Genomic DNA, 144,179 nt, shown 5'->3' with positions numbered 1-144,179 from the left:
AAGACCCTTATAAGCCTCAGGGCCCGACTGTACTCTCCTTGGTATGCATCCTGGACTTTATGGTAGGAACATACAAAAGGAGATGGTCTTTGGCCAAATCGCTCCAGGGACCTGCTCAGTTACTGGGAGTCCCTGGTTGTTCCCTAAAGCTAGGAAAAGCAACCCTGGAGGGCAAATTGGTGCCTTTGAGGGAGAAGCCGGGCAGCCAACCAACCAGCTGATGCTGATAAGGTGTGACTAAGCCGAGAAGCCAACCAACCAGCTGATGCCGATAAGGCGTGACGAAGCAAATTCCCTGCTTTAGGGGTATATATATGGCTGTGCTTTGTTATTAAACTTGCCTTGCGACCGTCAGTTGCTTGTGCCCTTCTGATCCCATACCTTGGTGCGTTCAGTTCCCTACCCCCTCTCGTCGGTTGTTGCTACACTTTGAGGACCCGCCGCGGCTGGCGGCAAAGTCCCACTTAACCTAGAGGGTATGCACTTCTCCACAACCCCTTCAGCATGAATTGTTGGTAGTTTTGTTGCTGATGGTTCTTCTGACTGGTGTGAGCCGATACCTCTGTGGTTGGATTTGCATGCGTCTCATCAAGCCTTGAAATTGAGCTTTCAGGGATGTCCTTTTTTCTTCAAACTGTGTGTGTAGCTTACCTCATCACATTCTTTTCTTGAAGTATGTGCCACCTTTTGAAATATTTTGGCCACTACCTTCCTCAAGACATTTTGAGGGCAGGTTTCATTGACAGCCCTCCAGGACTTGTGCACATGAAGTGACCATTAGCACGGGTTTTCAAGCTGCCGGTGCAGGTAACGGCCAGGGGGCTGCAGCATTTCTGCGTTTCCCACTCTGGTAACTAGTGAAGCAGACCTTCCTGCCAGTGGTGTTCCTCGGTTATCAATGACGGTGGAATGTGTCTGGAGAAACCCCCCCAAGGCTGATGTCTCCTTACTTATATCTGTTTTTAAAATGGAATTTCTCCTTTTCACTGGAGCACTCTTCCACTGTGTCCATGGACCACTTCTCCTTTCTGCATTCCTCTGTGGCTGGACATTTTCATTGCTTCCAAGTGTTGGCTACGGTAAACATTGCTGGATTGCAGGATTGCCAGCCCGTGTCTTTTTTGATTCTCATCCTCTCAGGCGATAGACCCAGCAGTGGGTGTGCTTGATTGAACGGTCGCTCAATGTTGACCCTTTCCAGGCAACTCCACTGTGTTTTCCTTAGGGGCTCTTACCACGACCCACTTAGAACCGAGGGTACGCATTTCTTCACCACCCCTTCAGCATTTCTTGTTTGCAGAAGTTTCGCTGATGGCCATGCTGAGTGGTGTGACATGATAGGTTTCTGTAACGTGTATTTTCGTGTCTAATAATTCCTAAGGTTCAGCATTTTTCCACGCCTTTTTTTATTCTGTTAAACAAAAACAGAAAAAAAAAAACCGTGAGTACAATAAACCTCTTGAAATTGTCTTCTTGGAAGGTTGCCCTCTTTTGACTTTTTTGGTCGATTTTCGACCCCAGGATTTTTTTTGGAGGGCAGGTGTCATTTACAAGCCTGCAATGTGTGTGAATATTGAGTGACCATTAGCACTGACTTTAAAGCTGCTGCTGTGGGAAACGGCCCAAGGCGTCAGCATTGCTACATTCCCACATCAGGTTACTAGGACAGCAGAGCCCTTCTGGAAGTCCTGTTCCCAGGTTGTCCATTAGAATGGAATGTGCCAGGAAAAAACCCCAGAAGTTTATGTCACATTACTTCTTGTTCGCTCTTTTAATTTTTTTAAATCGGGGTAATGATTAGAATATTGTTGGTCCTAGATGTACAGAATCTGGTTCATTTGTACGTTATATATATATATATATATATATATATATATATATTCTTGTACAGATCCTCTTCCCATGTAAATTTTTGCAGAGTGTTCTGGTGACCTCCGTTGCTATATGGTCGGTCTGTTTGATATATATATTTAATATGTATTTGTACACATATGGTGACACTAATCTTAATTTATCCATTCCCCCCACCTTTCATTTTACATAAGCTTAGTTTGTTTTCTAAGTGTGTGAGTGTCTTTCTTTGTGGAAATATGTTCATTTGTGTCAGCTGTTAGATAACGCCGATACGTGATGTCATACGGTATGTCTTTTGCTTTCCGACTTAACTCATGTTCTGTGATGATCTCTAGGCTCATCTCGGGTGCCTCAAAGAGCAGTGTTTCCTTGTTTTCCATGGCGAATAGTCCACTGTGTCCACGGACCAGCTCTTCTTATCCATTCATCTGTTGATGGACATTTGGGTTGCTTCGGTGTCTTGGCTACTGTGAAAACTCGTGGAGTGCAGCTCTTGCAGCCTGTCTTCTCAGGTGAGAGGCTCAGCTGTGGGTGTTCTGGATGGAAGGGTGGCTCAATTTTTAATTGAAAACGCAGCTCCTTTCTGTTCTCATTATTGGCTGTTACAACTAGACATGTCCTCCGCAGACAGAGGGAACAGAGTTCTCTAAAACCCCTTCAGCATTTATTGTTTGTAGTCTTTTGGCTGACGGTAGTTAACTTGGGTGAGCTGAAAGCTTTTTGTAGGTTAGAGGAGTCTGATGATTCCTGATGTTGAGCTTTTCTCCATTTTCCTTTTTTTGATAAAGAGTGAGGAAAACTTACCTCTACCACACTATCTCTTTGACACATTTGCCTGCTTTGAATTTTTTTGGCCACTGCCGAGCTCAGGACATTTTTTTTTTGAGGGCAGGTGTCTTTTAGAGGCCTGAGTCCTTGTGAATGTTAAGTGACCCATAGCTATGCGTTTGAAGCCGCTCTTGCGGGAAACGGCCACAAGGCGGCAGCATTTCTCCATTTCCAACTCTGGGTTTTCCTGCAACAGAGGCTTCCTGGAAATTGTGTTCGTAGGCTGCAAATGAGAGTGCAGTGTGCCAGGGCAAAGCCCCAAGAGCTTATATCTCCTTACTTCTTGTGTGTTTTTAAAAATTTAATTGTTACCTAGTATCACAGCCAATTGGATAAAAATGTGGTGTGTGTTCTAGGTGTACAGCATCTGGTTCATCACATGTATGTATCGATCTATTCATCTTTGGATCCTTTCCCGTGTAGGTTATTACAGAGTGTTGAGTCGACCTCTCTTGGTATTCCTTAGGTATTTTGTGATTATATATTTCATATGTATCAGTACATGTCTGTAAACCGCCATATCCAAATTCATACATTCCTTACACCTTTCCACTTGGTTAAGCATAGTTGGTTTTCTGGATCTATGCACGGCCTTCTCTTGGAAATGACTTCATGGGTATCAATGTTGAAGTAACAACGATAAGTGATGTCATAGGATATTTATATTTGGGTTTCTTTCGTACTTCCTTTTGGGTGGGTATCTCTAGATCCTTCTACGGTGGTGCCAGCTGCACTGTTGCATGCTTTTCCGTGGCTCATATTCCATTGTGCACATGGGCCCCTTCTTCTTGGTGCATTGTTCTGTTGATGGACATTTGGGTTTCTTCCAAGTCTTGGCGATGGTACATGCTGCTGCAGTGCAGGATGGCCAGCCTGTGTCTTTTTGATTTTGGTCTACTCGGGAGACAGGCCCTTCAGTGGGCCTACCCGATTACATGTTAGCTCAATTTTTACCTTTCAACGCACCTCCACGGTGTTCTCACTACTAGCTGTTCCCAGGTTACGTCCCAGCGGCAGCTAGAGGGCACAGAGTTCTCTAAAACACCTTGAGCGTTTATTCTTTGTAGACTCTGTGGCTGATGATCATTCTGACGACTGTGGGTGAACGTTTTAGTCGACTGGATTTGCATGGCTTTAATTAATTCCTGATGTTGAGCACTTTTCCATGCCCTTTTATTTATCACAAGAGAAAGAAAGCAAGAGAAGACAAAATGTGCGCAACATATGCCTCTTGAAATTGTCGTTTTGAAATGTGCACGTCTTTTGAGGTTTTTTTCCTCGATGGACGACCCAAGAATTGCTTTTGAGGGCAGGTGTCATTTATAGGCCTGCAATGATTTTGGATATCAAGTGACCATTAGCACTGGGTTTAAAGCTGCTGTTTTGAGAAACGGCCACAAGGCGGCAGCAGGTCTCCTTTACCAAACCTGGTTACTCGGGCAACAGAGCCTCCGTGGAAGTCGTATTCTCCGTTGTCAATTAGAATGGACTGTGCCAGGAAAAAGCCCCTTAAGTTTGTGTCTCACGACTGACTTGTTCGTTTTTTAATTCAATGTTTATTTTTTCTCACAGCAAGTTTGATTACAATGTTTTGCTTGTTGTAGGTGTGAAAGAGGTGGCTCTTTTACACATAAACATGTATCTAGTCTTCTTTGGATCCTTTTCCCATGTAGCTTATGACACAATGTTGAGTACTCTTCTCTTGGTATTCCGTAGGCCTTTGGTGATTTTGTATTTCCCCTGTGTTGGTATCTCTCTCTTAAACCCAATTTCCTAATGTACACAATTCTCACACCTGTCCATGGGTGAACCATAAATCTGTTTATTGCATCTGTGATTGCCTTTCTCTGTGGAAATATCTTCAGTGATATCAATTTTTAGGGAACACCTATAAGTGATATCGTAGGATATGTCTCTTTCGCTCTGTGACTTACTGCAAGGTGCGTGATGAACTCTAGCCTCACCGATGGTGCTGTTGATGGCATTGTTTCCTTTTGTTCCTTGGCTAACATTCCATCTGTACAGGTCCCTGTTCTTCTTTGTCCACTCATCTGTTGATGGACTTTCTGCTTGCTTCCATGTCCTGGCTATTGTAATACTCCTGCAATGCAGATTTGCCTGCCTGTGTCTTTCCACTTCTGTCTTCTTTCTTCGGTTATAGGCCCACGAGTGGGCCTGCTGGATCATATCGTAACTCAGTGTTTACCTTGTAAAGGCACCTCCATTCTGTTCCCATTAGTGCCTCTTACCAGGTGAAGTCCTGTGGCGAGCATTGCCCTCTGAGGAAGGCGCCACTAAGACCCTCATAAGCCTCAGGGCCCGACTGTACTCTCCTTGGTATGCATCCTGGACTTTATGGTAGGAACATACAAAAGGAGATGGTCTTTGGCCAAATCGCTCCAGGGACCTGCTCAGTTACTGGGAGTCCCTGGTTGTTCCCTAAAGCTAGGAAAAGCAACCCTGGAGGGCAAATTGGTGCCTTTGAGGGAGAAGCCGGGCAGCCAACCAACCAGCTGATGCTGATAAGGTGTGACTAAGCCGAGAAGCCAACCAACCAGCTGATGCCGATAAGGCGTGACGAAGCAAATTCCCTGCTTTAGGGGTATATATATGGCTGTGCTTTGTTATTAAACTTGCCTTGCGACCGTCAGTTGCTTGTGCCCTTCTGATCCCATACCTTGGTGCGTTCAGTTCCCTACCCCCTCTCGTCGGTTGTTGCTACACTTTGAGGACCCGCCGCGGCTGGCGGCAAAGTCCCACTTAACCTAGAGGGTATGCACTTCTCCACAACCCCTTCAGCATGAATTGTTGGTAGTTTTGTTGCTGATGGTTCTTCTGACTGGTGTGAGCCGATACCTCTGTGGTTGGATTTGCATGCGTCTCATCAAGCCTTGAAATTGAGCTTTCAGGGATGTCCTTTTTTCTTCAAACTGTGTGTGTAGCTTACCTCATCACATTCTTTTCTTGGAGTATGTGCCACCTTTTGAAATATTTTGGCCACTACCTCCCTCAAGACATTTTGAGGGCAGGTTTCATTGACAGCCCTCCAGGACTTGTGCACATGAAGTGACCATTAGCACGGGTTTTCAAGCTGCCGGTGCAGGTAACGGCCAGGGGGCTGCAGCATTTCTGCGTTTCCCACTCTGGTAACTAGTGAAGCAGACCTTCCTGCCAGTGGTGTTCCTCGGTTATCAATGACGGTGGAATGTGTCTGGAGAAACCCCCCAAGGCTGATGTCTCCTTACTTATATCTGTTTTTAAAATGGAATTTCTCCTTTTCACTGGAGCACTCTTCCACTGTGTCCATGGACCACTTCTCCTTTCTGCATTCCTCTGTGGCTGGACATTTTCATTGCTTCCAAGTGTTGGCTACGGTAAACATTGCTGGATTGCAGGATTGCCAGCCCGTGTCTTTTTTGATTCTCATCCTCTCAGGCGATAGACCCAGCAGTGGGTGTGCTTGATTGAACGGTCGCTCAATGTTGACCCTTTCCAGGCAACTCCACTGTGTTTTCCTTAGGGGCTCTTACCACGACCCACTTAGAACCGAGGGTACGCATTTCTTCACCACCCCTTCAGCATTTCTTGTTTGCAGAAGTTTCGCTGATGGCCATGCTGAGTGGTGTGACATGATAGGTTTCTGTAACGTGTATTTTCGTGTCTAATAATTCCTAAGGTTCAGCATTTTTCCACGCCTTTTTTTATTCTGTTAAACAAAAACAGAAAAAAAAAACCGTGAGTACAATAAACCTCTTGAAATTGTCTTCTTGGAAGGTTGCCCTCTTTTGACTTTTTTGGTCGATTTTCGACCCCAGGATTTTTTTTGGAGGGCAGGTGTCATTTACAAGCCTGCAATGTGTGTGAATATTGAGTGACCATTAGCACTGACTTTAAAGCTGCTGCTGTGGGAAACGGCCACAAGGCGTCAGCATTGCTACATTCCCACATGTGGTTACTAGGGCAGCAGAGCCTTTCTGGAAGTCCTGTTCCCAGGTTGTCCATTAGAATGGAATGTGCCAGGAAAAAACCCCAGAATGATTAGAATATTGTTGGTCCTAGATGTACAGAATCTGGTTCATTTGTACGTTATATATATATATATATATATATATATATATATATATATATATATATATTTTTGTACAGATCCTCTTCCCATGTAAATTTTTGCAGAGTGTTCTGGTGACCTCCGTTGCTATATGGTCGGTCTGTTTGATATATATATTTAATATGTATTTGTACACATATGGTGACACTAATCTTAATTTATCCATTCCCCCCACCTTTCATTTTACATAAGCTTAGTTTGTTTTCTAAGTGTGTGAGTGTCTTTCTTTGCGGAAATATGTTCATTTGTGTCAGCTGTTAGATAACGCCTATACGTGATGTCATACGGTATGTCTTTTGCTTTCCGACTTAACTCATGTTCTGTGATGATCTCTAGGCTCATCTCGGGTGCCTCAAAGAGCAGTGTTTCCTTGTTTTCCATGGCGCATAGTCCACTGTGTCCACGGACCAGCTCTTCTTATCCATTCATCTGTTGATGGACATTTGGGTTGCTTCGGTGTCTTGGCTACTGTGAAAACTCGTGGAGTGCAGCTCTTGCAGCCTGTCTTCTCAGGTGAGAGGCTCAGCTGTGGGTGTTCTGGATGGAAGGGTGGCTCAATTTTTAATTGAAAACGCAGCTCCTTTCTGTTCTCATTATTGGCTGTTACAACTAGACATGTCCTCCGCAGACAGAGGGAACAGAGTTCTCTAAAACCCCTTCAGCATTTATTGTTTGTAGTCTTTTGGCTGACGGTAGTTAACTTGGGTGAGCTGAAAGCTTTTTGTAGGTTAGAGGAGTCTGATGATTCCTGATGTTGAGCTTTTCTCCATTTTCCTTTTTTTGATAAAGAGTGAGGAAAACTTACCTCTACCACACTATCTCTTTGACACATTTGCCTGCTTTGAATTTTTTTGGCCACTGCCGAGCTCAGGACATTTTTTTTTTGAGGGCAGGTGTCTTTTAGAGGCCTGAGTCCTTGTGAATGTTAAGTGACCCATAGCTATGCGTTTGAAGCCGCTCTTGCGGGAAACGGCCACAAGGCGGCAGCATTTCTCCATTTCAAACTCTGGGTTTTCCTGCAACAGAGGCTTCCTGGAAATTGTGTTCGTAGGCTGCAAATGAGAGTGCAGTGTGCCAGGGCAAAGCCCCAAGAGCTTATATCTCCTTACTTCTTGTGTGTTTTTAAAAATTTAATTGTTATCTAGTATCACAGCCAATTGGATAAAAATGTGGTGTGTGTTCTAGGTGTACAGCATCTGGTTCATCACATGTATGTATCGATCTATTCATCTTTGGATCCTTTCCCGTGTAGGTTATTACAGAGTGTTGAGTCGACCTCTCTTGGTATTCCTTAGGTATTTTGTGATTATATATTTCATATGTATCAGTACATGTCTGTAAACCGCCATATCCAAATTCATACATTCCTTACACCTTTCCACTTGGTTAAGCATAGTTGGTTTTCTGGATCTATGCACGGCCTTCTCTTGGAAATGACTTCATGGGTATCAATGTTGAAGTAACAACTATAAGTGATGTCATAGGATATTTATATTTGGGTTTCTTTCGTACTTCCTTTTGGGTGGGTATCTCTAGATCCTTCTACGGTGGTGCCAGCGGCACTGTTGCATGCTTTTCCGTGGCTCATATTCCATTGTGCACATGGGCCCCTTCTTCTTGGTGCATTGTTCTGTTGATGGACATTTGGGTTTCTTCCAAGTCTTGGCGATGGTACATGCTGCTGCAGTGCAGGATGGCCAGCCTGTGTCTTTTTGATTTTGGTCTACTCGGGAGACAGGCCCTTCAGTGGGCCTACCCGATTACATGTTAGCTCAATTTTTACCTTTCAACGCACCTCCACGGTGTTCTCACTACTAGCTGTTCCCAGGTTACGTCCCAGCGGCAGCTAGAGGGCACAGAGTTCTCTAAAACACCTTGAGCGTTTATTCTTTGTAGACTCTGTGGCTGATGATCATTCTGACGACTGTGGGTGCACGTTTTAGTCGACTGGATTTGCATGGCTTTAATTAATTCCTGATGTTGAGCATTTTTCCATGCCCTTTTATTTATCACAAGAGAAAGAAAGCAAGAGAAGACAAAATGTGCGCAACATATGCCTCTTGAAATTGTCGTTTTGAAATGTGCACGTCTTTTGAGGTTTTTTTCCTCGATGGACGACCCAAGAATTGCTTTTGAGGGCAGGTGTCATTTATAGGCCTGCAATGATTTTGGATATCAAGTGACCATTAGCACTGGGTTTAAAGCTGCTGTTTTGAGAAACGGCCACAAGGCGGCAGCAGGTCTCCTTTACCAAACCTGGTTACTCGGGCAACAGAGCCTCCGTGAAAGTCGTATTCTCCGTTGTCAATTAGAATGGACTGTGCCAGGGAAAAGCCCCTTAAGTTTGTGTCTCACGACTGACTTGTTCGTTTTTTAATTCAATGTTTATTTTTTCTCACAGCAAGTTTGATTACAATGTTTTGCTTGTTGTAGGTGTGAAAGAGGTGGCTCTTTTACACATAAACATGTATCTAGTCTTCTTTGGATCCTTTTCCCATGTAGCTTATGACACAATGTTGAGTACTCTTCTCTTGGTATTCCGTAGGCCTTTGGTGATTTTGTATTTCCCCTGTGTTGGTATCTCTCTCTTAAACCCAATTTCCTAATGTACACAATTCTCACACCTGTCCATGGGTGAACCATAAATCTGTTTATTGCATCTGTGATTGCCTTTCTCTGTGGAAATATCTTCAGTGATATCAATTTTTAGGGAACACCTATAAGTGATATCGTAGGATATGTCTCTTTCGCTCTGTGACTTACTGCAAGGTGCGTGATGAACTCTAGCCTCACCGATGGTGCTGTTGATGGCATTGTTTCCTTTTGTTCCTTGGCTAACATTCCATCTGTACAGGTCCCTGTTCTTCTTTGTCCACTCATCTGTTGATGGACTTTCTGCTTGCTTCCATGTCCTGGCTATTGTAATACTCCTGCAATGCAGATTTGCCTGCCTGTGTCTTTCCACTTCTGTCTTCTTTCTTCGGTTATAGGCCCACGAGTGGGCCTGCTGGATCATATCGTAACTCAGTGTTTACCTTGTAAAGGCACCTCCATTCTGTTCCCATTAGTGCCTCTTACCAGGTGAAGTCCTGTGGCGAGCATTGCCCTCTGAGGAAGGCGCCACTAAGACCCTCATAAGCCTCAGGGCCCGACTGTACTCTCCTTGGTATGCATCCTGGACTTTATGGTAGGAACATACAAAAGGAGATGGTCTTTGGCCAAATCGCTCCAGGGACCTGCTCAGTTACTGGGAGTCCCTGGTTGTTCCCTAAAGCTAGGAAAAGCAACCCTGGAGGGGAAATTGGTGCCTTTGAGGGAGAAGCCGAGCAGCCAACCAGCCAGCTGATGCTGATAAGGTGTGACTAAGCCGAGAAGCCAACCAACCAGCTGATGCCGATAAGGCGTGACGAAGCAAATTCCCTGCTTTAGGGGTATATATATGGCTGTGCTTTGTTATTAAACTTGCCTTGCGACCGTCAGTTGCTTGTGCCCTTCTGATCCCATACCTTGGTGCGTTCAGTTCCCTACCCCCTCTCGTCGGTTGTTGCTACACTTTGAGGACCCGCCGCGGCTGGCGGCAAAGTCCCACTTAACCTAGAGGGTATGCACTTCTCCACAACCCCTTCAGCATGAATTGTTGGTAGTTTTGTTGCTGATGGTTCTTCTGACTGGTGTGAGCCGATACCTCTGTGGTTGGATTTGCATGCGTCTCATAAAGCCTTGAAATTGAGCTTTCAGGGATGTCCTTTTTTCTTCAAACTGTGTGTGTAGCTTACCTCATCACATTCTTTTCTTGAAGTGTGTGCCACCTTTTGAAATATTTTGGCCACTACCTCCCTCAAGACATTTTGAGGGCAGGTTTCATTGACAGCCCTCCAGGACTTGTGCACATGAAGTGACCATTAGCACGGGTTTTCAAGCTGCCGGTGCAGGTAACGGCCAGGGGGCTGCAGCATTTCTGCGTTTCCCACTCTGGTAACTAGTGAAGCAGACCTTCCTGCCAGTGGTGTTCCTCGGTTATCAATGACGGTGGAATGTGTCTGGAGAAACCCCCCAAGGCTGATGTCTCCTTACTTATATCTGTTTTTAAAATGGAATTTCTCCTTTTCACTGGAGCACTCTTCCACTGTGTCCATGGACCACTTCTCCTTTCTGCATTCCTCTGTGGCTGGACATTTTCATTGCTTCCAAGTGTTGGCTACGGTAAACATTGCTGGATTGCAGGATTGCCAGCCCGTGTCTTTTTTGATTCTCATCCTCTCAGGCGATAGACCCAGCAGTGGGTGTGCTTGATTGAACGGTCGCTCAATGTTGACCCTTTCCAGGCAACTCCACTGTGTTTTCCTTAGGGGCTCTTACCACGACCCACTTAGAACCGAGGGTACACATTTCTTCACCACCCCTTCAGCATTTCTTGTTTGCAGAAGTTTCGCTGATGGCCATGCTGAGTGGTGTGACATGATAGGTTTCTGTAACGTGTATTTTCGTGTCTAATAATTCCTAAGGTTCAGCATTTTTCCACGCCTTTTTTTATTCTGTTAAACAAAAACAGAAAAAAAAAACCCGTGAGTACAATAAACCTCTTGAAATTGTCTCCTTGGAAGGTTGCCCTCTTTTGACTTTTTTGGTCGATTTTCGACCCCAGGATTTTTTTTGGAGGGCAGGTGTCATTTACAAGCCTGCAATGTGTGTGAATATTGAGTGACCATTAGCACTGACTTTAAAGCTGCTGCTGTGGGAAACGGCCACAAGGCGTCAGCATTGCTACATTCCCACATGTGGTTACTAGGGCAGCAGAGCCCTTCTGGAAGTCCTGTTCCCAGGTTGTCCATTAGAATGGAATGTGCCAGGAAAAAAACCCAGAAGTTTATGTCACATTACTTCTTGTTTGCTCTTTTAATTTTTTTAAATCGGGGTAATGATTAGAATATTGTTGGTCCTAGATGTACCGAATCTGGTTCATTTGTACGTTATATATATATATATATATATATATATATATATATATATATATATATATTCTTCTACAGATCCTCTTCCCATGTAAATTTTTGCAGAGTGTTCTGGTGACCTCCGTTGCTATATGGTCGGTCTGTTTGATATATATATTTAATATGTATTTGTACACATATGGTGACACTAATCTTAATTTATCCATTCCCCCCACCTTTCATTTTACATAAGCTTAGTTTGTTTTCTAAGTGTGTGAGTGTCTTTCTTTGTGGAAATATGTTCATTTGTGTCAGCTGTTAGATAACGCCGATACGTGATGTCATACGGTATGTCTTTTGCTTTCCGACTTAACTCATGTTCTGTGATGATCTCTAGGCTCATCTCGGGTGCCTCAAAGAGCAGTGTTTCCTTGTTTTCCATGGCGCATAGTCCACTGTGTCCACGGACCAGCTCTTCTTATCCATTCATCTGTTGATGGACATTTGGGTTGCTTCGGTGTCTTGGCTACTGTGAAAACTCGTGGAGTGCAGCTCTTGCAGCCTGTCTTCTCAGGTGAGAGGCTCAGCTGTGGGTGTTCTGGATGGAAGGGTGGCTCAATTTTTAATTGAAAACGCAGCTCCTTTCTGTTCTCATTATTGGCTGTTACAACTAGACATGTCCTCCGCAGACAGAGGGAACAGAGTTCTCTAAAACCCCTTCAGCATTTATTGTTTGTAGTCTTTTGGCTGACGGTAGTTAACTTGGGTGAGCTGAAAGCTTTTTGTAGGTTAGAGGAGTCTGATGATTCCTGATGTTGAGCTTTTCTCCATTTTCCTTTTTTTGATAAAGAGTGAGGAAAACTTACCTCTACCACACTATCTCTTTGACACATTTGCCTGCTTTGAATTTTTTTGGCCACTGCCGAGCTCAGGACATTTTTTTTTTGAGGGCAGGTGTCTTTTAGAGGCCTGAGTCCTTGTGAATGTTAAGTGACCCATAGCTATGCGTTTGAAGCCGCTCTTGCGGGAAACGGCCACAAGGCGGCAGCATTTCTCCATTTCAAACTCTGGGTTTTCCTGCAACAGAGGCTTCCTGGAAATTGTGTTCGTAGGCTGCAAATGAGAGTGCAGTGTGCCAGGGCAAAGCCCCAAGAGCTTATATCTCCTTACTTCTTGTGTGTTTTTAAAAATTTAATTGTTATCTAGTATCACAGCCAATTGGATAAAAATGTGGTGTGTGTTCTAGGTGTACAGCATCTGGTTCATCACATGTATGTATCGATCTATTCATCTTTGGATCCTTTCCCGTGTAGGTTATTACAGAGTGTTGAGTCGACCTCTCTTGGTATTCCTTAGGTATTTTGTGATTATATATTTCATATGTATCAGTACATGTCTGTAAACCGCCATATCCAAATTCATACATTCCTTACACCTTTCCACTTGGTTAAGCATAGTTGGTTTTCTGGATCTATGCACGGCCTTCTCTTGGAAATGACTTCATGGGTATCAATGTTGAAGTAACAACTATAAGTGATGTCATAGGATATTTATATTTGGGTTTCTTTCGTACTTCCTTTTGGGTGGGTATCTCTAGATCCTTCTACGGTGGTGCCAGCGGCACTGTTGCATGCTTTTCCGTGGCTCATATTCCATTGTGCACATGGGCCCCTTCTTCTTGGTGCATTGTTCTGTTGATGGACATTTGGGTTTCTTCCAAGTCTTGGCGATGGTACATGCTGCTGCAGTGCAGGATGGCCAGCCTGTGTCTTTTTGATTTTGGTCTACTCGGGAGACAGGCCCTTCAGTGGGCCTACCCGATTACATGTTAGCTCAATTTTTACCTTTCAACGCACCTCCACGGTGTTCTCACTACTAGCTGTTCCCAGGTTACGTCCCAGCGGCAGCTAGAGGGCACAGAGTTCTCTAAAACACCTTGAGCGTTTATTCTTTGTAGACTCTGTGGCTGATGATCATTCTGACGACTGTGGGTGCACGTTTTAGTCGACTGGATTTGCATGGCTTTAATTAATTCCTGATGTTGAGCATTTTTCCATGCCCTTTTATTTATCACAAGAGAAAGAAAGCAAGAGAAGACAAAATGTGCGCAACATATGCCTCTTGAAATTGTCGTTTTGAAATGTGCACGTCTTTTGAGGTTTTTTTCCTCGATGGACGACCCAAGAATTGCTTTTGAGGGCAGGTGTCATTTATAGGCCTGCAATGATTTTGGATATCAAGTGACCATTAGCACTGGGTTTAAAGCTGCTGTTTTGAGAAACGGCCACAAGGCGGCAGCAGGTCTCCTTTACCAAACCTGGTTACTCGGGCAACAGAGCCTCCGTGGAAGTCGTATTCTCCGTTGTCAATTAGAATGGACTGTGCCAGGGAAAAGCCCCTTAAGTTTGTGTCTCACGACTGACTTGTTCGTTTTTTAATTCAATGTTTATTTTTTCTCACAGCAAGTTTGATTACAATGTTTTGCTTGTTGTAGGTGTGAAAGAGGTGGCTCTTTTACACATAAACATGTATCTAGTCTTCTTTGGATCCTTTTCCCATGTAGCTTATGACACAATGTTGAGTACTCTTCTCTTGGTATTCCGTAGGCCTTTGGTGATTTTGTATTTCCCCTGTGTTGGTATCTCTCTCTTAAACCCAATTTCCTAATGTACACAATTCTCACACCTGTCCATGGGTGAACCATAAATCTGTTTATTGCATCTGTGATTGCCTTTCTCTGTGGAAATATCTTCAGTGATATCAATTTTTAGGGAACACCTATAAGTGATATCGTAGGATATGTCTCTTTCGCTCTGTGACTTACTGCAAGGTGCGTGATGAACTCTAGCCTCACCGATGGTGCTGTTGATGGCATTGTTTCCTTTTGTTCCTTGGCTAACATTCCATCTGTACAGGTCCCTGTTCTTCTTTGTCCACTCATCTGTTGATGGACTTTCTGCTTGCTTCCATGTCCTGGCTATTGTAATACTCCTGCAATGCAGATTTGCCTGCCTGTGTCTTTCCACTTCTGTCTTCTTTCTTCGGTTATAGGCCCACGAGTGGGCCTGCTGGATCATATCGTAACTCAGTGTTTACCTTGTAAAGGCACCTCCATTCTGTTCCCATTAGTGCCTCTTACCAGGTGAAGTCCTGTGGCGAGCATTGCCCTCTGAGGAAGGCGCCACTAAGACCCTCATAAGCCTCAGGGCCCGACTGTACTCTCCTTGGTATGCATCCTGGACTTTATGGTAGGAACATACAAAAGGAGATGGTCTTTGGCCAAATCGCTCCAGGGACCTGCTCAGTTACTGGGAGTCCCTGGTTGTTCCCTAAAGCTAGGAAAAGCAACCCTGGAGGGGAAATTGGTGCCTTTGAGGGAGAAGCCGAGCAGCCAACCAGCCAGCTGATGCTGATAAGGTGTGACTAAGCAAATTCCCTGCTTTAGGGGTATATATATGGCTGTGCTTTGTTATTAAACTTGCCTTGCGACCGTCAGTTGCTTGTGCCCTTCTGATCCCATACCTTGGTGCGTTCAGTTCCCTACCCCCTCTCGTCGGTTGTTGCTACACTTTGAGGACCCGCCGCGGCTGGCGGCAAAGTCCCACTTAACCTAGAGGGTATGCACTTCTCCACAACCCCTTCAGCATGAATTGTTGGTAGTTTTGTTGCTGATGGTTCTTCTGACTGGTGTGAGCCGATACCTCTGTGGTTGGATTTGCATGCGTCTCATAAAGCCTTGAAATTGAGCTTTCAGGGATGTCCTTTTTTCTTCAAACTGTGTGTGTAGCTTACCTCATCACATTCTTTTCTTGAAGTGTGTGCCACCTTTTGAAATATTTTGGCCACTACCTCCCTCAAGACATTTTGAGGGCAGGTTTCATTGACAGCCCTCCAGGACTTGTGCACATGAAGTGACCATTAGCACGGGTTTTCAAGCTGCCGGTGCAGGTAACGGCCAGGGGGCTGCAGCATTTCTGCGTTTCCCACTCTGGTAACTAGTGAAGCAGACCTTCCTGCCAGTGGTGTTCCTCGGTTATCAATGACGGTGGAATGTGTCTGGAGAAACCCCCCAAGGCTGATGTCTCCTTACTTATATCTGTTTTTAAAAAGGAATTTCTCCTTTTCACTGGAGCACTCTTCCACTGTGTCCATGGACCACTTCTCCTTTCTGCATTCCTCTGTGGCTGGACATTTTCATTGCTTCCAAGTGTTGGCTACGGTAAACATTGCTGGATTGCAGGATTGCCAGCCCGTGTCTTTTTTGATTCTCATCCTCTCAGGCGATAGACCCAGCAGTGGGTGTGCTTGATTGAACGGTCGCTCAATGTTGACCCTTTCCAGGCAACTCCACTGTGTTTTCCTTAGGGGCTCTTACCACGACCCACTTAGAACCGAGGGTACACATTTCTTCACCACCCCTTCAGCATTTCTTGTTTGCAGAAGTTTCGCTGATGGCCATGCTGAGTGGTGTGACATGATAGGTTTCTGTAACGTGTATTTTCGTGTCTAATAATTCCTAAGGTTCAGCATTTTTCCACGCCTTTTTTTATTCTGTTAAACAAAAACAGAAAAAAAAAACCCGTGAGTACAATAAACCTCTTGAAATTGTCTCCTTGGAAGGTTGCCCTCTTTTGACTTTTTTGGTCGATTTTCGACCCCAGGATTTTTTTTGGAGGGCAGGTGTCATTTACAAGCCTGCAATGTGTGTGAATATTGAGTGACCATTAGCACTGACTTTAAAGCTGCTGCTGTGGGAAACGGCCACAAGGCGTCAGCATTGCTACATTCCCACATGTGGTTACTAGGGCAGCAGAGCCCTTCTGGAAGTCCTGTTCCCAGGTTGTCCATTAGAATGGAATGTGCCAGGAAAAAACCCCAGAAGTTTATGTCACATTACTTCTTGTTCGCTCTTTTAATTTTTTTAAATCGGGGTAATGATTAGAATATTGTTGGTCCTAGATGTACCGAATCTGGTTCATTTGTACGTTATATATATATATATATATATATATATATATATATATTCTTCTACAGATCCTCTTCCCATGTAAATTTTTGCAGAGTGTTCTGGTGACCTCCGTTGCTATATGGTCGGTCTGTTTGATATATATATTTAATATGTATTTGTACACATATGGTGACACTAATCTTAATTTATCCATTCCCCCCACCTTTCATTTTACATAAGCTTAGTTTGTTTTCTAAGTGTGTGAGTGTCTTTCTTTGTGGAAATATGTTCATTTGTGTCAGCTGTTAGATAACGCCGATACGTGATGTCATACGGTATGTCTTTTGCTTTCCGACTTAACTCATGTTCTGTGATGATCTCTAGGCTCATCTCGGGTGCCTCAAAGAGCAGTGTTTCCTTGTTTTCCATGGCGCATAGTCCACTGTGTCCACGGACCAGCTCTTCTTATCCATTCATCTGTTGATGGACATTTGGGTTGCTTCGGTGTCTTGGCTACTGTGAAAACTCGTGGAGTGCAGCTCTTGCAGCCTGTCTTCTCAGGTGAGAGGCTCAGCTGTGGGTGTTCTGGATGGAAGGGTGGCTCAATTTTTAATTGAAAACGCAGCTCCTTTCTGTTCTCATTATTGGCTGTTACAACTAGACATGTCCTCCGCAGACAGAGGGAACAGAGTTCTCTAAAACCCCTTCAGCATTTATTGTTTGTAGTCTTTTGGCTGACGGTAGTTAACTTGGGTGAGCTGAAAGCTTTTTGTAGGTTAGAGGAGTCTGATGATTCCTGATGTTGAGCTTTTCTCCATTTTCCTTTTTTTGATAAAGAGTGAGGAAAACTTACCTCTACCACACTATCTCTTTGACACATTTGCCTGCTTTGAATTTTTTTGGCCACTGCCGAGCTCAGGACATTTTTTTTTTGAGGGCAGGTGTCTTTTAGAGGCCTGAGTCCTTGTGAATGTTAAGTGACCCATAGCTATGCGTTTGAAGCCGCTCTTGCGGGAAACGGCCACAAGGCGGCAGCATTTCTCCATTTCAAACTCTGGGTTTTCCTGCAACAGAGGCTTCCTGGAAATTGTGTTCGTAGGCTGCAAATGAGAGTGCAGTGTGCCAGGGCAAAGCCCCAAGAGCTTATATCTCCTTACTTCTTGTGTGTTTTTAAAAATTTAATTGTTATCTAGTATCACAGCCAATTGGATAAAAATGTGGTGTGTGTTCTAGGTGTACAGCATCTGGTTCATCACATGTATGTATCGATCTATTCATCTTTGGATCCTTTCCCGTGTAGGTTATTACAGAGTGTTGAGTCGACCTCTCTTGGTATTCCTTAGGTATTTTGTGATTATATATTTCATATGTATCAGTACATGTCTGTAAACCGCCATATCCAAATTCATACATTCCTTACACCTTTCCACTTGGTTAAGCATAGTTGGTTTTCTGGATCTATGCACGGCCTTCTCTTGGAAATGACTTCATGGGTATCAATGTTGAAGTAACAACTATAAGTGATGTCATAGGATATTTATATTTGGGTTTCTTTCGTACTTCCTTTTGGGTGGGTATCTCTAGATCCTTCTACGGTGGTGCCAGCGGCACTGTTGCATGCTTTTCCGTGGCTCATATTCCATTGTGCACATGGGCCCCTTCTTCTTGGTGCATTGTTCTGTTGATGGACATTTGGGTTTCTTCCAAGTCTTGGCGATGGTACATGCTGCTGCAGTGCAGGATGGCCAGCCTGTGTCTTTTTGATTTTGGTCTACTCGGGAGACAGGCCCTTCAGTGGGCCTACCCGATTACATGTTAGCTCAATTTTTACCTTTCAACGCACCTCCACGGTGTTCTCACTACTAGCTGTTCCCAGGTTACGTCCCAGCGGCAGCTAGAGGGCACAGAGTTCTCTAAAACACCTTGAGCGTTTATTCTTTGTAGACTCTGTGGCTGATGATCATTCTGACGACTGTGGGTGCACGTTTTAGTCGACTGGATTTGCATGGCTTTAATTAATTCCTGATGTTGAGCATTTTTCCATGCCCTTTTATTTATCACAAGAGAAAGAAAGCAAGAGAAGACAAAATGTGCGCAACATATGCCTCTTGAAATTGTCGTTTTGAAATGTGCACGTCTTTTGAGGTTTTTTTCCTCGATGGACGACCCAAGAATTGCTTTTGAGGGCAGGTGTCATTTATAGGCCTGCAATGATTTTGGATATCAAGTGACCATTAGCACTGGGTTTAAAGCTGCTGTTTTGAGAAACGGCCACAAGGCGGCAGCAGGTCTCCTTTACCAAACCTGGTTACTCGGGCAACAGAGCCTCCGTGGAAGTCGTATTCTCCGTTGTCAATTAGAATGGACTGTGCCAGGGAAAAGCCCCTTAAGTTTGTGTCTCACGACTGACTTGTTCGTTTTTTAATTCAATGTTTATTTTTTCTCACAGCAAGTTTGATTACAATGTTTTGCTTGTTGTAGGTGTGAAAGAGGTGGCTCTTTTACACATAAACATGTATCTAGTCTTCTTTGGATCCTTTTCCCATGTAGCTTATGACACAATGTTGAGTACTCTTCTCTTGGTATTCCGTAGGCCTTTGGTGATTTTGTATTTCCCCTGTGTTGGTATCTCTCTCTTAAACCCAATTTCCTAATGTACACAATTCTCACACCTGTCCATGGGTGAACCATAAATCTGTTTATTGCATCTGTGATTGCCTTTCTCTGTGGAAATATCTTCAGTGATATCAATTTTTAGGGAACACCTATAAGTGATATCGTAGGATATGTCTCTTTCGCTCTGTGACTTACTGCAAGGTGCGTGATGAACTCTAGCCTCACCGATGGTGCTGTTGATGGCATTGTTTCCTTTTGTTCCTTGGCTAACATTCCATCTGTACAGGTCCCTGTTCTTCTTTGTCCACTCATCTGTTGATGGACTTTCTGCTTGCTTCCATGTCCTGGCTATTGTAATACTCCTGCAATGCAGATTTGCCTGCCTGTGTCTTTCCACTTCTGTCTTCTTTCTTCGGTTATAGGCCCACGAGTGGGCCTGCTGGATCATATCGTAACTCAGTGTTTACCTTGTAAAGGCACCTCCATTCTGTTCCCATTAGTGCCTCTTACCAGGTGAAGTCCTGTGGCGAGCATTGCCCTCTGAGGAAGGCGCCACTAAGACCCTCATAAGCCTCAGGGCCCGACTGTACTCTCCTTGGTATGCATCCTGGACTTTATGGTAGGAACATACAAAAGGAGATGGTCTTTGGCCAAATCGCTCCAGGGACCTGCTCAGTTACTGGGAGTCCCTGGTTGTTCCCTAAAGCTAGGAAAAGCAACCCTGGAGGGGAAATTGGTGCCTTTGAGGGAGAAGCCGAGCAGCCAACCAGCCAGCTGATGCTGATAAGGTGTGACTAAGCAAATTCCCTGCTTTAGGGGTATATATATGGCTGTGCTTTGTTATTAAACTTGCCTTGCGACCGTCAGTTGCTTGTGCCCTTCTGATCCCATACCTTGGTGCGTTCAGTTCCCTACCCCCTCTCGTCGGTTGTTGCTACACTTTGAGGACCCGCCGCGGCTGGCGGCAAAGTCCCACTTAACCTAGAGGGTATGCACTTCTCCACAACCCCTTCAGCATGAATTGTTGGTAGTTTTGTTGCTGATGGTTCTTCTGACTGGTGTGAGCCGATACCTCTGTGGTTGGATTTGCATGCGTCTCATAAAGCCTTGAAATTGAGCTTTCAGGGATGTCCTTTTTTCTTCAAACTGTGTGTGTAGCTTACCTCATCACATTCTTTTCTTGAAGTGTGTGCCACCTTTTGAAATATTTTGGCCACTACCTCCCTCAAGACATTTTGAGGGCAGGTTTCATTGACAGCCCTCCAGGACTTGTGCACATGAAGTGACCATTAGCACGGGTTTTCAAGCTGCCGGTGCAGGTAACGGCCAGGGGGCTGCAGCATTTCTGCGTTTCCCACTCTGGTAACTAGTGAAGCAGACCTTCCTGCCAGTGGTGTTCCTCGGTTATCAATGACGGTGGAATGTGTCTGGAGAAACCCCCCAAGGCTGATGTCTCCTTACTTATATCTGTTTTTAAAAAGGAATTTCTCCTTTTCACTGGAGCACTCTTCCACTGTGTCCATGGACCACTTCTCCTTTCTGCATTCCTCTGTGGCTGGACATTTTCATTGCTTCCAAGTGTTGGCTACGGTAAACATTGCTGGATTGCAGGATTGCCAGCCCGTGTCTTTTTTGATTCTCATCCTCTCAGGCGATAGACCCAGCAGTGGGTGTGCTTGATTGAACGGTCGCTCAATGTTGACCCTTTCCAGGCAACTCCACTGTGTTTTCCTTAGGGGCTCTTACCACGACCCACTTAGAACCGAGGGTACACATTTCTTCACCACCCCTTCAGCATTTCTTGTTTGCAGAAGTTTCGCTGATGGCCATGCTGAGTGGTGTGACATGATAGGTTTCTGTAACGTGTATTTTCGTGTCTAATAATTCCTAAGGTTCAGCATTTTTCCACGCCTTTTTTTATTCTGTTAAACAAAAACAGAAAAAAAAAACCCGTGAGTACAATAAACCTCTTGAAATTGTCTCCTTGGAAGGTTGCCCTCTTTTGACTTTTTTGGTCGATTTTCGACCCCAGGATTTTTTTTGGAGGGCAGGTGTCATTTACAAGCCTGCAATGTGTGTGAATATTGAGTGACCATTAGCACTGACTTTAAAGCTGCTGCTGTGGGAAACGGCCACAAGGCGTCAGCATTGCTACATTCCCACATGTGGTTACTAGGGCAGCAGAGCCCTTCTGGAAGTCCTGTTCCCAGGTTGTCCATTAGAATGGAATGTGCCAGGAAAAAACCCCAGAAGTTTATGTCACATTACTTCTTGTTCGCTCTTTTAATTTTTTTAAATCGGGGTAATGATTAGAATATTGTTGGTCCTAGATGTACCGAATCTGGTTCATTTGTACGTTATATATATATATATATATATATATATATATATATATATATATATTCTTCTACAGATCCTCTTCCCATGTAAATTTTTGCAGAGTGTTCTGGTGACCTCCGTTGCTATATGGTCGGTCTGTTTGATATATATATTTAATATGTATTTGTACACATATGGTGACACTAATCTTAATTTATCCATTCCCCCCACCTTTCATTTTACATAAGCTTAGTTTGTTTTCTAAGTGTGTGAGTGTCTTTCTTTGTGGAAATATGTTCATTTGTGTCAGCTGTTAGATAACGCCTATACGTGATGTCATACGGTATGTCTTTTGCTTTCCGACTTAACTCATGTTCTGTGATGATCTCTAGGCTCATCTCGGGTGCCTCAAAGAGCAGTGTTTCCTTGTTTTCCATGGCGCATAGTCCACTGTGTCCACGGACCAGCTCTTCTTATCCATTCATCTGTTGATGGACATTTGGGTTGCTTCGGTGTCTTGGCTACTGTGAAAACTCGTGGAGTGCAGCTCTTGCAGCCTGTCTTCTCAGGTGAGAGGCTCAGCTGTGGGTGTTCTGGATGGAAGGGTGGCTCAATTTTTAATTGAAAACGCAGCTCCTTTCTGTTCTCATTATTGGCTGTTACAACTAGACATGTCCTCCGCAGACAGAGGGAACAGAGTTCTCTAAAACCCCTTCAGCATTTATTGTTTGTAGTCTTTTGGCTGACGGTAGTTAACTTGGGTGAGCTGAAAGCTTTTTGTAGGTTAGAGGAGTCTGATGATTCCTGATGTTGAGCTTTTCTCCATTTTCCTTTTTTTGATAAAGAGTGAGGAAAACTTACCTCTACCACACTATCTCTTTGACACATTTGCCTGCTTTGAATTTTTTTGGCCACTGCCGAGCTCAGGACATTTTTTTTTTGAGGGCAGGTGTCTTTTAGAGGCCTGAGTCCTTGTGAATGTTAAGTGACCCATAGCTATGCGTTTGAAGCCGCTCTTGCGGGAAACGGCCACAAGGCGGCAGCATTTCTCCATTTCCAACTCTGGGTTTTCCTGCAACAGAGGCTTCCTGGAAATTGTGTTCCTACGCTGCAAATGAGAGTGCAGTGTGCCAGGGCAAAGCCCCAAGAGCTTATATCTCCTTACTTCTTGTGTGTTTTTAAAAATTTAATTGTTATCTAGTATCACAGCCAATTGGATAAAAATGTGGTGTGTGTTCTAGGTGTACAGCATCTGGTTCATCACATGTATGTATCGATCTATTCATCTTTGGATCCTTTCCCGTGTAGGTTATTACAGAGTGTTGAGTCGACCTCTCTTGGTATTCCTTAGGTATTTTGTGATTATATATTTCATATGTATCAGTACATGTCTGTAAACCGCCATATCCAAATTCATACATTCCTTACACCTTTCCACTTGGTTAAGCATAGTTGGTTTTCTGGATCTATGCACGGCCTTCTCTTGGAAATGACTTCATAGGTATCAATGTTGAAGTAACAACTATAAGTGATGTCATAGGATATTTATATTTGGGTTTCTTTCGTACTTCCTTTTGGGTGGGTATCTCTAGATCCTTCTACGGTGGTGCCAGCGGCACTGTTGCATGCTTTTCCGTGGCTCATATTCCATTGTGCACATGGGCCCCTTCTTCTTGGTGCATTGTTCTGTTGATGGACATTTGGGTTTCTTCCAAGTCTTGGCGATGGTACATGCTGCTGCAGTGCAGGATGGCCAGCCTGTGTCTTTTTGATTTTGGTCTACTCGGGAGACAGGCCCTTCAGTGGGCCTACCCGATTACATGTTAGCTCAATTTTTACCTTTCAACGCACCTCCACGGTGTTCTCACTACTAGCTGTTCCCAGGTTACGTCCCAGCGGCAGCTAGAGGGCACAGAGTTCTCTAAAACACCTTGAGCGTTTATTCTTTGTAGACTCTGTGGCTGATGATCATTCTGACGACTGTGGGTGCACGTTTTAGTCGACTGGATTTGCATGGCTTTAATTAATTCCTGATGTTGAGCATTTTTCCATGCCCTTTTATTTATCACAAGAGAAAGAAAGCAAGAGAAGACAAAATGTGCGCAACATATGCCTCTTGAAATTGTCGTTTTGAAATGTGCACGTCTTTTGAGGTTTTTTTCCTCGATGGACGACCCAAGAATTGCTTTTGAGGGCAGGTGTCATTTATAGGCCTGCAATGATTTTGGATATCAAGTGACCATTAGCACTGGGTTTAAAGCTGCTGTTTTGAGAAACGGCCACAAGGCGGCAGCAGGTCTCCTTTACCAAACCTGGTTACTCGGGCAACAGAGCCTCCGTGGAAGTCGTATTCTCCGTTGTCAATTAGAATGGACTGTGCCAGGAAAAAGCCCCTTAAGTTTGTGTCTCACGACTGACTTGTTCGTTTTTTAATTCAATGTTTATTTTTTCTCACAGCAGGTTTGATTACAATGTTTTGCTTGTTGTAGGTGTGAAAGAGGTGGCTCTTTTACACATAAACATGTATCTAGTCTTCTTTGGATCCTTTTCCCATGTAGCTTATGACACAATGTTGAGTACTCTTCTCTTGGTATTCCGTAGGCCTTTGGTGATTTTGTATTTCCCCTGTGTTGGTATCTCTCTCTTAAACCCAATTTCCTAATGTACACAATTCTCACAGCTGTCCATGGGTGAACCATAAATCTGTTTATTGCATCTGTGATTGCCTTTCTCTGTGGAAATATCTTCAGTGATATCAATTTTTAGGGAACACCTATAAGTGATATCGTAGGATATGTCTCTTTCGCTCTGTGACTTACTGCAAGGTGCGTGATGAACTCTAGCCTCACCGATGGTGCTGTTGATGGCATTGTTTCCTTTTGTTCCTTGGCTAACATTCCATCTGTACAGGTCCCTGTTCTTCTTTGTCCACTCATCTGTTGATGGACTTTCTGCTTGCTTCCATGTCCTGGCTATTGTAATACTCCTGCAATGCAGATTTGCCTGCCTGTGTCTTTCCACTTCTGTCTTCTTTCTTCGGTTATAGGCCCACGAGTGGGCCTGCTGGATCATATCGTAACTCAGTGTTTACCTTGTAAAGGCACCTCCATTCTGTTCCCATTAGTGCCTCTTACCAGGTGAAGTCCTGTGGCGAGCATTGCCCTCTGAGGAAGGCGCCACTAAGACCCTCATAAGCCTCAGGGCCCGACTGTACTCTCCTTGGTATGCATCCTGGACTTTATGGTAGGAACATACAAAAGGAGATGGTCTTTGGCCAAATCGCTCCAGGGACCTGCTCAGTTACTGGGAGTCCCTGGTTGTTCCCTAAAGCTAGGAAAAGCAACCCTGGAGGGGAAATTGGTGCCTTTGAGGGAGAAGCCGAGCAGCCAACCAGCCAGCTGATGCTGATAAGGTGTGACTAAGCCGAGAAGCCAACCAACCAGCTGATGCCGATAAGGCGTGACGAAGCAAATTCCCTGCTTTAGGGGTATATATATGGCTGTGCTTTGTTATTAAACTTGCCTTGCGACCGTCAGTTGCTTGTGCCCTTCTGATCCCATACCTTGGTGCGTTCAGTTCCCTACCCCCTCTCGTCGGTTGTTGCTACACTTTGAGGACCCGCCGCGGCTGGCGGCAAAGTCCCACTTAACCTAGAGGGTATGCACTTCTCCACAACCCCTTCAGCATGAATTGTTGGTAGTTTTGTTGCTGATGGTTCTTCTGACTGGTGTGAGCCGATACCTCTGTGGTTGGATTTGCATGCGTCTCATAAAGCCTTGAAATTGAGCTTTCAGGGATGTCCTTTTTTCTTCAAACTGTGTGTGTAGCTTACCTCATCACATTCTTTTCTTGAAGTGTGTGCCACCTTTTGAAATATTTTGGCCACTACCTCCCTCAAGACATTTTGAGGGCAGGTTTCATTGACAGCCCTCCAGGACTTGTGCACATGAAGTGACCATTAGCACGGGTTTTCAAGCTGCCGGTGCAGGTAACGGCCAGGGGGCTGCAGCATTTCTGCGTTTCCCACTCTGGTAACTAGTGAAGCAGACCTTCCTGCCAGTGGTGTTCCTCGGTTATCAATGACGGTGGAATGTGTCTGGAGAAACCCCCCAAGGCTGATGTCTCCTTACTTATATCTGTTTTTAAAAAGGAATTTCTCCTTTTCACTGGAGCACTCTTCCACTGTGTCCATGGACCACTTCTCCTTTCTGCATTCCTCTGTGGCTGGACATTTTCATTGCTTCCAAGTGTTGGCTACGGTAAACATTGCTGGATTGCAGGATTGCCAGCCCGTGTCTTTTTTGATTCTCATCCTCTCAGGCGATAGACCCAGCAGTGGGTGTGCTTGATTGAACGGTCGCTCAATGTTGACCCTTTCCAGGCAACTCCACTGTGTTTTCCTTAGGGGCTCTTACCACGACCCACTTAGAACCGAGGGTACGCATTTCTTCACCACCCCTTCAGCATTTCTTGTTTGCAGAAGTTTCGCTGATGGCCATGCTGAGTGGTGTGACATGATAGGTTTCTGTAACGTGTATTTTCGTGTCTAATAATTCCTAAGGTTCAGCATTTTTCCACGCCTTTTTTTATTCTGTTAAACAAAAACAGAAAGAAAAAACCCGTGAGTACAATAAACCTCTTGAAATTGTCTCCTTGGAAGGTTGCCCTCTTTTGACTTTTTTGGTCGATTTTCGACCCCAGGATTTTTTTTGGAGGGCAGGTGTCATTTACAAGCCTGCAATGTGTGTGAATATTGAGTGACCATTAGCACTGACTTTAAAGCTGCTGCTGTGGGAAACGGCCACAAGGCGTCAGCATTGCTACATTCCCACATGTGGTTACTAGGGCAGCAGAGCCCTTCTGGAAGTCCTGTTCCCAGGTTGTCCATTAGAATGGAATGTGCCAGGAAAAAAACCCAGAAGTTTATGTCACATTACTTCTTGTTTGCTCTTTTAATTTTTTTAAATCGGGGTAATGATTAGAATATTGTTGGTCCTAGATGTACCGAATCTGGTTCATTTGTACGTTATATATATATATATATATATATATATATATATATATATATATATATATATTCTTCTACAGATCCTCTTCCCATGTAAATTTTTGCAGAGTGTTCTGGTGACCTCCGTTGCTATATGGTCGGTCTGTTTGATATATATATTTAATATGTATTTGTACACATATGGTGACACTAATCTTAATTTATCCATTCCCCCCACCTTTCATTTTACATAAGCTTAGTTTGTTTTCTAAGTGTGTGAGTGTCTTTCTTTGTGGAAATATGTTCATTTGTGTCAGCTGTTAGATAACGCCTATACGTGATGTCATACGGTATGTCTTTTGCTTTCCGACTTAACTCATGTTCTGTGATGATCTCTAGGCTCATCTCGGGTGCCTCAAAGAGCAGTGTTTCCTTGTTTTCCATGGCGCATAGTCCACTGTGTCCACGGACCAGCTCTTCTTATCCATTCATCTGTTGATGGACATTTGGGTTGCTTCGGTGTCTTGGCTACTGTGAAAACTCGTGGAGTGCAGCTCTTGCAGCCTGTCTTCTCAGGTGAGAGGCTCAGCTGTGGGTGTTCTGGATGGAAGGGTGGCTCAATTTTTAATTGAAAACGCAGCTCCTTTCTGTTCTCATTATTGGCTGTTACAACTAGACATGTCCTCCGCAGACAGAGGGAACAGAGTTCTCTAAAACCCCTTCAGCATTTATTGTTTGTAGTCTTTTGGCTGACGGTAGTTAACTTGGGTGAGCTGAAAGCTTTTTGTAGGTTAGAGGAGTCTGATGATTCCTGATGTTGAGCTTTTCTCCATTTTCCTTTTTTTGATAAAGAGTGAGGAAAACTTACCTCTACCACACTATCTCTTTGACACATTTGCCTGCTTTGAATTTTTTTGGCCACTGCCGAGCTCAGGACATTTTTTTTTTGAGGGCAGGTGTCTTTTAGAGGCCTGAGTCCTTGTGAATGTTAAGTGACCCATAGCTATGCGTTTGAAGCCGCTCTTGCGGGAAACGGCCACAAGGCGGCAGCATTTCTCCATTTCCAACTCTGGGTTTTCCTGCAACAGAGGCTTCCTGGAAATTGTGTTCCTACGCTGCAAATGAGAGTGCAGTGTGCCAGGGCAAAGCCCCAAGAGCTTATATCTCCTTACTTCTTGTGTGTTTTTAAAAATTTAATTGTTATCTAGTATCACAGCCAATTGGATAAAAATGTGGTGTGTGTTCTAGGTGTACAGCATCTGGTTCATCACATGTATGTATCGATCTATTCATCTTTGGATCCTTTCCCGTGTAGGTTATTACAGAGTGTTGAGTCGACCTCTCTTGGTATTCCTTAGGTATTTTGTGATTATATATTTCATATGTATCAGTACATGTCTGTAAACCGCCATATCCAAATTCATACATTCCTTACACCTTTCCACTTGGTTAAGCATAGTTGGTTTTCTGGATCTATGCACGGCCTTCTCTTGGAAATGACTTCATAGGTATCAATGTTGAAGTAACAACTATAAGTGATGTCATAGGATATTTATATTTGGGTTTCTTTCGTACTTCCTTTTGGGTGGGTATCTCTAGATCCTTCTACGGTGGTGCCAGCGGCACTGTTGCATGCTTTTCCGTGGCTCATATTCCATTGTGCACATGGGCCCCTTCTTCTTGGTGCATTGTTCTGTTGATGGACATTTGGGTTTCTTCCAAGTCTTGGCGATGGTACATGCTGCTGCAGTGCAGGATGGCCAGCCTGTGTCTTTTTGATTTTGGTCTACTCGGGAGACAGGCCCTTCAGTGGGCCTACCCGATTACATGTTAGCTCAATTTTTACCTTTCAACGCACCTCCACGGTGTTCTCACTACTAGCTGTTCCCAGGTTACGTCCCAGCGGCAGCTAGAGGGCACAGAGTTCTCTAAAACACCTTGAGCGTTTATTCTTTGTAGACTCTGTGGCTGATGATCATTCTGACGACTGTGGGTGCACGTTTTAGTCGACTGGATTTGCATGGCTTTAATTAATTCCTGATGTTGAGCATTTTTCCATGCCCTTTTATTTATCACAAGAGAAAGAAAGCAAGAGAAGACAAAATGTGCGCAACATATGCCTCTTGAAATTGTCGTTTTGAAATGTGCACGTCTTTTGAGGTTTTTTTCCTCGATGGACGACCCAAGAATTGCTTTTGAGGGCAGGTGTCATTTATAGGCCTGCAATGATTTTGGATATCAAGTGACCATTAGCACTGGGTTTAAAGCTGCTGTTTTGAGAAACGGCCACAAGGCGGCAGCAGGTCTCCTTTACCAAACCTGGTTACTCGGGCAACAGAGCCTCCGTGGAAGTCGTATTCTCCGTTGTCAATTAGAATGGACTGTGCCAGGAAAAAGCCCCTTAAGTTTGTGTCTCACGACTGACTTGTTCGTTTTTTAATTCAATGTTTATTTTTTCTCACAGCAAGTTTGATTACAATGTTTTGCTTGTTGTAGGTGTGAAAGAGGTGGCTCTTTTACACATAAACATGTATCTAGTCTTCTTTGGATCCTTTTCCCATGTAGCTTATGACACAATGTTGAGTACTCTTCTCTTGGTATTCCGTAGGCCTTTGGTGATTTTGTATTTCCCCTGTGTTGGTATCTCTCTCTTAAACCCAATTTCCTAATGTACACAATTCTCACAGCTGTCCATGGGTGAACCATAAATCTGTTTATTGCATCTGTGATTGCCTTTCTCTGTGGAAATATCTTCAGTGATATCAATTTTTAGGGAACACCTATAAGTGATATCGTAGGATATGTCTCTTTCGCTCTGTGACTTACTGCAAGGTGCGTGATGAACTCTAGCCTCACCGATGGTGCTGTTGATGGCATTGTTTCCTTTTGTTCCTTGGCTAACATTCCATCTGTACAGGTCCCTGTTCTTCTTTGTCCACTCATCTGTTGATGGACTTTCTGCTTGCTTCCATGTCCTGGCTATTGTAATACTCCTGCAATGCAGATTTGCCTGCCTGTGTCTTTCCACTTCTGTCTTCTTTCTTCGGTTATAGGCCCACGAGTGGGCCTGCTGGATCATATCGTAACTCAGTGTTTACCTTGTAAAGGCACCTCCATTCTGTTCCCATTAGTGCCTCTTACCAGGTGAAGTCCTGTGGCGAGCATTGCCCTCTGAGGAAGGCGCCACTAAGACCCTCATAAGCCTCAGGGCCCGACTGTACTCTCCTTGGTATGCATCCTGGACTTTATGGTAGGAACATACAAAAGGAGATGGTCTTTGGCCAAATCGCTCCAGGGACCTGCTCAGTTACTGGGAGTCCCTGGTTGTTCCCTAAAGCTAGGAAAAGCAACCCTGGAGGGGAAATTGGTGCCTTTGAGGGAGAAGCCGAGCAGCCAACCAGCCAGCTGATGCTGATAAGGTGTGACTAAGCCGAGAAGCCAACCAACCAGCTGATGCCGATAAGGCGTGACGAAGCAAATTCCCTGCTTTAGGGGTATATATATGGCTGTGCTTTGTTATTAAACTTGCCTTGCGACCGTCAGTTGCTTGTGCCCTTCTGATCCCATACCTTGGTGCGTTCAGTTCCCTACCCCCTCTCGTCGGTTGTTGCTACACTTTGAGGACCCGCCGCGGCTGGCGGCAAAGTCCCACTTAACCTAGAGGGTATGCACTTCTCCACAACCCCTTCAGCATGAATTGTTGGTAGTTTTGTTGCTGATGGTTCTTCTGACTGGTGTGAGCCGATACCTCTGTGGTTGGATTTGCATGCGTCTCATAAAGCCTTGAAATTGAGCTTTCAGGGATGTCCTTTTTTCTTCAAACTGTGTGTGTAGCTTACCTCATCACATTCTTTTCTTGAAGTGTGTGCCACCTTTTGAAATATTTTGGCCACTACCTCCCTCAAGACATTTTGAGGGCAGGTTTCATTGACAGCCCTCCAGGACTTGTGCACATGAAGTGACCATTAGCACGGGTTTTCAAGCTGCCGGTGCAGGTAACGGCCAGGGGGCTGCAGCATTTCTGCGTTTCGCACTCTGGTAACTAGTGAAGCAGACCTTCCTGCCAGTGGTGTTCCTCGGTTATCAATGACGGTGGAATGTGTCTGGAGAAACCCCCCAAGGCTGATGTCTCCTTACTTATATCTGTTTTTAAAATGGAATTTCTCCTTTTCACTGGAGCACTCTTCCACTGTGTCCATGGACCACTTCTCCTTTCTGCATTCCTCTGTGGCTGGACATTTTCATTGCTTCCAAGTGTTGGCTACGGTAAACATTGCTGGATTGCAGGATTGCCAGCCCGTGTCTTTTTTGATTCTCATCCTCTCAGGCGATAGACCCAGCAGTGGGTGTGCTTGATTGAACGGTCGCTCAATGTTGACCCTTTCCAGGCAACTCCACTGTGTTTTCCTTAGGGGCTCTTACCACGACCCACTTAGAACCGAGGGTACACATTTCTTCACCACCCCTTCAGCATTTCTTGTTTGCAGAAGTTTCGCTGATGGCCATGCTGAGTGGTGTGACATGATAGGTTTCTGTAACGTGTATTTTCGTGTCTAATAATTCCTAAGGTTCAGCATTTTTCCACGCCTTTTTTTATTCTGTTAAACAAAAACAGAAAAAAAAAACCCGTGAGTACAATAAACCTCTTGAAATTGTCTCCTTGGAAGGTTGCCCTCTTTTGACTTTTTTGGTCGATTTTCGACCCCAGGATTTTTTTTGGAGGGCAGGTGTCATTTACAAGCCTGCAATGTGTGTGAATATTGAGTGACCATTAGCACTGACTTTAAAGCTGCTGCTGTGGGAAACGGCCACAAGGCGTCAGCATTGCTACATTCCCACATGTGGTTACTAGGGCAGCAGAGCCCTTCTGGAAGTCCTGTTCCCAGGTTGTCCATTAGAATGGAATGTGCCAGGAAAAAAACCCAGAAGTTTATGTCACATTACTTCTTGTTTGCTCTTTTAATTTTTTTAAATCGGGGTAATGATTAGAATATTGTTGGTCCTAGATGTACCGAATCTGGTTCATTTGTACGTTATATATATATATATATATATATATATATATATATATATATTCTTCTACAGATCCTCTTCCCATGTAAATTTTTGCAGAGTGTTCTGGTGACCTCCGTTGCTATATGGTCGGTCTGTTTGATATATATATTTAATATGTATTTGTACACATATGGTGACACTAATCTTAATTTATCCATTCCCCCCACCTTTCATTTTACATAAGCTTAGTTTGTTTTCTAAGTGTGTGAGTGTCTTTCTTTGTGGAAATATGTTCATTTGTGTCAGCTGTTAGATAACGCCGATACGTGATGTCATACGGTATGTCTTTTGCTTTCCGACTTAACTCATGTTCTGTGATGATCTCTAGGCTCATCTCGGGTGCCTCAAAGAGCAGTGTTTCCTTGTTTTCCATGGCGCATAGTCCACTGTGTCCACGGACCAGCTCTTCTTATCCATTCATCTGTTGATGGACATTTGGGTTGCTTCGGTGTCTTGGCTACTGTGAAAACTCGTGGAGTGCAGCTCTTGCAGCCTGTCTTCTCAGGTGAGAGGCTCAGCTGTGGGTGTTCTGGATGGAAGGGTGGCTCAATTTTTAATTGAAAACGCAGCTCCTTTCTGTTCTCATTATTGGCTGTTACAACTAGACATGTCCTCCGCAGACAGAGGGAACAGAGTTCTCTAAAACCCCTTCAGCATTTATTGTTTGTAGTCTTTTGGCTGACGGTAGTTAACTTGGGTGAGCTGAAAGCTTTTTGTAGGTTAGAGGAGTCTGATGATTCCTGATGTTGAGCTTTTCTCCATTTTCCTTTTTTTGATAAAGAGTGAGGAAAACTTACCTCTACCACACTATCTCTTTGACACATTTGCCTGCTTTGAATTTTTTTGGCCACTGCCGAGCTCAGGACTTTTTTTTTGAGGGCAGGTGTCTTTTAGAGGCCTGAGTCCTTGTGAATGTTAAGTGACCCATAGCTATGCGTTTGAAGCCGCTCTTGCGGGAAACGGCCACAAGGCGGCAGCATTTCTCCATTTCCAACTCTGGGTTTTCCTGCAACAGAGGCTTCCTGGAAATTGTGTTCCTACGCTGCAAATGAGAGTGCAGTGTGCCAGGGCAAAGCCCCAAGAGCTTATATCTCCTTACTTCTTGTGTGTTTTTAAAAATTTAATTGTTATCTAGTATCACAGCCAATTGGATAAAAATGTGGTGTGTGTTCTAGGTGTACAGCATCTGGTTCATCACATGTATGTATCGATCTATTCATCTTTGGATCCTTTCCCGTGTAGGTTATTACAGAGTGTTGAGTCGACCTCTCTTGGTATTCCTTAGGTATTTTGTGATTATATATTTCATATGTATCAGTACATGTCTGTAAACCGCCATATCCAAATTCATACATTCCTTACACCTTTCCACTTGGTTAAGCATAGTTGGTTTTCTGGATCTATGCACGGCCTTCTCTTGGAAATGACTTCATAGGTATCAATGTTGAAGTAACAACTATAAGTGATGTCATAGGATATTTATATTTGGGTTTCTTTCGTACTTCCTTTTGGGTGGGTATCTCTAGATCCTTCTACGGTGGTGCCAGCGGCACTGTTGCATGCTTTTCCGTGGCTCATATTCCATTGTGCACATGGGCCCCTTCTTCTTGGTGCATTGTTCTGTTGATGGACATTTGGGTTTCTTCCAAGTCTTGGCGATGGTACATGCTGCTGCAGTGCAGGATGGCCAGCCTGTGTCTTTTTGATTTTGGTCTACTCGGGAGACAGGCCCTTCAGTGGGCCTACCCGATTACATGTTAGCTCAATTTTTACCTTTCAACGCACCTCCACGGTGTTCTCACTACTAGCTGTTCCCAGGTTACGTCCCAGCGGCAGCTAGAGGGCACAGAGTTCTCTAAAACACCTTGAGCGTTTATTCTTTGTAGACTCTGTGGCTGATGATCATTCTGACGACTGTGGGTGAACGTTTTTGTCGACTGGATTTGCATGGCTTTAATTAATTCCTGATGTTGAGCATTTTTCCATGCCCTTTTATTTATCACAAGAGAAAGAAAGCAAGAGAAGACAAAATGTGCGCAACATATGCCTCTTGAAATTGTCGTTTTGAAATGTGCACGTCTTTTGAGGTTTTTTTTCCTCGATGGACGACCCAAGAATTGTTTTTGAGGGAAGGTGTCATTTATAGGCCTGCAATGATTTTGGATATCAAGTGACCATTAGCACTGGGTTTAAAGCTGCTGTTTTGAGAAACGGCCACAAGGCGGCAGCAGGTCTCCTTTACCAAACCTGGTTACTCGGGCAACAGAGCCTCCGTGGAAGTCGTATTCTCGGTTGTCAATTAGAATGGACTGTGCCAGGGAAAAGCCCCTTAAGTTTGTGTCTCACGACTGACTTGTTCGTTTTTTAATTCAATGTTTATTTTTTCTCACAGCAAGTTTGATTACAATGTTTTGCTTGTTGTAGGTGTGAAAGAGGTGGCTCTTTTACACATAAACATGTATCTAGTCTTCTTTGGATCCTTTTCCCATGTAGCTTATGACACAATGTTGAGTACTCTTCTCTTGGTATTCCGTAGGCCTTTGGTGATTTTGTATTTCCCCTGTGTTGGTATCTCTCTCTTAAACCCAATTTCCTAATGTACACAATTCTCACACCTGTCCATGGGTGAACCATAAATCTGTTTATTGCATCTGTGATTGCCTTTCTCTGTGGAAATATCTTCAGTGATATCAATTTTTAGGGAACACCTATAAGTGATATCGTAGGATATGTCTCTTTCGCTCTGTGACTTACTGCAAGGTGCGTGATGAACTCTAGCCTCACCGATGGTGCTGTTGATGGCATTGTTTCCTTTTGTTCCTTGGCTAACATTCCATCTGTACAGGTCCCTGTTCTTCTTTGTCCACTCATCTGTTGATGGACTTTCTGCTTGCTTCCATGTCCTGGCTATTGTAATACTCCTGCAATGCAGATTTGCCTGCCTGTGTCTTTCCACTTCTGTCTTCTTTCTTCGGTTATAGGCCCACGAGTGGGCCTGCTGGATCATATCGTAACTCAGTGTTTACCTTGTAAAGGCACCTCCATTCTGTTCCCATTAGTGCCTCTTACCAGGTGAAGTCCTGTGGCGAGCATTGCCCTCTGAGGAAGGCGCCACTAAGACCCTCATAAGCCTCAGGGCCCGACTGTACTCTCCTTGGTATGCATCCTGGACTTTATGGTAGGAACATACAAAAGGAGATGGTCTTTGGCCAAATCGCTCCAGGGACCTGCTCAGTTACTGGGAGTCCCTGGTTGTTCCCTAAAGCTAGGAAAAGCAACCCTGGAGGGGAAATTGGTGCCTTTGAGGGAGAAGCCGAGCAGCCAACCAGCCAGCTGATGCTGATAAGGTGTGACTAAGCCGAGAAGCCAACCAACCAGCTGATGCCGATAAGGCGTGACGAAGCAAATTCCCTGCTTTAGGGGTATATATATGGCTGTGCTTTGTTATTAAACTTGCCTTGCGACCGTCAGTTGCTTGTGCCCTTCTGATCCCATACCTTGGTGCGTTCAGTTCCCTACCCCCTCTCGTCGGTTTTTGCTACACTTTGAGGACCCGCCGCGGCTGGCGGCAAAGTCCCACTTAACCTAGAGGGTATGCACTTCTCCACAACCCCTTCAGCATGAATTGTTGGTAGTTTTGTTGCTGATGGTTCTTCTGACTGGTGTGAGCCGATACCTCTGTGGTTGGATTTGCATGCGTCTCATAAAGCCTTGAAATTGAGCTTTCAGGGATGTCCTTTTTTCTTCAAACTGTGTGTGTAGCTTACCTCATCACATTCTTTTCTTGAAGTGTGTGCCACCTTTTGAAATATTTTGGCCACTACCTCCCTCAAGACATTTTGAGGGCAGGTTTCATTGACAGCCCTCCAGGACTTGTGCACATGAAGTGACCATTAGCACGGGTTTTCAAGCTGCCGGTGCAGGTAACGGCCAGGGGGCTGCAGCATTTCTGCGTTTCGCACTCTGGTAACTAGTGAAGCAGACCTTCCTGCCAGTGGTGTTCCTCGGTTATCAATGACGGTGGAATGTGTCTGGAGAAACCCCCCAAGGCTGATGTCTCCTTACTTATATCTGTTTTTAAAATGGAATTTCTCCTTTTCACTGGAGCACTCTTCCACTGTGTCCATGGACCACTTCTCCTTTCTGCATTCCTCTGTGGCTGGACATTTTCATTGCTTCCAAGTGTTGGCTACGGTAAACATTGCTGGATTGCAGGATTGCCAGCCCGTGTCTTTTTTGATTCTCATCCTCTCAGGCGATAGACCCAGCAGTGGGTGTGCTTGATTGAACGGTCGCTCAATGTTGACCCTTTCCAGGCAACTCCACTGTGTTTTCCTTAGGGGCTCTTACCACGACCCACTTAGAACCGAGGGTACACATTTCTTCACCACCCCTTCAGCATTTCTTGTTTGCAGAAGTTTCGCTGATGGCCATGCTGAGTGGTGTGACATGATAGGTTTCTGTAACGTGTATTTTCGTGTCTAATAATTCCTAAGGTTCAGCATTTTTCCACGCCTTTTTTTATTCTGTTAAACAAAAACAGAAAAAAAAAACCCGTGAGTACAATAAACCTCTTGAAATTGTCTCCTTGGAAGGTTGCCCTCTTTTGACTTTTTTGGTCGATTTTCGACCCCAGGATTTTTTTTGGAGGGCAGGTGTCATTTACAAGCCTGCAATGTGTGTGAATATTGAGTGACCATTAGCACTGACTTTAAAGCTGCTGCTGTGGGAAACGGCCACAAGGCGTCAGCATTGCTACATTCCCACATGTGGTTACTAGGGCAGCAGAGCCCTTCTGGAAGTCCTGTTCCCAGGTTGTCCATTAGAATGGAATGTGCCAGGAAAAAAACCCAGAAGTTTATGTCACATTACTTCTTGTTTGCTCTTTTAATTTTTTTAAATCGGGGTAATGATTAGAATATTGTTGGTCCTAGATGTACCGAATCTGGTTCATTTGTACGTTATATATATATATATATATATATATATATATATATATATATATATATATATATATATATTCTTCTACAGATCCTCTTCCCATGTAAATTTTTGCAGAGTGTTCTGGTGACCTCCGTTGCTATATGGTCGGTCTGTTTGATATATATATTTAATATGTATTTGTACACATATGGTGACACTAATCTTAATTTATCCATTCCCCCCACCTTTCATTTTACATAAGCTTAGTTTGTTTTCTAAGTGTGTGAGTGTCTTTCTTTGTGGAAATATGTTCATTTGTGTCAGCTGTTAGATAACGCCGATACGTGATGTCATACGGTATGTCTTTTGCTTTCCGACTTAACTCATGTTCTGTGATGATCTCTAGGCTCATCTCGGGTGCCTCAAAGAGCAGTGTTTCCTTGTTTTCCATGGCGCATAGTCCACTGTGTCCACGGACCAGCTCTTCTTATCCATTCATCTGTTGATGGACATTTGGGTTGCTTCGGTGTCTTGGCTACTGTGAAAACTCGTGGAGTGCAGCTCTTGCAGCCTGTCTTCTCAGGTGAGAGGCTCAGCTGTGGGTGTTCTGGATGGAAGGGTGGCTCAATTTTTAATTGAAAACGCAGCTCCTTTCTGTTCTCATTATTGGCTGTTACAACTAGACATGTCCTCCGCAGACAGAGGGAACAGAGTTCTCTAAAACCCCTTCAGCATTTATTGTTTGTAGTCTTTTGGCTGACGGTAGTTAACTTGGGTGAGCTGAAAGCTTTTTGTAGGTTAGAGGAGTCTGATGATTCCTGATGTTGAGCTTTTCTCCATTTTCCTTTTTTTGATAAAGAGTGAGGAAAACTTACCTCTACCACACTATCTCTTTGACACATTTGCCTGCTTTGAATTTTTTTGGCCACTGCCGAGCTCAGGACATTTTTTTTTTGAGGGCAGGTGTCTTTTAGAGGCCTGAGTCCTTGTGAATGTTAAGTGACCCATAGCTATGCGTTTGAAGCCGCTCTTGCGGGAAACGGCCACAAGGCGGCAGCATTTCTCCATTTCCAACTCTGGGTTTTCCTGCAACAGAGGCTTCCTGGAAATTGTGTTCCTACGCTGCAAATGAGAGTGCAGTGTGCCAGGGCAAAGCCCCAAGAGCTTATATCTCCTTACTTCTTGTGTGTTTTTAAAAATTTAATTGTTATCTAGTATCACAGCCAATTGGATAAAAATGTGGTGTGTGTTCTAGGTGTACAGCATCTGGTTCATCACATGTATGTATCGATCTATTCATCTTTGGATCCTTTCCCGTGTAGGTTATTACAGAGTGTTGAGTCGACCTCTCTTGGTATTCCTTAGGTATTTTGTGATTATATATTTCATATGTATCAGTACATGTCTGTAAACCGCCATATCCAAATTCATACATTCCTTACACCTTTCCACTTGGTTAAGCATAGTTGGTTTTCTGGATCTATGCACGGCCTTCTCTTGGAAATGACTTCATAGGTATCAATGTTGAAGTAACAACTATAAGTGATGTCATAGGATATTTATATTTGGGTTTCTTTCGTACTTCCTTTTGGGTGGGTATCTCTAGATCCTTCTACGGTGGTGCCAGCGGCACTGTTGCATGCTTTTCCGTGGCTCATATTCCATTGTGCACATGGGCCCCTTCTTCTTGGTGCATTGTTCTGTTGATGGACATTTGGGTTTCTTCCAAGTCTTGGCGATGGTACATGCTGCTGCAGTGCAGGATGGCCAGCCTGTGTCTTTTTGATTTTGGTCTACTCGGGAGACAGGCCCTTCAGTGGGCCTACCCGATTACATGTTAGCTCAATTTTTACCTTTCAACGCACCTCCACGGTGTTCTCACTACTAGCTGTTCCCAGGTTACGTCCCAGCGGCAGCTAGAGGGCACAGAGTTCTCTAAAACACCTTGAGCGTTTATTCTTTGTAGACTCTGTGGCTGATGATCATTCTGACGACTGTGGGTGCACGTTTTAGTCGACTGGATTTGCATGGCTTTAATTAATTCCTGATGTTGAGCATTTTTCCATGCCCTTTTATTTATCACAAGAGAAAGAAAGCAAGAGAAGACAAAATGTGCGCAACATATGCCTCTTGAAATTGTCGTTTTGAAATGTGCACGTCTTTTGAGGTTTTTTTCCTCGATGGACGACCCAAGAATTGCTTTTGAGGGCAGGTGTCATTTATAGGCCTGCAATGATTTTGGATATCAAGTGACCATTAGCACTGGGTTTAAAGCTGCTGTTTTGAGAAACGGCCACAAGGCGGCAGCAGGTCTCCTTTACCAAACCTGGTTACTCGGGCAACAGAGCCTCCGTGGAAGTCGTATTCTCCGTTGTCAATTAGAATGGACTGTGCCAGGAAAAAGCCCCTTAAGTTTGTGTCTCACGACTGACTTGTTCGTTTTTTAATTCAATGTTTATTTTTTCTCACAGCAAGTTTGATTACAATGTTTTGCTTGTTGTAGGTGTGAAAGAGGTGGCTCTTTTACACATAAACATGTATCTAGTCTTCTTTGGATCCTTTTCCCATGTAGCTTATGACACAATGTTGAGTACTCTTCTCTTGGTATTCCGTAGGCCTTTGGTGATTTTGTATTTCCCCTGTGTTGGTATCTCTCTCTTAAACCCAATTTCCTAATGTACACAATTCTCACACCTGTCCATGGGTGAACCATAAATCTGTTTATTGCATCTGTGATTGCCTTTCTCTGTGGAAATATCTTCAGTGATATCAATTTTTAGGGAACACCTATAAGTGATATCGTAGGATATGTCTCTTTCGCTCTGTGACTTACTGCAAGGTGCGTGATGAACTCTAGCCTCACCGATGGTGCTGTTGATGGCATTGTTTCCTTTTGTTCCTTGGCTAACATTCCATCTGTACAGGTCCCTGTTCTTCTTTGTCCACTCATCTGTTGATGGACTTTCTGCTTGCTTCCATGTCCTGGCTATTGTAATACTCCTGCAATGCAGATTTGCCTGCCTGTGTCTTTCCACTTCTGTCTTCTTTCTTCGGTTATAGGCCCACGAGTGGGCCTGCTGGATCATATCGTAACTCAGTGTTTACCTTGTAAAGGCACCTCCATTCTGTTCCCATTAGTGCCTCTTACCAGGTGAAGTCCTGTGGCGAGCATTGCCCTCTGAGGAAGGCGCCACTAAGACCCTCATAAGCCTCAGGGCCCGACTGTACTCTCCTTGGTATGCATCCTGGACTTTATGGTAGGAACATACAAAAGGAGATGGTCTTTGGCCAAATCGCTCCAGGGACCTGCTCAGTTACTGGGAGTCCCTGGTTGTTCCCTAAAGCTAGGAAAAGCAACCCTGGAGGGGAAATTGGTGCCTTTGAGGGAGAAGCCGAGCAGCCAACCAGCCAGCTGATGCTGATAAGGTGTGACTAAGCCGAGAAGCCAACCAACCAGCTGATGCCGATAAGGCGTGACGAAGCAAATTCCCTGCTTTAGGGGTATATATATGGCTGTGCTTTGTTATTAAACTTGCCTTGCGACCGTCAGTTGCTTGTGCCCTTCTGATCCCATACCTTGGTGCGTTCAGTTCCCTACCCCCTCTCGTCGGTTGTTGCTACACTTTGAGGACCCGCCGCGGCTGGCGGCAAAGTCCCACTTAACCTAGAGGGTATGCACTTCTCCACAACCCCTTCAGCATGAATTGTTGGTAGTTTTGTTGCTGATGGTTCTTCTGACTGGTGTGAGCCGATACCTCTGTGGTTGGATTTGCATGCGTCTCATAAAGCCTTGAAATTGAGCTTTCAGGGATGTCCTTTTTTCTTCAAACTGTGTGTGTAGCTTACCTCATCACATTCTTTTCTTGAAGTGTGTGCCACCTTTTGAAATATTTTGGCCACTACCTCCCTCAAGACATTTTGAGGGCAGGTTTCATTGACAGCCCTCCAGGACTTGTGCACATGAAGTGACCATTAGCACGGGTTTTCAAGCTGCCGGTGCAGGTAACGGCCAGGGGGCTGCAGCATTTCTGCGTTTCGCACTCTGGTAACTAGTGAAGCAGACCTTCCTGCCAGTGGTGTTCCTCGGTTATCAATGACGGTGGAATGTGTCTGGAGAAACCCCCCAAGGCTGATGTCTCCTTACTTATATCTGTTTTTAAAATGGAATTTCTCCTTTTCACTGGAGCACTCTTCCACTGTGTCCATGGACCACTTCTCCTTTCTGCATTCCTCTGTGGCTGGACATTTTCATTGCTTCCAAGTGTTGGCTACGGTAAACATTGCTGGATTGCAGGATTGCCAGCCCGTGTCTTTTTTGATTCTCATCCTCTCAGGCGATAGACCCAGCAGTGGGTGTGCTTGATTGAACGGTCGCTCAATGTTGACCCTTTCCAGGCAACTCCACTGTGTTTTCCTTAGGGGCTCTTACCACGACCCACTTAGAACCGAGGGTACGCATTTCTTCACCACCCCTTCAGCATTTCTTGTTTGCAGAAGTTTCGCTGATGGCCATGCTGAGTGGTGTGACATGATAGGTTTCTGTAACGTGTATTTTCGTGTCTAATAATTCCTAAGGTTCAGCATTTTTCCACGCCTTTTTTTATTCTGTTAAACAAAAACAGAAAAAAAAAACCCGTGAGTACAATAAACCTCTTGAAATTGTCTCCTTGGAAGGTTGCCCTCTTTTGACTTTTTTGGTCGATTTTCGACCCCAGGATTTTTTTTGGAGGGCAGGTGTCATTTACAAGCCTGCAATGTGTGTGAATATTGAGTGACCATTAGCACTGACTTTAAAGCTGCTGCTGTGGGAAACGGCCACAAGGCGTCAGCATTGCTACATTCCCACATGTGGTTACTAGGGCAGCAGAGCCCTTCTGGAAGTCCTGTTCCCAGGTTGTCCATTAGAATGGAATGTGCCAGGAAAAAAACCCAGAAGTTTATGTCACATTACTTCTTGTTTGCTCTTTTAATTTTTTTAAATCGGGGTAATGATTAGAATATTGTTGGTCCTAGATGTACCGAATCTGGTTCATTTGTACGTTATATATATATATATATATATATATATATATATATATATATATATATATATATATATATATATATATATTCTTCTACAGATCCTCTTCCCATGTAAATTTTTGCAGAGTGTTCTGGTGACCTCCGTTGCTATATGGTCGGTCTGTTTGATATATATATTTAATATGTATTTGTACACATATGGTGACACTAATCTTAATTTATCCATTCCCCCCACCTTTCATTTTACATAAGCTTAGTTTGTTTTCTAAGTGTGTGAGTGTCTTTCTTTGTGGAAATATGTTCATTTGTGTCAGCTGTTAGATAACGCCGATACGTGATGTCATACGGTATGTCTTTTGCTTTCCGACTTAACTCATGTTCTGTGATGATCTCTAGGCTCATCTCGGGTGCCTCAAAGAGCAGTGTTTCCTTGTTTTCCATGGCGCATAGTCCACTGTGTCCACGGACCAGCTCTTCTTATCCATTCATCTGTTGATGGACATTTGGGTTGCTTCGGTGTCTTGGCTACTGTGAAAACTCGTGGAGTGCAGCTCTTGCAGCCTGTCTTCTCAGGTGAGAGGCTCAGCTGTGGGTGTTCTGGATGGAAGGGTGGCTCAATTTTTAATTGAAAACGCAGCTCCTTTCTGTTCTCATTATTGGCTGTTACAACTAGACATGTCCTCCGCAGACAGAGGGAACAGAGTTCTCTAAAACCCCTTCAGCATTTATTGTTTGTAGTCTTTTGGCTGACGGTAGTTAACTTGGGTGAGCTGAAAGCTTTTTGTAGGTTAGAGGAGTCTGATGATTCCTGATGTTGAGCTTTTCTCCATTTTCCTTTTTTTGATAAAGAGTGAGGAAAACTTACCTCTACCACACTATCTCTTTGACACATTTGCCTGCTTTGAATTTTTTTGGCCACTGCCGAGCTCAGGACATTTTTTTTTTGAGGGCAGGTGTCTTTTAGAGGCCTGAGTCCTTGTGAATGTTAAGTGACCCATAGCTATGCGTTTGAAGCCGCTCTTGCGGGAAACGGCCACAAGGCGGCAGCATTTCTCCATTTCCAACTCTGGGTTTTCCTGCAACAGAGGCTTCCTGGAAATTGTGTTCCTACGCTGCAAATGAGAGTGCAGTGTGCCAGGGCAAAGCCCCAAGAGCTTATATCTCCTTACTTCTTGTGTGTTTTTAAAAATTTAATTGTTATCTAGTATCACAGCCAATTGGATAAAAATGTGGTGTGTGTTCTAGGTGTACAGCATCTGGTTCATCACATGTATGTATCGATCTATTCATCTTTGGATCCTTTCCCGTGTAGGTTATTACAGAGTGTTGAGTCGACCTCTCTTGGTATTCCTTAGGTATTTTGTGATTATATATTTCATATGTATCAGTACATGTCTGTAAACCGCCATATCCAAATTCATACATTCCTTACACCTTTCCACTTGGTTAAGCATAGTTGGTTTTCTGGATCTATGCACGGCCTTCTCTTGGAAATGACTTCATAGGTATCAATGTTGAAGTAACAACTATAAGTGATGTCATAGGACATTTATATTTGGGTTTCTTTCGTACTTCCTTTTGGGTGGGTATCTCTAGATCCTTCTACGGTGGTGCCAGCGGCACTGTTGCATGCTTTTCCGTGGCTCATATTCCATTGTGCACATGGGCCCCTTCTTCTTGGTGCATTGTTCTGTTGATGGACATTTGGGTTTCTTCCAAGTCTTGGCGATGGTACATGCTGCTGCAGTGCAGGATGGCCAGCCTGTGTCTTTTTGATTTTGGTCTACTCGGGAGACAGGCCCTTCAGTGGGCCTACCCGATTACATGTTAGCTCAATTTTTACCTTTCAACGCACCTCCACGGTGTTCTCACTACTAGCTGTTCCCAGGTTACGTCCCAGCGGCAGCTAGAGGGCACAGAGTTCTCTAAAACACCTTGAGCGTTTATTCTTTGTAGACTCTGTGGCTGATGATCATTCTGACGACTGTGGGTGCACGTTTTAGTCGACTGGATTTGCATGGCTTTAATTAATTCCTGATGTTGAGCATTTTTCCATGCCCTTTTATTTATCACAAGAGAAAGAAAGCAAGAGAAGACAAAATGTGCGCAACATATGCCTCTTGAAATTGTCGTTTTGAAATGTGCACGTCTTTTGAGGTTTTTTTCCTCGATGGACGACCCAAGAATTGCTTTTGAGGGCAGGTGTCATTTATAGGCCTGCAATGATTTTGGATATCAAGTGACCATTAGCACTGGGTTTAAAGCTGCTGTTTTGAGAAACGGCCACAAGGCGGCAGCAGGTCTCCTTTACCAAACCTGGTTACTCGGGCAACAGAGCCTCCGTGGAAGTCGTATTCTCCGTTGTCAATTAGAATGGACTGTGCCAGGAAAAAGCCCCTTAAGTTTGTGTCTCACGACTGACTTGTTCGTTTTTTAATTCAATGTTTATTTTTTCTCACAGCAGGTTTGATTACAATGTTTTGCTTGTTGTAGGTGTGAAAGAGGTGGCTCTTTTACACATAAACATGTATCTAGTCTTCTTTGGATCCTTTTCCCATGTAGCTTATGACACAATGTTGAGTACTCTTCTCTTGGTATTCCGTAGGCCTTTGGTGATTTTGTATTTCCCCTGTGTTGGTATCTCTCTCTTAAACCCAATTTCCTAATGTACACAATTCTCACACCTGTCCATGGGTGAACCATAAATCTGTTTATTGCATCTGTGATTGCCTTTCTCTGTGCAAATATCTTCAGTGATATCAATTTTTAGGGAACACCTATAAGTGATATCGTAGGATATGTCTCTTTCGCTCTGTGACTTACTGCAAGGTGCGTGATGAACTCTAGCCTCACCGATGGTGCTGTTGATGGCATTGTTTCCTTTTGTTCCTTGGCTAACATTCCATCTGTACAGGTCCCTGTTCTTCTTTGTCCACTCATCTGTTGATGGACTTTCTGCTTGCTTCCATGTCCTGGCTATTGTAATACTCCTGCAATGCAGATTTGCCTGCCTGTGTCTTTCCACTTCTGTCTTCTTTCTTCGGTTATAGGCCCACGAGTGGGCCTGCTGGATCATATCGTAACTCAGTGTTTACCTTGTAAAGGCACCTCCATTCTGTTCCCATTAGTGCCTCTTACCAGGTGAAGTCCTGTGGCGAGCATTGCCCTCTGAGGAAGGCGCCACTAAGACCCTCATAAGCCTCAGGGCCCGACTGTACTCTCCTTGGTATGCATCCTGGACTTTATGGTAGGAACATACAAAAGGAGATGGTCTTTGGCCAAATCGCTCCAGGGACCTGCTCAGTTACTGGGAGTCCCTGGTTGTTCCCTAAAGCTAGGAAAAGCAACCCTGGAGGGGAAATTGGTGCCTTTGAGGGAGAAGCCGAGCAGCCAACCAGCCAGCTGATGCTGATAAGGTGTGACTAAGCCGAGAAGCCAACCAACCAGCTGATGCCGATAAGGCGTGACGAAGCAAATTCCCTGCTTTAGGGGTATATATATGGCTGTGCTTTGTTATTAAACTTGCCTTGCGACCGTCAGTTGCTTGTGCCCTTCTGATCCCATACCTTGGTGCGTTCAGTTCCCTACCCCCTCTCGTCGGTTGTTGCTACACTTTGAGGACCCGCCGCGGCTGGCGGCAAAGTCCCACTTAACCTAGAGGGTATGCACTTCTCCACAACCCCTTCAGCATGAATTGTTGGTAGTTTTGTTGCTGATGGTTCTTCTGACTGGTGTGAGCCGATACCTCTGTGGTTGGATTTGCATGCGTCTCATAAAGCCTTGAAATTGAGCTTTCAGGGATGTCCTTTTTTCTTCAAACTGTGTGTGTAGCTTACCTCATCACATTCTTTTCTTGAAGTGTGTGCCACCTTTTGAAATATTTTGGCCACTACCTCCCTCAAGACATTTTGAGGGCAGGTTTCATTGACAGCCCTCCAGGACTTGTGCACATGAAGTGACCATTAGCACGGGTTTTCAAGCTGCCGGTGCAGGTAACGGCCAGGGGGCTGCAGCATTTCTGCGTTTCGCACTCTGGTAACTAGTGAAGCAGACCTTCCTGCCAGTGGTGTTCCTCGGTTATCAATGACGGTGGAATGTGTCTGGAGAAACCCCCCAAGGCTGATGTCTCCTTACTTATATCTGTTTTTAAAATGGAATTTCTCCTTTTCACTGGAGCACTCTTCCACTGTGTCCATGGACCACTTCTCCTTTCTGCATTCCTCTGTGGCTGGACATTTTCATTGCTTCCAAGTGTTGGCTACGGTAAACATTGCTGGATTGCAGGATTGCCAGCCCGTGTCTTTTTTGATTCTCATCCTCTCAGGCGATAGACCCAGCAGTGGGTGTGCTTGATTGAACGGTCGCTCAATGTTGACCCTTTCCAGGCAACTCCACTGTGTTTTCCTTAGGGGCTCTTACCACGACCCACTTAGAACCGAGGGTACACATTTCTTCACCACCCCTTCAGCATTTCTTGTTTGCAGAAGTTTCGCTGATGGCCATGCTGAGTGGTGTGACATGATAGGTTTCTGTAACGTGTATTTTCGTGTCTAATAATTCCTAAGGTTCAGCATTTTTCCACGCCTTTTTTTATTCTGTTAAACAAAAACAGAAAAAAAAAACCCGTGAGTACAATAAACCTCTTGAAATTGTCTCCTTGGAAGGTTGCCCTCTTTTGACTTTTTTGGTCGATTTTCGACCCCAGGATTTTTTTTGGAGGGCAGGTGTCATTTACAAGCCTGCAATGTGTGTGAATATTGAGTGACCATTAGCACTGACTTTAAAGCTGCTGCTGTGGGAAACGGCCACAAGGCGTCAGCATTGCTACATTCCCACATGTGGTTACTAGGGCAGCAGAGCCCTTCTGGAAGTCCTGTTCCCAGGTTGTCCATTAGAATGGAATGTGCCAGGAAAAAAACCCAGAAGTTTATGTCACATTACTTCTTGTTTGCTCTTTTAATTTTTTTAAATCGGGGTAATGATTAGAATATTGTTGGTCCTAGATGTACCGAATCTGGTTCATTTGTACGTTATATATATATATATATATATATATATATATATATATATATATTCTTCTACAGATCCTCTTCCCATGTAAATTTTTGCAGAGTGTTCTGGTGACCTCCGTTGCTATATGGTCGGTCTGTTTGATATATATATTTAATATGTATTTGTACACATATGGTGACACTAATCTTAATTTATCCATTCCCCCCACCTTTCATTTTACATAAGCTTAGTTTGTTTTCTAAGTGTGTGAGTGTCTTTCTTTGTGGAAATATGTTCATTTGTGTCAGCTGTTAGATAACGCCGATACGTGATGTCATACGGTATGTCTTTTGCTTTCCGACTTAACTCATGTTCTGTGATGATCTCTAGGCTCATCTCGGGTGCCTCAAAGAGCAGTGTTTCCTTGTTTTCCATGGCGCATAGTCCACTGTGTCCACGGACCAGCTCTTCTTATCCATTCATCTGTTGATGGACATTTGGGTTGCTTCGGTGTCTTGGCTACTGTGAAAACTCGTGGAGTGCAGCTCTTGCAGCCTGTCTTCTCAGGTGAGAGGCTCAGCTGTGGGTGTTCTGGATGGAAGGGTGGCTCAATTTTTAATTGAAAACGCAGCTCCTTTCTGTTCTCGTTATTGGCTGTTACAACTAGACATGTCCTCCGCAGACAGAGGGAACAGAGTTCTCTAAAACCCCTTCAGCATTTATTGTTTGTAGTCTTTTGGCTGACGGTAGTTAACTTGGGTGAGCTGAAAGCTTTTTGTAGGTTAGAGGAGTCTGATGATTCCTGATGTTGAGCTTTTCTCCATTTTCCTTTTTTTGATAAAGAGTGAGGAAAACTTACCTCTACCACACTATCTCTTTGACACATTTGCCTGCTTTGAATTTTTTTGGCCACTGCCGAGCTCAGGACATTTTTTTTTTGAGGGCAGGTGTCTTTTAGAGGCCTGAGTCCTTGTGAATGTTAAGTGACCCATAGCTATGCGTTTGAAGCCGCTCTTGCGGGAAACGGCCACAAGGCGGCAGCATTTCTCCATTTCCAACTCTGGGTTTTCCTGCAACAGAGGCTTCCTGGAAATTGTGTTCCTACGCTGCAAATGAGAGTGCAGTGTGCCAGGGCAAAGCCCCAAGAGCTTATATCTCCTTACTTCTTGTGTGTTTTTAAAAATTTAATTGTTATCTAGTATCACAGCCAATTGGATAAAAATGTGGTGTGTGTTCTAGGTGTACAGCATCTGGTTCATCACATGTATGTATCGATCTATTCATCTTTGGATCCTTTCCCGTGTAGGTTATTACAGAGTGTTGAGTCGACCTCTCTTGGTATTCCTTAGGTATTTTGTGATTATATATTTCATATGTATCAGTACATGTCTGTAAACCGCCATATCCAAATTCATACATTCCTTACACCTTTCCACTTGGTTAAGCATAGTTGGTTTTCTGGATCTATGCACGGCCTTCTCTTGGAAATGACTTCATAGGTATCAATGTTGAAGTAACAACTATAAGTGATGTCATAGGATATTTATATTTGGGTTTCTTTCGTACTTCCTTTTGGGTGGGTATCTCTAGATCCTTCTACGGTGGTGCCAGCGGCACTGTTGCATGCTTTTCCGTGGCTCATATTCCATTGTGCACATGGGCCCCTTCTTCTTGGTGCATTGTTCTGTTGATGGACATTTGGGTTTCTTCCAAGTCTTGGCGATGGTACATGCTGCTGCAGTGCAGGATGGCCAGCCTGTGTCTTTTTGATTTTGGTCTACTCGGGAGACAGGCCCTTCAGTGGGCCTACCCGATTACATGTTAGCTCAATTTTTACCTTTCAACGCACCTCCACGGTGTTCTCACTACTAGCTGTTCCCAGGTTACGTCCCAGCGGCAGCTAGAGGGCACAGAGTTCTCTAAAACACCTTGAGCGTTTATTCTTTGTAGACTCTGTGGCTGATGATCATTCTGACGACTGTGGGTGCACGTTTTAGTCGACTGGATTTGCATGGCTTTAATTAATTCCTGATGTTGAGCATTTTTCCATGCCCTTTTATTTATCACAAGAGAAAGAAAGCAAGAGAAGACAAAATGTGCGCAACATATGCCTCTTGAAATTGTCGTTTTGAAATGTGCACGTCTTTTGAGGTTTTTTTCCTCGATGGACGACCCAAGAATTGCTTTTGAGGGCAGGTGTCATTTATAGGCCTGCAATGATTTTGGATATCAAGTGACCATTAGCACTGGGTTTAAAGCTGCTGTTTTGAGAAACGGCCACAAGGCGGCAGCAGGTCTCCTTTACCAAACCTGGTTACTCGGGCAACAGAGCCTCCGTGGAAGTCGTATTCTCCGTTGTCAATTAGAATGGACTGTGCCAGGAAAAAGCCCCTTAAGTTTGTGTCTCACGACTGACTTGTTCGTTTTTTAATTCAATGTTTATTTTTTCTCACAGCAAGTTTGATTACAATGTTTTGCTTGTTGTAGGTGTGAAAGAGGTGGCTCTTTTACACATAAACATGTATCTAGTCTTCTTTGGATCCTTTTCCCATGTAGCTTATGACACAATGTTGAGTACTCTTCTCTTGGTATTCCGTAGGCCTTTGGTGATTTTGTATTTCCCCTGTGTTGGTATCTCTCTCTTAAACCCAATTTCCTAATGTACACAATTCTCACACCTGTCCATGGGTGAACCATAAATCTGTTTATTGCATCTGTGATTGCCTTTCTCTGTGGAAATATCTTCAGTGATATCAATTTTTAGGGAACACCTATAAGTGATATCGTAGGATATGTCTCTTTCGCTCTGTGACTTACTGCAAGGTGCGTGATGAACTCTAGCCTCACCGATGGTGCTGTTGATGGCATTGTTTCCTTTTGTTCCTTGGCTAACATTCCATCTGTACAGGTCCCTGTTCTTCTTTGTCCACTCATCTGTTGATGGACTTTCTGCTTGCTTCCATGTCCTGGCTATTGTAATACTCCTGCAATGCAGATTTGCCTGCCTGTGTCTTTCCACTTCTGTCTTCTTTCTTCGGTTATAGGCCCACGAGTGGGCCTGCTGGATCATATCGTAACTCAGTGTTTACCTTGTAAAGGCACCTCCATTCTGTTCCCATTAGTGCCTCTTACCAGGTGAAGTCCTGTGGCGAGCATTGCCCTCTGAGGAAGGCGCCACTAAGACCCTCATAAGCCTCAGGGCCCGACTGTACTCTCCTTGGTATGCATCCTGGACTTTATGGTAGGAACATACAAAAGGAGATGGTCTTTGGCCAAATCGCTCCAGGGACCTGCTCAGTTACTGGGAGTCCCTGGTTGTTCCCTAAAGCTAGGAAAAGCAACCCTGGAGGGGAAATTGGTGCCTTTGAGGGAGAAGCCGAGCAGCCAACCAGCCAGCTGATGCTGATAAGGTGTGACTAAGCCGAGAAGCCAACCAACCAGCTGATGCCGATAAGGCGTGACGAAGCAAATTCCCTGCTTTAGGGGTATATATATGGCTGTGCTTTGTTATTAAACTTGCCTTGCGACCGTCAGTTGCTTGTGCCCTTCTGATCCCATACCTTGGTGCGTTCAGTTCCCTACCCCCTCTCGTCGGTTGTTGCTACACTTTGAGGACCCGCCGCGGCTGGCGGCAAAGTCCCACTTAACCTAGAGGGTATGCACTTCTCCACAACCCCTTCAGCATGAATTGTTGGTAGTTTTGTTGCTGATGGTTCTTCTGACTGGTGTGAGCCGATACCTCTGTGGTTGGATTTGCATGCGTCTCATAAAGCCTTGAAATTGAGCTTTCAGGGATGTCCTTTTTTCTTCAAACTGTGTGTGTAGCTTACCTCATCACATTCTTTTCTTGAAGTGTGTGCCACCTTTTGAAATATTTTGGCCACTACCTCCCTCAAGACATTTTGAGGGCAGGTTTCATTGACAGCCCTCCAGGACTTGTGCACATGAAGTGACCATTAGCACGGGTTTTCAAGCTGCCGGTGCAGGTAACGGCCAGGGGGCTGCAGCATTTCTGCGTTTCGCACTCTGGTAACTAGTGAAGCAGACCTTCCTGCCAGTGGTGTTCCTCGGTTATCAATGACGGTGGAATGTGTCTGGAGAAACCCCCCAAGGCTGATGTCTCCTTACTTATATCTGTTTTTAAAATGGAATTTCTCCTTTTCACTGGAGCACTCTTCCACTGTGTCCATGGACCACTTCTCCTTTCTGCATTCCTCTGTGGCTGGACATTTTCATTGCTTCCAAGTGTTGGCTACGGTAAACATTGCTGGATTGCAGGATTGCCAGCCCGTGTCTTTTTTGATTCTCATCCTCTCAGGCGATAGACCCAGCAGTGGGTGTGCTTGATTGAACGGTCGCTCAATGTTGACCCTTTCCAGGCAACTCCACTGTGTTTTCCTTAGGGGCTCTTACCACGACCCACTTAGAACCGAGGGTACGCATTTCTTCACCACCCCTTCAGCATTTCTTGTTTGCAGAAGTTTCGCTGATGGCCATGCTGAGTGGTGTGACATGATAGGTTTCTGTAACGTGTATTTTCGTGTCTAATAATTCCTAAGGTTCAGCATTTTTCCACGCCTTTTTTTATTCTGTTAAACAAAAACAGAAAAAAAAAACCCGTGAGTACAATAAACCTCTTGAAATTGTCTCCTTGGAAGGTTGCCCTCTTTTGACTTTTTTGGTCGATTTTCGACCCCAGGATTTTTTTTGGAGGGCAGGTGTCATTTACAAGCCTGCAATGTGTGTGAATATTGAGTGACCATTAGCACTGACTTTAAAGCTGCTGCTGTGGGAAACGGCCACAAGGCGTCAGCATTGCTACATTCCCACATGTGGTTACTAGGGCAGCAGAGCCCTTCTGGAAGTCCTGTTCCCAGGTTGTCCATTAGAATGGAATGTGCCAGGAAAAAAACCCAGAAGTTTATGTCACATTACTTCTTGTTTGCTCTTTTAATTTTTTTAAATCGGGGTAATGATTAGAATATTGTTGGTCCTAGATGTACCGAATCTGGTTCATTTGTACGTTATATATATATATATATATATATATATATATATATATATATATATTCTTCTACAGATCCTCTTCCCATGTAAATTTTTGCAGAGTGTTCTGGTGACCTCCGTTGCTATATGGTCGGTCTGTTTGATATATATATTTAATATGTATTTGTACACATATGGTGACACTAATCTTAATTTATCCATTCCCCCCACCTTTCATTTTACATAAGCTTAGTTTGTTTTCTAAGTGTGTGAGTGTCTTTCTTTGTGGAAATATGTTCATTTGTGTCAGCTGTTAGATAACGCCGATACGTGATGTCATACGGTATGTCTTTTGCTTTCCGACTTAACTCATGTTCTGTGATGATCTCTAGGCTCATCTCGGGTGCCTCAAAGAGCAGTGTTTCCTTGTTTTCCATGGCGCATAGTCCACTGTGTCCACGGACCAGCTCTTCTTATCCATTCATCTGTTGATGGACATTTGGGTTGCTTCGGTGTCTTGGCTACTGTGAAAACTCGTGGAGTGCAGCTCTTGCAGCCTGTCTTCTCAGGTGAGAGGCTCAGCTGTGGGTGTTCTGGATGGAAGGGTGGCTCAATTTTTAATTGAAAACGCAGCTCCTTTCTGTTCTCATTATTGGCTGTTACAACTAGACATGTCCTCCGCAGACAGAGGGAACAGAGTTCTCTAAAACCCCTTCAGCATTTATTGTTTGTAGTCTTTTGGCTGACGGTAGTTAACTTGGGTGAGCTGAAAGCTTTTTGTAGGTTAGAGGAGTCTGATGATTCCTGATGTTGAGCTTTTCTCCATTTTCCTTTTTTTGATAAAGAGTGAGGAAAACTTACCTCTACCACACTATCTCTTTGACACATTTGCCTGCTTTGAATTTTTTTGGCCACTGCCGAGCTCAGGACATTTTTTTTTTGAGGGCAGGTGTCTTTTAGAGGCCTGAGTCCTTGTGAATGTTAAGTGACCCATAGCTATGCGTTTGAAGCCGCTCTTGCGGGAAACGGCCACAAGGCGGCAGCATTTCTCCATTTCCAACTCTGGGTTTTCCTGCAACAGAGGCTTCCTGGAAATTGTGTTCCTACGCTGCAAATGAGAGTGCAGTGTGCCAGGGCAAAGCCCCAAGAGCTTATATCTCCTTACTTCTTGTGTGTTTTTAAAAATTTAATTGTTATCTAGTATCACAGCCAATTGGATAAAAATGTGGTGTGTGTTCTAGGTGTACAGCATCTGGTTCATCACATGTATGTATCGATCTATTCATCTTTGGATCCTTTCCCGTGTAGGTTATTACAGAGTGTTGAGTCGACCTCTCTTGGTATTCCTTAGGTATTTTGTGATTATATATTTCATATGTATCAGTACATGTCTGTAAACCGCCATATCCAAATTCATACATTCCTTACACCTTTCCACTTGGTTAAGCATAGTTGGTTTTCTGGATCTATGCACGGCCTTCTCTTGGAAATGACTTCATAGGTATCAATGTTGAAGTAACAACTATAAGTGATGTCATAGGATATTTATATTTGGGTTTCTTTCGTACTTCCTTTTGGGTGGGTATCTCTAGATCCTTCTACGGTGGTGCCAGCGGCACTGTTGCATGCTTTTCCGTGGCTCATATTCCATTGTGCACATGGGCCCCTTCTTCTTGGTGCATTGTTCTGTTGATGGACATTTGGGTTTCTTCCAAGTCTTGGCGATGGTACATGCTGCTGCAGTGCAGGATGGCCAGCCTGTGTCTTTTTGATTTTGGTCTACTCGGGAGACAGGCCCTTCAGTGGGCCTACCCGATTACATGTTAGCTCAATTTTTACCTTTCAACGCACCTCCACGGTGTTCTCACTACTAGCTGTTCCCAGGTTACGTCCCAGCGGCAGCTAGAGGGCACAGAGTTCTCTAAAACACCTTGAGCGTTTATTCTTTGTAGACTCTGTGGCTGATGATCATTCTGACGACTGTGGGTGCACGTTTTAGTCGACTGGATTTGCATGGCTTTAATTAATTCCTGATGTTGAGCATTTTTCCATGCCCTTTTATTTATCACAAGAGAAAGAAAGCAAGAGAAGACAAAATGTGCGCAACATATGCCTCTTGAAATTGTCGTTTTGAAATGTGCACGTCTTTTGAGGTTTTTTTCCTCGATGGACGACCCAAGAATTGCTTTTGAGGGCAGGTGTCATTTATAGGCCTGCAATGATTTTGGATATCAAGTGACCATTAGCACTGGGTTTAAAGCTGCTGTTTTGAGAAACGGCCACAAGGCGGCAGCAGGTCTCCTTTACCAAACCTGGTTACTCGGGCAACAGAGCCTCCGTGGAAGTCGTATTCTCCGTTGTCAATTAGAATGGACTGTGCCAGGAAAAAGCCCCTTAAGTTTGTGTCTCACGACTGACTTGTTCGTTTTTTAATTCAATGTTTATTTTTTCTCACAGCAAGTTTGATTACAATGTTTTGCTTGTTGTAGGTGTGAAAGAGGTGGCTCTTTTACACATAAACATGTATCTAGTCTTCTTTGGATCCTTTTCCCATGTAGCTTATGACACAATGTTGAGTACTCTTCTCTTGGTATTCCGTAGGCCTTTGGTGATTTTGTATTTCCCCTGTGTTGGTATCTCTCTCTTAAACCCAATTTCCTAATGTACACAATTCTCACACCTGTCCATGGGTGAACCATAAATCTGTTTATTGCATCTGTGATTGCCTTTCTCTGTGCAAATATCTTCAGTGATATCAATTTTTAGGGAACACCTATAAGTGATATCGTAGGATATGTCTCTTTCGCTCTGTGACTTACTGCAAGGTGCGTGATGAACTCTAGCCTCACCGATGGTGCTGTTGATGGCATTGTTTCCTTTTGTTCCTTGGCTAACATTCCATCTGTACAGGTCCCTGTTCTTCTTTGTCCACTCATCTGTTGATGGACTTTCTGCTTGCTTCCATGTCCTGGCTATTGTAATACTCCTGCAATGCAGATTTGCCTGCCTGTGTCTTTCCACTTCTGTCTTCTTTCTTCGGTTATAGGCCCACGAGTGGGCCTGCTGGATCATATCGTAACTCAGTGTTTACCTTGTAAAGGCACCTCCATTCTGTTCCCATTAGTGCCTCTTACCAGGTGAAGTCCTGTGGCGAGCATTGCCCTCTGAGGAAGGCGCCACTAAGACCCTCATAAGCCTCAGGGCCCGACTGTACTCTCCTTGGTATGCATCCTGGACTTTATGGTAGGAACATACAAAAGGAGATGGTCTTTGGCCAAATCGCTCCAGGGACCTGCTCAGTTACTGGGAGTCCCTGGTTGTTCCCTAAAGCTAGGAAAAGCAACCCTGGAGGGGAAATTGGTGCCTTTGAGGGAGAAGCCGAGCAGCCAACCAGCCAGCTGATGCTGATAAGGTGTGACTAAGCCGAGAAGCCAACCAACCAGCTGATGCCGATAAGGCGTGACGAAGCAAATTCCCTGCTTTAGGGGTATATATATGGCTGTGCTTTGTTATTAAACTTGCCTTGCGACCGTCAGTTGCTTGTGCCCTTCTGATCCCATACCTTGGTGCGTTCAGTTCCCTACCCCCTCTCGTCGGTTGTTGCTACACTTTGAGGACCCGCCGCGGCTGGCGGCAAAGTCCCACTTAACCTAGAGGGTATGCACTTCTCCACAACCCCTTCAGCATGAATTGTTGGTAGTTTTGTTGCTGATGGTTCTTCTGACTGGTGTGAGCCGATACCTCTGTGGTTGGATTTGCATGCGTCTCATAAAGCCTTGAAATTGAGCTTTCAGGGATGTCCTTTTTTCTTCAAACTGTGTGTGTAGCTTACCTCATCACATTCTTTTCTTGAAGTGTGTGCCACCTTTTGAAATATTTTGGCCACTACCTCCCTCAAGACATTTTGAGGGCAGGTTTCATTGACAGCCCTCCAGGACTTGTGCACATGAAGTGACCATTAGCACGGGTTTTCAAGCTGCCGGTGCAGGTAACGGCCAGGGGGCTGCAGCATTTCTGCGTTTCGCACTCTGGTAACTAGTGAAGCAGACCTTCCTGCCAGTGGTGTTCCTCGGTTATCAATGACGGTGGAATGTGTCTGGAGAAACCCCCCAAGGCTGATGTCTCCTTACTTATATCTGTTTTTAAAATGGAATTTCTCCTTTTCACTGGAGCACTCTTCCACTGTGTCCATGGACCACTTCTCCTTTCTGCATTCCTCTGTGGCTGGACATTTTCATTGCTTCCAAGTGTTGGCTACGGTAAACATTGCTGGATTGCAGGATTGCCAGCCCGTGTCTTTTTTGATTCTCATCCTCTCAGGCGATAGACCCAGCAGTGGGTGTGCTTGATTGAACGGTCGCTCAATGTTGACCCTTTCCAGGCAACTCCACTGTGTTTTCCTTAGGGGCTCTTACCACGACCCACTTAGAACCGAGGGTACGCATTTCTTCACCACCCCTTCAGCATTTCTTGTTTGCAGAAGTTTCGCTGATGGCCATGCTGAGTGGTGTGACATGATAGGTTTCTGTAACGTGTATTTTCGTGTCTAATAATTCCTAAGGTTCAGCATTTTTCCACGCCTTTTTTTATTCTGTTAAACAAAAACAGAAAAAAAAAAACCCGTGAGTACAATAAACCTCTTGAAATTGTCTCCTTGGAAGGTTGCCCTCTTTTGACTTTTTTGGTCGATTTTCGACCCCAGGATTTTTTTTGGAGGGCAGGTGTCATTTACAAGCCTGCAATGTGTGTGAATATTGAGTGACCATTAGCACTGACTTTAAAGCTGCTGCTGTGGGAAACGGCCACAAGGCGTCAGCATTGCTACATTCCCACATGTGGTTACTAGGGCAGCAGAGCCCTTCTGGAAGTCCTGTTCCCAGGTTGTCCATTAGAATGGAATGTGCCAGGAAAAAAACCCAGAAGTTTATGTCACATTACTTCTTGTTTGCTCTTTTAATTTTTTTAAATCGGGGTAATGATTAGAATATTGTTGGTCCTAGATGTACCGAATCTGGTTCATTTGTACGTTATATATATATATATATATATATATATATATATATATATATATTCTTCTACAGATCCTCTTCCCATGTAAATTTTTGCAGAGTGTTCTGGTGACCTCCGTTGCTATATGGTCGGTCTGTTTGATATATATATTTAATATGTATTTGTACACATATGGTGACACTAATCTTAATTTATCCATTCCCCCCACCTTTCATTTTACATAAGCTTAGTTTGTTTTCTAAGTGTGTGAGTGTCTTTCTTTGTGGAAATATGTTCATTTGTGTCAGCTGTTAGATAACGCCGATACGTGATGTCATACGGTATGTCTTTTGCTTTCCGACTTAACTCATGTTCTGTGATGATCTCTAGGCTCATCTCGGGTGCCTCAAAGAGCAGTGTTTCCTTGTTTTCCATGGCGCATAGTCCACTGTGTCCACGGACCAGCTCTTCTTATCCATTCATCTGTTGATGGACATTTGGGTTGCTTCGGTGTCTTGGCTACTGTGAAAACTCGTGGAGTGCAGCTCTTGCAGCCTGTCTTCTCAGGTGAGAGGCTCAGCTGTGGGTGTTCTGGATGGAAGGGTGGCTCAATTTTTAATTGAAAACGCAGCTCCTTTCTGTTCTCGTTATTGGCTGTTACAACTAGACATGTCCTCCGCAGACAGAGGGAACAGAGTTCTCTAAAACCCCTTCAGCATTTATTGTTTGTAGTCTTTTGGCTGACGGTAGTTAACTTGGGTGAGCTGAAAGCTTTTTGTAGGTTAGAGGAGTCTGATGATTCCTGATGTTGAGCTTTTCTCCATTTTCCTTTTTTTGATAAAGAGTGAGGAAAACTTACCTCTACCACACTATCTCTTTGACACATTTGCCTGCTTTGAATTTTTTTGGCCACTGCCGAGCTCAGGACATTTTTTTTTTGAGGGCAGGTGTCTTTTAGAGGCCTGAGTCCTTGTGAATGTTAAGTGACCCATAGCTATGCGTTTGAAGCCGCTCTTGCGGGAAACGGCCACAAGGCGGCAGCATTTCTCCATTTCCAACTCTGGGTTTTCCTGCAACAGAGGCTTCCTGGAAATTGTGTTCCTACGCTGCAAATGAGAGTGCAGTGTGCCAGGGCAAAGCCCCAAGAGCTTATATCTCCTTACTTCTTGTGTGTTTTTAAAAATTTAATTGTTATCTAGTATCACAGCCAATTGGATAAAAATGTGGTGTGTGTTCTAGGTGTACAGCATCTGGTTCATCACATGTATGTATCGATCTATTCATCTTTGGATCCTTTCCCGTGTAGGTTATTACAGAGTGTTGAGTCGACCTCTCTTGGTATTCCTTAGGTATTTTGTGATTATATATTTCATATGTATCAGTACATGTCTGTAAACCGCCATATCCAAATTCATACATTCCTTACACCTTTCCACTTGGTTAAGCATAGTTGGTTTTCTGGATCTATGCACGGCCTTCTCTTGGAAATGACTTCATAGGTATCAATGTTGAAGTAACAACTATAAGTGATGTCATAGGATATTTATATTTGGGTTTCTTTCGTACTTCCTTTTGGGTGGGTATCTCTAGATCCTTCTACGGTGGTGCCAGCGGCACTGTTGCATGCTTTTCCGTGGCTCATATTCCATTGTGCACATGGGCCCCTTCTTCTTGGTGCATTGTTCTGTTGATGGACATTTGGGTTTCTTCCAAGTCTTGGCGATGGTACATGCTGCTGCAGTGCAGGATGGCCAGCCTGTGTCTTTTTGATTTTGGTCTACTCGGGAGACAGGCCCTTCAGTGGGCCTACCCGATTACATGTTAGCTCAATTTTTACCTTTCAACGCACCTCCACGGTGTTCTCACTACTAGCTGTTCCCAGGTTACGTCCCAGCGGCAGCTAGAGGGCACAGAGTTCTCTAAAACACCTTGAGCGTTTATTCTTTGTAGACTCTGTGGCTGATGATCATTCTGACGACTGTGGGTGCACGTTTTAGTCGACTGGATTTGCATGGCTTTAATTAATTCCTGATGTTGAGCATTTTTCCATGCCCTTTTATTTATCACAAGAGAAAGAAAGCAAGAGAAGACAAAATGTGCGCAACATATGCCTCTTGAAATTGTCGTTTTGAAATGTGCACGTCTTTTGAGGTTTTTTTCCTCGATGGACGACCCAAGAATTGCTTTTGAGGGCAGGTGTCATTTATAGGCCTGCAATGATTTTGGATATCAAGTGACCATTAGCACTGGGTTTAAAGCTGCTGTTTTGAGAAACGGCCACAAGGCGGCAGCAGGTCTCCTTTACCAAACCTGGTTACTCGGGCAACAGAGCCTCCGTGGAAGTCGTATTCTCCGTTGTCAATTAGAATGGACTGTGCCAGGAAAAAGCCCCTTAAGTTTGTGTCTCACGACTGACTTGTTCGTTTTTTAATTCAATGTTTATTTTTTCTCACAGCAGGTTTGATTACAATGTTTTGCTTGTTGTAGGTGTGAAAGAGGTGGCTCTTTTACACATAAACATGTATCTAGTCTTCTTTGGATCCTTTTCCCATGTAGCTTATGACACAATGTTGAGTACTCTTCTCTTGGTATTCCGTAGGCCTTTGGTGATTTTGTATTTCCCCTGTGTTGGTATCTCTCTCTTAAACCCAATTTCCTAATGTACACAATTCTCACACCTGTCCATGGGTGAACCATAAATCTGTTTATTGCATCTGTGATTGCCTTTCTCTGTGGAAATATCTTCAGTGATATCAATTTTTAGGGAACACCTATAAGTGATATCGTAGGATATGTCTCTTTCGCTCTGTGACTTACTGCAAGGTGCGTGATGAACTCTAGCCTCACCGATGGTGCTGTTGATGGCATTGTTTCCTTTTGTTCCTTGGCTAACATTCCATCTGTACAGGTCCCTGTTCTTCTTTGTCCACTCATCTGTTGATGGACTTTCTGCTTGCTTCCATGTCCTGGCTATTGTAATACTCCTGCAATGCAGATTTGCCTGCCTGTGTCTTTCCACTTCTGTCTTCTTTCTTCGGTTATAGGCCCACGAGTGGGCCTGCTGGATCATATCGTAACTCAGTGTTTACCTTGTAAAGGCACCTCCATTCTGTTCCCATTAGTGCCTCTTACCAGGTGAAGTCCTGTGGCGAGCATTGCCCTCTGAGGAAGGCGCCACTAAGACCCTCATAAGCCTCAGGGCCCGACTGTACTCTCCTTGGTATGCATCCTGGACTTTATGGTAGGAACATACAAAAGGAGATGGTCTTTGGCCAAATCGCTCCAGGGACCTGCTCAGTTACTGGGAGTCCCTGGTTGTTCCCTAAAGCTAGGAAAAGCAACCCTGGAGGGGAAATTGGTGCCTTTGAGGGAGAAGCCGAGCAGCCAACCAGCCAGCTGATGCTGATAAGGTGTGACTAAGCCGAGAAGCCAACCAACCAGCTGATGCCGATAAGGCGTGACGAAGCAAATTCCCTGCTTTAGGGGTATATATATGGCTGTGCTTTGTTATTAAACTTGCCTTGCGACCGTCAGTTGCTTGTGCCCTTCTGATCCCATACCTTGGTGCGTTCAGTTCCCTACCCCCTCTCGTCGGTTGTTGCTACACTTTGAGGACCCGCCGCGGCTGGCGGCAAAGTCCCACTTAACCTAGAGGGTATGCACTTCTCCACAACCCCTTCAGCATGAATTGTTGGTAGTTTTGTTGCTGATGGTTCTTCTGACTGGTGTGAGCCGATACCTCTGTGGTTGGATTTGCATGCGTCTCATAAAGCCTTGAAATTGAGCTTTCAGGGATGTCCTTTTTTCTTCAAACTGTGTGTGTAGCTTACCTCATCACATTCTTTTCTTGAAGTGTGTGCCACCTTTTGAAATATTTTGGCCACTACCTCCCTCAAGACATTTTGAGGGCAGGTTTCATTGACAGCCCTCCAGGACTTGTGCACATGAAGTGACCATTAGCACGGGTTTTCAAGCTGCCGGTGCAGGTAACGGCCAGGGGGCTGCAGCATTTCTGCGTTTCGCACTCTGGTAACTAGTGAAGCAGACCTTCCTGCCAGTGGTGTTCCTCGGTTATCAATGACGGTGGAATGTGTCTGGAGAAACCCCCCAAGGCTGATGTCTCCTTACTTATATCTGTTTTTAAAATGGAATTTCTCCTTTTCACTGGAGCACTCTTCCACTGTGTCCATGGACCACTTCTCCTTTCTGCATTCCTCTGTGGCTGGACATTTTCATTGCTTCCAAGTGTTGGCTACGGTAAACATTGCTGGATTGCAGGATTGCCAGCCCGTGTCTTTTTTGATTCTCATCCTCTCAGGCGATAGACCCAGCAGTGGGTGTGCTTGATTGAACGGTCGCTCAATGTTGACCCTTTCCAGGCAACTCCACTGTGTTTTCCTTAGGGGCTCTTACCACGACCCACTTAGAACCGAGGGTACACATTTCTTCACCACCCCTTCAGCATTTCTTGTTTGCAGAAGTTTCGCTGATGGCCATGCTGAGTGGTGTGACATGATAGGTTTCTGTAACGTGTATTTTCGTGTCTAATAATTCCTAAGGTTCAGCATTTTTCCACGCCTTTTTTTATTCTGTTAAACAAAAACAGAAAAAAAAAACCCGTGAGTACAATAAACCTCTTGAAATTGTCTCCTTGGAAGGTTGCCCTCTTTTGACTTTTTTGGTCGATTTTCGACCCCAGGATTTTTTTTGGAGGGCAGGTGTCATTTACAAGCCTGCAATGTGTGTGAATATTGAGTGACCATTAGCACTGACTTTAAAGCTGCTGCTGTGGGAAACGGCCACAAGGCGTCAGCATTGCTACATTCCCACATGTGGTTACTAGGGCAGCAGAGCCCTTCTGGAAGTCCTGTTCCCAGGTTGTCCATTAGAATGGAATGTGCCAGGAAAAAAACCCAGAAGTTTATGTCACATTACTTCTTGTTTGCTCTTTTAATTTTTTTAAATCGGGGTAATGATTAGAATATTGTTGGTCCTAGATGTACCGAATCTGGTTCATTTGTACGTTATATATATATATATATATATATATATATATATATATATTCTTCTACAGATCCTCTTCCCATGTAAATTTTTGCAGAGTGTTCTGGTGACCTCCGTTGCTATATGGTCGGTCTGTTTGATATATATATTTAATATGTATTTGTACACATATGGTGACACTAATCTTAATTTATCCATTCCCCCCACCTTTCATTTTACATAAGCTTAGTTTGTTTTCTAAGTGTGTGAGTGTCTTTCTTTGTGGAAATATGTTCATTTGTGTCAGCTGTTAGATAACGCCGATACGTGATGTCATACGGTATGTCTTTTGCTTTCCGACTTAACTCATGTTCTGTGATGATCTCTAGGCTCATCTCGGGTGCCTCAAAGAGCAGTGTTTCCTTGTTTTCCATGGCGCATAGTCCACTGTGTCCACGGACCAGCTCTTCTTATCCATTCATCTGTTGATGGACATTTGGGTTGCTTCGGTGTCTTGGCTACTGTGAAAACTCGTGGAGTGCAGCTCTTGCAGCCTGTCTTCTCAGGTGAGAGGCTCAGCTGTGGGTGTTCTGGATGGAAGGGTGGCTCAATTTTTAATTGAAAACGCAGCTCCTTTCTGTTCTCGTTATTGGCTGTTACAACTAGACATGTCCTCCGCAGACAGAGGGAACAGAGTTCTCTAAAACCCCTTCAGCATTTATTGTTTGTAGTCTTTTGGCTGACGGTAGTTAACTTGGGTGAGCTGAAAGCTTTTTGTAGGTTAGAGGAGTCTGATGATTCCTGATGTTGAGCTTTTCTCCATTTTCCTTTTTTTGATAAAGAGTGAGGAAAACTTACCTCTTCATACTATCTCTTTGACACATTTGCCTGCTTTGAATTTTTTTGGCCACTGCCGAGCTCAGGACATTTTTTTTTTTTTTGAGGGCAGGTGTCTTTTAGAGGCCTGAGTCCTTGTGAATGTTACGTGACCAATTGCTATGCGTTTAAAGCCGCTCTTGCGGGAAACGGCCACAAGGCGGCAGCATTTCTCCATTTCCAACTCTGGGTTTTCCTGCAACAGAGGCTTCCTGGAGATTGTGTTCCTAGGCTGCAAATGAGAGTGCAGTGTGCCAGGGCAAAGCCCCAAGAGCTTATATCTCCTTACTTCTTGTGTGTTTTTTAAAATTTAATTGTTATCTAGTATCACAGCCAATTGGATGAAAATGTGGTGTGTGTTCTAGGTGTACAGCATCTGGTTCATCATATGTATGTATCGATCTATTCATCTTTGGATCCTTTCCCGTGTAGGTTATTACAGAGTGTTGAGTAGACCTCTCTCTGTATTCCTTAGGTGTTTTTTGATTATGTCTTTCATATATATCAGTACTTATCTGTTAACCCCCATATCCTAATTCATGCATTCCTTACAGATGAAATGAGAATTCTCCACATTATACTGGTCATTTCAGAGTGGGAAAGGATAGCAAGTGGTAAAATATTATCTTTTCTCTTAATCTTTTTAAATTTCCCTTGTTACAACATAGGATTATTATCCCTGAATCATAATTCTGTCAGTACACCAGTATAGAGATTATTTCTTAATAGTTAGGTGAGAACCATTTCCTTCTGTTTTTGAGAAAAATTCTGTTACCTCCTTTCAGTAATGGCCCTCTTTCCCAAATCAACGGTTTAACAAGGGAGATGCAAGCAGAATAATCATGCAAATACAAAACAATACAACAGCAAGAGAAAATGTCTAGCTTCCAATAAGAGCTCAATTTAAAAGAGGGTTTATATCTTCAGAACAAAAGCATGCCTCATTGACTTGCTAACCAGTCAAAATCTGTGTATTCTACAGAAAATCTGTGATGTTATTCCCATAAAACTACCCTTTACTGCTTCTGCCTCCAATAGATTTCCTAAGCACTAGTGTTTTAATGTACAGGTTACAAACAAAATCCTAATGAGATTTATTTATAATGTGTGTGTTATTTGTCTTATCCTAGCGTCTATATTCTTCTCCATTCCTGGAGCTGAAATAATATTACTTTACCTGCTAAGTGATATCGGGAGAGTGGGAGAGGTTTCATAAATACCCCAACCCTAAAGCATACCCTAAATCTAACCCATACACTAACTCTAACCCATAGACATACCTTAAACTATACCCTAATCCTAACCCGTGCCCTAACCCTAAACTTAACTCTAACCTGTACGCTAATCCTAACTCGTACACTAACACGTATCCATACCCCAATCTTTACCCTAATCCTAACCTGTGCCCTAACCCTAACCCAAATGCTTAAACCTAAGCCGTACCCTAATCCTAAACCGTGCCCTAACCCATAAAACCCTAACCCGTAGCCATAGCCTAATCTTTACCCTAATCCTAACCTGTGCCCTAACCCTAACCCTAACTGACCCTTTCCCTAAGTAAGCCCTGACACTGTCCCGAAGTGAGGCCCTGAGGTTGTCCCTAACTCACATCCTCATGCTAGGCCTAACCCTGGCCTTGTCATTGTCCCTAACAAAGGCCCTGACCCTAGTCTTAGCCTAGGCCTTGATATTTGGTCTATCTCAGGTTCTGATGCTGTCCCTAACATCAGCCTTGCTGCCGCCAATAACTAACGTGCTGACACTAATCCTGAGCTAATATCTTGATCCATCTCTTACCATGGTCCTGACACTGTCCTTACTAAAGTCTTGATGCCATCCAAAAGTGTGCATCCCCTTAGGAATTCAGCAGAATAAGCCTGAAACCTGGTCTGGAACTGGCACTTCAGAGAGACTTCGTAGCCAGTTGTCTAATTCTACCTAAGTAGGTTTTAACTTCTGATGTAGTATTGACATATCCATAACAGGAGCTACTGAACACTACAAATATGTCTCATCTTTCTATTAGTATCTGATCTAAAGTCACTGTTTGAAATTTAATAGTTAAGATAGGAGTCCTTGAAAACGTACGGTTGCAGCTACCAGCAGACATTGTTTTCAGAATGGCTAGTGGCATCCTGAGTCTGATGTAGCTCAGAAATTCAATTTCAACAATACAGTTATGCGGGGACTTACCTGGTGGCTCAATGGTTAAGACTTCGCCTTCTATCACAGAGGGTGCCGGTTTGAGCCCTGGGCAGGGAGCTAAGATCTCACATGCCTCGTGGCCTAAAAACCAAAACATGAAACAGAAACAATATTGTAACAAATTCAATAGACTTAAAAAATGGTCCACATCCAAAAAAAACTTAAAAAGAAAACAGAAAAAGAACTCAGGAATGCATCTAAATCACATCTACAAAGGTCACTTAGGTTTATCTTGGATGTCTGAACCATAGTTACTACTCCTTTTTGACTGTAAAATGCATTCCCTTCCTCAATGCCAAAGCAGATGTACAATTCGTATCTAAAAGGCCACAAAACAGGCCACTCTGGTCAGTATAATTTAAGTTAAACCATGTATAAGCCAGAGAGATTTCCTCACACCTCAATACGTGAAGTTTTTTTCCCTTTTGATTCCAAGTCTTTCAATAGAAAGCACTGATGATCAAAATGTCAATCCCTCAGTGCCAGAATGATTCAGCTGTTTGGCCCTGGTGTACATCATGTCCCTCAGTGCTAGGCCTCCTTGTTATTTGCCTAGTTAATCCACTTTGGGGGAATACTGATCAGGTATCGTGAACATGCTCAGAGGTATGTTAATGACAAAACGCTTTCTATAGGCCATACATTTTATTATTCATACCCAATTGTCACACAAGCATTGTACATGTGCTTTTAGCAGTAGACCTAAAGCAAACAGTGATACATCATGAGTCATTACATTCTGATAACTTCACTATGTAATTTTCCTTTCCTCTTAAACATCGGGGCAAAATGAAGCCAACACAGTAACTTTCATAAATACACACTTCAATACAGAGGTGTCATTTATCCAATTGCTCCAAGTCCTAAGTAGCTTGAGGGGAAGGACTTCCAATTTTACCAGGACATACTAGATTTTTACGAATTCCAGGTAATTTAATATACTAATCAAACATTTCTCTCTGAGATAGCTCAAGGGCCTTCTAAAGCATCCCAAAGTTAGCTGGAGATCAAAAGAACGGTTAGAATTGGCCAAAAACCACTTATTCACTGAACCAAAGTAAAGAGATTTCAAACAAAAATACAGATCACAGACACAGGCAAAGGAACTCACCAGCTGTTCACAATCAAAAGCAGCATTCTAAGAAAACTTTGGAGGGAGAAACAAAATGCAGGCTTGCCCTAACCCACTTCCAACAAAATCCATCTTAGAATATCGTGGTCAGGTACAACTCTTCCCTCCATGTTCCCTTTTCACAAATGTTCACCACCTTCTGTATCCATCTTATGTTGTCCCTTATTTTTTTCTGCATTCAGACACAACGAGCTCTAGTACAAAGTGACTTTCTTTTCTCTTTGTACCATCAGCCTGTTACCTAGCCGCTCACCTCCTTTATTACGTAGTTTCATAAATGCTTGAACATATGGAATTTCTTTTGTCTTTCTCCTCCTGTGACAAAATAACTCTAGCTGAAGGATAGTATAGTCATTTAGGCTATCATTCAAAGACCACCTTTCCTCATTTTTCAAGAATGTATCCATACATTGGCCAGACAAAATTACAATAGAATTTCATTCTTTTCTTACTCTTAGGTTTACAACTATAGGTTGACCAGTCTGCCAGGATTTTGCCCATTGGCTCTCAGATGGAACTGAAGAAGAAGCACTTCTTACGTTTGAACCATGGAACACTCACACCACGGACTAAGAACACAACAAAATCCTAAACACCAATCGAAGCCTCACACCAAAGGAACCAGAAACCAAAGAGAAACCAACAACCAAACAGCACAAGACTCAAATCAGCTTCCAAGTCTCAACTTAGCCTGTGACCTCTGTCCAAGTGGTTCACCTTCCAAATGAGATTTCCTGGAATGAAAAGTCACCCAAATGGGAACCAAGGTTCCCCCAAATGTACAGGGCTAAAAGGACCTCAGACTGCTTGCCAGGGGAGTTACCACACACTGGCTGAGGTGCTGCAACATCCCAAATGCTATTTTTCTGGTTCCCCAAAATAATCCCTTGGAGTAGGACATTCAGGGCAGTCCAGGCAGGAGGAACAGAGGAACGTACTCAAGGCAAAGACGGCCTCGGCAGCTGCTAGGGTGGTTCCTCTTCCACCATCTACTCCTGCCCTAGAGTTCTAACTGCTGGGATGACTGGGGCTTGGCCTTTCCAGGCAAGGGTCCCAGGCGGTTTGGCCTCTAAAGGAATTCTCCAACCTTACACTCTCTCGAAAAAGACTAGTGTGGAGAAAATCTCAGTGTCCGATCAAGTGAGGGGACCCACAGGGGGATCCCCAAGTCAGCCCCACACTGGGTACTAAATTTGATGTCGAAAACTCAACCTCTGTGCACCAGTGCCAAATCAAATCTCAGAGAGAGAGGTTTGCAGGAAGTAGAAAAGAATAGCTTTACTCCTTTGGCAGCCAAAGGGGGACACAGAAAACTCCGACCCTCAAAAACCGTGTGTCCCAATGCAGGAGGATCTGGTGAGGAGTTTTACAGCAGTGGTTTAAGGAGACAGGTGTCCTAAGGATTACTGTGTGTACAGGGCCTTAACTAAATATAACCTGACCTCAGATGGTCTCTTGAGGACCTTCTCTGGAATGAAGACTAAAATCTTCTATTTTGTGGGGGGTTTAGGTTGCTAAAGAGCCCAAAGATGCTCTTAACTGTATCCCTTGAGGCAAAACCAGAATCTTGGCCCAAGGCTGCACTGTTCATTCTATTCTGTTCTTCTTTGGTCTGTGCAGTCCCTCCTTTCCATGATTAGCAACTGTTCGAATCTGCCCTTTAGAATTCAGGGAAGGTCTTGGAGTCTCTAGCATAACTAAGGCCCTGAAATTCTCCCTAACTCAGTCCCTGACGCTGTCTCAAACTAAGGCCAAGATGCCAACAATATCTAAAGTCCTGACATTATCCTGAGCTAATATCCTGACCCAGGTCTTACCAAGCTCCTGAAACTGACCCAAAGTAAGCCTTGATGCTGTCCATAAATGGGGGCATGAGGCTATCCCTATTAGAATCCCTGAAAATGTCTTCAAAGAAGACTCTCACATTGATCCCACAGAGGCCCTTATGCTGCTCCTAAGACATGTCCTGACAGTGGCACTAACTCAGGCCCTAAAGACAGGCCTCACTTAGGCCCTTTGGCTGTACTTTAGATAAGCTCTGACGCTATCTGTATACGAAACGCTGGAAGACGTCCGGATTTAGGGCCCTGTCACTGGGCCTAACTAAGGTCCTGATGCTCTCAATAATTTCCTGGCACTATGCCTGGAACGGACCTAACTCTGTCCCAAGCTAATGTCCTGCATCTTATCCTAAATGAAACCCTAATACACTCCGTGACAAAGGCCCAGACTAATCCTAACTAAGGCCTTAACACTATATCTCACTACGGACCGGAATCTGTCCCTAATGGTCCCTGCTGCAACGAATAACTAAAATTCAGACACTGTCCTGAGATAATTTCCTGACACATTTCTATGCACCATCCTGACTGTCCCAAAAAAAGCTCTATCGGTATCCTTAAGTGAAGACCTGAGGCTGTGCCTAACTCAGGCCCTGAAGCTTTCCTTAACCGAGGCCTTGATTCTGTGACTCACTCAAGCACTGCTCATGTCTTTCACTATGACCTTTCGCTGAGCCAACCAAGGCCCTGATGCTGCTCCTAAGTCATGCCCTGACTGCGTCTGCAGTTAGGGGGCTGACGCTAGGCCTCACTCAGGCCTTGACCTTCTCCATAAGTCAGGACTGACGCTGTCCCTACCCAAAACACTGACCCAGGTCCTAAATTAGGCCATGATTCTCTAAGTAACTAAGGTCTTGACACCAAATCTAGGTCATTAACTGACACTACCCCTAGACCTTAATCTAATCTTGACTTTAACTAATGTCAAGTTTAGAAAAAGAGATTCTTTACGATGAAATTCTTTCATCATATGAATATTGGTTTCTTAAAAGAATAATTTTTAAACTCTTGTTAACCTTAAAGTGTACTCAACTGCTGTGGAATATTCCTTCATAGCAGCGTGCATGGTTCACTTTTACATTCTTCTGTGTTGGCCTTCAGGGTTCTTGCAGGAATGGCTCCTCTTATGCTAACTAAATCAACCCTGATGCTGAACATAAATAAGGCGCTGAAATTACTCCCCATGCTGTGAACCTGTCCCTAACTACGGCCTGGAGACTCGTGCTAACCCAGGCCCTGACACTGTCCCAAACCAAGACACTGACATTACACGTAACTCGGACCCTGACACTACTCCTAGCTCAGTCCCTGACACTATATCCTAACTCAAACCCTGACACTGACTCTAACTAAGGCCCTACTGCCGCCAATATCTAAAGTCCTGATACTATCCTGAGTTAATATCCTGACCCAGGTCTTACCAAGGTCCTGAAACTGACCCAAAGTAAGCCTTGATGCTGTCCATAAATGAGGCCCTGAGGCTCTCCCTAACAGAGGCCCTGATAATTTATTTAATGAAGACCCTCACACTGATCCCACAGAGGCCCTTCTGCTGCTCCTAAGTCATGCCCTGACAGTGTCCCTAACTCAGGCCCTAAAGATAAGCCTCACTTAGGCCCTTCGGCTGTACCTTCCTTATGCTCTGACGCTGTCTGTATAGGAAGCCCTGGCAGTGGTCCTGATTTGGGCCCTCACGCTGGTCCTAAGTAAGGCCCTGAGGCTCTCAATAACGAAGGTCTTCACGCTTTTCCTGGGTCATTTCCTGACGCTATCCCTGGCCCGGAACCTGACTCTGTCCCAAGCTAATGTCCTGCATCTTATCCTAAATGAAGCCCTAATACTCTCCCAAACTAAGCCCTGATGAAACCTAACAAAGGCCTTCGCACTATCTCTCACGAACGCCCGGAATCTGTCCCTAATGGTCCCTGCTGCAATCAATAACTAAAAAAAGGACACTGTCCTGAGCTAATATTCTGACCCATTTCTATCCACTGTTCTGATACTTTCCAAAAGAAAGCCTGTTGCCGTCCTTAAGTGAAGACCTGAGGCTGTTCCTAACTCAGGCCCTGAAGCTTTCCCTAACTGAGGCCTTGATTCTGTGACTCACTCAAGGCCTGATCATGTCTTTCACTATGAGCTTTCGCTGACCCAACCAAGGTGTTTATGCTGCTCCAAAGTCATACTCTGTTTCTCCAGCTAGGAGGCTGACGCTAGGCCTCACTCAGGCCCTGACGTTCTCCATAAGTCAGGTCTGACGCTCTCCCTACTGAAAATCTTGACGCAGGTCCTAAATTTTAGGCCTTGATTCTCTAAGTAACTAAGGTCTTGACACCAAATCTAGGTCATTAACTGACACTACCCCTAGACCTTAATCTAATCTGGACTTTAGCTAATGTCAAGTTTAGGGAAAGAGATCCTTCATGATGAAATTCTTTCATCATATGAATATTGGTTTCTTAAAAAAATAATTTTTAAACTCTTGTTAACCTTAAACAAAGTGTACTCAACTGCTGTGGAATATTCCTTCATAGCAGCGTGCATGGTTCACTTTTACATTCTTGTGTGTTGGCCTTCAGGGTTCTTGCAGGAATGGCTCCTCTTATGCTAACTAAATCATCCCTGATACTGAACATAAATAAGGCGCTGAAATTACTCCCAATGCTCTGAACCTGTCCCTAACTACAGCCTGGAGACTCGTGCTAACCCAGGCGCTGACACTGTCCCTAACCAAGACCCTGACATTACACATAACTCGGACCCTGACACTACTCCTAGCTCACTCCCTGACACTATACCTAACAAAGGCCATAATGATATTTCTAACTCAGACCCTGACACTGACTCTAACTCAGGCCCTACTGCCGCCAATATCTAAAGTCCTGATACTATCCTGAGTTAATATCCTGACCCAGGTCTTACCAAGGTCCTGAAACTGACCCAAAGTAAGCCTTGATGCTGTCCGAAAATGAGATCCTGAGGCTCTCCCTAACAGAGGCCCTGAAAATGTCTTTAATGAAGAACCTGACGCTGATCCCACAGAGGCCCTTCTGCTGCTCCTAAGTCATGCCCTGACAGTGTCCCTAACTCAGGCCCTAAAGATAAGCCTCACTTAGGCCCTTTGGCTGTACCTTCCTTATGCTCTGACGCTGTCTGTGTAGGAAGCCCTGGCAGTGGTCCTGATTTAGGCCCTCACGCTGGTCCTAAGTAAGGCCCTGAGGCTCTCAATAACGAAGGTCTTCACGCATTTCCTGGGTCATTTCGTGACGCTATCCCCGGCCCAGAACCTGACTTTGTCCCAAGCTAATGTCCTGCATCTTATCCTAAATGAAACCCAAATAGTATCCCTAACTAAACCCTGACTAATCCGAACAAAGGCCTTGACACTACCTCTCACTAAAGCCCAGAATCTGTCCCTAACATGGGACCTGTTGCAATCAATAACTAAAATCCGGACACTGTCCTGAGATAATTTCCTGACACATTTCTATGCACGATCCTGACACTGTCCCAAACCTGTCGGTGTCCTTAAGTGAAGACCTGAGGCTGTGCCTAACTCAGGCCCTGAAGCTTTCCCTAAGTGAGGCCTTGATTCTGTGACTAACACAGGCCCTGTTCATGTCTTTCACTATGCCTGCATGCTGACCCCACAAAGGCCCTGATGCTTTTCCTACGTCATGCCCTGACTGTGTCTCCATCAGGGGGGCTGGCACTAGGCCTCACTCAGGCCTAGACGTTCTCCCTAAGTCAGGTTCTGATGCTGTCCCTACCCAAAGCCCTGACACAGGTCCTAAATTAGGCCCTGATTCTCTAAGTAACGAAGGTCTTGACACCAACCCAGGTCATTTGCTGACACTATCCCTGGCTCGGAACATGACTCTGTACCAAGCTAATGTCCTGCATCTTATCCTAATTGAAACCCTAATAATCTCCCTAACTAAGGCCCGGACTAATCCTAATTAAAGCATTGACCCTATCTCTCACTAAGGCCCAGAATGTGTCCCTAACATGGGACCTTCTGCAATCAATAATGAAAATCCGGACACTATCCTGAGCTAATATGCGGACACTTGTCTATCCACGGACCTGACACAGTCCCAAAGAAAGGCCTGTCGCTGTCCTTAAATGAAGACGAGAGGCTGTGCCTAACTCAGGCCCTGAAGCTTTCCCTAACGGAGGCCTCGATTCTCTGACTCACTCAGGCCCTGCTCATGTCCTTAACTATGACCCGAATGCTGACCCAACAAAGGCCCTGATGCTGCTTCGACGTCATGCCCTGACACTGTCTCCAGCTAGGGGCCTGAAGCTGGGCCTCACTCAGGCCCTCTTGCTTGCCCTAAGTCCGACCCTGATGCTGGTCCTAAATAAGCCCTCAGGTTCTCAGTAACTAAGGTCTTGACACTATCCCGAGGTCATTTGCTGACACAATCCCTAGACTTTACCCTAACCCTGTCCCTAGCTAATGTCCTGCCTCTTATGCTAACTGAAGCCCTTATGCTGTGCCGATGTCAGGACCTGAATTGAGGCCCCATGCCGTGACACTGTCCCTAAATAAGGCCTGGATGTTAGGCCTAAGTCACGGCCTGACACTGTCCCTAATTAAGGCCCTGATGCCATCAATATCTAAAGTCCTCACACTATCCTCAGCTAATTTACTAACCCATCTCTTACTAAGGTCCTGAAAATATCGCTAAGTAAGCTGTGACGCTGTCCCTAACAGAAGGCCTGCTCATGTCTTTAACGAAGACCATAATGCTGATCCAACAACGGCACTGATGCTGCTCCTGTGTCACGCCCTGACAGTGTCCCCACCTACAGGAATGACGCTAGGCCTCACTCAGGCCCTGGCGCTCACCCCAAGCCAGTCCAGGATGCTATTTTTACATGAAGCCCTAACATTGCTTCTAAAGAAGGTCCTGATGCTCTCAGGAACTAAGGTCTTGACACTAGCTCTCACTAAGGCCTGGAATCTGTCCCTAACATGGGTCCTGCTGCAATCAATAACTAAAATCCGGACACTATCCTGAGCTAATATCCTGACACATTTCTATCCAAGGTTCTGACACTGTCCCAAAGAGATCCCTGTCGCTCTCCTTAACTGAAGACGTGAGGCTGTGCCTAACTCAGGCCCTGAAGATTTCCTCAACAGAGTCCTTGATCCTGTGACTCACTCAAGCCCTGCTCATGTCTTTCACTATGACCCGAATGCTGACTCCACAAAGGCCCTGATGCTGCTCCTAAGTCATGCCCTGACAGTGTCTGCATCTAAGGGCCTGGCGCTAGGACTCACTCAGGCCTCACCTTCTCCCTATATCAGGCTCTGACACTGTCCCTACCCGAAGCCCTGGCACAGGTCCTAAATTAGGCCCTGATTCTCTAAGTAACTAAGGGCTTGATTCCAAACCTAGGTCATTACGTGACACTAGCCCTAGACCTGAACGTAAACTTCTCTTTTGCTAATGTTAAATTTAGCTAAAGAGATTCTTTAGGATGAAATTCTTTCATCTTCTGAATAGAGTTTTCTGAAAAAAAATAATGTTTATACTCTTACTGAACTTAAACAAAATGTACTCAACTTCTGTGGACTATTCCTTTATACCAGCCTACCTGGTTTACTTCTGCATTTGCCTGTGTTGGCTTTCACAGTGCTTGAAGGAATGCCTCCTCTTATGCTAACGAACTAACTCTTATTTGCTAAATCCCTGATGTTGTCCCTAATAACTTCAGGAAACTCCTCCCAAGGCTGTGAACCTGTCCCAAACTGAGGCCTGGAGGCTCAGCCTAGCTCAGGCCCTGACACTGTCCCTAGCAAAGGCCCTCACACAACTCCTAGCTCAGTCCCTGACACTATACCTAACAAAGGCTATAATGCTAGTCCTAACTCAGGCCCTGACACAGTTTCTAACTAAAGCCCAGCTGCCGCCAATATCTAAAATCCTGATACTATCCTGAGTTAATATCCTGACCCAGGTCTTACCAAGGTCCTGAAACTGACTAAAACTAAGCCTTGATGCTGTCCAAAAATGAAGCCCTGAGGCTCTCCCTAACAGAGGCCCTGAAAATGTCTTTAATGAAGAACCTGACGCTGATCCCACAGAGGCCCTTCTGCTGCTCCTAAGTCATGCCCTGACAGTGTCCCGAACTCGGGCCCTAAAGATAAGCCTCACTTAGGCCCTTTGGCTCTACCTTCCTTATGCTCTGACGCTGTCTGTATAGGAAGCCCTGGCAGTGGTCCTGTTTTAGGCCCTCACCCTGGTCCTAAGTAAGCCCCTGAGGCTCTCAATAACGAAGGTCTTCACGCTTTTCCTGGGTCATTTCCTGACGCTATCCCTGGCCCGGAACCTGACTCTGTCCCAAGCTAATGTCCTGCATCTTATCCTAAATGAAACCCTAATAGTATCCCTAACTAAGCCCTGACCAATCCGAACAGAGGCCTTGAAACTATCTCTCACTAAAGCCCAGAATCTGTCCCTAACATGGGACCTGTTGCAATCAATAACTAAAATCCGGACACTGTCCTGAGATAATTTCCTGACACATTTCTATGCACGATCCTGACACTGTCCCAAACCTGTCGGTGTCCTTAAGTGAAGACCTGAGGCTGTGCCTAACTCAGGCCCTGAAGCTTTCCCTAACGGAGGCCTTGATTCTGTGACTCACTCAAGGCCTGCTCATGTCTTTCACTATGACCTTTCGCTGACCCAACCAAGGTGTTTATGCTGCTCCAAAGTCATGCCCTGACTGTGTCTAGAGCTAGGGGGCTGACGCTAGGCCTCACTCAGGCCCTGACGTTCTCCATAAGTCAGGTCTGACGCTGTCCCTACCGAAAATCTTGACGCAGGTCCTAAATTTTAGGCCTTGATTCTCTAAGTATGTAAGGTCTTGACACTAAATCTAGGTCATTAACTGACACTAGACCTTAATCTAATATTGACTTTAGCTAATGTCAAGTTTAGGGAAAGAGATTCTTTATGACGAAATTCTTTCATCATATGAATATTGGTTTCTTAAAAAAATAATTTTTAAACTCTTGTTAACCTTAAACAAAGTGTACTCAACTGCTGTGGAATATTCCTTCATAGCAGCGTGCATGGTTCACTTTTATATTCTTGTGTGTTGGCCTTCAGGGCTCTTGCAGGAATGGCTCCTCTTATGCTAACTAAATCATCCCTGATACTGAACATAAATAAGGCGCTGAAATTACTCCCAATGCTCTGAACCTGTCCCTAACTACAGCCTGGAGACTCGTGCTAACCCAGGCGCTGACACTGTCCCTAACCAAGACCCTGACATTACACATAACTCGGACCCTGACACTACTCCTAGCTCACTCCCTGACACTATACCTAACAAAGGCCATAATGATATTTCTAACTCAGACCCTGACACTGACTCTAACTCAGGCCCTACTGCCGCCAATATCTAAAGTCCTGATACTATCCTGAGTTAATATCCTGACCCAGGTCTTACCAAGGTCCTGAAACTGACCCAAAATAAGCCTTGATGCTGTCCGAAAATGAGATCCTGAGGCTCTCCCTAACAGAGGCCCTGAAAATGTCTTTAATGAAGAACCTGACGCTGATCCCACAGAGGCCCTTCTGCTGCTCCTAAGTCATGCCCTGACAGTGTCCCTAACTCAGGCCCTAAAGATAAGCCTCACTTAGGCCCTTTGGCTGTACCTTCCTTATGCTCTGACGCTGTCTGTGTAGGAAGCCCTGGCAGTGGTCCTGATTTAGGCCCTCACGCTGGTCCTAAGTAAGGCCCTGAGGCTCTCAATAACGAAGGTCTTCACGCATTTCCTGGGTCATTTCGTGACGCTATCCCCGGCCCAGAACCTGACTTTGTCCCAAGCTAATGTCCTGCATCTTATCCTAAATGAAACCCAAATAGTATCCCTAACTAAACCCTGACTAATCCGAACAAAGGCCTTGACACTACCTCTCACTAAAGCCCAGAATCTGTCCCTAACATGGGACCTGTTGCAATCAATAACTAAAATCCGGACACTGTCCTGAGATAATTTCCTGACACATTTCTATGCACGATCCTGACACTGTCCCAAACCTGTCGGTGTCCTTAAGTGAAGACCTGAGGCTGTGCCTAACTCAGGCCCTGAAGCTTTCCCTAAGTGAGGCCTTGATTCTGTGACTAACACAGGCCCTGTTCATGTCTTTCACTATGCCTGCATGCTGACCCCACAAAGGCCCTGATGCTTTTCCTACGTCATGCCCTGACTGTGTCTCCATCAGGGGGGCTGGCACTAGGCCTCACTCAGGCCTAGACGTTCTCCCTAAGTCAGGTTCTGATGCTGTCCCTACCCAAAGCCCTGACACAGGTCCTAAATTAGGCCCTGATTCTCTAAGTAACGAAGGTCTTGACACCAACCCAGGTCATTTGCTGACACTATCCCTGGCTCGGAACATGACTCTGTACCAAGCTAATGTCCTGCATCTTATCCTAATTGAAACCCTAATAATCTCCCTAACTAAGGCCCGGACTAATCCTAATTAAAGCATTGACCCTATCTCTCACTAAGGCCCAGAATGTGTCCCTAACATGGGACCTTCTGCAATCAATAATGAAAATCCGGACACTATCCTGAGCTAATATGCGGACACTTGTCTATCCACGGACCTGACACAGTCCCAAAGAAAGGCCTGTCGCTGTCCTTAAATGAAGACGAGAGGCTGTGCCTAACTCAGGCCCTGAAGCTTTCCCTAACGGAGGCCTCGATTCTCTGACTCACTCAGGCCCTGCTCATGTCCTTAACTATGACCCGAATGCTGACCCAACAAAGGCCCTGATGCTGCTTCGACGTCATGCCCTGACACTGTCTCCAGCTAGGGGCCTGAAGCTGGGCCTCACTCAGGCCCTCTTGCTTGCCCTAAGTCCGACCCTGATGCTGGTCCTAAATAAGCCCTCAGGTTCTCAGTAACTAAGGTCTTGACACTATCCCGAGGTCATTTGCTGACACAATCCCTAGACTTTACCCTAACCCTGTCCCTAGCTAATGTCCTGCCTCTTATGCTAACTGAAGCCCTTATGCTGTGCCGATGTCAGGACCTGAATTGAGGCCCCATGCCGTGACACTGTCCCTAAATAAGGCCTGGATGTTAGGCCTAAGTCACGGCCTGACACTGTCCCTAATTAAGGCCCTGATGCCATCAATATCTAAAGTCCTCACACTATCCTCAGCTAATTTACTAACCCATCTCTTACTAAGGTCCTGAAAATATCGCTAAGTAAGCTGTGACGCTGTCCCTAACAGAAGGCCTGCTCATGTCTTTAACGAAGACCATAATGCTGATCCAACAACGGCACTGATGCTGCTCCTGTGTCACGCCCTGACAGTGTCCCCACCTACAGGAATGACGCTAGGCCTCACTCAGGCCCTGGCGCTCACCCCAAGCCAGTCCAGGATGCTATTTTTACATGAAGCCCTAACATTGCTTCTAAAGAAGGTCCTGATGCTCTCAGGAACTAAGGTCTTGACACTAGCTCTCACTAAGGCCTGGAATCTGTCCCTAACATGGGTCCTGCTGCAATCAATAACTAAAATCCGGACACTATCCTGAGCTAATATCCTGACACATTTCTATCCAAGGTTCTGACACTGTCCCAAAGAGATCCCTGTCGCTCTCCTTAACTGAAGACGTGAGGCTGTGCCTAACTCAGGCCCTGAAGATTTCCTCAACAGAGTCCTTGATCCTGTGACTCACTCAAGCCCTGCTCATGTCTTTCACTATGACCCGAATGCTGACTCCACAAAGGCCCTGATGCTGCTCCTAAGTCATGCCCTGACAGTGTCTGCATCTAAGGGCCTGGCGCTAGGACTCACTCAGGCCTCACCTTCTCCCTATATCAGGCTCTGACACTGTCCCTACCCGAAGCCCTGGCACAGGTCCTAAATTAGGCCCTGATTCTCTAAGTAACTAAGGGCTTGATTCCAAACCTAGGTCATTACGTGACACTAGCCCTAGACCTGAACGTAAACTTCTCTTTTGCTAATGTTAAATTTAGCTAAAGAGATTCTTTAGGATGAAATTCTTTCATCTTCTGAATAGAGTTTTCTGAAAAAAAATAATGTTTATACTCTTACTGAACTTAAACAAAATGTACTCAACTTCTGTGGACTATTCCTTTATACCAGCCTACCTGGTTTACTTCTGCATTTGCCTGTGTTGGCTTTCACAGTGCTTGAAGGAATGCCTCCTCTTATGCTAACGAACTAACTCTTATTTGCTAAATCCCTGATGTTGTCCCTAATAACTTCAGGAAACTCCTCCCAAGGCTGTGAACCTGTCCCAAACTGAGGCCTGGAGGCTCAGCCTAGCTCAGGCCCTGACACTGTCCCTAGCAAAGGCCCTCACACAACTCCTAGCTCAGTCCCTGACACTATACCTAACAAAGGCTATAATGCTAGTCCTAACTCAGGCCCTGACACAGTTTCTAACTAAAGCCCAGCTGCCGCCAATATCTAAAATCCTGATACTATCCTGAGTTAATATCCTGACCCAGGTCTTACCAAGGTCCTGAAACTGACTAAAACTAAGCCTTGATGCTGTCCAAAAATGAAGCCCTGAGGCTCTCCCTAACAGAGGCCCTGAAAATGTCTTTAATGAAGAACCTGACGCTGATCCCACAGAGGCCCTTCTGCTGCTCCTAAGTCATGCCCTGACAGTGTCCCGAACTCGGGCCCTAAAGATAAGCCTCACTTAGGCCCTTTGGCTCTACCTTCCTTATGCTCTGACGCTGTCTGTATAGGAAGCCCTGGCAGTGGTCCTGTTTTAGGCCCTCACCCTGGTCCTAAGTAAGCCCCTGAGGCTCTCAATAACGAAGGTCTTCACGCTTTTCCTGGGTCATTTCCTGACGCTATCCCTGGCCCGGAACCTGACTCTGTCCCAAGCTAATGTCCTGCATCTTATCCTAAATGAAACCCTAATAGTATCCCTAACTAAGCCCTGACCAATCCGAACAGAGGCCTTGAAACTATCTCTCACTAAAGCCCAGAATCTGTCCCTAACATGGGACCTGTTGCAATCAATAACTAAAATCCGGACACTGTCCTGAGATAATTTCCTGACACATTTCTATGCACGATCCTGACACTGTCCCAAACCTGTCGGTGTCCTTAAGTGAAGACCTGAGGCTGTGCCTAACTCAGGCCCTGAAGCTTTCCCTAACGGAGGCCTTGATTCTGTGACTCACTCAAGGCCTGCTCATGTCTTTCACTATGACCTTTCGCTGACCCAACCAAGGTGTTTATGCTGCTCCAAAGTCATGCCCTGACTGTGTCTAGAGCTAGGGGGCTGACGCTAGGCCTCACTCAGGCCCTGACGTTCTCCATAAGTCAGGTCTGACGCTGTCCCTACCGAAAATCTTGACGCAGGTCCTAAATTTTAGGCCTTGATTCTCTAAGTATGTAAGGTCTTGACACTAAATCTAGGTCATTAACTGACACTAGACCTTAATCTAATATTGACTTTAGCTAATGTCAAGTTTAGGGAAAGAGATTCTTTATGACGAAATTCTTTCATCATATGAATATTGGTTTCTTAAAAAAATAATTTTTAAACTCTTGTTAACCTTAAACAAAGTGTACTCAACTGCTGTGGAATATTCCTTCATAGCAGCGTGCATGGTTCACTTTTATATTCTTGTGTGTTGGCCTTCAGGGCTCTTGCAGGAATGGCTCCTCTTATGCTAACTAAATCATCCCTGATGCTGAACATAAATAAGGCGCTGAAATTACTCCCGATGCTCTGAACCTGTCCCTAACTACGGCCTGGAGACTCGTGCTAACCCAGGCCCTGACACTGTCCCTAACCAAGACCCTGACATTACATGTATCTCGGACCCTGACACTACTCCTAGCTCAGTCCCTGACACTATACCTCACAAAGCCCATAATGATATTCCTAACTCAGACCCTGACACTGACTCTAACTAAGGCCCTACTGCCGCCAATATCTAAAGTCCTGATACTATCCTGAGTTAATATCCTGACCCAGGTCATACCAAGGTCCTGAAACTGACCCAAAGTAAGCCTTGATGCTGTCCGAAAATGAGGTCCTGAGGCTCTCCCTAACAGAGGCCCTGATAATGTCTTTAATGAAGACCCTCACGCTGATCCCACAGAGGCCCTTCTGCTGCTCCTAAGTCATGCCCTGACACTTTCCCTAACTCAGATCCTAAAGATAGGCCTCACTTAGGCACTTGGGCTGTACCTTACTTAGGCTCTGATGCTGTCCTTATATGAAGCCAGGGCAGTGGTCGTGATTTACGGCCTGACTCTGGTCCTAAGTCAGGCCCCGATGCTCTCAATAACTAAGGTTTTTAATGCTTTCTCTTGGTCGTTTCCTGACACTATCCCTGGCCCGGAACCTGACTCTGTCCCAAGCTCATGTCCGGCATCTTATCCTAAATGAAACCCTAACACTCTCCGTAACTAGGGCCCTGAATAATCCTGCCTCAGGCCTTGACACGACTTCGCACTAAGGCCCGGAACCTGACATTGTCCCTAAAAAAGGCCCTGACACAACGCCTAGCTCAGTCCCTGACACTATACCTAACAAAGGCTATAATGCTAGTCCTAACTCAGGCCCTGACACTGTTTCTAACTAAAGCCCAGCTGCCGCCAATATCTAAAATCCTGATACTATCCTGAGTTAATATCCTGACCCAGGTCATACCAAGGTCCTGAAACTGACGCAAAGTAAGCCTTGATGCTGTCCGAAAATGAGGTCCTGAGGCTCTCCCTAACAGAGGCCCTGATAATGTCTTTAATGAAGACCCTCACGCTGATCCCACAGAGGCCCTTCTGCTGCTCCTAAGTCATGCCCTGACAGTGTCCCTAACTCAGGCCCTAAAGATAAGCCTCACTTAGGCCCTTTGGCTCTACCTTCCTTATGCTCTGACGCTGTCTGTATAGGAAGCCCTGGCAGTGGTCCTGATTTAGGCCCTCACGCTGGTCCTAAGTAAGGCCCTGAGGCTCTCAATAACGAAGGTCTTCACGCTTTTCCTGGGTCATTTCGTGACGCTATCCCTGGCCCGGAACCTGACTCTGTCTTAAGCTAATGTCCTGCATCTTATCCTAAATGAAACCCTAATAGTATCCCTAACTAAGCCCTGACTAATCCGAACAAAGGCCTTGACACTATCTCTCACTAAAGCCCAGAATCTGTCCCTAACATGGGACCTGTTGCAATCAATAACTAAAATCCGGACACTGTCCTGAGATAATTTCCTGACACATTTCTATGCACGATCCTGACACTGTCCCAGACCTGTCGGTGTCCTTAAGTGAAGACCTGAGGCTGTGCCTAACTCGGGCCCTGAAGCTTTCCCTAATGGAGGCCTTGATTCTGTGACTCACTCAAGGCCTGCTCATGTCTTTCACTATGACCTTTCGCTGACCCAACCAAGGTGTTTATGCTGCTCCTAAGTCATGCCCTGACTGTGTCTGCAGCTAGGGGGCTGACGCTAGGCCTCACTCAGGCCCTGACGTTCTCCATAAGTCAGGTCTGACGCTGTCCCTACCGAAAATCTTGACGCAGGTCCTAAATTTTAGGCCTTGATTCTCTAAGTAACTAAGGTCTTGACACCAAATCTAGGTCATTAACTGACACTACCCCTAGACCTTAATCTAATCTTGACTTTAGCTAATGTCAAGTTTAGGGAAAGAGATCCTTCATGATGAAATTCTTTCATCATATGAATATTGGTTTCTTAAAAAAATAATTTTTAAACTCTTGTTAACCTTAAACAAAGTGTACTCAACTGCTGTGGAATATTCCTTCATAGCAGCGTGCATGGTTCACTTTTACATTCTTGTGTGTTGGCCTTCAGGGTTCTTGCAGGAATGGCTCCTCTTATGCTAACTAAATCATCCCTGATGCTGAACATAAATAAGGCGCTGAAATTACTCCCCATGCTGTGAACCTGTCCCTAACTACGGCCTGGAGACTCGTGCTAGCCCAGGCGCTGACACTGTCCCTAACCAAGACCCTGACATTACACGTAACTCGGACCCTGACACTACTCCTAGCTCAGTCCCTGACACTATACCTCACAAAGGCCATAATGATATTCCTAACTCAGACCCTGACACCGACTCTAACTAAGGCCCTACTGCCGCCAATATCTAAAGTCCTGATACTATCCTGAGTTAATATCCTGACCCAGGTCTTACCAAGGTCCTGAAACTGACCCAAAGTAAGCCTTGATGCTGTCCGAAAATGAGGTCCTGAGGCTCTCCCTAACAGAGGCCCTGATAATGTCTTTAATGAAGACCCTCACGCTGATCCAGCAGAGGCCCTTCTGCTGCTCCTAAGTCATGCCCTGACACTTTCCCTAACTCAGATCCTAAAGATAGGCTTCACTTAGGCACTTGAGCTGTACCTTACTTAGGCTCTGATGCTGTCCTTATATGAAGCCAGGGCAGTGGTCGTGATTTACGGCCTGACTCTGGTCCTAAGTCAGGCCCCGATGCTCTCAATAACTAAGGTTTTTAATGCTTTCTCTTGGTCGTTTCCTGACACTATCCCTGGCCCGGAACCTGACTCTGTCCCAAGCTCATGTCCGGCATCTTATCCTAAATGAAACCCTAACACTCTCCGTAACTAGGGCCCTGAATAATCCTGCCTAAGGCCTTGACACGACTTCTCACTAAGGCCCGGAACCTGACATTGTCCCTAGAAAAGGCCCTGACACAACGCCTAGCTCAGTCCCCGACACTATACCTAACAAAGGCTATAATGCTAGTCCTAACTCAGGCCCTGACACTGTTTCTAACTAAAGCCCAGCTGCCGCCAATATCTAAAATCCTGATATTATCCTGAGTTAATATCCTGACCCAGGTCTTACCAAGGTCCTGAAACTGACTAAAAGTAAGCCTTGATGCTGTCCATAAATGAGGCCCTGAGGCTCTCCCTAACAGAGACCCTGATAATGCCTTTAATGAAGAACCTGACACTGATCCCACAGAGGCCCTTCTGCTGCTCCTAAGTCATGCCCTGACAGTGTCCCGAACTCAGGCCCTAAAGATAAGCCTCACTTAGGCCCTTTGGCTGTACCTTCCTTATGCTCTGACGCTGTCTGTATAGGAAGCCCTGGCAGTGGTCCTGATTTAGGCCCTCACGCTGGTCCTAAGTAAGGCCCTGAGGCTCTCAATAACGAAGGTCTTCACGCTTTTCCTGGGTCATTTCCTGACGCTATCCCTGGCCCGGAACCTGACTCTGTCCCAAGCTCATGTCCTGCATCTTATCCTAAATGAAACCCTAATAGTATCCCTAACTAAGCCCTGATTAAACCTAACAAAGGCCTTCACACTATCTCTCACGAACACCCAGAATATATCCCTAATGGTCCCTGCTGCAATCAATAACTAAAATCCGGACACTGTCCTGAGCTATTACCCTGACTCATTTCTATCCACTGTCCTGATACTTTCCAAAAGAAAGCCTGTTGCCGTCCTTAGGTGAAGACCTGAGGCTGTGCCTAACTCAGGCCCTGAAACTTTCCCTAACAGAGGCCTTGATTCTGTGACTAACACAGGCCCTGCTCATTTCTTTCACTATGACCCGAATGCTGACCCAACAAAGGCCCTGATGCTGTTCCTACGTCATGCCCTGTGTCTCCAGCTAGTGGGCTGACACTAGGCCGCACTCAGGCCTAGATGTTCTCCCTAAGTCAGGCTCTGACGCTGTCCTTACCCAAAACCCTGACAGAGGTCCTAAATTAGGCCCTGATTCTCTAAGTAACCAAGGTCTTGACACCAACCCAGGTCATTGGCTGACACTATCCCTGGCTCGGATCGTGACTCTGTCCCAAGCTAATGTCCTGCATCTTATCCTAATTGAAACCCTAATACTCTCCCTAACTAAGGCGCTCACTGATCCTAACTAAGACTTTCACCCTAGCTCTCACTAAGGCCCAGAATCAGTCCCTAACATGGGCCGTGCTGCAGTCAATAATGAAAATCCGGACACTATCCTGAGCTAATATCCTGACACATTTCTATCCACCCACCAAACACAGTCCCAAAGAAAGGCCTGTCGCTGTCCTTAACTGAAGACGAGAGGCTGTGCCTAACTCAGGACCTCAAGATTTCCCTAACTGAGGCCTCGATTCTCTGACTCACTCAGGCCCTGCTCATGTCTTTCACTATGACCCGAATGCTGACTCCACAAACGCCCTGAATGCTGCTCCTAAGTCATGCCCTGACAGTGTCTGCATCTAGGGGCCTCACTCAGGCCCTCACCTTCTCCCTATATCAGGCTCTGATGCTATCCCTACCCGAAGCCCTGGCACAGGTCCTAAATTAGGCCCTGATTCTCTAAGTACCTAAGGGCTTGATTCCAAACCTAGGTCATTACCTGACACTAGCCCTAGACCTGAATGTATCCTTGTCTGTTGCTAATGTCAAATTTATCTAAAGAGATTCTTTAGGATGAAATTCTTTCATCTTCTGAATAGAGTTTTCTGAAAAAAATAATGTTTAAACTCTTACTGACCTTAAACAAAATGTACTCAACTTCTGTGGAATATTCCTTTATACCAGCGTGTATGGTTTCCTTCTGCATCTGCGTGTGTTGGCTTAAAGGGTGCTTGTAGGAATGCCTACTGTTATGCTAACTAAATCCCTGATGCTGTCCCTAAATAACGTCCTGAAATTAGTCTCAAGGCTGTGAAACTGTCCCAAACTGAGGCCTGGAGGCTCATCCTAGCTCAGGCCCTGACACTGTCCCTAGCAAAGGCCCTCACACAACTCCTAGCTCAGTCCCTGACACTATACCTAACAAAGGCTATAATGCTAGTCCTAACTCAGGCCCTGACACTGTTTCTAACTAAAGCCCAGCTGCCGCCAATATCTAAAATCCTGATACTATCCTGAGTTAATATCCTGAGCCAGGTCTTACCAAGGTCCTGAAACTGACCCAAAGTAAGCCTTGATGCTGTCCAAAAATGAGGCCCTGAGGCTCTCCCTAACAGAGGCCCTGATAATGTCTTTAATGAAGACCCTCACGCTGATCCCACAGAGGCCCTTCTGCTGCTCCTAAGTCATGCCCTGACAGTGTCCCGAACTCAGGCCCTAAAGATAAGCCTCACTTAGGCCCTTTGGCTGTACCTTCCTTATGCTCTGACGCTGTCTGTATAGGAAGCCCTGGCAGTGGTCCTGATTTAGGCCCTGACGTTGGTCCTAAGTAAGGCCCTGATGCTCTCAAACGAAGGTCTTCAAGCTTTTCCTTGGTCATTTCGCGACGCTATCCCTGGCCGGGAACCTGACTCTGTCCCAAGCTAATGTCCTGCATCTTATCCTAAATGAAACCCTAATACTCTCCCTAACTAAGCCCCGACTAAACCTAACAAAAGCCTTCACACTATCTCTCACCAACGCCCGCAATCTATCCCTAATGGTCCCTGCTGCAATCAATAACTAAAATCCGGACACTGTCCTGAGCTATTACCCTGACTCATTTCTATCCACTGTCCTGATACTTTCCAAAAGAAAGCCTGTTGCACTCCTTAAGTGAAGACCTGAGTCTGTGCCTAACTCAGGCCCTGAAACTTTCCCTAACTGAGGCCTTGATTCTGTGACTAACACAGGCCCTGTTCATGTCTTTCACTATGACCCGAATGCTGACCCAACAAAGGCCCTGATGCTGTTCCTACGTCATGCCCTGACTGTGTCTCCAGCAGGTGGGCTGACACTAGGCCTCACTCAGGCCTAGACGTTCTCCCTAAGTCAGGCTCTGATGCTGTCCCTACCCGAAGCCCTGACACAGGTCCTAAATTAGGCCCCGATTATCTAAGTAACGAAGGTCTTGACACCAACCCAGGTCATTGGCTGACACTATCCCTGGCTCGGATCATGAGTCTGTCCCAAGCTAATGTCCTGCATCTTATCCTAATTCAAACCCTAATACTCTCCCTAACTAAGGCGCTCACGGATCCTAACCAAGACTTTCACCTTATCTCTCATTAAGGCCCAGAATCTGTCCCTGACATGGGCCGTGCTGCAGTCAATAATGAAAATCCTGACACTATCCTGAGCTAATATCCTTACACATTTCTATCCACGGACCTGACACAGTCCCAAAGAAAGGCCTGTCGCTGTCCTTAAATGAAGACCTGAGGCTGTGCCTAACTCAGACCCTGAAGCTTTCCCTAACGGAGGCCTCGATTCTCTGACTCACTCAGGCCCTGCTCATATCTTTAACTATGACCCGAATGCTGACCCAACAAAGGCCCTGATGCTGCTTCGACGTCATGCCCTGACACTGTCTCCAGCTAGGAGCCTGAAGCTGGGCCTCACTCAGGCCCTGTTTCTTGCCCAATTCCGGCCCTGATGCTGGTCCTAAATAAGGCCCTCAGGTTCTCAGTAACTAAGGTCTTGACACTATCCCGAGGTCATTTGCTGACACAATCCCTAGACTTTACCCTAACCCTGTCCCTAGCTAATGTCCTGCCTCTTATGCTAACTGAAGCCCTTATGCTGTGCCGATGTCAGGACCTGAATTGAGTCCCCACGCCGTGACACTGTCCCTAACTAAGGCCTGGATGTTAGGCCTAAGTCACGGCCTGACACTGTCCCTAACTAAGGCCCTGATGCCATCAATATCTAAAGTCCTCACACTATCCTCAGCTAATTTACTAACCCATCTCTTACTAAGGTCCTGAAAATATCGCTAAGTAAGCCGTGACGCTGTCCCTAACAGAAGGCCTGCTCATGTCTTTAACGAAGACCATAATGCTGATCCAACAACGGCACTGATGCTGCTCCTGTGTCACGCCCTGACAGTGTCCCCACCTACAGGAATGACGCTAGGCCTCACTCAGGCCCTGGCGCTCGCCCGAAGCCAGTCCGTGATGTTATTATTACATGAAGCCCTAACATTGCTTCTAAAGAAGGCCCTGATGCTCTCAGTAACTAAGGTCTTGACACTATCTCTCACAAAACCTGGAATCTGTCCCTAACATGGGTCCTGCTGCAATCAATAACTAAAATCCGGACACTATCCTGAGCTAATATGCTGACACTTTTCTATCCAAGGTTCTGACACTGTCCCAAAGAGAGCCCTGTCGCTCTCCTTAACTGAAGACGTGAAGCTGTGCCTAACTCAGGCCCTGAACCATTCCTTAACCGAGGCCTTGATTCTGTGATCACTCAAGCCCTGCTCATGTCTTTCACTATGATCTGAATGCTGACTCCACAAACGCCCTGATGCTGCTCCTAAGTCATGCCCTGACAGTGTCTGCATCTAGGGGCCTGACGCTAGGCCTCACTCAGGCCCTCACCTTCTCCCTATATCAGGCTCTGACACTGTCCCTACCCGAAGCCCTGGCACAGGTCCTAAATTAGGCCCTGATTCTCTACGTAACTAAGGGCTTGTTTCCAAACCTAGGTCATTACCTGACACTAGCCCTAGACCTGAACGTAAACTTCTCTTTTGCTAATGTTAAATTTAGCTAAAGAGATTCTTTAGGATGAAATTCCTTCATCTTCTGAATATAGTTTTCTGAAAAAAATAATGTTTAAACTCTTACGCACCTTAAACAAAATGTACTCAACTTCTGTGGAATATTCCTTTATACCAGCGTGCATGGTTTACTTCTGCATCTGCGTGTGTTGGCTTAAAGGGTGCTTGTAGGAATGCCTCCTGTTATGCTAACTAAATCCCTGATGCTGTCCCTAAATAATGCCCTGAAATTAGTCCCGAGGCTGTGACCCTGTCCCAAACTTAGGCCTGGAGGCGCCTCCTAGCTCAGTCCCTTACACTATACCTAACAAAGGCTATAATGCTACTCCTACCTCAGGCCCTGACACTGTGTCTGACTAAGGCCCTAGTGCCGCCAATATCTAGAGTCCTGATACTATCCTGAGTTAATATCTTGACCCAGGTCTTACCAAGGTCCTGAAACTGACCCAAAGTAAGCCTTGATGCTGTCCAAAAATGAGGCCCTGAGGCTCTCCCTAACAGAGGCCCTGATAATGTCTTTAATGAAGAACCTGACGCTGATCCCACAGAGGCCCTTCTGCTGCTCCTAAGTCATGCCCTGACAGTGTCCCTAACTCAGGCCCTAAAGATAAGCCTCACTTAGGCCCTTTGGCTGTACCTTCCTTATGCTCTGACGCTGTCTGTATAGGAAGCCCTGGCAGTGGTCCTGATTTAGGCCCTGACGCTGGTCCTAACTACGGCCCTGAGGCTCTCAATAACGAAGGTCTTCACGGTTCTCCTGGGTCATTTCGTGACGCTATCCCTGGCCCGCAACCTGACTCTGTCCCAAGCTATTATCCTGCATCTTATCCTAACTGAAACCCTAATAGTCTCCCTAACTAAGCCCTGACTAACCCTAAATAAGTCCTTCACACTCGCTCTCACTAAGGCCCGGAATCTGTCCCTAACATGGGACCTGTTGAAATCAATAACTAAAATCTGGACACTATCCTGAGATAATTTCCTGCCACATTTCTATGCACGTTCCTGACTCTGTCCCAAAGAAAGCCCTGTCAGTGTCCTTAAGTGAAGTCCTGAGGCTGTGCCTAACTCAGGCCCTGAAGCTTTTCCTAAATGAAGCCTTGATGTTCTTAGTAACTCAGGTTCTGTTCATATCTTTCACTGAGACCATAATGTTGACCCAACAAAGGCCCTGATGCTGCTCTTAAGTCATGCCCTGACAGTTTCTCCAGCTAAGATCCTGTTAATGTACACATTCAACGCAATCCTTACCAAAAGTCCAATGACATTTTCCATAGAAACAGGACGAACCATCTTAGGTTGTGTGTGGAACCACAAAGGACCCAGAAGAACCAAAGCGACCCTGAGGCAGGGGCACGTGTGGAGGCATCTCGCTCCCTGACTTCACACTTCATTATGAAGCTAGTCCCCCAAAATTGTGGCATTGGCAGAAAAACAGGCACACAGACCAGAGGAATAGAGCAGAGAGCCCAGGAATCAACCTACAGGTATGTGATCAGTTAATTCACAAGAAAAGAGCCAAGAACATACACCAGGGAAAGGACAGGCCCCTCAATAAACGGTGCTGGGAAAACCAGACACCACACGCCAAAGAACAACATTCAACTGTCTACACCCCACACAAAATGGGCCAAAAACCCAGTTTTCCACATCAAGCCCTTCCTCTCCTGGGTCCTCTGGAGACAGACACCCACAGCGGTCAGCCCTGCACAGGAACCTTCCCCCCACTTTTCCTCACCTTCTCCCTCAGCGGCATCACCTCCTAGCAGGTCCTGAGGAGATCAGGCTCATGTCGGCCTGAACTGGACCCCCCAGTGTCCCAGAGCTGAAGCCTCGGCGGGTCCTGAGGAAACCCGGTTTCCGTTAGTGTGGACTTGACCCCGGGTTGTACCGTAGCCCGGCCATCAGCGTGGACTCAGCCCCGCGTGTTCCTGAAGCCAAAGCCCCAGCAGGTCCCGAGGAGACAGGGCTCCTCCCAGCATGAACATGAACAGCGTGATCTGAACAGACATCCTGCCAAAAAAGTTACAGATAGTAAAAGTCATACAGAAAAAAGCTCAACATCATATACCATTAGGGAACTACAAATTAAAATCATGAGACACCATAGCACACCAATTGGGACTGCTAAGCTCCAAAAATATGACAATACCAATTGCTAGAGGGTGAGGAACAAAAGGAACTCTCCCTCATAGCTGGGGGGATGCCTGTGCAGCCACTTTGTAAGACAATTTGGCAGTTTTTTCCAAAGCTAAACAAGTCTCACGTTGGGATCCAACAATCATACTTCCAGTATTTAGGCAACTGCTTTGAAAATCTATGTCCAAATGCAAACAAGGATGCAATTATGCACAGCAGCACTTCCATAATGGCTAAAAACTTGAAATCAGGATATCCTTCAAAAGATGAATGCATAAGCAAATTGGGATACATCCATGTCAAGGCGAGTAGAATATGCCACCTCAAAATATGTCTCTCTGGCATAAGGGTTATTGGTCTGCTTTAAAAAGAATAGGGCTTCCCTGGTGGCTCAGTGAGTAAGAGTCCACCTGCCGATTCAGGGGACACAGGTTCGAGGCCCGGTCCGGGAAGATCCCACATGCCGCAGAGCAACTAAGCCTGTGCGCCACAACTACTGAGCCTGTGCTCTAGAGCCCGCGAGCCACAACTACTGAGCCCGTGTCCCACAACTACTGAAGCCTGCATGCCTAGAGCCTGTGCTCCGTGACAAGAAAAGCCACCACAATGAGAAGCCCCTGCTCGCCAACACCCAGAGAAAAGACTGCACGCAGCAACGAAGACCCAATGAAGCCAAAAATAAAACAATAAATTTATTTTTAAAAAAATCTCAGAAAACTGAGATTGCCGTTTTATGAAGGGCATTTACAATAGAGAAATCTCCATTTATAAGGGTATGTCCCTCTTTGCACCAAAAATAGAAGGATAATTAAATCTTAAGTAACTCTTTTCAATGGGGAAGTCCTGACTTAAATGTGCACACAGCCATACCCTTGTTTACTGTGCTTTGCATGATAACCTTCCATAACTGGCCTTCCCCCCTTCCCCAGCATCTTTTCTGTTTTTAGCTGAAGACGGTATTGAAGGGGATGGTTTGGGGAGTGACTCAGTTTTCCGTGGTATCCCCCCTCTATTCAGAAGGTATACATGTTATTAAACTTCTGCTTTTCTCCTGGTAATCTGTCTTTTATTACAGGGGCGGGGGGGGCCTCAACCAAGAACCTAGAAAACTAGAGGGAAAATTGTTTTTCCTCCCATACACATGGAGTGGAATACTACTCAGCAGAAAGGAATGCACCATCCACCTATGGAAAGACATGGATAAACCTTCAGTGTGTACTGCTAAGTGAAAAATCCAGCCTGAGCAGGCTGCACACAGTATGACCCCATTGATGACATCCCGGGAAAGGCAAAGCTACATAGATGATAAGCAGATCATGGGGTGGGGGGTTTGAAGTAGTCCATGTGATACTCTAGGATGGATACCTGTCACTATGCATTTGTCTAAGCCCATAGATGTGTGTAGCCCAAGGGGCCAATCATAATCTACTCAAATTTAGTTATTTAGGGTGTAGGATGTTGCACGATGGAATACGTCATGTGACAGAATCTAACTGTATTAGAAATATATGGAAACAACTCACTGTAGGGGATGGGGTAAAAGCTGCTGACTTAAGTTACCTTTGGAAATGAATGGAATCTGTAGGCTAAAGGCAAAATGGCCCGTATATATACAGTGGGCTTTGTTTTATGAAGTTCTTTCCAGGGTGTAGTAGCTAACAATTCTGAAACCTCTGCACATGTAATGTGGAAAGGAGCAATGCATAGATAAATGGCAGATGGTGGGAGCAAGGCTCCTTGCTGTGGGAGTGCGAAGTTACAGGTACGCAAGGGGAGAGCCTCTGCCCTCGTAATCCTGGATCTGGGCTTCCTGGGAGGATGCCGACTGGCCGGGGGGAACACACAGATCTTCACGCCGGGAAGACCCTGCAGACATAGGAACTTCGCACCCCATCTTTCCATCCACACCTGCTGGAAACACTCAGCACTCCGTAATCAGTCAATTGCAGCGTTTAAGACATTCTCACCCCTAAGCAGATAAAGGAGCGTGAGGGTCTTGCTTACCCCTAAGCTGTCCCAGAATCTAGGCCCTGGGTGGAGACAGTTTGGGGATTCCTGGGACACTGAATCCAGGCTCTGGGGGTGGAGCCAAGTTGGGGGCTCCTGGGCCTCTGAATCCAGGCCCTGCGGGTGGAGCCAGGTTGGGGGTTCCTGGGCCTCTGACCAGCAGGTGAGAGGAAGGAGGAAGACCAGTCCTGAGGACAGAGGTGCCCTGAAGTCTGTGAGCCCAGGAGCCCCGATGGGACTCATTCCCAGTGAGGACATGGGCGGGGCCTGCAGTGGTTCTGTGTTCCCCCTGGGCCCTTTGATGAAGCCACGGCAGCACTGGGCCCAGACGTCTCCTGGCGGCGTCTGAAACTCTGACACAGTGGTTTTACAAAGGAACAAGAGAATGGAGCTGAGCCCCTGACGGCCACTCCTTTCTGGCTCTGAGTTGCTACCAACAAGACCGCAGTCACCTGCATTAGTCTGCTGTGACCCATCTGCCCCCACTTTGCCTTTCCTCTCCCTCCCTGCCATGATTCCAGTGACATTTCCAGCCCGGACCCCTCTCCCAGGCCAGACGCCTCCGTCCAGTCACTGCACACCCATCTCACCTTGGGGGCTTAGCAGGGTTTCAGAGGACTGGGATCCTGCAGCTCCCCACACCCAGGAGCAGCCCCACCTTCCCAGGTTGCTGAGCCCAGGCACCAGGTGTAACCGAGCAGGACCCTGTGGGGCCTTCCCAGGACAGACCCCTCCCCCACACCCTCTGCTGTAGCTCCTCTCTGAAGTACCTGGATAACAGTGCCCGATGCATGCTTCCTCCACCACCAAGTGGAAGAAATTAACTACTTGATGATCAGGAACAGGTAACCCCGGAGCTCCTGGTGCTTAAGAATTTATAACGTTAACCGCCCGTTACCTCACCATCAATCAGAGAATTGTGCACCAGCTGATCACATACCCTGCGACCCCCCTCCTTCACTTGGCCTTGAAAATTGCTTTGCTGAAATCTTTCAGGGAGCTCGGGGTTTTAGAGCACAGGCCACCTGGCCTCCTTGTATCGGCACTGACAATTCAGGCTGCACCTTCCTCCACCACCCCCGGTGTCAGTAGACTGGCTCTGCTGCCCTCGGGCGAGCGGACCCACGTTCGGTTCGGTAACACTGGGGCCTCCCAGGCTCCCACTCGCCTTGTGCCCCAGTGACTGTCAGCTCCTCCTCCACAGTCTTGTTGCAGCAAAAACAGAAACGAAGTTTCCCTGCCCTGAGAACAAGGGGACAGCGAAAAGACTAGAGAAGAAACGTAACCTGGCCTGAAAGAGCTCATCACTCCTTGTTTCACTTTGTCATTCATTTGTAGTAACTAGATTTGTACTCTACAAAGCTAACCTCACTCCGACACTATGGAATTTACCTTCGGCACCCATCACCCCTCACTGTGTGTGTTACAGCCCCTGCTTCTCACTCCCTAACCTTATTATGTAACGCACTTAGATTCTATACGCTCCTCATAACAAATCACCCCCTAGTTTTTCATTTCAGAAACAAGGTCACTGGCCAATAAACCAGAGGCAAACGGACGCAATTACCAGTCTGCTGGACCCCAATTACCAGCGACCTGATGCCAGCGATGACTGTTTTGAAATAATGCAAAGGAAAGGAGGAATGCAAGACCTTCACTACTTTGATCCTTATCCTCTACCCTGGACTGTGGAAGCCCCACATATAAAATCTTCCCTGATTCTCAAAGAGGGGTGCCCAGTTCTTGAGGTGCTAGCCAGCTGTGTCTTCCCTGCTGCCTGGCAGAAAAATAAAGCCATCTGTCTCTTCCTCCAAAACCCCTGTCTCCGTATTTCTGTTCGGCCTCGGTGCACAGGGAAACCGATACTTTGACAACGGTCTGTGGCCAGTTCCCACACTAATTCCCCTCTACGCCCACAGCCCTGGCCCAAGCCCGATCTTGTGCCTGGTTCCTCCATCAGACCTGACAAACCTCCCTGCCCCACGGTGCGTCTCACATCCCACCCCAACGTGGTCTTTCTGAAGCATAAACGAAACTGTGACTCTCTCCCTCCTGTAATCCCCCAAAGTTTCCCCACTTTCGCTAGGGTATCTGCCAAGGCCCTGAGAGTCCCCGGCAGCCCCACTAGGCTGCTGACTCCTGGGTTCCCAGACACTGAGCACCTCAGCGGGCCAGGTGACACGGCAGGAAACCCCAGAACTGCTCACCTCCGGAGGGGGCTGGCACTGCCACTGCCTGATCAAAGAGAGCAGAGAAGGGTTCCCCAGCTGGGACACAAACTCTGCACGAGTGGCCTCTCCTTGAGCCATTAGCTCACCTCGTATGACTTGAGGGAAGGAAGGACCGAGGCACACTTGGTTCCTAAGGAGGATGCTATAGGCTCAGTCATGTCTCCCCAAATCCACATGCTGAATGCCTAACCCCCAGGACCCCAGGATGTGTCTGTATTTGGAGATGGGATTTTTAAAGAGATCATCAAAGTAAAAATGACGTCACTAGGGTGGATCCTAATCCAATAGGATTGATGTCCTACAAGAAGAGATTAGGACACAGATAGGCACAGGGGGAGACCATGTGAGGACCTGGGGAGAAGATGGCTGTCTAAGCACCAAGGAGAGAGGCCTCAGGAGAAGCCAGCGTGCAGACACCTTGATCTCCGACAGCATCCAGGACTGGGAGATAGGCCTGTTATTCAAGCTGCGCAGTCTGTGGTATTTGTTACGGTGGTCCCGAGCAGACTCACAGGGTAACTCAGGGCTCAGACTGGACAGACCCCGCTCTCCATCCCCTTGTACGTGAGTTACAGGAGCCCCAGGCACTGAGGAGGGGGTCCCTGAGGAGGCACAAGATAGAAGATGCTAGGCATTAACACGACTGCATTCATGTTAAACGTGCCTGAAGTCCATTCACCTGAGATGGTTTTGTCCTGCATGTACATCGGCACCTTTAGTCTGAACTGCAGACCTTTGGCTTCACCACCTCCACTGCGAGCATTAGCTTCACCTGCTGTGGACCATCTCCTATAGGATTTCCAGAACCACGGAGCATCGAAGCTTCACAGAACCCAGAATCTGTGCGCTAGTGTCTGGGCGACCCTCACAACAGAGCCGCACAGCTGCCCATCAGAACCCATTTCCCTTTTTCCTGTGCACAGCTACCCTGCACATCCCAGCCTTCCCACCCCTTACAGCTGGGGCACAGTGTCTCGTGTTACCAAGGGGAAGGGGTGGAGGTGGTGAGGGCCTTGGCCAACCTGCATCCTAGGATGGAGGGCACGATGTCCCTGTGGTCACCCCACCCCGCTGGTTGAAACACTCACCTGGAAGCAGGGAGGAGAAACAAAGTGGGGGCAGAGCCTGGGAACTGACACCCACCTGCCCTGGACTCTCACAGGAAGGGGACAGAGACATCTTGAGCTTCAGCCCAGTTTGGGGAGACACTATGTTCCAGCAACAAACTTGGCCTTAAACGCTAAGTTGCTTTACAAACCCCTCCCCAGCTGTCACAGAAAGTCAGGCTTCATCTCATCACACGTTTCTCAAACACCAGCTCACGCTGAGACCAACTCTCAGGTGATGGTGTTTCAGAGCAGCCCCTTTAAAAGATCCCTGGATTTCAGCTCTCCCCGCCCTGCCTTCAGTTTAAGCGAGAAGTTTCCTTGACAACCTTGACAAACCTGCTCAGTTTCCTTAACAACCAAGCTTCGCAATCTCCCAAACTCTTCTCCTTCAAACATTCCTATTCTAAGCTTGATGAGCCTAAAGTGACAGTGCTGTCATCACGTGCCACAGGGTGACTCCTCCAAGCCCGTAGTTACTGGTTACATGATGCTACTGATGATGACATCCCAGAAGAGCCAGCTTTGCAATATCACCATTTCTGGACTCGGCACTGGGTCCCTTTCCACGGACAGAGTGGAGTGGCTGTTTCCACGGGCCCCGTGGTGGAAGAGCTCACCGAATGCAGCCAGGACTTCATCCTTTCCAGGTGATTCCAGGGTCCTCATTCTCCCCAGACCCCCACCCACATGGCTGCTGGCTGCTATCTATACGGGACCTTGGTAATCTCCTAAAATTAGGGTTATTTTATACACAGGTAATGGGTTGAATGCTGGTCCCAAAATATGTTCCCCCAGAACACAGGAACCGGACCATATCTGGGAAAAGCGTCTTTGTATACGTAGTTAAGTGTCTCAAGGTGAGGCCATCTGGGGTTAGCGTGGCCCCCAATCCAATTGAGAGAGTCCTTATGAGACAAAAGAGGAGAAACACAAACATAGAGGAGAAGCCACGTGAAGGCAGAGACAGGAGGGCTGCAGCCGCAAGCCTGGGGATGCCTGGAGCCCCCCAAAGCTGGAAAAGGCAGGAAGAGCCCTATCCTGGAGCCTCTGGAGGGACGTCCATCCTGGAACACCTTGATCTCAGATGTCTGGTCTCCAGGACTGGGGGAGGATGAATTCCTGTTGTTTTAAACCACCCAGCTTGTGGTCATTTGTTACAGAAGCCACAGAACAGAGTCACACGGACCCTGCTCTGTGGGACCCTGGAAGTGCGGGTCTCATTAAAGACCAACAGAGGCTGGGTTACAGAACCCTTAGAGTCAGCACTGGGCCCCAGAAATTCTAAAGCAGTGGCTGGACACCAGAACGTTGAGGGGTCAGTCGGAAGCCAATCCCTAAGGGTGCCGGCTGCACACGGCCTCCCCAGGTTTTTATGCCTGCCTGTACAAGTTGGGGATAAGTATTTCCATCCTGATTCAGGACCTCTGATATCACCGTTCACGCTGCCAATTAAGAACCCACTAGTTACACAGAGGAAAACCCTATCAGGAAAACCCTTGCTCCAGTGGTAAACAATTCTGAAGTTGGTCAGAGGTGGGGAATCATCTCTCATGCAGCCAGCAGCCCCCCCGCAAGGAACGTCCTCATTGCAAAGCTGGGGGACCATGTCAAGGCGTCCCTGAGTAAACATGAGCTGACCCCCAGGCCAGCTGCTGCTGAACTGTTCCCACCCTTCCCAGCTAAAACACCTGAATGTGTGCAAGGACTTGAAAGCCTAGAGGAAGGGCCATGGAGCCACACCAGCACGGAGGCCAACTTGGGGCCTGCAGGCCAGCCAGCATGGTCCTGGCCCCGGGCGCTCTTCTGGAAGCTTTCCATCTCCCTGCCCAATGTACCCCTCCTGTCCCGGCTCCCACTGCTTTTCTCCGTCCTCACCTCTGCCCGGGGAGAAATTCCAGCGGCAGGTATGGGCGACACATCCTCTTCTTTAGCAGGTGGCAGCGCGGCAACTCCTGCAGAAAGTCCACCAGAGCCCCACTCGCACCGGGCCACGCACAGAGCCGTGGGCCCTACTCCCTCCCACCAGCCCAGCCCCGAGACTGCCGATGGGGCAGAGAATATGGCGTCAGGCACAGCTGCAGGGGCTCTTGCTGCCTGGAGCGGTGTTTATATTGACCTCAGCCCAGGCACACCTGGGGAGGACTGGCCGGCCGGGTCAGACTGCCCAGGTCAGCCATTCCTCACCCCTCAGGGGCTCACAGTTGCATAAAATGGACCTTGCTGCACCGGTCAGTTCCAAGGAACACGTGTAGGTCCTGAGGGTCAGGATAGACAAGGGGCTGCAGCCCTGGCTTGTTTTCTAATCATTTTATCTGGCCCATGAGTGGGAGACAACTTCAAGAAGACCCTCTCCTAATAAGAGGAACCCAGGAGTCAGGGAGAGGAGGGGTGGTGGGTGGAGACAGAGACCTGGTGCCCCGGCTGCAGTGGAAGTCCCTGGAAGACCAGGCGGAGGGAGGCCACACAGAGTGAAGCCCAGGGTCACAGACCTGTCGGAGCTGCTGTTTGTTAGTTCAAGTCCTGCTCTGAGGTGCTCTGTGTCAGCTCTGAGGGACAGGTGAGATGGGGGTGCTCTGCAATGAGGGCTATGCGCACGGTTCCTGTGTGCCCAGCCCTGCCGTGGTACCTGCACAAGGGTGTTCCGTATCCAAGGAGGGGCCTGACCACGAGAGCCCCGTGGGCTGCTGGGTAGCTGCACAGGTGAGCTCCATATCCTGGGAGGGGCCTGACCACGAGAGCCCCGTGGGCTGCTGGGTACCTGCCCAGGTGAGCTCCATACCCTGGGAGGGGCCTGACCACGAGAGCCCCGTGGGCTGCTGGGTACCTGCCCAGGTGAGCTGTATATCCTGCGAGGGGCCTGACCACGAGAGCCCCGTGGGCTACTGCGGAACTGGTAAAGATGTCGGGACAGTCAGTGAAGCCACTGAGGATATGCATCCAATAGTTCCTAATTCCTACACCCTGCTGGTCATTGTACCATCCCCCAGGACATAGTATTCTGTATGAGACTTACATGATGCTTTCTTCTGTATTCCATTAGTCCCAGAGGTCACAGAAATTTTGGCTTGTGACTGGCAGGACTCAGCATACAAGGAAGACAGTACTGCTGGGCCGTCCTCCCCTAAGGGTTCAAAACTTCCCGCACCACCTTTGGGGAAACTTAACTAAAACCTCAAAGATCTACCTCTGGAGAAGGGAACCCTCCTTCAATATGCAGATGACATTCTGATCCCCAGCCCTACTAAGGAGGCCTCTGAACTACCTAGCCAATAAAGGATAGAAGGTGTCCAAGACAAAGGCTCAAATATCACAGACTAAGGTGACCTGCCTGGGCTTCATTCTCACAGAAGGTCGGAGAAGCCCATCCCAGGAAAGGGAAGAAGTCATTTGCAGCCTTACCCCTTCTAAACCTAGAAGACAGCTTAAGGGTTCCTAGGGAGGTCGGGGTTTGCTGCATCTGGATCCCTAACTACAGTCTAATAGCTGGGCCTCTATATGAAACATTGAAAGGAAAAGATGATGATCCGTTCGAATAGAATCCAGAAGCGGTCTTTCAAGAATGGAAAGAGCAGTTAATTCAGACCCTTGCCCTGGACCTCCCTAATTTAGCTAAACCCTTTGACCTTTACATTCTGGGTAGAAAGTGAATCGCCCTTGGAGTATTAGTGCAAAAACTGGGACCTCTTGAAATGGAACAATGCAAGAATGCCCTCCAGGTAGGAGAAAGTACGGTCACCAAGGGCTTGGCCCGCCGCCCCATCCGGCCAAGATACTGGGGGTATCTAAAAACCTGGAATCCGCAGCCCGCAAGGCCAACTCCCTCCTAAGGGGAAAGGACCGCACGCGGTGATCCTAACCACCCACCATGCCCTGAAGTTGCAGGCGTCGCTCCGTGGGCACACTGACCTCGAGTGAGGAAGCCCTCCAACTCCAACCTCCAGAGGGACAACGGGGGGCAACGGGTCCCCATGATGACCCGTGTGACCATCACTTGACGTGGATCTTCTCTCAGAAAACAACAAGAGCGTGCCCCAAAAGAGCAGACTACTGCTTGCAGGACTTACTGCACCCAGAGCGGAGCTCATAAGCTTGGCGGGGGAACCTTAAATAACGCTGTCACCATAGAAACGCCTACAGACACCGCGGTGACGGCGGCGGCCGATGAGACCGGTTGCACTCCTGGATACTTGAAAAGGCCGTTGACTCAGTGGCCGTCATGGGTCTGGATCACCACCGGCCCTGGACTGTGTGGGAGTTGAGCAGGCAGGGTTCTGACACCTGGTGCTGTTTGTACGTTAATTCAGGGGCCTAATTGAAGAAAGCGCAGACTACTGGTCAGAGCATCTAGGCTGGCAGAAACCGTCTGCCTAAGGTGGCCGAACAAATGTGGGCGGGGTAAAACCGGCCCCCCAGCGTCTCTGCGCATCTCTTTCCTGCACCCTTAAAGGTCATTAGAATCTATAACACTTCAAATGCTGGGGCTCAGGCGGACGAGCAGTGAGGGAAGAGCCCTGGGGACAGTCAACCTCACCTGGAGGCTGCTGGGGAGAAGTTCTGCCCCTCCCCCCGGGTATGAGGCCTCCCGACTCAGCACGAAGCAGTTACAGAAGCGGGGTCTGCACCCTCAGCGCCCCAACAATGAGGAATGGGACAAAAGGCAGAGGAGGGGTTTGTCACCGGCAGAGCCCATGAAAAAATCCTGGGAGATAAAAATAGAATCCGGGCAATAAAGTAAAGTCTAACGTTTATTCCTTTGTGCTTTGTCTAATTTCACTTGCCCCTAGGTTTCCACATGCAGAGGTCCCACACCCGGCACTTCAGAACCTATTTCCTGGTGCAAAATGGCTGGGCCGACACCTCAGCTCGCGGGGCCCCATGCAGACTCCGCGACAGGGAGCCTGAGCTCCAGCCAACCCGGCCCTCGAGACTCCGCCCCTTCCGTCCCGCTGATGCTGCCGGGATCCCCACACAGCAGCCCCGCCCACAGCCCTCGGGGGAGCGCACGCTCTCACCTCTCCCCGTTCTCTGATCAGAATCTAAAGTTTCCTTTGCTTCTGAACCAAACTCAGTCTCGTTCTCTTGGCTCCAATGACACGGGGCAGGGGACCCTTGTTGGGGCCCACTCTGCAGGATCAGTGACAGAAATTGAGAACATTGTAACTTCAATGAACAGATGTGTGAGCCAAACTGTAATTAACCTAGAGCCGTGTATAAGGCTCGGGTAAAATAAGATGTTTCCAACACTTCCATTTGATATTTCCATCACTTTAGTATAGGCAAGTTCAGTGAAGGGGTTTGTCTTATTTGTCAGGTCAACATTAGAGAAATGAAGTGATTTCTTTCCAAGGATGTACATCGAATAATCTTGGCTGAAGCTTCAATATAGTTTTGAATGCTTTTCCATTGAAAATGATACCTCTCTTTCAGCTCCCCCATTTCTGAGAAGCATAAAATCTTATAATTTATTATTACCAAAGGGGAAAGGTGCAGGGAGGGATAAATGAACAGTTTGGGATTAACACATACACACTGCTATGTATAAAATAGATCATCAACACAGAACTACTGTACAGCACAGGGAACTACACTCAATATTTTGTAATAACCTAGAAGCGGAAATAATCTGAAAACGAATAGATATTTTTATTGACATCATCTATCAATGACAGATACAATGTACCCTAAGGGAGGCCGATGGTCAGCGCTTCTGACCCTGAAGACTTTAATCATCTTAAGTTCGGACTCTGCCTACTGCCCAAGGCCCTTAATGAACATACGTGTAGCCATAGCGTAAAATTCCCCAGTTTAGGGTTCAGGGAGACACTGATTTGGAAACATCCCTGGTGTTCTCTTACCATGCACGGGACCCTTCCTACAGCTAAAACATGACTCTGACACCCAGAAGGTGGTACACCATTTGATCGGGAAGAGTTTGGAAAAGGCATCTCATCTCCTCATCTCCAGGGAGTCGGGTTCACCCCTCCAGTGTCTTTCCTAACAATCTCCCCACTTGGGGATGTCAGCACCTTCAACCTCCTGTTGCGCACAGTTTGGAATCTGTCCAGAGGATGAAGCGGAAGGATGAGAAACAATGAGAGAAAAGTCCTAGGTGTTCGGACAGGCACATGTCACTCTCATTTCCAATCAGGAAGATGAAATGACCAAAGGCTAAGATTGCCCATGGAAAAAGAATACGGCTTGAGGAAATCCCACTGTTTTGTGGCCAGTTCCCAAAAACACAAGTTGAAAAATGGAACTCAGGATCACTAAAATTCACGAAACTGCAGAGTTGAAAATATCTATCATTGAAAAATGTCTTGAGGGAAGTCACCGAAAAGGAATTGTAAGCAAGGGAGAATGGCAGGAAAGGGATTTGAAGAGGTAAAAAGGACTCATCATGAAAGCACAAAAAAGGGGCTGAACATCGCCAACGGTGCAGTTAGCCAAAAAGGGCGTATGCTTTTTTCCTGAATATATTCAAGAAAAGGGCATACACCCTTTTTAGCCAACCAAACAGGTGGGCATTGCAAATCAATACTACAAAAAGTATCACACTTCGCATCAGTCAGAAGAGCCATCCTCATAAAGTGTAAACACCAGAAATGCAGGACAGGGCGAGGAGTGAAGGGAGCCCTGTGAGGCTGATAGTGGAAATGTAAATTGCCAACGGGCACACTGAAGAAGTGTACTGTGTTTACTAAAACATCTAAACAGATGAGCTACAGAGCATAGGGCACTTGCACTCATGGGCGAATATCTTGGGAAAAACAAAAATCGTCAGGATACAGGCACCCCAACGTTTACCGCCTCTCTGTTTAAAAGAGCCTCGACTTGGATAAAACCTAAATATACCTGGAAGGAAAAAATGGATAAAAGAGATGTGGTACGTATGTAGAGTGGAATATAACTCAGCCAGGAAATCAATGAAATAAGGCCAGTTGCATCAACTCAGGAGGAGTTACGTAAGATCATTCTAGGTAACATAAGTCAGAAAGAAAAAGACACATATCGTAAGATATAACTTAAAGGTAGAATCAACAATGGCTACACATGAAACAAATTACAAAACAGAAACATAGTCAAATATGTAGAAAACACACATAAGGCTGCTAAAGGGGAAAGGTGGGGAGGGGTGAGGCATTATCCAGGAGGTTGAAATTAGCAAAGATACCGTTCCAAATACCAAATTGATAATAGACGAGGCCTACACAGAACCTCAAAGAACTGCACTCAGCACACTCAAGTCACCAGAAAAAATTCTATACGACTGTTAAGAATCTGAAAAAGAATTTATTGATGTCTGTTTCAACGTGAATCAAGTGGATGTAGAACAGCAACAAACAGCGTTGAAAATCAGCTGTAACCAATATAACAATAGTAGAAAAAGACAGTGACAGACATAAAAACCCTTATAACTTTTGCTCAGGGGCTATGATGCAACATGGATTGAACACACCTAGACACACAGCAGGATGAGACATAAGGTTGGACACTCTTGGGACTGAGAGGATTGGTGAGGTTGAGTGAGCAAATGCAGACCCTTTAAAGTAATACTGTGTGCTACCCATTCCATGGGTCCCAACTCTCCAGGTGCAACGCAACCTTCCTACAGCTAAAAGATGCATGGGAAGCCCAGAGGATGATACACCGTGTGATCATGAAAGGTTTCGACAGCGCACCTCATTTTTCATCTCCTGGTGCTCGGGTTCACCATTCCAGCCGGTTTACTAACAATCTCCCCACTTGGAGAATCAGCACCTTTAACCTCCTGTTTCGAACAGTTTGCAATATGTGCCAAGGATGAACGGGAAAAGGGGGAACCAATGAGAGACTAGCTGGAGGTGTTTGGTCGGGCACATGTTACTCTCATTTCCCATCACGAAGAAGAATTCACCAAAGGCTCAGCCTGATGTCCCGAAACCAGGATAGGGCCTGAGGCGATGCTGTGGTTTTCTGGGCCAGCTCACAAAAAGGGCAGTTGAAACATGGAGCTCAGGGGCACTGCAACTCACAAACCTGCACAGTGATAAATGACAACTACCATCCAAAAATACATTGAGTTAAGGCAACGAAGAGGATTTGAAAGCAAGGCAGAATTGCAGGAAACAGATTTCAAGAGGTAGATTGGAGTTTCCTTGAAAGCACATGAAAAGCGGCAGAACTTGGACAATGATGCAGTTGGCCAAAAAGGGAGTATGTGTTCCTTCCTGAATATATTCAGGTAAAAAAGCATACACACGTTTTGGCCAACCAAGCAAGCTGGGAGAGCAAATCAGCACTACAAAGAAGTCTCACTTCCCCCCGGTCAAAACGGCCATCTGAAAAAAGTGTAAAAAACCACAAATGCAGGACAGGCCATGGAGAACAGGAAACCTTGTTATGCTGACGGGCGGGATGAAAATTGCCGCAGACACTCTACAAAAGTGTATGGTGTTTCCTAAAACATCTAAACAACAGAGCTACAGAGCATAGGGCACTTCCACTCATGGGCGTATATCTTGGGAAGACTAAAAATCAACAAGACACAGGCACCCCAAAGCTTAGGGCTGCTCTGTTTACAAGAACCTCGACTTCGGTACCCGTTCCATATCCCAGGAAAGAGAAAAATGGATACAGAAGTTGTGAAACTTATGTACAATGGAATATCACTCAGCCATGAAATCAATGTCATAAGGCTAGTAGCAGCATAATGAGTGGATTTAGGTACGATAATTCAAAGTGAAAAAGGTCACACAGAAAAAGAAATTTATCAAAACATATCACTTATAGAAGGAATGTAAACATGGCTACAAAGAACTGAATTAAAACAGAACAGAGTCACGCTTTTAGAAAACACACTTATGCCTGCTTCAGGGGAAAGGTGAGGGGGGGGTTTCATAAAACAAGAGTTTGAAATTAGCACAGATACCATTCCAAAAACCAAATGTGTAATAGACAAGACCTACTCCTTGCTCAACGAACTGGACTCAACAGCTCCTATTCATCGCAGAAGAAAAATTCCAGCCCTTGTTTCTCAGGAGCTCTGGGGTCTACCTGCGAGGTAAACTTAACTCACCTGGCACAAGGCGGCCATCCCGGGTTTCACATCAACATGATCTCAGGCACAAACCTCCTGGCTTTTCCATTGTGTCTTTAAGTTACTTGTTGAAACAACTGCACAAATATGACAAAGATATAAAATCAGGCATCTTCTGCCCCAGTGCCTGCTCATAAATGATTTTCTGCCACTTTAATGATAAAGATAGAACATTTCAACATTCTGCTGCCCTTATTATTTGTCATTTTTCTTGATATTTCTATTGAATACTCTTTCAATATTTTAACAATGGAACATTTATTTACCTTGTTCCAGACCCAGCCTGTAGTGGTAAAGGTTTTGTTGTTATATTTCTATTATGTTTCCTTTAAAAATCATTATGCTATTTAACTGGATTAAGTCAATTCTATAGGCATTTATCTTATGATATTGATGAAATTAATACATAGAGGGCAGTAGTACAAGTTGATTGTACTCCAGAGCCTCTATTAGCACAGTTAAGTAAGTATAACTATTATCTATATGTAAACCAAAGTACATGCCAAGTGAGACTCTCCGACGCTTCTTCACTGTCTGCCCCTCAAGCCTGTGAGAAATGGAATATTTCTTGCCACCTCAGTAAACAAAAGATGCCACAGTCATCCTCTCCAATGTGAGCGGGCAGGCCCTGAGGAACTCAGGATATGCAAATACAGGATGCAGGCCCCAGAGAGCTGAGGTGCATATCAAAGGAAGGAATTCGTGAGCCTGACTCCAGCATCTTCGCATAAGGAAAGCCCTGCATTGCTCACCTTGGGAGAGCAGGTTCTCCTTAGCTGACAATCACCTTTTCACGTCCCCCATCACCTGCGCCAGCCCCCCGCCCTGTCCCCTCCCGCCCCCCCGGTGCTTTAGCTCAGGGAGGAAGGGGCGCACAAGGCCTCGGCTGAACAAGAGGCCTGGGAGCATCGGGAGGAACTTTCGCCGCTTTCTCCGCCGTCGGGAGGAGGGTCGCTGACGCTGCGGCCGGACCCTGCGCCTCCCTCGCCCCGTGTCCCCTCAGGACGTTCAGCCTCCCTCTCCCCACGCCCCCCGGGCCCCGCGAGACAGGCCGAGGGCAGGGCCGAGAGGAGAGGCCGAAGTTCCCCGGGACCAGACCCCGAGGCCGCTCGTTCTGCACAGCAGCGGCGGGTGGCCGCGAAACCCTTCCCCTCAGAAGCTGCTTTTGCGCGGCCGCCCGGGCACCAGACCCACTTACCCGGCCCGCCGTCCCCACGACTGTCGCGGCTTCGGCCGCCGGGGCCCCTCCGCAGCCGGCAGCGTCAGTGAGGCCGCCCTCCCCTCGGGCTCCAGGGCAGCTCCGTGACGGCGGACGGAAGAGACCCCGAGCCGGGAACTCCAGCTCTGAGGAAACGCGGGCTCCGTTCTGGACGCAGTGGGTGGGGCCGTTCTGCCCCGAGGCCTCCTGGGAGGGGGCGGGGCGCCGGGGGAGGAGCCGCCAGGAGCTCAGGGCCCCGTCGGGGGTCCTGGAGGGGCGGCCCGGCCTGAGGGCCCCGCCCACTGTGGCCGCAGCACAGGCCTTTTCCCTGCAATCCTACACAAAAAGTCAGAAAGATACACACGGTCTACAGTGAATGTTCACAAACGGTGGTTGCTGCTGTGCTTACTATCCTATTAAACGTGGGAAATCCATAACACACTTGAAGTTAGAAGTTAACTATGAATGTTTACCTTTCCTTATTATGTCTCTGCTATTCACAATTGTCGTTAATGAATCAGAGACTGTGGCATCACTAGTTAAAAATGAGCTCGTTTAAAAAATAGAACTCAGGCCCACCGGCCCTACTGTATCAGAATCTGCAATTTTACACTCTCTCCAGTGTACTTGTGGACCCATGAATAGTTGAAAGGTACATTTCTACCTCGACATGTCTTTTCTGTCTGAGAAATACGCACATTTTATCCAGTTTGATATAAATAAAACACTCAAAAATGCATATGTCCGTGTTGAAACCACCATTTTATCATTTCTTTTCCAGATGACTATAGTCTCTATACTGGTTTTATGGATCACATGACATACTCATTTTTGTAGTTAGAAATAGAGAAAGTTACTTTGTGAAAAAAAAAAATATATGTATATATATATATTAGTGGATGATTGAAGACACTCTTCTAAATTAAAACCAGTTCTCTTAATTTGCTCTTTTCTTCTTGCGTCACATTATGAACTCTTCCCGTGGCCACATGTCATGTGTACTTTTAATTTCAGGGACTGCTGACATCCCAGGATGTGCCCATAGATTTCTCTCAAGAGAACTGGGAATGCCTGGACCGAGATCAATGGGAATTGTACAGGGATGTGATGTGACAAAAGTATAGGATCATGCTCTCCTTGAGTGAGGATACCTTCCTTCCAGAATTCCTTATCCACCCACAGGGTTTAGAGGCCTTCATTTGTAGAATGTCTCCTGGAATGTTCTGCTTCCTACAATAGGGTTTCAGATTGCAATGATTCAGGAAATATTGGGAGTTTGTGGGTATAATTTATGTTATTCTTTGCAAACTGCAGCCTCCTTTATAATATACTTTGTAACTGCTTGGGATGTGTCTATATGAACAGTGTACTATATGCTTCTGTTATAGTCCTTACAATATTTTATTCTCTTATTATCTGTAACAATCTTCCATGGATTCTTTGGGCTTAAGGTGTATTAAAAGGGAGACGGCGATTCTGGGACTTCCCTGGTGATGCAGTGGTTAAGACTGCGCCTGCCAATTCAGGGGACACGGGTTCGATCCCTAGTCTGGGAAGATCCCACGTGCAACGGAGCAACTAACCCAGTGGGCCACAACTACTGAGCCTGCGTGCCACAACTACTGAAGCTGGTGCACCTTGAGCCCGTGTGCCATTTATTTTTAGAGAATAAAATCACCTCTGAGTGATTACAATTTAGACCAGCTAGTCAAAATTCTTTATCACCTGTTCTTCTCAAACACTGATCAATGGAACAAGTTTTACTAGGGATAAGAGTGTAATTGTATTCTAGAGTTCATATCGGCAATATGGTTTTTGACCTTGATGCTGGATCACGACATTTCAATGGTATAACTGCTATTAATTGTCTCTTTGTTCAATGATTAAAGTCTCACATGATCTGAGTTCAGACTGGAGCCATCCTGCTTGGTTTCTGTCTATTGCAGATTTCTTCCAGTATGAAAGGACAAGAGCAATACGGCTTACTTTACACAATGTCTTCAAACTAAATGATGACATAATCTACATTCAATTAATTTATACATACCCTACTGTAGAGCAGGGTTTGTTACGGTGGCAGAGCCCGGTAATTATGTAAAACTGAAACTTTTATCTGCACTGGTTCAAGTCCTCTTCCTAAGAATATGTTTATAATCAACACTCTTTCACAAGTTACCCAATTTAATTCACCATAGCATTCCTCATATTAACTAAATGGAAAATCCTAAGCTATATACAAATCCAGAAAGGGCCAAAAATCATCTGCCCACATGGATTATTACAACCCATTGCTGAGGCATTCAAATTACTTATTAAAGACCCACTATGTCCATCAACAGCATCAATTTATATATTATTGCCCCAATGCTAGCCTTAACCCTGGCTCTCACAACATGAATTCCTCTTCCCATATCTTAGCCACTAATTAATATAAATGTAGGCATACTCTTTATATTAGCCATATCACACCTAGCCATTTATTCCATCCTCAGTTCTGGATGAGCTTCACATTCAACATACTCACTCACTGGAGCTCTAGGGACAGTAGCATAGACAATCTCATATGAAGTAATGTAGCAGTTATTCTATCCTCAGTCTTACTGATAAATGGATCATTTACACTTTCAACAGTAATTATTACACAGGAACACCTATGACTATTTTCTTCTGCCCCCTACTCAGAATTTTATTATCTCCGCAGTAGCAGAGATTCAATGAAGCCTCACTTGATTCAACAGAAGTAGAATCAAAACCTGTATATGACTTCAATGTAGAAGATGTAGCAGGCCCATTCACCTCTTCCTTGCTAGACAATATGTCAATTTCCTTATAATAAACATTTCCACAACAATCCATTTGTAGGAGCATTCGACAATCCCTAGGTGCCAGAATTATATACACCCCAAGTCATCATTAAAACACATCTAACAATCTCCTTTCTATGAATTTGAGCATCCTACCCACAATTTTGATATGATCAACGTCTACATCTCGTATAAAAATTTTTTTTCTACTAACATTAGCCCGATGTATATGAGAGTTTTCACCACCTGTCATCATACCAGCAACCCACCACAAACTTAAGAAATATGTCTGACAAAAGAGTTACTGTGATAGAGTAAATTATAGAGGTTTCAATGCTCTTATTCCTGGAATTGAATTCTTCCTAAGAATTTTATATTCTCCATGTTACCACATTACAGCACATGCTATATACTAAGGTTCACTAGGTAAGCTTCAGGCCCATACCCCCAACATGTTGTCGTAGATCCTTCCTGTACTAATAAACTCTCATTGTTTTTACTATCATTCTACTGACCATTATCACAGGAAATATAATTGTATAAGAAGCTCACACTGGTTAATGGTATCCCCATTCTAATAAAAAACACAAACCCATAAGCTACAGAAGCATCCAACAAATATTTCCTAAAACAATCCACCACACCAATACTACTTATAATGGCTAGTATCATTAATCTAATATACTCTGGTCATGGAACACAACGAATAACAAAAATCTTTCATCCAGCAGCATCCACCCTCATGACAATCGCCCTTGTCACAAAAGTAGGACTTTCCCCATTTCACTTCTGAGTGCCTCACGTCACACAAGGCGTCCCATGAACAGCAGGCCTGATGCTATTAATATGACAAAAGTGCACCCCTGTCACTTTTATACCACATGTCACCATCCATCAACCTAAATATACTATTAATCATAGTGATATTATAAATCATAGCTGGAGGCTGAGGGAGATTTAGTCAGACTCACCTGGAAAAAATTACACCCTCCTCATCAAGTGCCCATATAGGATGAATAACAGCCGTTATAAAGTATATTCCGATTATAACAATCCTAAACATACTAATTTATATCATAACAACACTCTCTTCTTATTATTTATGCCCAGAGCATGGACTACAAGAGTGTCATTATCACACACATGAGGTAAAACACCTCCCATCACAATCCTTTTCCTCACCATTATAGTATCATTAGGACATAGTCCATCACTATCAGGGTTTTTACCCAAATGAATACTTATCCAAGAGATAACGAAAATGACAACATCATTCTACCAACATTAATAGCCATCACAGCAGTGCTCAGCATATATTTCTACTTGCAGCTAACATACTCCACATCACTAACTGTATTCCCTTCATGAAACAACACAAAAACAAAGCACATTGAACATTCAAAGTAATAACCTTCCTATCATTACCAATCATAAAACCCAGACAATTACTCCACATAACACCCATTCCATCCGTGCTGGACTAGGAATTTAGGTTAGTTCAGACCAAGAGCTTTCATAACCCAAAACAAGTAAAATTTACTTAATTTCTAAAAATAAGGATTGAAAGACTTCATCCTACATCAATTGAATGTAAAGCAAACATTGTAGTTAAGCCAAATCTTTACAAGACTGATGAGTTTTAACCCCAGGAAACTTTAGTTAACAGGCAAATCCTCTAGTCAACTGGCTTCAATCTGCTTCTTCTTCATTTGAGAAAGAAAAAAAGAAAAAAGGCAGGAAAATCTCTGGCAGAATTGAAGCTGCTTCTCTGAAATTACAATTCAATTTGTTGATTCACCACAGGGTTTGTGAGAAAGAGGGCTCAATCTCTGTCTTCAGATTTACAGTCGAATGCTAGCTCAGTCATTTTACCTCTGTTCATACACTGTTGATTATTTTCAACAAATCACAAAGATATCGGCATCTTATAATTACTATTTGGTGCTTGAGCTGGAGTAGCAGGCAGCACCTTAAGAATATTAATCCAGGCTGAGCTATGCTAACCTGGAGCGCTACTTGGAGACGCACAAATCTGTAACGTGGTCATAACAGTCCCTGCACTTGTAATAATTTTCTTTATTGTTGTACCCCTTATATTGCAGGGTTTGAAAACTCACTTGGGCCACTAATAACTCGCACACCTGAGGTAGCATTTCCCCGAGTAAACCATGTAAATTTTTGACTACTTCCCCCATCGTTCTTACTCCTACTCATGTCACCAATAATAGAAGCTTGTTCTGGTACCAGTGGACCGTGTATTCAGCTCTAGCCTGCAACCTGGCCCACGCAGGAGCCTCTGTCGACATAACCATTTCCTCCTTACATTTATCAGGTGTCTCCTCAATTCTTGGTGCTATTGCTTTTATTACTATAGTCTTTCATACAAAACCAGCAGTCATAACCCAATACCAAACACCATTATTTGTTTAATCTTCACCAACTATAGCCATATTACTATAATTACCACTCTCAGTCCGAGCAGCCAGAATTGCCATACTCTTAAGAGATAGAAATCTCAACACTACTTTCTCTGACCCTGCAGGAGGAGGCCGAATCCTATACCAACACCTATTTTGATTCTTTGGTCACCCTGAAGTCTGTATTCATGGCCTACCAGGGTTTGTTATAAATTCACACATCATTACACACTATTTAGGACAAAAGGTGCCTTTCAGCTATTTAGGAATAGTATGAGTCATGCCCACTGGCTTTTTAGGATTTCTCTTGTGGGCCCATCATATATTTACCATAGGGAGAGCTGTCCACTCAGGAGCATACTTTGCAAAAGCTACCATAATTGCTTCTATCCCGACAGGAGTGTGCTTTCTCTGGTTGCAGGGAGCAGTAGCGACTCTACGCTGCGGTGCATTGCCTTTTCACTGAAAAGGCTTTCTTTATTGCAGAGCATGGCTTTCACGCTCTAGAGGGCAGGCTCAGTAGTTGTGGCACATGGGCTTTTTGCTCCACGGCAGGTGGAATATTCCCACACGATGGCTCGAACCCGTGTCCCCTGCATTGGCAGGCAAATTCTTAACCACTGCACCACCAGGGAAGTCCCTGGTTAGCAACTGTTCACGGAGGTAATATTATATGACCTCCAATATATTATGAGTTTTAGGCTTTAGTTTTTCTTTTTACAGTAGGAGGTTTCACAGGAATCATCTTAGTGAACTCATCCCCGGACACTATCCTCCAGGATACATACTATGTAGCAGCACACTTCCATGACCTAATGTCCATGGGAGCGGGCTTCACTATTACGGGAGGCTTCCTACACGGATTCCCACTATTCTCAGGTTACACAGTGAACTCAGCATGAGCAAAAAGTCACTTCACGCGTATATTTGTAGTAGTAAATATGACTTCCCGCAGCACTTTCTGGCCTCTCAGGAATGTCATTACTTTAGTCTCACTACTCGGAGGCACACACAACATGAAATATTGTGTCTTTTGGCTCACTCATCTCAATAGCAGCAGTAATGCTAATCATAATCTTCATACTTTGAAAAGCATTTGCATCTAAACAAGAAGGCTAAGCACTAGAAACTGATACTCCTAACCTAGAATTGTTACATAAATGCCCTCCACCATATCCTATGTTTCAAGATCCTACCTATGTAAATATAAAATAAGGAAGGTCTCAAGTCCTTTTCAACCACTTTCAAGCCAACACCATAACAATTATGTCTTTCTCAATAAATGAGAGAAAAGTAAAAAGTGATGTAGCTTTGTCAAACTTAAATCAGAGGCTAAAATCCTGTATATCACGAAGGCATATCAATTTCATCTAGGATCTCAAGATATAACATCACCGATTATGGAAGAACATTTACATTCTCATCATCACACATTAATAGTGATTTTTGAAACTAGTTCTCTATATTATTTCTCTAACATTGACAACTAAACTAACTCATATACATATAATAGATGCACAGGTAGAGAAAATGTGAACAGTTTACCAGCCATTATTGTAATCTTAATTGCTCTATCATCATTGTGAATCCTTTACATGATACGTGAAATCAATAACTCTTCCCAAACCATAAAATCGATGGGTCAGTAATGATACTGAAGCTACAAATACACAGATTATGAAGATTTAAATGTTGGCTCCTCTGTAATCCCCACATCAGGGCTAAAACCAGGAGAATAATGACTAATAGAAGTCAACAACCACGGAGTTAGAGAGAGTCATAGAATATTAGTTTCATCTGAAATTGTTGTACACTCCTGAGCTGTTCCTTCTCAGGCCTAAAAAGGGCTGCTATCCCAGGACGCCTAAATTAAAGAATCCTAATACCAACAGGACCAGGCCTATGTTGTAGACAAGAGAGCTCATTTTCCTGAGTTCAAAGACAGGCCAGAGGGATATGGCTGAGATGAGGGGTGAATCTGGAGCCCATGGGGATGCACTCTCCAAGCTCCAGGATAGGAATGGGCCATTATTGGTTTAATGGACGTCTGGGGTCCCAGGCCACCCACACCACACCCTCCCGAGCAGGATCTTGGCAACATTCCCTGTCAGTGATGAGGCAACCTAGCACTTGTCACGCCCCGATGTTGTGTCCTATGTGGGCACCATGCTGTGGGGACCACACCCACACTCTGCAGGTCCATGCTACAGGGTCCTTCTTGCCTCAGGAGTAGAGACCACCCAGCAAGCAGTTCGCTCCCCAACCAGCAGGAGGAGGGGAGGAGAGCAGGGGCACCAGGGGAATCTCACTCAGACAACAACACCCAGGGGTGCCAGCGGGGACAGTGATGATGCAGATGAGGCCCAGACCAAGAGATGCGACCAGAGGACACAAAAGGCAGCTGATCAGGTCCTGACTCAACTGCATCCCGGACACCTTTGTCCCTCCTACGCCCCTTCCTCATACATCCCCTCCTGAAATGCAGATTCTTCAGATGCAAACAGGCAGAGCCTCAGACTGAAAGTCAGCTCTTCCAAAATGACCCGTCAGCAAACACTGCAGGATTGTGCTCCAGTGGGGGACCTGGAGTCCACAACTCAGGGACTGAAGGGGACATCGGTGCCAGGGCCAGTGTGAGGGGATGGGGAGGGAGACTTTCATGGTTGTGGAATGTTGGTTTTGCAAGATGAAAAGTTCTAGGCGTGGTGGTGATGGCTCCACGAGAAAGTGAATAGATCTGATGCCTCAGAAACGTGCACTTAAAATGGTGACGATGGTAAAGGGTATGTGACGTGTGTTTTATTTCACTTAAATTCATAAAATAATGTCTTTTTAAATCAGAGTCCATTTCGACTCCCGTTCATCACAAATGCCGGAGACCCAAACACATTCCCCTACCTTAGGGGCCATCACGGTGCCCTCACATGGCACATGGGAGACCGTTCTCACGGGGGCCTAGTCTGTGCTCACCTCACCTCTGTCCAGGGAGACCCAGGCAGTGGTGACCCCCATAGATTAGACATATGATATGCTATGATATTCATATGACACCACCGAACATTGTCACTCAGCAGCACACAGAGCAGCACCCCACTCAAACATGCATGACCTCATATGAATGCGACAAGATTAAGGGAAGAAAAGGAACCACCGGTTAATCAGGGCAACACCCTTAACGCAGAGGTTGGAAATGTCAAAGGGGTAAAGACACACTGCAGGCAAAGAGCGCATAGGGGCCTCCCCATACATGTGATCCTGACCCATGCAGATGTGGTGAGACCCATACAGTGCCCGTACCCTATAGCTGGGGTCACACATCCACACTCACCACGGTGACCCCACCTCCCCAGACCCTGCACCTAAAGTCACACGTTCTCTCTCAACACGTGACCCCACCTCCTCAGACCCCTCCACCTGGGTCACATGTCCACAGTCCCAGGGTGAACTGCCCTCCGCAGACTCCCCCAACTGGGGTCACACGTGCACATCCTCCAGGGTGACCTCACCTCACCAGACTGTGCACCTGGGGTCACATGTCCCCTTGGTCAGGGCACCATAGCTCTGCTCTTGGCTCCCTAATTTGGAAACAAGCTGGGTTCCTGGGACCTGCTGGGATGAGAAAAAGTGTAAGGTGGGTCTCCTGTCCCCACACTTGTCCCACAGAAGTCCTCCTCTTTTCACTTTGGTTCTGTGTGATTTTACCTCTTTTTAAAGCTTTCATGCTAGAGTTGAACACATTACTTGGTTCTGGCAGGCACAGTCTCACTTTCTTGTCTCACTTACTTGTTGAGAAAACTCACAGGACAGCAGGGCTGAAAGCCGAAGGGCAGCTCTGGACGCTGCTGACTAGGGACGGCAGACAGGAAGGAGAGCTCAGCAGCAGCCTCAGCTGTTACCCATCGGCCTTTTGCCCGATCTGCGTGCCCTGCAATCAATTCACCAGCTAAACCTGCCTCCCTTCGCACCATGCACGTGCTGGTAAATTGGAATAATCAGCAGGTAGCCCTCCTGAGGATTATCCACGAGCCCCAAGGAAGGTGAACCTTGCAGGAATAAAGACAAAGGCCCTGCCCATAGCACTGCCCTTGGGAGGACCAGGTCACCACACTCAGAAGAGAGGGTGTTACCTAGACAAGCCCACCTCGGCTCCAGACCCAGACATCTAAGCACTGACTTTCAAATGCAGGCACGGAGCTTCCCAGTACTGAGGCCAGGCCGGCTCTCTTCCCAGCTCTCCATACTCCTAGCATACACGGAACATGGTCAGGTCTAAATCTTCTTATTATAGACAACACATGGTCAGCTCTAAACATAAACAGTAGACAGCACATGGAGAGGTCTGAATTTACCGTGTAGACAGAACTTGATCATGTTTCAACTAGCTTAGGGCTGAGCTCATAGGAGGTACAGATCACACATATGAGTCTCTCATCTTTGGACACCCACATCAGGAAACTGAACAATATCGTTGTCATTAAACATTTCAACAGGCAAAACAGAAATGTTACCAGTGTCTCTGGCCATCTGATGGTCAGGATCCTCATGTGATCCAAGAATTTCTTAGAGTGCAGCCCAGTCTGCGGCCAGGCCAGACAAGAAGTGGCCTGATTCCAGCCTCCCAGGCTTCCAGAAGGAGGCGGCCGCACAGGAGGCCCAGGCAGGACAGTTCTGCATGGTGCGGGCCAGGAGAGCCTGTCTGTCCATTCCACTGGCCGATTCCGCGTGGGGTGCTCAGGGCTGCTGAGAGCCCCGCGCTCAAGTCCTGCCTCCCTGAAGCATGTGCGTGTGCGTGTCCGTGTGCGTGTGCGTGTGCGTGTGTGTGTGTGTGTGTGTGTGTGTGTGTGTGTAGAGGGGGCAGTGGCTGACGGCTCCCACGGCTCCCGTCCCGGGCACCGTGCTGTCTTCGACGGGAGGCACGGGGAGAGGTAGGGGCACAGAAGCCGTTGGAGAGGAGAACCTACCTTGGAAACGCTTGCACACTGGCTGGCCCCACCCGGGGACCCGAGAGCCCATCGTGGGCCAAATGTCCCCCCCAGCCCCCACCCCCGAGGGCAGGGCACCTGCTCTTTCAACAGCACAGGGTCTCACATGAAGTAGACTCAGTGGGGACTTCACCCCTCCCACTCCTAATGCTCAGTTTGGGGAGAATGAACCCCCTTGACTGGGCGATGGGACCCTGTGATGAAACATGTGGTGCCCCATCCAAGTCGGGGTCTGGCTGACAGATGGGAACACAGGAGCCACGTGCATGGCCTGGAGGCCAGGCCAACAGGACGAGCACCTCCAGCCTTGGTCTAGCTCTCCAACTGTGACATTGTAGTTTATAGGGGACCTGGGGCAGGTGACTGAATGTAATGGGGGCCTCAGGTGGACCCTGAATGGGACTTAGAGAAGGTGGGAAGGATGTCACTCAGACAGTGACAGTCATTGGAAGACAGACCCTGTGTCAGGACATCCTGCTTCATCCATTTAAATCCCTGACAGCTCTGATCTTTATGTGGAAAAGCAGGAATGTTAGAGCAGATGCGTGCGGACATATCTGGGGCACAATTCAGTCTGCAACCAACTTCCAAGTGGTTGCAGAAAACACACAGGTGTGCACACAGGTAGACACAGCACACACACAAACATATGCACGTGCACAGCACAAATATATTCACACACTAGCATATGAACACACACGCACGCATGTACCCATGCACACACTAACGTGTGCCAGTGCACATACCTATGCACATGCACAGCATATGTAGGCAAACAGGCACATGCACACACGTAGCACACACACAGGGAATAAAGTGAATCCGTAAAGCATTAATTCCTGAACACAGGTGAAGCTGACATGTATTTTCCCTTTTTCTTAGCTTTGATGTTGTTCACAGTAAAAAGTTTAAGAAAAGAGTTAATGGCAGATGACTTTAGATTCAAAGGACTTTCTGACGTTATTCCACAATTATTATGACATGAGAAATGAATGTAGATATTACACGTGTCCACTAATGGATGAATGGAGAAGAAAAACACGGTCCATCGATACAAGGGAATGTTGTTCAGCCTAAAAAGGAAGGCAATTCTGACACAGCCTTCAGCAGGGATGAGCCTCGAGGGCATTATGCTCAGTGATGTAAGCTAGACACAAAACAACACGCAGTGCTGGCTCCATTCACACGAAGCCCCTAGAGCAGTCAGAAACATAGAGACAGAAAGTAGCATGTTGAGTGCCAGGGGCTGAGGGAGGGAGCATGGGGAGTGCGTGTTTAATGGGGACTGTTTCAATGTTGCAAGATGAGAAAGTTCTGGAGGACGATGGCGGTAAGGTTTGCACAACAGCACCAATTACTTCTTGACCCTGAAATGGCATTTAAAAATGGTTAAGATACTAAATTTTATGTTATGTGTATTGAACCACAATTTTAAAAACTTTTTAAAAACGAACAGGAAATAGTGTATGAATACTACTAGATGCACAACTTCACTAACCACCGAGGGATTAAAACCATAAGAAAAATACTGTGCATACACCTACCAGAATGCAGACATGAAAGACATAGTATCAATTATCAGCAGGCTGTGGGGCAATGGAAAGCCTGGCACGCAGCGGGCCGATGCAACCGCTTCTGAAACAATCGGGCCTCAGAGAGCGAAGTCCGCGCACGCACGCAGACCGGCAGGGCTCCTCCCAGCTGAACACAAACCTACCGGCACTGCACCAGGACACACGGACATGGACTCCGCAGCCACAGGAGCCAAACTGGAAAGAACATGAAGGCCATCACAAGCGGATGCAGAAATGAACCATGCACGCTCCTATGAAGGAATATTCCACAGCAATGGAGTACATTTTGTTTAAAGTTCGTAAAACTATAAAAATTATTTTTAAAAAATCTCTATTCACAAGGTGAAGGAATCCCATGGACACGATGCTGCGCCATCAAGAGCAATAAGGCAGCATGCACGGTACACGCATTTACCGACTTTGGAACTAGGCAAAGCTGGGCTGCGTTGCGCAGAGATGCGTCCCTGGGCGAAAACTCTGAGGACAAGTCACTGGCACAAAATCAGGAGAACAGCTCCCTCACGGTGGGGAGGAGGCTGTGACGAGGGAAGGGCACTCCTGGGTGTCCACTCATCGTGTTCTGTTCCTTGATCTTTATGATTATTCTTTACATGTATATAACCTAAACCTTAATATGTACTTACAGCTTATCATTTTTGTTTAGTAAAAAGGGAGTCTCCCCAACAAAGTAGAAGGAGACCTGCTCCTCCCAGGGAAGAAAAGGAATAGTTTCTACCAGTGAAATCTAGATACCATGGCTGCTTCGACCATCAAGGCTGACAGCAACTCCCGTGAGAGGGACACCGGGGCCACGACCCTCAGAAGGACGCTCGGGGGCCTCAGTCCTGGGTCACTGCCTCTGAGGAGTCCGCGACACCTGTGCAAAAAAAAAAAGTCATTCGCCATTAACTCTTTTCTTAAAGTTTTTATTGTGAAAAACATCAAAGCTAAGAAAAAGGGAAAAATACATGTCAGCTTCACTTGCTTTCAGGAATTAATGCTTTATGGATTCACTTTATTCCCTGTGTGTGCGCTACGTGTGTGCATGTGCCTGTATGCGTACATGTGCTGTGCATGTGCATAGGTATGTGCACCGGCACACGTTAGTGTGTGCGTGGGTACACGCGAGCGTGTGTGTTCATAGGCTAGTGTGTGAATATATTTGTGCTGTGAGCATGCGTATGTTTGTGTGTGTGCTGTGTCTACCTTTGCGCACAACTGTGTGTTTTCTGGAACCACTTGCAAGTTGATTGCAGACTGAATTGTGCCCCAGATATGTCCGCACGCACCTGCTCTAACAATCCTGCGTAGCGACGTAAAGTTCAGAGATCGCAGGGATTTAAATGGATGGAGCAGGATGTCCTCACACAGCGTCTGTCTTCCAGTGACTGTCACTGTCTGAGTGACATCCTTCACACGTTCTTTAAGCCCCATTCAGGGTCCAGTTTAGACCCCATTACATTCAGTCACCTGCCTCAGGTCCCTTAATGCTACAATGTCACAGTTGGAGAGCTAGACCAAGGCTGGAGGTGCTTGTCCTGTTGGCCTGGCCTCCAGGCCCTGCACGTGGCTCCTGTGTTCCCATCTCTCAGGCAGGCCCTGACTTGGATGGGGCACCACATGTTTCTTCACAGGGTCCCATCGCCCAGTCAAGGGGGTTCATTCTCCCCAAACTGAGCATCAGGAGTGGGGGAGTGGGTGACATTCCCCACTGAGTCTCCTTCATGTGAGACCCTGTGCTGTTGAAAGAGCAGGCGCCCTGCCTTTGGGGGTGCGGGGCTGGGGGGTGGCATGTGGCCCACGATGGGTAGGCTGGTCCCCAGGTGGGGCGAGCCAGTGTGCAAGGAGCTCCGTGGTGGGTTCTCCTCTCCAATGGCTTCTGTGCCCCTACCTCTCCCCGTACCTACCCTCGAAGACATCACGGTGCCCGGGACGGGACCCGTGGGAGCCGTCAGCCACTGCCCCCTCTACACACACACACATACACACACACACGCACACGCACACGCACATGCTGCAGGGAAGCAGGGCCTGAGCGCGGGGCTCTCAGCGGCCCTGAGCACCCCGCCCGGAATCGGCCAGTGGAATGGACAGACAGGCTCTCCTGGCCCGTACCATGCAGAACTGTCCTGCCTGGGCCTCCTGTGCGGCCGCCTCCTTCTGGAAGCCTGGGAGGCTGGAATCAGGCCACTTCTTGTCTGGCCTGGCCGCAGACTGGGCTGCACTCTAAGAAGTTCTTGCATCACATGTGGATCCTGACCACCAGGTGGCCAGAGACACTGGTAACATTTCTGTTTTGCCTGTTGAAATGTTTAATGACAATGATATCGTTCAGTTTCCTGATGTGGGTGTCCAAAGATGAGAGACCCATATGTGTGATCTGTACCTCCTATGAGCTCAGCCCTAAGCTAGTTGAAACATGATCAAGTTCTGTCTACACGGTAAATTTAGACCTCTCCATGTGCTGACTACTGTTTATGTTTAGAGCTGACCATGTGTTGTCTATAATAAGAAGATTTAGACCTGACCATGTTCCGTGTACGCTAAGAGTATGGAGAGCTGGGAAGAGAGCCGGCCTGGCCTCAGTACTGGGAAGCTCCGTGCCTGCATTTGAAAGTCAGTGCTTAGATGTCTGGGTCTGGAGCCGAGGTGGGCTTGTCTAGGTAACACCCTCTCTTCTGAGTGTGGTGACCTGGTCCTCCCAAGGGCAGTGCTATGGGCAGGGCCTTTGTCTTTATTCCTGCAAGGTTCACCTTCCTTGGGGCTCGTGGATAATCCTCAGGAGGGCTACCTGCTGATTATTCCAATTTACCAGCACGTGCATGGTGCGAAGGGAGGCAGGTTTAGCTGGTGAATTGATTGCAGGGCACGCAGATCGGGCAAAAGGCCGATGGGTAACAGCTGAGGCTGCTGCTGAGCTCTCCTTCCTGTCTGCCGTCCCTAGTCAGCAGCGTCCAGAGCTGCCCTTCGGCTTTCAGCCCTGCTGTCCTGTGAGTTTTCTCAACAAGTAAGTGAGACAAGAAAGTGAGACTGTGCCTGCCAGAACCAAGTAATGTGTTCAACTCTAGCATGAAAGCTTTAAAAAGAGGTAAAATCACACAGAACCAAAGTGAAAAGAGGAGGACTTCTGTGGGACAAGTGTGGGGACAGGAGACCCACCTTACACTTTTTCTCATCCCAGCAGGTCCCAGGAACCCAGCTTGTTTCCAAATTAGGGAGCCAAGAGCAGAGCTATGGTGCCCTGACCAAGGGGACATGTGACCCCAGGTGCACAGTCTGGTGAGGTGAGGTCACCCTGGAGGATGTGCACGTGTGACCCCAGTTGGGGGAGTCTGCGGAGGGCAGTTCACCCTGGGACTGTGGACATGTGACCCAGGTGGAGGGGTCTGAGGAGGTGGGGTCACGTGTTGAGAGAGAACGTGTGACTTTAGGTGCAGGGTCTGGGGAGGTGGGGTCACCGTGGTGAGTGTGGATGTGTGACCCCAGCTATAGGGTACGGGCACTGTATGGGTCTCACCACATCTGCATGGGTCAGGATCACATGTATGGGGAGGCCCCTATGCGCTCTTTGCCTGCAGTGTGTCTTTACCCCTTTGACATTTCCAACCTCTGCGTTAAGGGTGTTGCCCTGATTAACCGGTGGTTCCTTTTCTTCCCTTAATCTTGTCGCATTCATATGAGGTCATGCATGTTTGAGTGGGGTGCTGCTCTGTGTGCTGCTGAGTGACAATGTTCGGTGGTGTCATATGAATATCATAGCATATCATATGTCTAATCTATGGGGGTCACCACTGCCTGGGTCTCCCTGGACAGAGGTGAGGTGAGCACAGACTAGGCCCCCGTGAGAACGGTCTCCCATGTGCCATGTGAGGGCACCGTGATGGCCCCTAAGGTAGGGGAATGTGTTTGGGTCTCCGGCATTTGTGATGAACGGGAGTCGAAATGGACTCTGATTTAAAAAGACATTATTTTATGAATTTAAGTGAAATAAAACACACGTCACATACCCTTTACCATCGTCACCATTTTAAGTGCACGTTTCTGAGGCATCAGATCTATTCACTTTCTCGTGGAGCCATCACCACCACGCCTAGAACTTTTCATCTTGCAAAACCAACATTCCACAACCATGAAAGTCTCCCTCCCCATCCCCTCACACTGGCCCTGGCACCGATGTCCCCTTCAGTCCCTGAGTTGTGGACTCCAGGTCCCCCACTGGAGCACAATCCTGCAGTGTTTGCTGACGGGTCATTTTGGAAGAGCTGACTTTCAGTCTGAGGCTCTGCCTGTTTGCATCTGAAGAATCTGCATTTCAGGAGGGGATGTATGAGGAAGGGGCGTAGGAGGGACAAAGGTGTCCGGGATGCAGTTGAGTCAGGACCTGATCAGCTGCCTTTTGTGTCCTCTGGTCGCATCTCTTGGTCTGGGCCTCATCTGCATCATCACTGTCCCCGCTGGCACCCCTGGGTGTTGTTGTCTGAGTGAGATTCCCCTGGTGCCCCTGCTCTCCTCCCCTCCTCCTGCTGGTTGGGGAGCGAACTGCTTGCTGGGTGGTCTCTACTCCTGAGGCAAGAAGGACCCTGTAGCATGGACCTGCAGAGTGTGGGTGTGGTCCCCACAGCATGGTGCCCACATAGGACACAACATCGGGGCGTGACAAGTGCTAGGTTGCCTCATCACTGACAGGGAATGTTGCCAAGATCCTGCTCGGGAGGGTGTGGTGTGGGTGGCCTGGGACCCCAGACGTCCATTAAACCAATAATGGCCCATTCCTATCCTGGAGCTTGGAGAGTGCATCCCCATGGGCTCCAGATTCACCCCTCATCTCAGCCATATCCCTCTGGCCTGTCTTTGAACTCAGGAAAATGAGCTCTCTTGTCTACAACATAGGCCTGGTCCTGTTGGTATTAGGATTCTTTAATTTAGGCGTCCTGGGATAGCAGCCCTTTTTAGGCCTGAGAAGGAACAGCTCAGGAGTGTACAACAATTTCAGATGAAACTAATATTCTATGACTCTCTCTAACTCCGTGGTTGTTGACTTCTATTAGTCATTATTCTCCTGGTTTTAGCCCTGATGTGGGGATTACAGAGGAGCCAACATTTAAATCTTCATAATCTGTGTATTTGTAGCTTCAGTATCATTACTGACCCATCGATTTTATGGTTTGGGAAGAGTTATTGATTTCACGTATCATGTAAAGGATTCACAATGATGATAGAGCAATTAAGATTACAATAATGGCTGGTAAACTGTTCACATTTTCTCTACCTGTGCATCTATTATATGTATATGAGTTAGTTTAGTTGTCAATGTTAGAGAAATAATATAGAGAACTAGTTTCAAAAATCACTATTAATGTGTGATGATGAGAATGTAAATGTTCTTCCATAATCGGTGATGTTATATCTTGAGATCCTAGATGAAATTGATATGCCTTCGTGATATACAGGATTTTAGCCTCTGATTTAAGTTTGACAAAGCTACATCACTTTTTACTTTTCTCTCATTTATTGAGAAAGACATAATTGTTATGGTGTTGGCTTGAAAGTGGTTGAAAAGGACTTGAGACCTTCCTTATTTTATATTTACATAGGTAGGATCTTGAAACATAGGATATGGTGGAGGGCATTTATGTAACAATTCTAGGTTAGGAGTATCAGTTTCTAGTGCTTAGCCTTCTTGTTTAGATGCAAATGCTTTTCAAAGTATGAAGATTATGATTAGCATTACTGCTGCTATTGAGATGAGTGAGCCAAAAGACACAATATTTCATGTTGTGTGTGCCTCCGAGTAGTGAGACTAAAGTAATGACATTCCTGAGAGGCCAGAAAGTGCTGCGGGAAGTCATATTTACTACTACAAATATACGCGTGAAGTGACTTTTTGCTCATGCTGAGTTCACTGTGTAACCTGAGAATAGTGGGAATCCGTGTAGGAAGCCTCCCGTAATAGTGAAGCCCGCTCCCATGGACATTAGGTCATGGAAGTGTGCTGCTACATAGTATGTATCCTGGAGGATAGTGTCCGGGGATGAGTTCACTAAGATGATTCCTGTGAAACCTCCTACTGTAAAAAGAAAAACTAAAGCCTAAAACTCATAATATATTGGAGGTCATATAATATTACCTCCGTGAACAGTTGCTAACCAGGGACTTCCCTGGTGGTGCAGTGGTTAAGAATTTGCCTGCCAATGCAGGGGACACGGGTTCGAGCCATCGTGTGGGAATATTCCACCTGCCGTGGAGCAAAAAGCCCATGTGCCACAACTACTGAGCCTGCCCTCTAGAGCGTGAAAGCCATGCTCTGCAATAAAGAAAGCCTTTTCAGTGAAAAGGCAATGCACCGCAGCGTAGAGTCGCTACTGCTCCCTGCAACCAGAGAAAGCACACTCCTGTCGGGATAGAAGCAATTATGGTAGCTTTTGCAAAGTATGCTCCTGAGTGGACAGCTCTCCCTATGGTAAATATATGATGGGCCCACAAGAGAAATCCTAAAAAGCCAGTGGGCATGACTCATACTATTCCTAAATAGCTGAAAGGCACCTTTTGTCCTAAATAGTGTGTAATGATGTGTGAATTTATAACAAACCCTGGTAGGCCATGAATACAGACTTCAGGGTGACCAAAGAATCAAAATAGGTGTTGGTATAGGATTCGGCCTCCTCCTGCAGGGTCAGAGAAAGTAGTGTTGAGATTTCTATCTCTTAAGAGTATGGCAATTCTGGCTGCTCGGACTGAGAGTGGTAATTATAGTAATATGGCTATAGTTGGTGAAGATTAAACAAATAATGGTGTTTGGTATTGGGTTATGACTGCTGGTTTTGTATGAAAGACTATAGTAATAAAAGCAATAGCACCAAGAATTGAGGAGACACCTGATAAATGTAAGGAGGAAATGGTTATGTCGACAGAGGCTCCTACGTGGGCCAGGTTGCAGGCTAGAGCTGAATACACGGTCCACTGGTACCAGAACAAGCTTCTATTATTGGTGACATGAGTAGGAGTAAGAACGATGGGGGAAGTAGTCAAAAATTTACATGGTTTACTCGGGGAAATGCTACCTCAGGTGTGCGAGTTATTAGTGGCCCAAGTGAGTTTTCAAACCCTGCAATATAAGGGGTACAACAATAAAGAAAATTATTACAAGTGCAGGGACTGTTATGACCACGTTACAGATTTGTGCGTCTCCAAGTAGCGCTCCAGGTTAGCATAGCTCAGCCTGGATTAATATTCTTAAGGTGCTGCCTGCTACTCCAGCTCAAGCACCAAATAGTAATTATAAGATGCCGATATCTTTGTGATTTGTTGAAAATAATCAACAGTGTATGAACAGAGGTAAAATGACTGAGCTAGCATTCGACTGTAAATCTGAAGACAGAGATTGAGCCCTCTTTCTCACAAACCCTGTGGTGAATCAACAAATTGAATTGTAATTTCAGAGAAGCAGCTTCAATTCTGCCAGAGATTTTCCTGCCTTTTTTCTTTTTTTCTTTCTCAAATGAAGAAGAAGCAGATTGAAGCCAGTTGACTAGAGGATTTGCCTGTTAACTAAAGTTTCCTGGGGTTAAAACTCATCAGTCTTGTAAAGATTTGGCTTAACTACAATGTTTGCTTTACATTCAATTGATGTAGGATGAAGTCTTTCAATCCTTATTTTTAGAAATTAAGTAAATTTTACTTGTTTTGGGTTATGAAAGCTCTTGGTCTGAACTAACCTAAATTCCTAGTCCAGCACGGATGGAATGGGTGTTATGTGGAGTAATTGTCTGGGTTTTATGATTGGTAATGATAGGAAGGTTATTACTTTGAATGTTCAATGTGCTTTGTTTTTGTGTTGTTTCATGAAGGGAATACAGTTAGTGATGTGGAGTATGTTAGCTGCAAGTAGAAATATATGCTGAGCACTGCTGTGATGGCTATTAATGTTGGTAGAATGATGTTGTCATTTTCGTTATCTCTTGGATAAGTATTCATTTGGGTAAAAACCCTGATAGTGATGGACTATGTCCTAATGATACTATAATGGTGAGGAAAAGGATTGTGATGGGAGGTGTTTTACCTCATGTGTGTGATAATGACACTCTTGTAGTCCATGCTCTGGGCATAAATAATAAGAAGAGAGTGTTGTTATGATATAAATTAGTATGTTTAGGATTGTTATAATCGGAATATACTTTATAACGGCTGTTATTCATCCTATATGGGCACTTGATGAGGAGGGTGTAATTTTTTCCAGGTGAGTCTGACTAAATCTCCCTCAGCCTCCAGCTATGATTTATAATATCACTATGATTAATAGTATATTTAGGTTGATGGATGGTGACATGTGGTATAAAAGTGACAGGGGTGCACTTTTGTCATATTAATAGCATCAGGCCTGCTGTTCATGGGACGCCTTGTGTGACGTGAGGCACTCAGAAGTGAAATGGGGAAAGTCCTACTTTTGTGACAAGGGCGATTGTCATGAGGGTGGATGCTGCTGGATGAAAGATTTTTGTTATTCGTTGTGTTCCATGACCAGAGTATATTAGATTAATGATACTAGCCATTATAAGTAGTATTGGTGTGGTGGATTGTTTTAGGAAATATTTGTTGGATGCTTCTGTAGCTTATGGGTTTGTGTTTTTTATTAGAATGGGGATACCATTAACCAGTGTGAGCTTCTTATACAATTATATTTCCTGTGATAATGGTCAGTAGAATGATAGTAAAAACAATGAGAGTTTATTAGTACAGGAAGGATCTACGACAACATGTTGGGGGTATGGGCCTGAAGCTTACCTAGTGAACCTTAGTATATAGCATGTGCTGTAATGTGGTAACATGGAGAATATAAAATTCTTAGGAAGAATTCAATTCCAGGAATAAGAGCATTGAAACCTCTATAATTTACTCTATCACAGTAACTCTTTTGTCAGACATATTTCTTAAGTTTGTGGTGGGTTGCTGGTATGATGACAGGTGGTGAAAACTCTCATATACATCGGGCTAATGTTAGTAGAAAAAAAATTTTTATACGAGATGTAGACGTTGATCATATCAAAATTGTGGGTAGGATGCTCAAATTCATAGAAAGGAGATTGTTAGATGTGTTTTAATGATGACTTGGGGTGTATATAATTCTGGCACCTAGGGATTGTCGAATGCTCCTACAAATGGATTGTTGTGGAAATGTTTATTATAAGGAAATTGACATATTGTCTAGCAAGGAAGAGGTGAATGGGCCTGCTACATCTTCTACATTGAAGTCATATACAGGTTTTGATTCTACTTCTGTTGAATCAAGTGAGGCTTCATTGAATCTCTGCTACTGCGGAGATAATAAAATTCTGAGTAGGGGGCAGAAGAAAATAGTCATAGGTGTTCCTGTGTAATAATTACTGTTGAAAGTGTAAATGATCCATTTATCAGTAAGACTGAGGATAGAATAACTGCTACATTACTTTATATGAGATTGTCTATGCTACTGTCCCTAGAGCTCCAGTGAGTGAGTATGTTGAATGTGAAGCTCATCCAGAACTGAGGATGGAATAAATGGCTAGGTGTGATATGGCTAATATAAAGAGTATGCCTACATTTATATTAATTAGTGGCTAAGATATGGGAAGAGGAATTCATGTTGTGAGAGCCAGGGTTAAGGCTAGCATTGGGGCAATAATATATAAATTGATGCTGTTGATGGACATAGTGGGTCTTTAATAAGTAATTTGAATGCCTCAGCAATGGGTTGTAATAATCCATGTGGGCAGATGATTTTTGGCCCTTTCTGGATTTGTATATAGCTTAGGATTTTCCATTTAGTTAATATGAGGAATGCTATGGTGAATTAAATTGGGTAACTTGTGAAAGAGTGTTGATTATAAACATATTCTTAGGAAGAGGACTTGAACCAGTGCAGATAAAAGTTTCAGTTTTACATAATTACCGGGCTCTGCCACCGTAACAAACCCTGCTCTACAGTAGGGTATGTATAAATTAATTGAATGTAGATTATGTCATCATTTAGTTTGAAGACATTGTGTAAAGTAAGCCGTATTGCTCTTGTCCTTTCATACTGGAAGAAATCTGCAATAGACAGAAACCAAGCAGGATGGCTCCAGTCTGAACTCAGATCATGTGAGACTTTAATCATTGAACAAAGAGACAATTAATAGCAGTTATACCATTGAAATGTCGTGATCCAGCATCAAGGTCAAAAACCATATTGCCGATATGAACTCTAGAATACAATTACACTCTTATCCCTAGTAAAACTTGTTCCATTGATCAGTGTTTGAGAAGAACAGGTGATAAAGAATTTTGACTAGCTGGTCTAAATTGTAATCACTCAGAGGTGATTTTATTCTCTAAAAATAAATGGCACACGGGCTCAAGGTGCACCAGCTTCAGTAGTTGTGGCACGCAGGCTCAGTAGTTGTGGCCCACTGGGTTAGTTGCTCCGTTGCACGTGGGATCTTCCCAGACTAGGGATCGAGCCCGTGTCCCCTGAATTGGCAGGCGCAGTCTTAACCACTGCATCACCAGGGAAGTCCCAGAATCGCCGTCTCCCTTTTAATACACCTTAAGCCCAAAGAATCCATGGAAGATTGTTACAGATAATAAGAGAATAAAATATTGTAAGGACTATAACAGAAGCATATAGTACACTGTTCATATAGACACATCCCAAGCAGTTACAAAGTATATTATAAAGGAGGCTGCAGTTTGCAAAGAATAACATAAATTATACCACAAACTCCCAATATTTCCTGAATCATTGCAATCTGAAACCCTATTGTAGGAAGCAGAACATTCCAGGAGACATTCTACAAATGAAGGACTCTAAACCCTGTGGGTGGATAAGGAATTCTGGAAGGAAGGTGTCCTCACTCAAGGAGTGCATGATCCTATACTTTTATCACATCAGATCCCTGTACAATTCCCATTGATCTCGGTCCAGGCATTCCCAGTTCTCTTGAGAGAAATCTATGGGCACATCCTGGGATGTCAGCAGTCCCTGAAATTAAAAGTACACATGACATGTGGTCACGGGAAGAGTTCATAATGTGACGCAAGAAGAAAAGAGCAAATTAAGAGAACTGGTTTTAATTTAGAAGAGTGTCTTCAATCATCCACTAATATATATATATATATATATATATATATATATATATACATATATATTTTTTTTCACAAAGTAACTTTCTCTATTTCTAACTACAAAAAAGAGTATGTCATGTGATCCATAAAACCAGTAAAGAGACTATAGTTATCTGGAAAAAAATGATAAAATGGTGGTTTCAACACGGACATATGCATTTTTGAGTGTTTTATTTATATCAAACTGGATAAAATGTGCGTATTTCTCAGACAGAAAAGACATGTCGAGGTAGAAATGTACCTTTCAACTATTCATGGGTCCACAAGTACACTGGAGAGAGTGTAAAATTGCAGATTGTGATACCGTAGGGCCGGTGGGCCTGAGTTCTATTTTTTTAACGAGCTCATTTTTAACTAGTGATGCCACAGTCTCTGATTCATTAACGACAATTGTGAATAGCAGAGACATAATAAGGAAAGGTAAACATTCATAGTTAACTTCTAACTTCAAGTGTGTTATGGATTTCCCACGTTTAATAGGATAGTAAGCACAGCAGCAACCACCATTTGTGAACATTCACTGTAGACCGTGTGTATCTTTCTGACTTTTTGTGTAGGATTGCAGGAAAAAGGCCTGCGCTGTGGCCACAGTGGGCGGGGCCCTCAGGCCGGGCCGCCCCTCCAGGACCCCCGACGGGGCCCTGAGCTCCTGGCGGCTCCTCCCCCGGCGCCCCGCTCCCTCCCAGGAGGCCTCAGGCAGAGCGGCCCCACCCGCAGCGCCCAGAACGGAGCCCGCGTTTCCTCAGAACTGGAGCTCCCGGCTCGGGGTCTTTTCCCTCCGCCGTCACGGAGCTGCCCCGGAGCCCAAGGGGAGGGCGGCCTCACTGACGCTGCCGGCTGCGGAGGGGCCCCGGCGGCCGAAGCCGCGACAGTCGTGGGGACGGCGGGCCGGGTAAGTGGGTCTGGTGCCCGGGCGGCCGCGCAAGAGCAGCTTCTTCTGTGCAGAACGAGCGGCCTCGGGGTCTGGTCCCGGGGAACTTCGGCCCCTCCTCTCGGCCCTGCCCTCGGCCTGGCTCGCGGGGCCCGGGGGGCGTGGGGAGAGGGCGGCTGAACGTCCTGAGGGGACACGGGGAGTGTCCGGGGAGGCGCAGGGTCCGGCCGCAGCGTCAGCGACCCTCCTCCCGACGGCGGGGAAAGCGGCCGAAAGTTCCTCCCGAGGCTCCCAGGCCTCTTGTTCAGCCGAGGCCCTGTGCGCCCCATCCTCCCTGAGCTAAAGCACCCGGGGGGCGGGAGGGGACAGGGCGGGGGGCTGGCCCAGGTGATGGGGGACGTGAAAAGGTGATTGTCAGCTAAGGAGAACCTGCTCTCCCAAGGTGAGCAATGCAGGGCTTTCCTTTGTATGCGAAGATGCTGGAGTCAGGCTCACGAATTCCTTCCTTTGATATGCACCTCAGCTCTCTGGGGCCTGCATCCTGTATTTGCATATCCTGAGTTCCTCAGGGCCTGCCCGCTCACATTGGAGAGGATGACTGTGGCATCTTTTGTTTACTGAGGTGGCAAGAAATATTCCATTTCTCACAGGCTTGAGGGGCAGACAGTGAAGAAGCGTCGGAGAGTCTCACTTGGCATGTACTTTGGTTTACATATAGATAATAGTTATACTTACTTAACTGTGCTAATAGAGGCTCTGGAGTACAATCAACTTGTACTACTGCCCTCTATGTATTAATTTCATCAATATCATAAGATAAATGCCTATAGAATTGACTTAATCCAGTTAAATAGCATAATGATTTTTAAAGGAAACATAATAGAAATATAACAACAAAACCTTTACCACTACAGGCTGGGTCTGGAACAAGGTAAATAAATGTTCCATTGTTAAAATATTGAAAGAGTATTCAATAGAAATATCAAGAAAAATGACAAATAATAAGGGCAGCAGAATGTTGAAATGTTCTATCTTTATCATTAAAGTGGCAGAAAATCATTTATGAGCAGGCACTGGGGCAGAAGATGCCTGATTTTATATCTTTGTCATAGTTGTGCAGTTGTTTCAACAAGTAACTTAAAGACACAATGGAAAAGCCAGGAGGTTTGTGCCTGAGATCATGTTGATGTGAAACCCGGGATGGCCGCCTTGTGCCAGGTGTGTTAAGTTTACCTCGCAGGTAGACCTCAGAGCTCCTGAGAAACAAGGTCTGGAATTTTCCTGCTGGGTGCCCCTTAGGTTCTGTGACTTGATTGATTGTGAGTCATGTTGGGAGAAAGACCTGATCACAGGAAGAGGGTGGGAATAGAGTGATTTGAGGATCAGCTGACAACATTCATCACAGCTCATTGCCTGAATGAATTTTAAAGAAACAGGAAAACAAATGATTCTTATGGAATCAGAGAATGTGAGGGCTGGACAATCCCAGGAAATGAGGAACACCCATCCCGTTTTCCAGATGAGAAAACAGAGGCCCAGCAAGTTGAAATCCCTCAGCCAAGTTGCGCCCGTCTCTCCTCCCCACTACATGGTTTGTGTAAGCAGGACTCTTCCTGTCTTGATCACTGCTGAACCCCGAAAAGGGCCACGCATCTAGTAGCTGCTCCAAAATTTTTGATTGACTGTATGAACAATGCTATTTCTTTCTTTCTCACTCTTATTCAGGATTGTGCCAAGAACTCCCCAGGTTGCAATGTAATTCGATAAATGTCAATATGAATTGAGTTTTGTTGTGATGAGGACTTAGGCTTTAAGGTAACAGACTTGGTTCAGATCCTGGTTCTGCCACTCAATAGCTGTTTGGCTTTGGGAAAATTACCAAACCTCTCTGAGATTATTTCCTCCTTTGTAAAAGTGGGGATAAAACTATCTGAGCCAGCAGAGCACCTGCATGAGACATGTGGACTAAATGTTGGTCTTTCTCACTCTCCCACGCCATCTCTCTGTTCTTCCCAGAGAAGTTGTACAGAAGGATATAGTACTTAAAAAAAATATTTATTTATTTATTTTTGGCTGCGTTGGGTCTTCTTTGCTATGCATGGGCTTTCTCTAGTTGCAGCAAGCAGGGGTTACTTTTTGTTGCAGTGCGTGGGCTTCTCATTGCAGTGGCTTCTCTTGCTGTGCTTGTGGTGGAGCATCGGCTCTAGGCGTGCGGGCTTCAGTAGTTGTGGCCTGAAGGCTCAGTAGTTGTGGCACATGGGCTTAGCTACTCCGTGGCATGTGAGATCTTCCCTGACCGGGGCTCGAACCCATGTCTCCTGCCTTAGCATGCAGATTATTAACCACTGCGCCACCAGGGAAGTCCGATACAGTACTTTATAAAGAGGGGTTTTAATTTAATTCGGATAGTGTACATTCTTCTCGTAGAAAAGATTATTCCACTATAGAGACATTAGCATGCAATACCACTACAAATGCAGTATTCTATGGGTTAGATATTATCAGTAAATTTTATAAGGAATTGGACAAATGCCAAAACACTAGCAACTGTTGAGTAAGAGGATTCAAATCTGGGGTGCCCCCACCCCAATTTCAAGAGCAGCATGTGATTTTCAAATCCATGTTTCATCTGGTCTTTGTTTCTCATCCATCCTCTGGGTTTGCCTTTGTCAAGAAGGCTCAGATCCTCTGCTTTCACAGCCTCGCGGCTGGCTGTGCCCCAGCTCCCGTCCTGGAACCTCTGCATGCCTGGCTGTGCCTGCTCTCCCTGTGCATCACCAGCTTTGCCTGGGAGCTGCTGCGTCCTGCACTGCTTGCTGTACCCCAGAGTACCTAGACCCTTCTGGTACATGAAGTACACCCTCATACCATGTGTGGGATCAAAGTGAAGTTCCCAACTTTGGAAGTTGCAGGCTTGAGGGGCACACAGTGATTTAAAGTCGGGTCACCTGACTTAAAGGGGGGGGGGTTGATTGTTTTAAAGCCAGGGCAGCTGACTTAAAGTCTGCGTTCCTCAGCTGCAGGATGAGACCAATTTTGGCAGTGCACGGGTTCGCTCCAAGCCATCACTGCTGTTCAGGAAGAGCTCCAGTAGCGCCTTAGTGCAGGGGGACTTGGTCCGTTGTCTTCCCCTGCCCTCAGAGGGGGGCCACCTGCTCTTCTGGAGGAGAATCAGGGAGGGGGAAGTGCAGAGTCCCGGCTGGAGTTGCGGCACCCCTTGTCTGATGGCAGGGAAAGGGGGGAGGGGCTTTGTGGTGTCCTGGGGCTGGACTCACCAGGTCGACTCAGCCTCTCAATCTCCTAACCTCCCCCTACACACTCCACAAGAGTTTCCAATAATATGTAATTGCGCTTTAGATTCTCGGTCTTCAAACTCATACCCAGGCTCCCGGGTCCCTTGATTCAGCCAATTCCTCTGTGCTCTCTCTTCTATTAGATACAGTCCCAGAGGGAGGGACCGGGGGATGGGACTGGAGGGACCCCGGCAGCACTGGCCTCAGCCGAGTGCATAGATTCGGGGCCTGTGCTCTCACACATGTGCGAGGACCCTTAAGGCGGAATGGAGGGGGCCAGTTAGAGGCAGTCCTTGCTGACTCAAGTGAGTATGGATCACCGTCGGGTGGGGAACCCGCTGAGACCTGAGAAGTACTGTTAGGAAGATGTGTTCCTTCCCTGGCTTCAAGGACGTGGGTGGGCTTCATGACTCCAGTTCCCCTCCAGGCCTCCAGGTCCGGCTGCAACCCAGCGCCCTTGCAGACCTGCCTTCCTGTCCCAGAACGTGCCAGGCTCCAGGAAGAATCCAGACTGCAGAGATGGTGCCTGAGCGCTCCAGCTTAAGAAGTGCTGTCCCTGGGGACCCAACAGTGGAGGCAGGAAGGGTGAAAGGAGTAGCGGGGTGGGGTAGAGAGGGGTGGCTGCTCTGGGAGACGTTGAGAGAGAAATATCGCCCCCACACCCCCTGCAACTGACCCACTGATGCCATAGGATCTCAGGGCCCTTTAGTCAGAGATGCCTCTGCTTCTTTACTCCTGTGTTCAAAACTATGCAAAACCAACTCTTCATCCTCTTGCTGCCTTGCCAGGACGTTTACAGCCCTGTTCTTTTGAAGCACTCATTCCCTAAACTGCAGTTTGGAGCTGCCCCAGCTACTTAAAAGTGTTCTCCTTAAACTGAGACTAAATCCTACTCTTTTGGAAAAACGACCTTCACTTCAGAGGAGATCGTCTTTTCTGCCCATTCCTTCCTTCTACTGCCCTCTTAAAAACCCCTGTGCTTAAAGAGCTTGGTGATTTATTTTTTGCTTGATGTCAAAAAGAAACCTTCCCCATGCACCCCAAAAAGCTTTCCTGGAAAATAGGTATTTCAAAACCATGACAGTGTTTTGCAGTTAGTATACACTGGGTAGACTGCCTAGCAATCCCTCCAAGTGGCAGAGCTGAGCAACACCTTTACTTATTTGATTGGATGCCCTTCAAATTGAGGAAGGTCCCATTCTTATGGGACCTGAGCCCTGGATGGCTGTGGCTGTGATTAGATAACTTCTGGTGATTTTATTTCCCTTACTGAGCTGCTGCTTCTAGGTTACATTCATTTTGTTACCTGTCCATTTTTAAAGAAAGACTGACAAAGTCACTGTACTAGGTCAGGAGTCTGAGCTCAGGGTTGGTCAAAGGTACTCACAGGGAGAAAGGTGGATAAAAATAGGTGGGTAAATGAGGAGGGTTGGCAAGTACAGCCAGGACACCCGTGTTCACCGTGCGTACTAATAAAGGCCAGAATCTCCTCATTTATCTCCCGTGGGAAGTTCTGATGGTTCACAGGATCAAACTCAAATCATATTTAAACTAGGGCATATTCCTGAGCATAAAAGGAAGTATCCATCCTTAGCAGGAGTCGCTGCAGAGGAATAAAGACGTAGAGAACGGACTTGAGGACACAGGGAGGGGGAAGGGTAAGCTGGAATGAAGTGAGAGAGTGGCATGGACATATATACACTAGCAAAGGTGAAGTGGATAGCTAGTGGAAAGCAGCTGCCTATAGCACAGGGGGATCAGCTCGGTGCTTTGTGACCACCTAGAGGGGTGGGATAGGGAGGGTGGGAGGGAGACACAAGAGGGCGGGGATATGGCGATATATGTATACGAATAGCTGATTCACTTTGTTATACAGCAGAAGCTAACACAACATGGTAAAGCAATTGTACTCCAATAAGGATGTTAACAACAACAACAACAACAACAACAACAACAACAACAAACCCCCAAACTAAGTCAATCACGCCAACGGAGACATTGTATATGCTTACAGTTCAAGAAATCCACAAGAGAATCCTTTATTCTGTATCCAATGAATGGTCCATTCGAAAAGAAAAAACACTTTCTAAAATGTTGCTTTTCCATTTATTGTTCAGAACATTTTTATACCTCTTCATTTCTTACTATTCAAAGCCAAGTCACCTGAGTTACAGGGAAGCAGCTGATTGATTTAAAGTTGGGTCATGTGATTTAAAAACCAGTGGCAGTTGATTGATTTAAATCCCAGTCATATGACATGAGGAGAGGATGCTAAAAACTGTTTTTTCATCTCTGGCTCAGAAGATCATATTTACCTTGGTTTTTCTTATGATTTAGAAAACTTGAGCTGTCTCTCCTTGGAATCGTCAGGAGAAAAATACAGTATTTCAGGTTCATTCTTGAAATCAACTTCTCACTGTTAAGATGTATTGGCTAAAAGATCTTCCTTCTTCAAGAGATTCCATACCTCTGTAGGACACTTCATTGTAATTGGAGAAAAAAGAAGAATGAAATCAGGCCAGCAGCTGCAGGAGGCCAAGGCAGCCCCCAGGACTAGGGAAGGGGGAGGAGGAAGGGCTGAGAGTTGCCGTTAGAGCAGACAACCTCCAGAGGGCGCTGAAGCACAGGCACAGCCCGCCTGCCACTTCCAGTTCGGCACTCCAGGGGCAGATTTGGGCTTGGAGATGGGGTTGCTGTAACCCCAAGGAGCTGAGCAGAGAGGAGGAGTTGATTAATAGTCTCCTCTGATCCTCTGGCCAAAATTGCCTGGCTTCACAGGGGGGACAGGGTTTCGCTTTCAGCAACTGATGGGGCACTTCCAGGCTGCTCGGGTTGCCAGTGGCCCGACAGCCTGACAGACTGACTGCAGTGTGACCGCCCTTTGTTTCTCCAGAATGTGTACATCAGGAGGTGCACGGTTGTGGGAGCCCATTCACCGCCACCCCCCCCGCAAGGGGGATGGCACTTTCCCTGGCTGTACCCTATGATCACCAGGTACTTGAAATGAATGTAAGAGTTTTGACTTCAAGGAAAAGCTCACATAACTGCTTCTGCCTCATCATGTGTGGGATTTACTCTAATGGAAGGACATTATAAAGAACAGGTAGAAAACTCACCCGTTGGTCTCCTTGTAGGAGTTTATTTTGCATGAATCCCTCCTACATGAGTAGATAGCAGAGGTTTATTTTTGTTCCCGTGTGTGTGTAGTTGTGGCAGAAGTTGTAGGTATGGTGATTTGAAGCCCTCAAAGAAATATTCTCAGAACTCTCAAGACTTCTCTTGATTGGAACCGAAAGAGACCTGGAAAAGGAGGGAAAGAAAAGGAGGAGGGAGAAAGAATGGCTGTTTCTCAGTAAATTCACCTTCCTGGTTGATTGTTCTGTCTTCTTGTTTCTTTTCACTTCTATGTATGTCTAATGGAATAATGCAGAAAGGCTGATTTTATGCTTTAAAAGATTTTACATCACAAAGAAACTAGAAGTGGCTAACAGAACTTATTCAAATCAATTTGACGTGGAGACTTTGATATTAAATTTGTATACTAAAATGGGTTAATCCAAATTTTCTCTTTCTTTTAGAGTGAATATTTGTAAAATATTTTTGTAGATAATAATTTACCCTAGATATACAAAATTGTGAGAATGGGTACCATTCTTTGGTACCCATGGGTACCAAATGGGTACATTTTTCACCACTTAAATGATTTCTTTTCTTTCTTTTATTTTTCATTTATTTTTATTTATTATTATTATTTTTTTGCGGTACATGGGCCTCTCACCGTTGTGGCCTCTCCCGTTGCGGAGCACAGGCTCCAGACGCGCAGGTTCAGCGGCCATGGCTCATGGGCCCAGCCGCTCCGCAGCACGTGGGATCCTCCCGGACCGGGATACGAACCCATGTCCTCTGCATGAGCCGGCGGATGCTCAACCACTGCGCCACCAGGGAGGCCCATGATTTCTTTTAAATAAATAGATTATACACTTCAAATGCCAATGTTGTGTCTTACATGTTGTTTTTTAATTCCTTGATTTTCAAAACTTGTGTTTATTTAATTGATTTCTATCTAATAATCTGTGTCTCCCTTTTATTGTTCCTTACTTTATATTTTATTGATCTATAGTTAATGTACATTATTATATTAGTTTCAGAGGTACAACATAGCGATTCATAAAAGTTTAGGTTCTTCTCCATTTATACTTATTATAAAAGAGTGACTATATTCCCCATGCTATACAGTACATCACTGTAGATGATTGATTATATACCTAGTGATTATACCTCCAAATCTCCTACCACTCTTTTGCTCCTCCACCCTATCTCTCCCTGCTGGTAACCACTAGTCTGTTCTTTAACCTGTGAGGCTGTTTTTTCTTGTTGTTGTTGTTGTTGTATTCAATTTTTTAGATGCCACGTGTAAGTGATAACCTACCATGCTTGTTTTCTCTGCGGCCTATTTTACTAAGCATAATAGCCTCCAAATCCATCCATGTTCTTGCAAATGGCAAAATTTCATTTTTTGCTGAAGTCATCATAAAAAATCTGTTTTATCCCCTAACCTAGTGATGAACACTTAGTTTGACTCGATCTCTTGGCTATGGCAAACAACACTGTTACGAATATTGATGTGCAGTTATTTTTTTGAAATGGTGTTTTTGTTTTCTTCTGATATACCCAAGAGTGAAATTGTTGGATATTATGGTAGTTCTCTTTTTAGTTTTTTGTGGAACCTCCATTCTGCTTTCCACAGTAGCTGCACTACTTCACCTCCACATCAAGAGTGTACATGTGTTTCCCTTTCTCCACATCCTCACTAACCTTTGTTATTTGTGATCTTTTTGATGACAGCCATTCTGACAAGACTGAGGTGATATATCTCATAGTTTTGATTTGCATTTTACTGCCAATTAGCTATGTTTAGCATCTTTGTGAGTTCTGTCTGTCTATCTGTATTTTTTCCTTGGAAAAATGTCTATTTAGGTCTTCTCATTTTTTAAAAAAGATTTTGGGTATTTTTTTGATATTGAGTTGTATGTGCCGTTTCTGTAGTTTAGATATGAACTCTTGCTTGGTCATCTTTTTGATGTTCACGTCTTATCATGTGCAAATATTGTCACTACTTCAGCAGGTTGTCTTTTCATTTTGTCTTTGGTTTCCTTTGCTATGCAAAATCTTTTAAGTTTAGTGAAGTCCCACTTGTTTATTTTTGCTTTTGTTTCATTTGCCTTAGTAGACTGAACCTAAAACTGTTGCTATCATTTATGTTCAAGAATGTTCTATATTTTCCTCTAGGGGTTTTATGGTTTCTGGTCCTACGTTTAGGTCTTTATTCAGTTTTGCATTTATTTTATATATGGTGTGCTAAAATAATCTAATTTTATTCTTTTCCATGTAGCTGACCAGTTTTCCCAGTACCCCTTATTGAAAAGACGTGTTTTCTCCATATTTCCTGCTTCATCATAAATCAATTAAATAGAAGTGTGTGGGCTTATTTCTGGGATATCTATTCTATTCCGGTGATCTTTGTGTCTGTTTTTGCTCCGGTACGATTCTCTTTGATTACTGTCGCTTTGCAGTCTAATCTGAAGTCAAGGTGTGTGATGCCTCCAGCTCTGTTCTTTCTCAAGATTGTTTGGCTATTTGGGGTCTTTGTGTTTCTATACAAATTTTCAAATTACTTTTTCAAGTTCTGTGAAAATGCTTTGGTATTCTGATAGGGATTGCATTAAATCTGTAGGTTGTCTTTGGTAGTAAGTTTATTTTCACAGTATTAATTCTGCCATCCACACACATGCTATATTCTCCCCATCTTTTTCTGTTGCCTTCAACTTCTTTCACCAACGGCTGATAGATTTCTGAGTACATGTCTTTTACTGCTTAGGTGTGTTTGTTCCTAGGTATCTTATTCTTTTTGGTGTGATTGCATATGGTATTGTTTTCTTAATTTTTTTCTTTCTGACAGCTTTGAGTTTTGTTTTCTTCTTCTTTTTCTAATTCCTTCAGGTGTAATGTTAGGTTGTTTATTTGATGTTTTTCTTGTTTCCTAACAATAAGCTTGTATCACTATAACTTCTCCCTGTGAACTGCGTTGGCTGTGTCCCATAGATTTTGGATCATTGTGTGTTCATTTTCATCTGTCTTGGGTATTTTTAGAATCCCTCTTTAATTTTTTCAGTGTTCTTTTCTTCTCCTTTTATTCTCTTCATCTGTGATGTGAGGACTATCTTTAATGTTATGTTTGGATTTCTTTCAGTTTTTTTAAATGTGTGTGTGTGTGTGTGTGTGTGTGTGTGTGTGTGCGTGTGTGTGTGTGTGATTATTGAAGTTGCTGAGCTCTTAATTTCACGTGGACACTAACAACCCTGCACTGTTACTCTGCTCCACCACAGTTACTGAATTGGACCTTATATTTTACATCTACTTGTTTTGTGTGTCCCTTACCTTCTTATTGTGAATATAGATGATTTTATTAGTATTTTCTTTCATCCTTCCTATTAGCTGTGTTCATGGTTGATTTACTACCTGTGTTGAATATTTGCCTTATCCAATGAGGTTTTTCCTTTAGTAAGTTTCCTTTCCTAATTTTTATGTTTCAGTCGTGGCCTTTTCTTTTTCACTTAGAAAAGCCCCTTTCAGATTTCTCATCCCGCTGGTTTGACGATGCTGAGCTCTTTTAGTTTTGTTTCTCTGTAAAACTTGAGATCTCACCACCAAATCTGAAGGAGAGCCTTGCTGGGTAGAGTATTTTTGGTTATAGGCTTTTCCCTTTCACGACTTTAAATATACCATGCCACTCCCTTCTGGCATGCAGAGGTTATCCTGAAAAGTCAGCTGATTACTTGATGCAAGTTCCCATGTTTGTAACTTGTTGCTTTTCCTTTGCTCCTTTTACTAGTGTCTTTTTCTCTTTATTTTGTTGCCAGATTAATGACAATGAGTCTTGGTGTGGTCCTCCTTGGCTTGATCCTGTTTGGGCCTTACTGTGTTTACTGGACTTGGATGTCTGTTTTCTTTCCCAGGTTATGGAACTTTTCAGCTCTTATGTCTTCAGGTATGTTCTACATTGCTTTCTCTTACCTTTTTGCTTCTGGGACCAGTATGATGCAAATATTAGTACACTTGATGTTGTGTCACACGTCTGTTCAACTTTCCTCATTGCATTTTAATCTATTGTTTTCCCGTTCATCCTCAGTGACTGCCCGTGCTCTGTCCTTCCGTTTTCGGATGCATTCCTCTGTATCATTTAGTCTACAGTAGTTTCCTTTTAGTGTATTTTTCATTTCAGTTACTGTATTCCTAATCTCTGTTTAGTTGTTCTTTAATGGTCTAACTCTTTCTAAAAACATTCTAACTTCTTGCTCTGGATGTCCATTCTTCTGAGTTTTTTGATCATCTTTACAGTCATTACCTTGAACTCTTTGTTGAGGAGATTGGCTCTCTCCACTTCACTTAGATCTTCTTCTGAGTTCTTATCTTGTTCCTTCATTTGGATCGTGTTTCTGTATCACCTCATTTTTCTTAACTTGCTGTTTTTATTGCTCTGTATGTAGTAAGTTCATTTCGTTTCCTGACCTTGGAGAAGTGGCTTTTTGTAGGAGAGGTCTTATGTGTCCCAGCAACCCACTGTCCCCTGGTCACTAGAACTATATGTTCTAGGTGTACCCCCTATGTGGGCTGCTTGGGCTCTTCTGTTGTGGTGGGCTGACTACTGTGGATGGTCTGGTAGGCTTGGCTGCCCCCAGAGTGCTTGTTTGCCAGACCCTGCCTTGTGTGGAGGCTGTCTGTGCTACTTGCTGAGGCTAAATCGTGAGGCAGCTCGCTGAAAAGCTCTGGGAGACACCAAATCTAGTGCTGGTTCACTTCTGGGTAGAATTGCAGTGCAGGTGGTATCAGGGCTAGTGCCCAGTCCCTGGTCCTGGGGCTATGCTGGCGACTGGGAGGAAGACCCAGGTCCCGAGTTCTGGCTGCAGGCCCCAGGAGTCGCAGAGTTGGTGTTGGATCACTGTCCCTGACACAGCTCTCTGCAGGGTCTGGGCTGTCCCTAGTCTTGTGTTGGCATTCTGACGGGCAGGGTCAGGACCCAGCTGAGCCCGTGGTTGCTTCTGGCCTGCAAGGGAGTGTTCTGGTCACACAGGCTGCTGGGCTGTGGTATTCCTGGGGCCGGTGTGTACCTGTTGGTGTACGAGGCCGATCCCACTGCTGGAGCAGGTTTGCGGTTGTGTAGGTCAAAGCTCCATCCAGTCCCTGGGCAGTAATCACCTGCCGACAGTGAGGCTGATTCCAAGGCCAGAGGAGGCTCACTGGTCAGAGGGGTCAGGGACTCTGGGGCTGGCGCCTGTCCACTGAGGTCTGGAGGCTGGTCCTTGGGCTTTTGGTGGCTGGGCCCATGTCCAGGGGCAGCTGTGCACTGAGGGTCTGAAGGCATCGTGTTCGCTGGTGGATGTGGCTATGCGCCTGCTCAGTTAGTTGCTTGGCCTGCAGCCCCCTAGTGCTTGTGTGTATAGTGTGGTGGAAATGGGTAAGGCTAGGTCCTGAGGCTAACTAGATAGAGGGAGGATTCTGAAATTTTGCTTGCTGGTGCCAGTGGCCGCGAGGTAGAATGAGCTCCCCCAGATGGCTGCTGCCAGTGTCCATGTCCCTGAGGCTGTGCTGTAAATGCCTCTTGCGTCTCTGGGAGACTCTCTAAGATCAGGGGGTAGGTGTAACGCAGGATCCTTGCAAATGACTGCTTCTGTTCTGATTCTCGGATCACGTGGGATTTTGTGAGCATCTTCTAAGAGTGGAATCTCTATTTCCCACAACCCTCTGGCTCTCTGGAAAATAAGCACTACTGGTGTTCAAAGCCCAACTTTCTAGGAACTCTTCTTCCCAGCACAGGATCCCTGGGCTTGGGAGCCTGATGTTGGGTTCATACCCCTTGCTCTCTGGGAGCCCCTCAGAAATTGTAATTATTCTCCCATGTGTGGGCCACCCCCAGGTGGTGTGGGTCTTGATGCTATTGAGATGTTGCCCCGTCCTTCCTGCCTTGCCGAGGGGCCTCTTATGTCTTTAGCTGTAAAACATCTTTCATGGTGAGTCCCGCTCTTTTCTTCAGTTGCTGCTCTGTAAACAATTGTGACTTTGGTGTGCGTCTGAGAGGCATCCAGCTCTGAGTTTCTGAATGCTACCATCTTGGACAGTCTCTCCACTTCATTCTTAAATCATATTATTTAATTTTTCTTAGTATCTTGTTTGATTCGTGACAGTTTGAAATTTATTATCACTCATGTTTACTTCGCCTGTTTTAAAAAATTGAATAGTGCATTCATTCAGTTTGAAATGAAGGTAGTGACCTGTGAATTTCCATACCTCAAAACTCAAGGATAGGACAAAAGCCTTTTCTACCTGTGTTACCCTCAAACTGTGCACCCCAGCCCAGCCTGGGGATTAACCTCTTGTACCCATGCTCACCTTCTGCTTTTGGACCGTAAACCATCACTGCATCTGTATGTGTGTTGACAACGTGAACTCTAGTCTTTCCAGTTTTTGTGTTTTGTTTTTTTGGTTTAGGGAATGGTCCTACTATGAATGTACATTTACTGGTCTGCTGAAGTTCATATATAAACCTGTCAAACACACATTACCAGAATTGGAATTGCTTGTATATACACTTTGCTAAATTTTAGAGACAATGCTAGAACAGAAGTAAATTGTATTTCAGGTCCCACAATATTCTCACACCATGAAAACCCTTCCCTTTTTCATATATCTGTGTGTAGTTTATCTTTATACCCATACTATATTTCCCAGAGATGGGTAAGTGTTATGTTTCTTGCCAGCACATTTACCGTATTGTTCAAAGTGAGGTGTTTACTGGTTTTAGCATGATCATATTTCCATGAACTCGCAAATACAAGATCTTCTCTCACACTGTCTTTTACTTCCTGCTGTTTTATATTGCCCTCCTAATTCTCAGTCCTGGTCTTTCTTTATGTTCTTCATCAACCGGGATAGGTTATACTATTTTCTCCTCTATTCAAGACCAACAGAATAGAATAGAACACCTAGAAATAAACCCTGATATATGGCCAAATGATTTTTGACAAGTTGCCAGACTTTTCAAAGTAAAAAGGATAGTATTTTCAACAAATGGTGCTGAGAAGTCTTGTTGTCAACGTGCAAAATAAGGAAGATGGACCCCTTACCTAACATCATATGCAAAAAATAATGAAAACGTATCAAGAAACTAAATATAAGACCTAATAAACTAAACAGTCTTAGAAGAAGACACAAGACAAGAGCTTCATGACATTGGATTTGGCAGTGTCTTCCTCAGTATGAAATGAAGGAACAACAAATGTACAGCTAACAAAAAATAAACAATTTGCAGTACATAATTAAAAAATAATGTGTATGAAAGAAATGTAAACAGAATAAAATGGCAACCCACAGATGGGAGAAAATATTTGAAAGCCATCTATCTGACAAGAGATTTCTCTTCAGAATATACCAAGAACTTCTACAACTCAACAAAAAGCAAACACCCTGATTCAAAAATGGATAAAAGACTTGAATAGATGGTTCTTCAAAAAGATGTACAAACGACTAAGCACTTGAATAGATGCTCCATATCACTAAATGCGTGTTTATATATTTGTGTGCATGCATACACACACAAGCACACACACACACATACACAAGCAGAAAACAAGTATTGGTGAGGAAGTGAGGGAGTAGGAAGCATTGTGATGTGTCAGAGGGAATGTAGAATGATACAGCTGCTTTGCAAAAGAGTATGGCAGTTTTTCAGATATTGAAAAATAGAATTACTCCATGATCCAGGAATCTTACTCTGAGGTATACCCAAAGGAACTGAAATCAGGGTCTTAAATATTTGTACTCTAGTGTTTAGAGCAGTAATAATCAGAGTAACTAAAATATGAGAGCAACCTACGTGTTCATTCACTGGTTCCTGGATAAGCAAAGTGTGGTATACTCATAGAATACAATATTATTCAGTGTGAAGAAGGAAAAGATCTAGGAATGTGCTACAATATGGATGAATCTTGAGGACATTTAGCTTCCAAAAATGCCACTTTTGTGACTTTTAGTGAGTCATAACAATACAACTACTTATTTCAATTATATGGGGTACTTAGTGTAGTCAAAACCATAGATCTGGGAGGGTAATGATGCTTTTCATGTGTTTATGGAACAAAAAGGAAAGTTAGGTTTAAAAGATATAGAGTTACAGTTTTAAAACGTAGAAAAGAATTAGAAAGATAAATGGCGATGTTGATCGCCCGATAATATGAATGTATTTAATATTACTGAACGCTGCACTTTATAATAATTAACATGTTATATTTTATGTTATTTGATTTTACCAACATACAAAATTGGGAAAGAATGTAATACGAGGGAAGGGAGTGGACCTGGGATACAGCAGACAGTAATCAGATGGGCGAGACACTGCATACGTTGAAGGAGAAGAGCTGAGAGTCTTCATTACTCTGAGGGTGTATTAAATAGATATGTGTGGGTGTACTGCTATCCCCCGTGGGTTATCTTAAAAGAGTCTTTAATAAAGTCCATAAGGCTTGCTGAGGCTTTTTTAAAAACTGGATAACCTAGGAGATAATTAAAGGGTGGTACTTAAGTCTATGTCTAGGTTGACAGATTTTGCAGGGAACACGAACCCGAGAACAGTGGAAGTCCTGAGAGTGTAAGTACATGGAAATTAGAAAAAAAATAAAGGGAATTAGGAAAACTTTGGACTTCGAAGGTCATGTATTAATGAGTCAGACCTGAGGTCTCTAAGGAGTTATATACACAGTTGCTATTTGGATTACTTGTTGATAAAGACCAGTGGAAAAACTAGAGTCGTTTCCAAGTGTAGGTAAGATATACTGAGAGGATGGAGGTGGAAAGTAGGGAGGCCCAGAGAAAAGTGGGAAGGTCATATTGGGCTACGGTGGTGGTAATATCCAGCAGAACAGATGCTAGGGGAGAGTATGGATTCATCTTTCTTCTTTCGATTCCCCACCTCATCCTTAATAATTCTTTGGGACTGTTTCATTGCTCTGTGACGCAGGTACAGAATTCGCGTGAGGAGACTACACCCTCAGTGTGCAGCTGTCTGAGGCCTCAGTGTGCTTCAAGTGATGGAGAACTCTTTCTTCTTTATGAGAAGAGTTAGTACCTCGTAGCTAAACTTAGGCTGGAGCTTATGCAATATTGATTCCGTTTTATATATACTGTTGGCATAGAGGTTCCTCTTCCTCTTTTCT

General features: G+C 45.4%; 1 long non-coding RNA gene across 1 annotated transcript; it reads right to left on the bottom strand.

Annotated features, from left to right (window-relative positions):
• Positions 1–58,139: 58,139 nt before the first annotated feature.
• LOC136794172 (uncharacterized) lies at positions 58,140–105,001 on the bottom strand. The gene is made up of 4 exons (XR_010840550.1): positions 104,834–105,001; positions 103,615–103,712; positions 64,611–64,703; positions 58,140–61,147 (listed from the first exon to the last, which is right to left on the bottom strand). It is a non-coding gene; the product is annotated as an uncharacterized lncRNA (long non-coding RNA).
• Positions 105,002–144,179: the final 39,178 nt, after the last annotated feature.

The sequence above is a fragment of the Kogia breviceps genome, chromosome 4, assembly GCF_026419965.1.
Source record: "Kogia breviceps isolate mKogBre1 chromosome 4, mKogBre1 haplotype 1, whole genome shotgun sequence".
Taxonomy (NCBI): Eukaryota; Metazoa; Chordata; class Mammalia; order Artiodactyla; family Physeteridae; genus Kogia; species Kogia breviceps.
The sequence above is the reverse complement of the archived record's forward strand: the minus strand, read 5'-3'. Positions and strand labels throughout refer to the sequence as shown.